At 46.0% G+C, this 138,092-nt stretch overlaps 17 protein-coding genes and 1 pseudogene across 28 annotated transcripts in view; 8 read left to right on the top strand and 10 right to left on the bottom strand.

Moving 5' to 3' along the window:
• Positions 1 to 7,465, top strand: part of trak2 (trafficking protein, kinesin binding 2) — a 14,214-nt gene extending 6,749 nt beyond the window's left edge. For all 3 annotated transcript variants that reach the window (XM_067260069.1, XM_067260068.1, XM_067260070.1), the window contains 13 exons: positions 27 to 103; positions 206 to 322; positions 455 to 664; positions 748 to 826; positions 971 to 1,101; positions 1,239 to 1,313; positions 2,409 to 2,546; positions 2,643 to 2,722; positions 2,820 to 2,978; positions 3,064 to 3,362; positions 3,563 to 4,066; positions 4,183 to 4,282; positions 4,398 to 7,465. In XM_067260069.1, the coding sequence (XP_067116170.1) occupies positions 27 to 103; positions 206 to 322; positions 455 to 664; positions 748 to 826; positions 971 to 1,101; positions 1,239 to 1,313; positions 2,409 to 2,546; positions 2,643 to 2,722; positions 2,820 to 2,978; positions 3,064 to 3,362; positions 3,563 to 4,066; positions 4,183 to 4,282; positions 4,398 to 5,211 (2,783 nt within the window). In that variant the 3' untranslated portion in view covers positions 5,212 to 7,465. The remainder of the gene's footprint in view (positions 1 to 26; positions 104 to 205; positions 323 to 454; positions 665 to 747; positions 827 to 970; positions 1,102 to 1,238; positions 1,314 to 2,408; positions 2,547 to 2,642; positions 2,723 to 2,819; positions 2,979 to 3,063; positions 3,363 to 3,562; positions 4,067 to 4,182; positions 4,283 to 4,397) is intronic.
• Positions 7,425 to 13,224, bottom strand: trim25l (tripartite motif containing 25, like). Its single transcript, XM_067260071.1, has 16 exons — positions 12,411 to 13,224; positions 11,572 to 11,667; positions 11,247 to 11,480; positions 10,662 to 10,821; positions 10,533 to 10,568; positions 10,371 to 10,409; positions 10,205 to 10,252; positions 10,051 to 10,104; positions 9,853 to 9,900; positions 9,610 to 9,675; positions 9,345 to 9,515; positions 9,100 to 9,198; positions 8,844 to 8,879; positions 8,632 to 8,703; positions 8,463 to 8,528; positions 7,425 to 8,337 (listed from the first exon to the last, which is right to left on the bottom strand). The coding sequence occupies exons 1-16, from the start codon at positions 13,056 to 13,058 to the stop codon at positions 7,763 to 7,765; spliced, it is 2,448 nt and encodes an 815-aa protein (XP_067116172.1). The 5' UTR covers positions 13,059 to 13,224; the 3' UTR covers positions 7,425 to 7,762.
• Positions 13,225 to 16,910: 3,686 nt separating this feature from the next.
• On the bottom strand, positions 16,911 to 37,449 carry sema5bb (sema domain, seven thrombospondin repeats (type 1 and type 1-like), transmembrane domain (TM) and short cytoplasmic domain, (semaphorin) 5Bb). The gene is made up of 21 exons (XM_067260995.1): positions 37,284 to 37,449; positions 35,016 to 35,115; positions 34,882 to 34,927; positions 32,357 to 32,419; positions 32,153 to 32,251; positions 31,401 to 31,614; positions 30,558 to 30,843; positions 29,513 to 29,648; positions 28,994 to 29,201; positions 28,670 to 28,877; positions 25,317 to 25,434; positions 25,028 to 25,209; positions 24,380 to 24,523; positions 24,127 to 24,274; positions 23,692 to 23,917; positions 22,599 to 22,817; positions 22,285 to 22,455; positions 21,403 to 21,549; positions 21,168 to 21,206; positions 20,534 to 20,739; positions 16,911 to 19,336 (listed from the first exon to the last, which is right to left on the bottom strand). Exons 1-21 carry the CDS (start codon positions 37,447 to 37,449, stop codon positions 19,178 to 19,180), a joined length of 3,285 nt encoding a protein of 1,094 aa, XP_067117096.1. The 3' UTR covers positions 16,911 to 19,177.
• A 23,422-nt stretch (positions 37,450 to 60,871) lies between these two features.
• Positions 60,872 to 70,900, top strand: LOC136965785 (voltage-dependent L-type calcium channel subunit beta-4-like). 7 transcript variants are annotated; one of them, XM_067260012.1, is made up of 15 exons: positions 60,872 to 60,934; positions 62,009 to 62,092; positions 65,847 to 65,912; positions 66,009 to 66,059; positions 66,213 to 66,335; positions 66,557 to 66,684; positions 67,132 to 67,208; positions 67,751 to 67,770; positions 68,113 to 68,193; positions 69,264 to 69,322; positions 69,524 to 69,633; positions 69,730 to 69,881; positions 70,039 to 70,134; positions 70,288 to 70,473; positions 70,643 to 70,900. In XM_067260012.1, the coding sequence occupies exons 1-15, from the start codon at positions 60,872 to 60,874 to the stop codon at positions 70,898 to 70,900; spliced, it is 1,554 nt and encodes a 517-aa protein (XP_067116113.1). The 7 variants fall into 7 exon arrangements, with proteins under 7 accessions (XP_067116113.1, XP_067116112.1, XP_067116110.1 ...); XM_067260011.1 differs by having other exon boundaries at positions 66,003 to 66,059; XM_067260009.1 differs by having other exon boundaries at positions 65,847 to 66,059.
• A 5,230-nt stretch (positions 70,901 to 76,130) lies between these two features.
• On the bottom strand, positions 76,131 to 82,086 carry LOC136965787 (ETS translocation variant 5-like). The gene is made up of 12 exons (XM_067260016.1): positions 81,955 to 82,086; positions 81,675 to 81,765; positions 81,471 to 81,518; positions 81,287 to 81,337; positions 79,689 to 79,809; positions 79,323 to 79,598; positions 78,931 to 79,211; positions 78,509 to 78,565; positions 78,333 to 78,401; positions 77,942 to 78,120; positions 77,686 to 77,787; positions 76,131 to 77,532 (listed from the first exon to the last, which is right to left on the bottom strand). The coding sequence occupies exons 1-12, from the start codon at positions 82,000 to 82,002 to the stop codon at positions 77,299 to 77,301; spliced, it is 1,557 nt and encodes a 518-aa protein (XP_067116117.1). The 5' UTR covers positions 82,003 to 82,086; the 3' UTR covers positions 76,131 to 77,298.
• Positions 82,087 to 91,656: 9,570 nt separating this feature from the next.
• LOC136966004 (gamma-crystallin S-1-like) lies at positions 91,657 to 92,574 on the bottom strand. Its single transcript, XM_067260340.1, has 3 exons — positions 92,566 to 92,574; positions 92,233 to 92,475; positions 91,657 to 91,929 (listed from the first exon to the last, which is right to left on the bottom strand). The coding sequence occupies exons 1-3, from the start codon at positions 92,572 to 92,574 to the stop codon at positions 91,657 to 91,659; spliced, it is 525 nt and encodes a 174-aa protein (XP_067116441.1).
• Positions 92,575 to 93,547: 973 nt separating this feature from the next.
• On the bottom strand, positions 93,548 to 94,453 carry LOC136966046 (gamma-crystallin M2-like). Of its 2 annotated transcripts, none has more exons than XM_067260402.1 (3): positions 94,445 to 94,453; positions 93,923 to 94,165; positions 93,548 to 93,823 (listed from the first exon to the last, which is right to left on the bottom strand). In XM_067260402.1, exons 1-3 carry the CDS (start codon positions 94,451 to 94,453, stop codon positions 93,548 to 93,550), a joined length of 528 nt encoding a protein of 175 aa, XP_067116503.1. The 2 variants fall into 2 exon arrangements, with proteins under 2 accessions (XP_067116503.1, XP_067116502.1); XM_067260401.1 differs by lacking the exon at positions 94,445 to 94,453 and adding an exon at positions 94,366 to 94,386.
• A 1,619-nt stretch (positions 94,454 to 96,072) lies between these two features.
• LOC136966487 (gamma-crystallin M3-like) lies at positions 96,073 to 97,088 on the top strand. The gene is made up of 3 exons (XM_067260994.1): positions 96,073 to 96,081; positions 96,372 to 96,611; positions 96,795 to 97,088. The coding sequence occupies exons 1-3, from the start codon at positions 96,073 to 96,075 to the stop codon at positions 97,086 to 97,088; spliced, it is 543 nt and encodes a 180-aa protein (XP_067117095.1).
• Positions 97,089 to 98,604: 1,516 nt separating this feature from the next.
• LOC136966043 (gamma-crystallin M3-like) lies at positions 98,605 to 99,426 on the bottom strand. The gene is made up of 3 exons (XM_067260398.1): positions 99,412 to 99,426; positions 99,004 to 99,252; positions 98,605 to 98,883 (listed from the first exon to the last, which is right to left on the bottom strand). The coding sequence occupies exons 1-3, from the start codon at positions 99,424 to 99,426 to the stop codon at positions 98,605 to 98,607; spliced, it is 543 nt and encodes a 180-aa protein (XP_067116499.1).
• A 701-nt stretch (positions 99,427 to 100,127) lies between these two features.
• LOC136966042 (gamma-crystallin M3-like) lies at positions 100,128 to 101,430 on the top strand. 2 transcript variants are annotated; one of them, XM_067260397.1, is made up of 3 exons: positions 100,128 to 100,154; positions 100,569 to 100,817; positions 101,152 to 101,430. In XM_067260397.1, exons 1-3 carry the CDS (start codon positions 100,146 to 100,148, stop codon positions 101,428 to 101,430), a joined length of 537 nt encoding a protein of 178 aa, XP_067116498.1. In that variant the 5' UTR covers positions 100,128 to 100,145. The 2 variants fall into 2 exon arrangements, with proteins under 2 accessions (XP_067116498.1, XP_067116497.1); XM_067260396.1 differs by lacking the exon at positions 100,128 to 100,154 and having other exon boundaries at positions 100,542 to 100,817.
• A 1,550-nt stretch (positions 101,431 to 102,980) lies between these two features.
• LOC136965835 (gamma-crystallin M3-like) lies at positions 102,981 to 104,026 on the top strand. The gene is made up of 3 exons (XM_067260104.1): positions 102,981 to 102,992; positions 103,321 to 103,563; positions 103,751 to 104,026. Exons 1-3 carry the CDS (start codon positions 102,981 to 102,983, stop codon positions 104,024 to 104,026), a joined length of 531 nt encoding a protein of 176 aa, XP_067116205.1.
• A 1,450-nt stretch (positions 104,027 to 105,476) lies between these two features.
• On the top strand, positions 105,477 to 106,557 carry LOC136965836 (gamma-crystallin M3-like; annotated as a pseudogene).
• Positions 106,558 to 109,163: 2,606 nt separating this feature from the next.
• On the top strand, positions 109,164 to 110,113 carry LOC136965971 (gamma-crystallin B-like). Its single transcript, XM_067260292.1, has 3 exons — positions 109,164 to 109,172; positions 109,401 to 109,643; positions 109,835 to 110,113. The coding sequence occupies exons 1-3, from the start codon at positions 109,164 to 109,166 to the stop codon at positions 110,111 to 110,113; spliced, it is 531 nt and encodes a 176-aa protein (XP_067116393.1).
• Positions 110,114 to 110,826: 713 nt separating this feature from the next.
• LOC136966044 (gamma-crystallin M2-like) lies at positions 110,827 to 111,786 on the bottom strand. 2 transcript variants are annotated; one of them, XM_067260400.1, is made up of 3 exons: positions 111,772 to 111,786; positions 111,387 to 111,629; positions 110,827 to 111,102 (listed from the first exon to the last, which is right to left on the bottom strand). In XM_067260400.1, exons 1-3 carry the CDS (start codon positions 111,784 to 111,786, stop codon positions 110,827 to 110,829), a joined length of 534 nt encoding a protein of 177 aa, XP_067116501.1. The 2 variants fall into 2 exon arrangements, with proteins under 2 accessions (XP_067116501.1, XP_067116500.1); XM_067260399.1 differs by having other exon boundaries at positions 111,387 to 111,631; positions 111,762 to 111,780.
• A 590-nt stretch (positions 111,787 to 112,376) lies between these two features.
• LOC136965847 (gamma-crystallin M2-like) lies at positions 112,377 to 113,236 on the bottom strand. Its single transcript, XM_067260120.1, has 3 exons — positions 113,228 to 113,236; positions 112,837 to 113,079; positions 112,377 to 112,649 (listed from the first exon to the last, which is right to left on the bottom strand). Exons 1-3 carry the CDS (start codon positions 113,234 to 113,236, stop codon positions 112,377 to 112,379), a joined length of 525 nt encoding a protein of 174 aa, XP_067116221.1.
• A 988-nt stretch (positions 113,237 to 114,224) lies between these two features.
• Positions 114,225 to 115,414, bottom strand: LOC136965846 (gamma-crystallin M2-like). Its single transcript, XM_067260119.1, has 3 exons — positions 115,406 to 115,414; positions 114,904 to 115,146; positions 114,225 to 114,500 (listed from the first exon to the last, which is right to left on the bottom strand). Exons 1-3 carry the CDS (start codon positions 115,412 to 115,414, stop codon positions 114,225 to 114,227), a joined length of 528 nt encoding a protein of 175 aa, XP_067116220.1.
• Positions 115,415 to 116,198: 784 nt separating this feature from the next.
• LOC136965996 (MOB-like protein phocein) lies at positions 116,199 to 118,621 on the top strand. Its single transcript, XM_067260330.1, has 8 exons — positions 116,199 to 116,268; positions 116,920 to 116,982; positions 117,193 to 117,293; positions 117,462 to 117,504; positions 117,670 to 117,756; positions 117,838 to 117,917; positions 118,135 to 118,246; positions 118,451 to 118,621. The coding sequence occupies exons 1-8, from the start codon at positions 116,209 to 116,211 to the stop codon at positions 118,580 to 118,582; spliced, it is 678 nt and encodes a 225-aa protein (XP_067116431.1). The 5' UTR covers positions 116,199 to 116,208; the 3' UTR covers positions 118,583 to 118,621.
• A 2,954-nt stretch (positions 118,622 to 121,575) lies between these two features.
• On the bottom strand, positions 121,576 to 123,823 carry LOC136966486 (protein boule-like). The gene is made up of 10 exons (XM_067260993.1): positions 123,677 to 123,823; positions 123,483 to 123,574; positions 123,159 to 123,213; positions 123,004 to 123,074; positions 122,654 to 122,786; positions 122,490 to 122,579; positions 122,281 to 122,331; positions 122,063 to 122,191; positions 121,851 to 121,949; positions 121,576 to 121,725 (listed from the first exon to the last, which is right to left on the bottom strand). The coding sequence occupies exons 1-10, from the start codon at positions 123,821 to 123,823 to the stop codon at positions 121,576 to 121,578; spliced, it is 1,017 nt and encodes a 338-aa protein (XP_067117094.1).
• Positions 123,824 to 138,092: the final 14,269 nt, after the last annotated feature.

Raw genomic sequence — 138,092 nt, 5'->3', positions numbered from 1 at the left:
GGACCCCCCCCCCCCCCGTCCTCCAGTCCTCAGCGGGGAGCGGGTGGAGCAGATGACCAGGACCTACAATGACATGGACGTGGTCACGCACCTGCTGGGCGAGGTGAGCAAGTCCGCACCGCCGCAGCCACTCACACGGCTACACTGGGATCGCCTCGTCGCGATGGGTGGGTTAACCGTGTTCCCGTTGTCTCTCATTGGACAGCGCGACCGGGACCTGGAGCTGGCGGCTCGGATTGGTCAGTCCCTGCTCCAGAGGAACCAGCTGCTCCAGGAACGCAACGATTCCCTGGAGGAGCAGCTAGCGCATGCTCTGGACCAGGTACGCACACGCACGCACGCACGCAAACACTATGAAGGTGCTAGACTCGAGCAACAAGGCAAACGCACACACATTGACCCACGTGAGAGCCCGAGAGTCACGTGTCCCACGGCGTGCCGTCCCCCGGCCCAGGCGCACCAGCTGCAGCACGAGCTGGGGCAGAAGGAGGAGCTGCTGCGCATGGTGGCCAGCGGGGAGGAGGAGAGCGAGACCGACTCCAGCTGCTCCACGCCGCTGCGCCGCCCCCAGCCACCGGGGGGCGCCCTGGCGCTCAGCCAGCTGGAGAGCCTGCAGGGGAAACTGTCCGAGCTGGAGGAGGAGAACATGACCCTGCGCTCCGAGGTACACGCACGCACACACACACACCAGGTTGTGTGGTCCCGTGCTTGTGAGTGACGCCCCCCTGGTTTTTCCCGGGTCCCCAGGCGTGTCACCTGAAGAACGAGACGGTCACCTACGAGGAGAAGGAGCAGCAGCTGGTCAGTGACTGTGTCAGGGAGCTCCGTGAGTCTCACACACACACACACACACACACACGCACAGCGCATAAATATGGACGGACATTATTGGACGGTATAGGGGATCTTGGGTTGATGGGAACAGGATGTGTTCCTGAAATCTGCCTGCCTGTGTGTGTGTGTGTTGTAGGCCAGTCCAACAGTCAGATGGTGGGCCTGTCGGACGAGCTGTCCAAGAAGAACGAGGAGGTGCTGAGGCACCAGGAGGAGATCTCGGGCCTGCTCTCCCAGATGGTGGACCTGCAGCACCGCGTCAAAGAGGTGAGCAGGAGGAGGAGGAGGAGGAGGAGGAGGGAGGGTTAGGGATGGAGAGGAAGGGACAGGGGGATGGGAGGAGATGGGAAAGGACCAGGGTTGTGATTAGTGATGTGTGTGTGTGTGTGTGTGTGTTTCCACAGTTGGCTCTGGAGAAAGAGGAGCTGAGGATTCACCTGCAGGCCTCCAAAGATGCCCAGAGACAGCTGACTGCTGAGGTGAGCCCCACTCACACCAGTACTGCACACTCACACCAGTACTGCACACTCACACCAGTACTGCACACTCACACCAGTACTGCACACTTACACCAGTACTGCACACTCACACCAGTACTGCACACTCACACCAGTACTGCACACTTACACCAGTACTGCACACTCACACCAGTACTGCACACTCACACCAGTACTGCACACTCACACCAGTACTGCACACACTCACACCAGTACTGCACACTCACACCAGTACTGCACACTCACACCAGTACTGCACACTCACACCAGTACTGCACACACTCACACCAGTACTGCACACTCACACCAGTACTGCACACACTCACACCAGTACTGCACACTCACACCAGTACTGCACACTCACACCAGTACTGCACACTCACACCAGTACTGCACACACTCACACCAGTACTGCACACTCACACCAGTACTGCACACACTCACACCAGTACTGCACACTCACACCAGTACTGCACACTCACACCAGTACTGCACACTCACACCAGTACTGCACACACTCACACCAGTACTGCACACTCACACCAGTACTGCACACACTCACACCAGTACTGCACACTCACACCAGTACTGCACACTCACACCAGTACTGCACACTCACACCAGTACTGCACACACTCACACCAGTACTGCACACTCACACCAGTACTGCACACTCACACCAGTACTGCACACACTCACACCAGTACTGCACACACTCACACCAGTACTGCACACACTCACACCAGTACTGCACACTCACACCAGTACTGCACACACTCACACCAGTACTGCGCATACTCACACCAGTACTGCACATTTATGCACTTGTTCTGCCCCAGCATGTGAAACCAATGTCCAAACCACAGAGTGGCATAGATTGATAACAAGGGAGCTTTTGAAACAGTGTCATAAACTCTGATTTGATTCCAGGGAGCTGTCATTTCCACCTCCCTTATCTGTTTACCAGGGAAACACAATCTCATACCTCAATTACCCTGCACACTGCTGAACAAAACAACGTTTGAATGGCCAGGACAGCAGTTTGACGCTTGTGTGTGTGTGTGTGTGTGTGCGCAGCTGAACGAGCTGGCTGACAGGAATGCAGAGTGTGTGGGCATGCTGCAGGAGTCCCAGGAGGAGATCAGGGAGCTGCGGAACAAGAACACCCCAGCTGCAGGCCTGCGCAGACACCTGCCCTACGGCCTCTACCCCATGGTGAGCCCACACACACACACACGCACTCCCGCTCCCGCCTGACATCGTTGGGATGGCTAGCTGAAGAGTGTGTGTGTGTGTGTGTGTGTGTTTCAGGACTCTCTGGCTGCGGAGATCGAGGGCACCATGAGGAGAGAGATGAGCGTGGAGGAAGACACTGCTTTTCAGGACCAGAAGTCAGTCCCCCCCTACACACACACCCCTCAGCTTTCACTACACCATATTTCACAGGATTCACCTCTCTCCCTCCTCGGTGACCCCCTCCTCCTCCAGGGTTTCCCAGAAGCGCGTGTTTAAGACCGTGCGCTCCGTCAACGAGTCTGTGGAGCGTCTGGCGGGGGTGGCCACGCCCCCCATCCCGGGCTCTGGACGCAGCTGCCTAGTGATGACCGCCCAGCCCTTCCAGTCCAGCCAATCGCAAGACGCCAACCGGTAAGCGAGCACCCGTACGATCGGGTCGGTTCAGTCGCCGCTGGTGAAAGTGCGACGGTCCTGAGTCTCGTCTCTGTGTGCCCAGAGAGGAGGTGAGGCTCGGCCAACCCGGCGCCCCGGGGGGGAACGACCTCGCGTCCGCCCTGCACCGCCTGTCCCTGCGCAGGCAGAACTTCCTGTGCGAGCGTCAGTTCTTCCAATCGGAGCGGGACAGGAAGCTGCAGGCCATGGGGGCGGCGGAGTCGGACGCGGAGGGCAGCGGCTGCAGCTCTCCGATGGGCAGCTTTGTGTCCTCCTTCACCAACCTGTCGGAGTTCTCCGTGTCCTCCAGCTGTTTCAAGACCTTCCTGCCGGAGAAGCTGCAGATTGTCAAACCTATGGAGGGTGAGGACCCAGCACAGGGGAGACCCACCGTTGAGTGGATGATTCCAATAGTATCTTGGGGCTGACTTGGGTTAATTAGATACAATTACACATGTCACATGTAAGCTGGTTAGATGGGGTTGGATGGTGTGGGTGGGGTTAGGTGCAGTTGGATGGGGTTGGATTGAGCAGTCTGACCTCTGACCCCCCCCCCCCCCCAGGCTCCCTGACTCTGCACCACTGGCAGCAGCTGGCCAAGCCCCACCTGGGCACCATCCTGGACCCCCACCCCGGCGTGGTCACCAAGGGCTTCCGCCCGTTGGCCCAGGACGCCGAGTACCGCCTGACCGACCTGGAGGAGGACGAGGAGGACGAGGAGAAGAAGAAGAAGGGGTCCTGGGAGAAGGAGGAGAGAGAGGAGGAGGAGGAGGAGGAGGAGGGAGGGATCACCTTCAGAGTGCAGAGTTCGTCCACGCCGGAGGAGAAGAGGGAGAGAAAGCGTTCTCTCTCCCCTGTCCCCGCCCCTGCCCCGACCCCGCCCCTGGCTCCTCCTCCCCCGCCGGCCTGCCTCAACCTCCCCACCTCTGACCTCATCGTGACCCCTGCCCCTGCCGACATCATCAGGACCTCCACCGCCCTGTCGCCTCAGTGCATGCCCGCAACAACCCTTGCCTGCGTCCAGTCACAGAGTCTGATGACCACATCGATGACGACCATGTACTCGGGTGAGCTTTGGTCACGGCACGTGCTCGTGTTGTAGGCTCGACCGTTCAACTGTGGTGAGCTTAAGTCCCATTCGTTTTGATGAGTGATTGTGTGTATGTGTGTGTGTCTGCTCCAGGTCAACACCCGGGGAAATGCCAGAGCTCCACATCCTCCACCTACACCTTCACCACCTGTCGCATCCTGCACCCCACTGACATCACCCAGGTCACCTCCAGGTACGGCCCTCTCCCTCAACTCTGATTGGCCGCTTGGTCATGGCCTCCTGCGCGTGTGTGTGTGTGTGTGTCTGAGCCGCAGCGTGTTCACGTGTCTCCTCCTCCCTCCCCCCAGCTCCCACTGTCAGCCCTCGTTGTTGGACCACACCCCCAGCTCCATGAGGACCGGCCCCAGCACCCCGGTGACCCCCTGCAGGCTGAGCCTGGGCGAGTCCTTCCCCCCTCGCCGCCCCGCCGCACCCCCCGGCGGCCTGGCCAAGCTCGTGCTGGAGAAGGGCATCTCCGCCCAGGTCTCCGCCGACAGCCCCCGAGCAACAGCAGGCTCCGCCCCCCCCAAACCCTCTCTCCCCCCCCTGTGCCCGCTCCCCGGCACCCCTCCCAACTCGCCCTCCCGCTCCCCCGTGCCCTTCCGGCCCCGCCCCGTCCCCGCCGACAACTTCCTGGCGTCGCGCCCGGCGGAGCTCTTCCTCCAGGACGTGTACGGGCTGCGGCTGGGGCGCGCCCCTCGCCCCGACCTGCCCAGCCCCTCCGCTGACCCGCCCGCCCTCGGCCACGCCCCCCACAAGCCCGGGGCCAAGCCCGACCCCATCAACCTGGTGGAGAGGCTGCGCAGGCTGGGATTGGTCAAGGTGCTCCGGGGGAGGGCGTCGGAGGGCCCGCCCCGCCAGGACTCGTCCACCTTCGTGGCGGCCGGCGGAGGCAGCCTGCTGGACGGCCTGAGGAGGAACCAGAGCCTCCCGGCCATGATCGGAGGGCGGGGGGGGGCGTCCGTCGGCAGCCCCACCCAATCGGGCCCGCCGCCGCCCCACCCCACCTCCCTCGACATCCCCCCGCCCCCCTGGGGCAACCTGAGGGAGCCTCGCGCGGTCCGCCGGCCCGCCTCCCTCTCCCACGTCCCTCCCACGTCGCCCGGCCCGCTCAAACGCTGACGTGGACGGGGGCAGCTACAGGGAGGCCAGCGCTGACTGAACAGGCATCACCATCCCCCCATCCTTCCCTCTTCTTTCAGACTGACGGGTGGAGGAGGTGAGGGCTGCCAAAGGAGGAGCTTTAAACCACCTTGTTTTTTTGGAAAGCACAACATTGGTGGACTTGAGGTTTGCATCAATGTCAGGGTGTGTGTAATGTACATGTGTGTGTGTGTGTGTGTGTTTGTGTGAAGACTTTTACGAAGCCTTAGCTTGCCTGTTAATGGGTAACTCTACTGTTCCTAGCGCCCCTGTCCCCTGGGAGGGTGGAGCCCTCTCCCGGTCGCTCTAGTCTTCTCTGAGGCTCTGGAAGCTCTGGACGGATTTGAGATGGAGGGAGGAGAAAGGATCAAAGCAAGTTGAAGAAGGTTTGAGAAAGGGAGAGAGGGATGAATTGGAGTGAGAGGAGGAGGAGGAGGGAGGAGGAGGAGGAGGAGGACAGCCACGGCAGGTGTGTTATTCCAGGAAGAGAGACGGAGGGAGAGAGAGAGGAGAGGGAGCATCCAGAGCCTCACTACTTAAAGGGCTTATCCTCTGTGCCGAACAGAAGCTAGTTTTGGAGCCGGTCTACCATCTAAGCCCCTACTCTCATCAGTCTGACCAGACCTGATCTGATTGGCGGATACACTGGCCCTAATTCACCCTCTGATTTGACTGACTTTTAAGGGCCATATTGTGCACACCCGTCCAATCCAATTAGATCTCCCAAAGTGCATTTTGAGGGAGGGGGTCTTAGATGGGGATCTTAGAGCGGCCTGTAGTTGTTAGCTAGCCTCAGTAGTTTGTTTGTTATCTCCAACCTACTGTAGGAACCAGGCTGTTACCCATGCACCTTATTGCCCGGACAGAGTAAGATTTGGTGAACCCTTTGCTTTGCTGTTGTCAAGTGACTTTGCAATACCCCCTTCCATTAGTGTCCCCCATGGCATTTTCGAAACTGCCTGCTTCTTGCCTACAGTTCCCAGCATGCACCTGCATCCTCTGCCAGGAAGTGGGGCCATGCTGAATGCGAAGCGGGGAATGAAACCAGTTGCGACTTAGTTGGGTGTTGTTGTCCTCGTCTGACTCTCCTTTCCTTCAGGTCTTTTTTTAAGGAAGTGGTGTGAGCCTTAAAGGGGAAGCCAGCACTGTTTAAACAGGATGTTTTTGTTAAGCCATGTTTGTATATGAAATTGCAGGCACTTAATAGGATTTGTAAGCTAGTTTGTTGTTTTGGAGGAAGTGCAAGTGGGGAATTCCCACTGACTTTGGACCTATCTGTTAAAGGGAAGTGCCACAGTTTTTTCCATTGCCAGTCACCTTATCTCAGGCCCATGGCATGTTCAGGTGCAGTCATATGCAGTCTCATCCAGGGAGAACGACCTCTGACAGCCTCAGTTCTGATCTTGGGCTCCATCGTTATGGGAGGGTCACTTCAAGGGCACGTGTGCTACTCACATTTACCACTAGAGGGAGGAGACGGGTTAGAGATTTGGCTGGAGCAGCAACAAGAAAGAGGAGGTTGGGTTCAGGCTATGCGAGCGACCTTGACCTTCAACCCCGGTTTGACCTCCCTCTCTGATGCTCTGTGCTGACTGGGCCTTTCCTGTCATCTACTGCACTTTTTATTAATTTACCTAGATATGATTTACTGCTTAAACATGGGTATGATATTACTGACAAATGTTAATATAAGGCTAATTTAGCATCACTTAATGTATCGTATAGTTTATAACCATGAATGCCATTTAGCATTTCATTTGGAGATTTTAATATATTATGCTTTTGTGTTTATTTGGAGACTTACCCCGTCAAAAAGGGATTCCATGACTACGTTTCTTAGCTCTCAGTTCAAACCGAAACTCTCCAGACAATTTTTAGGAAATGAAATGCTGTTTTGGTTTGTTTGTGTGTACAGTATATGTGTTGTAATAATGGCACTGACCTATTTCATGATTATAAGCTTCCTGTTTGATAATGAGTGATATTTTTGGAGATGCAGGGAGGGGATGGGATATGTGGCCACTGTTTATACCACTGAACAGCACGGCCCATTCATACAGTTGTTTGACACCCAGCCCTGGTTGATGACGCCACATGGTGGTGGATAATGGATGTTCTGTGACAGTGGAAAACGTTATGACTTCATGCCTCAGCCTCTTTTGCCTGCCCTTTGTAAAATACTCACATGACTGTCCTTTTGTTGCTTCTTTTTTATTAAAGTAAATAAAAACAATATGGTGGCGTTTGGTTTACATTTATTCTATCCTATAACCCAACGCAAAATCTGGATTTCCAAGAGTTGTTTAAAATGAGAAGTCGGCCTAACTTTTTAGACTCGCAGTGCCAATGTCCTACATACCAAACCTAAATATATGTGTAAAATAGAAGTGCAGTCCTTGGGATCTATCATTGAATGCCTGTAGTTAACACCACAGTTAAAGTCAATGGATGGACTAGCTGTGTGAACATGCCATGGAACCACAGGTTGCCTTCTCCAGTACAGTAGCCTCTAGTACACCTGGTCACATCCTCACATGGGGCAGATTTTGATGCTGTCCGCGTGGGAGCTGAACTGACCCAGAGCAAAGTCCAGGCCCACCCCCACCCCGCTGCCCACCCCAAAGGCCGCGTACAGGGGCTGGGTGAAGTTAGCGCGGAAAGTGTGCAGGTGCTCCATGCTCTCGGCCACGCCGTAGAAGGAGAGCGTTCCCGCCGCGGTGTCCAGGAACAGGCCCACGCGGGGCGAGTAGGCCACGGGGATGTCCTTCTTCTCGTTGTCGTGCATGGCCGAGCAGCAGGTGTCCGACAGCTCCAGGCTCCAAGACTGGGCGTTGTAACCCAGCCCCGCCTTCGAGTCGGACCCCTTCCTCCTCAGGGCCCCGTAGGCCACGCCTATGGAGGAGCCTCTCCCCCTCCACTCCACCTCCCAGTAGCAGCGCTGGGCGGAGAGGGGGTTGAGGCACAGCACTTGGGTCCAGCCGTCGAAGCGCTGGGGGATGTCGGGGTAGGGCTGCGTCGCCCCCTGGAGGGTGGCCTTGGTTTTGCCCTCCGACAGGCTGAGGCGCCGGTGGGCCGTGTTGGAGTCCAGGACCAGGTTACAGACGTCTGAGGGGGGAGCAGGGGGAGGCGGTCAGGTGGAGAGAACTGGGGGGGGGGGGGGGGGGGGGGGGGGATCTCCAGATTTATCGTGATAATTGTATGTGAGGTGCTCTGGTTTTTATTTGACTCACGTTGCAGGAACTCTTCTCTGGTCCTGGGTTCTGGGGCCTGGATACAGTCTAGGCTGATCTCCCTCACTGCACAAGAGGAATGATCACAAACCAGGTTAATGGATTCTAAATAGACACTCTCCTCAGGCAAAGACAGGACTAAGAGGATGTGGAGACCAGAATAACCTACATCCAGGGAAGGATGGGGTGTTGTCCAGGAAAGGGCTGTCGACTGGAGAATCCAAGAAAAGGCTGGGATTAACTGTTAATCAAAGGAACATTTTTAAGAGGCCGTTAACACACAAAATGCTAATGACACAGAGCACTTGATGAAGACATGCAGTATGTTTACAGTAATGAACTGAATAATCAGTTGACAAAATACTGCCTTGTATCACTCACCTTCGTTTGGTGTTTCAACCACAGTGCCCATTCCCCCTGTACAGAAGTCAGATAACTATCATCAAATAATGTTCCAAAATGATCCGCAATGTGCTTAAAAGGCAAGGTCAAGTTAGACTTTTGGACTCTAAAGTACTGTAATGAGTAAGTGTAAAAGGGAAATGTTACTTTGGATAAAAGCGTCTGCAAAATGAATGAGATGTAATGTAAAATGTAGCATTTAGACTTGAGGCACATTTCGAGGGTCAGGACTGACAGGAGTTGGCTGCAGGAGTTCTGGCTGCAGGCTGCGCTGGTGTGGCCGTGCGGCGATTGGAGCGGAACAGACTCGATATGGAGGCCATCCGACTGAAACCTGCGGAGATGTGACACCAACATGAGTGACTTGGAGAAATTAAAAGCGAGGTTGGTTGTCAAATTGTCATCTGAAATATGTCAAAAATTTTATGAATATCAATACAATTCAAGAAACAATTCCTGTGATTTTTTATCCATTCTTACCTGATGAGGCTTGAGGTGCTGGGGCTGGGGTCGGAGCTGGGGTCGGGGCTGGGGTCGGGGCTGGGGCAGGATCAGGTGTGTGGAAGACCTGGGTAGGCTCAGGTCGGTTCCACAGAGAATGTGACTCTCTGCGGCTGGGGATAGGGCTGGGGCTAGGCCTAGGGCTGGGGGCTGCCAGTAATGAGGAAACAGGAAAGAGAAAATGAGTTTGCTACACAGTATGATGAAGTAATAATAAATATGTTGTGTGTGTGTGTGTTGCTACCTGGCTCTTTCTCTTCTCTCCTCTGCTTGTCTCTGGTTCTTGGTGGACTTTTGTTTCCTCTGTCAACTTCAGAACAGGAGACAGAGAGTAGATACACATGAACAACAATGTACAATGCACAACAATTCACAGTAATCATTATCTATAATCATAGTCATTCTACAGACTACATATTTGGCAGCTTGTGGGTGTGCAATGTATTTGTACTATCATTTTGAAGTGGGCCCCAACATGGACTCTCACCTCTCGGCCCGTCACGGGATCGGACATCTTGGGCTCTCCGACCCACACCTGGAGCAGAAGAGAGCAGTCAGATGAGAAACACAGAACAGTCCGGAATGTGTCTCTTTCATAACACTGGAAATGTAAAAATTAGCTGCATAGTCCTATCTGGTCAGTGATGAAGATCATTCCTATATCCCGTGTCCGTGTGTATAGTACCTTGCCCCCGCTTCTCTGGCCCCCGAACCCCAACAGAAACACTTGGTGTCGGAGCTGCAACACACAATGATATGCTCATATAGTGTTTACAGTACATGACACGTGATTAAGAACAAAGGGAGGGACAGAAGAGGGGCTGACTGGCAGTACATACCTTGAGGACGGGTGTTGTTTGTGTTCCGGGTGCCCAGGCCAGACAGCACTGGGGGTAAACATCCATGTGAATATACATTGTACTGTTGTACTAACGAAGGTCAATTCCTATGGTTAACCGTCATGCTGTATTCATGTAGATGCGGTTGAGTGAGTGAGACACTTACATTTTAAGAAACCTCCCATTTTCTGGTCCCCATTCTTGGCTATGATGAAACCGATTGACAGTGAGTACAGGTTTGTCACGTTTACGTTAACAACCTTGTATTAGCTTTCATTGAGAAACCACAGATTGTGGATGTGAATCTGAATTGTGAATTTGTACTCACCACTGTCTCCCAAAGTGAACAGTGTTGTGTCATTCACTGTGGAAAGAAATTATATTAACACAATGGTATACATTCGGAAAACTATTGTCTGTGTGTGTGTGTTTGTGTGGGTGTGTTCTCCTGACAGACCTGTCTTGGTAATCTTGTCCAGCTCCTGGTTACACAAGTCTTCCACCTTTTCTCTCAGGTCCAGGATGAAGTCACGCACGGGCTCGTAGGAAGCCTCGGGATTGGCCAGCACACTAGGGAGGTGTCCCGCCTCCAACGGACTGCTGAGGGACTCAAACGTCTACAGAGAAGGATCAGCACACTGAACTCTTAATGACGTTCTTTTACATTTACATTACATTTAGTCATTTAGCAGACGCTCTCATCCAGAGCAACTTACAGTAAGTACAGGGACATTCCCCTGAAGCAAGTAGGGTGAAGTGCCTTGCCCAAGGACACAACGTCATTTGGCACGGCCGGGAATCGAACTGGCAACCTTCAGATCACTAGCCCGATTCCCTAACTGCTCAGCCACCTGACTCCCTGACACCTGACTTTTGTGACGTCTGGTTGAGTTTGAATACAGCAGAGTCTGAGTACAGTAGATTGACGTACAGGGAGTAAAAGATCATATATTTCCGAGTCTGTAACTGACAGTACTGGACATGAATACTTCAATTTCGGCAGCGTTCGACACGCAAAACCAACTCGGTGAAAGAAACCCACCTCCAGGAAGTAGATGTTGTCTTCGCACCTGACCAGGTCCTTCATCTCCACGTCCCTTCTCCTCCGCTCGGTGATCTCATCCTCCAGCTTGTCCACCACCTCCTGGGCCTCCACGACCTTCTCCCGCCCGGTGGAGTCCATCACCTCCTCCACCAGCTCCTGCAGCTTCTCCAGGGAGAGCTGGAGGTCCGACAGGGTGAGCTCCGCATCCTCGTGGACCCTCGCTGCCGAGCGCTGAACACACACACACACACAAGCTCATGGATGAAATGGACGATGGATCGACGTGACCGGTCTGGGGGAAGGGCTTGTTCTTTGGCCTGACCTTCATGGCCTCCACGGTCTTCTTCATCTCCTTCAGCTCCGCCTCTCTCTCCTTCAGCCTCTGGTGGTTCTCAGTCTGCACCCCCGACAGCTCTTTCTGAATAGGGGAAACCTCGGCCACGTTACACACCAGTGCTGACATTACAACACACACACACACACACACACACACACACACACACACACACGGCTGAACAACAAAAGAAGAAAAGGTATAAATAGAGCGGTTGCTAAAAGAGACGGCCAGAAAGGGTGGAGCTGTCAGGATGGACTGGAATGCTGCTTGGTTTGCTGTCATTGTGCATGCTTACATGATTTCCCACATGGGACACAACAGAAAATACTGCATTACCACCTCTGATAGGTCACCACCGCCAGCACACACACACACACACACACGCACACACACCCACACACAGGAACAAGAAGTTTCCTGGGAATAAGAAGTCGTCACAATAGGAAAACACTCCATTATCACCTCAGATGAGACACTGCCTCACACACACACACCCACGCACGCACGCACACACCCACGCACACACACACCCACCCACGCACACACACACCCGCTCACACACACACACTCATGCTGGAACACCTCAACGTGAACTATGAGTCGTCACATCAGCGACTGAAGGAATTGCAGTTTCTGGGTGTGAGTGGATCACCTGCATCAGGCCAGTTCAACTGGAAAACAGTTTGTGTCCACATCTAAACTTGTATCACCTGTATGCTGGCTGGATTCAGTGACGACCATGGGAGAGTTTGTTATGGCTCATGTGGGGTGCAGCAGGTGTGTCTGCCTGCGTCAGAGGTGGAGTCTAAGGCCCGGGGGCTCACCTGTCTCTCCATGCGCACGGCCTTGGTGGAGGCGCTGTCGTGCCCCTTGTGCTCGTTACTGGTGCACAGCCAGCACACGTACATCTGACACTGGCGGCAGTAGAACTCCTGGAGGTACTTGTGCTGGGTGCAGATCTTCTGGGCCAGCTGACCCATGGGAGGGATGAGCTCATGGTTCTTCAGCGCCTCCTTGGTCCGGTGCGGCTTCAGGTGGGCCTCGCAGTAAGAGCTCATGCACGCCAGGCAGCTCTTCACGGCGGCGCGCTGCTCGCCGGGGCACATGTCGCACGGCACCGCCGAGGGCGACAGCCTGGCGGAGCGGGCCCGCCCCGCGCGGGCGCCGGACGAGGCGGAGGACAAGGGGCGGAGGGTGCTCCTCACCGACTCCCGCAGGGCGGAGCTGAGGGAGCCCTTGCGGAGCTGCTCCACGGCCTCGGCCAGCATGGTGTTCCTGGAGAGCGAGGGCTTGGGGCTGAAGGACTGCCGGCACTGGGGGCAGCTGTACGCTCCCTTGGGGTCGTCCTTGCTCCAGTAGTCCTTGATGCAGGCCATGCAGTAGCTGTGGCCGCAGGGGATGGTGACGGGGTCCCTGGGCAGGTCCAGACACACGGGGCAGTTGAACTGCTCGTCTGTCCACAGCTTGCTCATCCTGACACGGCGGGGAGGAGGAGGAGAGGAAGAGAAATGTAGGTCGAGGAAGGATGAGAAATCTCCAAGGAGATTCTCACAGAGAAGTGAAAAGTTAGGGAGAAACCGAGAGAGACAGAGTAAGTCTAAGTTCTGCAGCTGTCCCGAAAGGTTCAGCGAGGTGTAGGCATCTCCAAAGACTGAGCCTAGCTCTCTTCGGTGAAGATCAAGACAGGTATTGGAGGGGCGGGGTCACAGCCCACAGAGCAGGTTTGGGGGGAAAAACAGGTGAGAATGAGAGTTTCCACCTGACTGTGACTTTGACTAGGAAGACACTACCGCATACCTGAGCTCTCTCTCACACACACACACACACACACACACATGCACAGGAGCCCAGAAGTGGCAACTCTAACAGTCACCTCAGACGGTTGGAGTCACGTGCCATGTGTGATGGCTGGTAACGTCGCGTCATTCTTTTGAGATTCACACCTGAGCTGTTGAACCATAGACCCGGTGTTCTCTCAGTCACAGACCACACACAGAACTTAGATAGAAAGTGAATCAACATGACGTCTAGATAGAATTTGGGGCTTGTTGTTTGCATTCTGAAAGCATGCCAAATACTTGACGAAACTAGGAAGCATGCGACAGGGAATATTCCAATGCAATTGTAAAAAGGGTCTATTATATTGTGTTAGTCCAGAGCTAGCGATGCTACTTAACTTCTGGGTGGCAAAGTGCTTTGTTATCATGATTAGCATAGAGCTGACGAGCCAGATGTGGTTTCTATGTCAGTTAGCCAAGATCTGATTACCTCATCACAGGATTGACCTTGAAGGGGCTGGCTAGCACTGGTGATTTAGAGGTTTAGATGCGATAAGGGATTCAGTATTTGGCGTAGGGAGATATGCTCACAAACACTCACAGACACACACACACACGATTTCAAAAATAAAACCATACATGTGCCAGCAGTGGGGTTGGTAGTTTCATGACTGACTGCATTATTTGATTTCCCCTGAAGAGGTCCCACTCCACCTCAGGAAACTGAACCTTCTCATGCAAGTCCAGTTTAGTTTGTGTCCAACTTTGATTAATCTCCTCGGCAACAAGATTATTCAGATCATGAAAGACTCATTTTGAATCCAATTAGACCATTCAGTCTCAATTCTCTGCTGGAGGGGTGAGCTTTTTCTCGATGAGATTCCAGTCAAAAGTCACAGAGAAATCGTATTTTGTTAAGATATTGACAAAAACAATATACACAAATGATGAAGTTATTTAACGAGAGAAAAACATCTGTATTTGAGCGTCTTCGAACCCTCCGCAGGTGCATTGCGTGTGTCATGTTCTGCGGTTCCCTCGCGAAGGAGAACAGGTGAGTGTTGTTCTCGGCCCTGGGTGGAGGGCGGCGGGCAGGACGGGGACAGACACGCGGTTTGGGTTCCATCTTGGGGGGGGGGGCCTTTGTCAGCTTCCCTGACTGTGTGTGTCACGGTGGCGATGGAGATGATGGCGCCCTCCCTGAGGGGCTAAGGGGGGCCCACAATGTCTGCTGTGTCTGGCCTCCTCACTGGGCTCTTTGTGAGGCCTGGGCTCCCTGTTGGCATGGCTTCAGACACCCCCACTGGAGGGACAGACAGACAGACAGAAAAAGTAATCCCTTGCTCTCCTCTTTCTGACAGAACACCGGTCTGTGTGTCTGTGTGTGTGTGAGAGACAGTTTCTGACAGACACAGTTGCATACGAGCTAGTCTAGGAGCTGAGGACATTTCAGCAAGTCTTATCTAGTGAACGGACCCTGCAGCACTTTGGCACTCTGCCCCCACTAGAGCAAAGCCAGTACCCCCACCTCCCTCCTCCATCCCTCCATCCCTCCATCCCTCTCCACCATTCGGCTGTTTCTTCTGCACCTGAATCTCATGAAACGATTCCTTGTCACTCTGGACTGAGTATCCAGAAAGCACACCTCACTGTGTGACCAATGGCTTGTGGTGCTCCGGGCAGAGCCCTACAACAAGCTTTGATAAAAATTTATCTACGTTTGGGAAATAAGAACAAAACGCTTCATTTAATTGAAGATTTATCTCAAATGTGTTCTCTGTGCGGCACCTGCCATGTGTTCACACCGTGATGTGGTTGGACCGGGTGCTATATCTGCATCTGACAGGGGAGCTGTCCATCTTCACGATCCACATCTGCGATGAACTCCTCCCGGATCGGTGTGGAAACACATGGGACAGTTGTACTGTGTAGTGTCACACATGTCAGCTAAGAGCTCCCCCCCACAGCCAGCCACTCAGGTGGCTTGCAGCTTCAAATGGCTGCCTCCAGTAATCACAGCCAAACTATTTTCATCCGGACAAATGGGCCTCGTTAGTTCCGTATATTTACTAGCCTCGTTTCTGCTGCTTATCCCTGGGTTTCTTTAAATAGAAGTTTGTGAAGGTCGGGGCTGAAATCGCCATGACCACTTTTCAGAGTTAAGGCTCCTTGAGGAACACTGACACAAGCGTAAAACACCAATCTACTTGCTGGAGATTAACGAGGTCGGTGAAACTCCCAGCCCTCCGCAGTGCTTCCTCCACAAAGCACAGGAATGACTATGAATCTCACTTCCCAGTCATTGGAGTCTAAACAAAGAGGTGCACACGTGACACGAGGTAACACACTCGCCTCTTACAGGGAGATACACAAACTTGACAGTTGTTGGCTGAGAGTAAAAGAAGCGGCCTTCTGGACCCCCCCCCCTCTCTCCACACACCCCTAATCCATAACAGCTGGTAGAAAATTGATGACTTCCGCCTGTTTAATGCGAAAATTTACAAACAGTAGAGCTCATTAAAACACAATCATAATTCATCCATTAATCTTTAACACAAACACCATCAATCATAACAGTTGTTCCCATGAGGAAAGGATTGTGTGACGAGGCTTCCAGGAAGCACATAGGGGTTTTTGTGGATGCGTGTGTATGTGTGTGTATGTGTGTGTGCCTGACCCACTGAACTTTTTGTCCTCTACATCGAAGGCCGGTTTCTATTTAGGAGATTCACTAAAAGCAGGAGACATTTATTATGAATGTTTGGCCCAAGGGTCTGAAAAGGTGATAAGAATGACAGACAGAAAAGGTTAAAAGCCTGTCTTAAAAGTTTAATGTTTTGGTCCCATCCATTTCAAATATTCACATGTCAGGTATCTGGGCACATCTTCACAGGAAACAGCGTGACCACAGTCTCCTTGAGGTTCCTGGAATTATAAACGTCTTATCTGAAAGTTAACTGCTTTAGTAATCATTCCTCTCTTTTTTTATTTCAAGATTACTTTACATCCAGTTCATATCGGAGCAATGTTACGTAACACGTTAAAATGTAGTGATGGGATTTGGTATTCCCATATAGATAAATGGAGATGAGCTCCCTCACGTGTTTCCTTATTCAAAACACACACACACGCACACACACACGCACACACACACGCTCTGGCTAGCTGATGGGATGCCTCACTTGCTAACAGTCTGTGGTGTGGCGTGAAGAGCACTTTACAGCCAAAAGACACAAATCAAGCATGAGCTCACGCAAGGCCGCCTGGGTAAAAAGCAGATCTGAGATCTCGCTGACAGGCCGGGGGATTGGAGGATCAATGGTGTGTGTCCCAGCAGTAATAACCAACCAACACCCATCGGGATGGCTGGACAAGACCAGGCAAGGAAGACAGGCTGGGGCTGACAAGGAGACAGAGAAGCCCACTGTTCTGCTGAAACAAGGTATGGCCATGGGCCTCCACTTCCCTCTGCACCTTCCTGTAAGAAAACAAGCCCGTTCACGGAGGCTTAGAGGAGCAGCAGTAACGTGTCAGTGCAACGAGTAGTGCATGTTTGGCACCAGTTCCTTTTTTATTTCTTTTGTTTCTTTGACAATGTACAAAAATAGAGCATACAAAAAATTCACAGTGTCTAAAAGGCAGTATTCAGTCAAAGTCATGGATTCGACGGCTGGGGGGGGGGGGGGGGGGGGGGGGGGAGTGGGGGGGGGCAGGGAGCCGGGTGGAGGAGTGGGGGAGGTTCTGATTTATATTTTTTTGTTCGCAGCTCTGTCAATCTTGGGATCTGGTCGCATGTTACTGTAGTCGGGCACCACTTGTATTGCATAGATAGGTGGTGAGCCCTCTGTCGGGTATGAAACATGGGCGTCCGAACACAACCATCCAGCACGGTGAGAGCGTTCAGTCTGTGTACACGACACCGAAGACCAAGATCTTCCATTTTCAATTCATCCGTCTTTTGCCCCCATCGATCAATACAGTTACACAGAAAAGGATGCATGTTTGATGTGATAGACGCACCCACACCATCAAACCCTCCGAGAGAAGAGCGGAACACAGACAGACACATCATAGCTTAGCGTGTTTGGCTACTTTGTATACTACATGACTGGGTTGTGCTACATCACAGGCCAGGAACACAGACCTCCACTGCACCAACACAACACACACGCGAGTACCAAACCTACCACGTCTCGGCCTCGGCCTCGGTCTGATATTTACAAAATGGATGCTTCTTTTTACAACTTTTAAGAAAGCTATACAATAATCACTTTACAGCATACAAACATGAGATTGGACACGTTCATAGAATAACACCTTTGAACAAATAAGTCTTGGTTTGAACAGTTCACGAACACGAAACACAACAATCAAAAATGAAGCTTGAAGATTTTGACAGCCTGCACATGTTAAGGTTCAGCATCAGTTAGTACAGTTTCATTGTACCATTTAGCTTGCATTTGGCTTGTAACCCAACAACAGTTGGAATACATCTGTAGGAGATAATCCTTACATTTAATTCTCTCTCTCCCCCCCCCCCCCCGCTTTCTCTTTCTCTCTATAGCTCTCTCTCTTCCACTCTCTCACACACACACCTACATTTGAATACCTCAAAACTGATTTAATCCTTTTTTTTCAACAGCTAAGTGTACTTCAACATTTTACAGACTGTGAAATATAATAAGGGGTCACAGGGGAGCAGAAAGTGAGAGGGAGGATTACCGTTAAGTACTGGTGACCTTATCTATCGAACTTCTTCCAGGCTTTGACAGGTACATGCACACAGTCCTGGATGAACGTATACATAACAAAACAACAACTACACTTCCCTTTGATTATAAAGAAGTGGCCTTTCACACTGACAGGGGTTGTCGGGCCTCCGTGAGGCGAATACAGAGATTGTGTCCGCCTATCAGGATGCATGCTAGACTGTAAGCATCCAATCACCTGCAGAGGGGTGATGTCACACTTCTCTTGGATGATGGAACACTTTTTTCCATGGTAAACCCCCATTCTCCTCTTCCATGGACTCTTAATTTGCATCCCCTGCTGCAGGTAGTTAAGGGATTCAAACCCATGTAGGGGCCAATGTGAGTTCTTGAGCAGGTCAACTGAAATCAATACCCAACCCATGTTATCAGGCAGAGGAATCCTATACGGAGGGCAAAACCCATGCAGCGTTTCAAAATAAAAGCAAGGGAAAACAGTGTTTGAACTTGACAAAACTGCTGGACATGGTGCTCTGAAATATGCTGACTGAGTTCTGACTGACTGTTCAAAAACAAAGTTTTCACGCCGAAACTTGACATCCAAAGTACGGATCAGCATGTAATGAAGCGTTTTTTTTATAAAGTTTAAATCTGTAATTCAAATGTATAAACTGGCCACAGCATGCTCCCATTCCTCCTGAATCATGGATGTAGCCTGTGGAACCTTGGATCACTGGGATGCTTTTAGCACCGCATGATTCTTGGACTGGCACTGTGATCGGACCAAGAACTGTACAGTTTGTTCTTGTGGAATAGAAAATCACAGTTATGAAATAGCACAGTCATTATAATAAAACTTAAACAATCAATAAAAGTCAGACTGGTGTTGAAAATGCCTCTCACAATGGTTGTGTGTGTGTGTGTATGTGTGTGTGTGTACAGAAGAAGAGGGTTGGTGTTGAAGGTTTCCCAGAGTCCTGGATCTCTGCTGGGCCAGCCCCTCCAAAACCGGCTCATACACCCCAGGGCCATCAGCTGGGTGTCCACAGGAGTGGCCAGAGAGGGGCTGGTGATGGTTGGGGCACCAGTCTGGGTGGAGGTGTCTCAGCTGTGCATGTAGTTCCTGCAGGGGGAGTCGGGGTGGAAGTCGTATTTGCCCAGGGGGGTGGGGTAGTAGGTAGTGGTGTAAACATTACTGGAGGGGAGTGGCGAGTTGAAGAAATGACAAGTCTCATCTGGGAGAAGGTTGTTCTTGTTCAGTGTCTGTGAGGAAAACATGGGAATAACACAATATATTTTACTGTTGATTGTTACAGGTACACTCTTGCACTCTTGTGGGGAGTTTCATGTTGTTCAATTGTAACTTGTTTAACTGCATGCTCTTATGGTTCTTCCCTTTGGCACTTATTTGGTTTTCCACAATGTATGCTTCATGTTTTTGGCTGCTCGCAATGTTTGGGGATATCTCGTTGTTATGATCAGTGACCTATGCTCTTTTGTAAAGCTCTCTCTTGGAAGTCGCTTTGGATAAAAGCGTCTGCTAAATGCATACATGTAATATATTTTAGAGAGTTTGTTAGCTGGTTCAGACAAATACACTTACACAACACCTACTGTATCATCTGAAGGGCTGTCTGGATTTAGTCATCCACTAATGGCCTCCTTCATGTATTATGTAATCTTGAAGCTGGTTTGCTTGACTGTGACAGAACAAATCACTGACTGTCGTCTTTAACAATCTCCCCTCCCCTCCCCTCCGCTCTCTCCTTTCCCTTCCCCAGCTTTACCCCCCTGTCCAGTGACCCCCATCCCTGTTTGCTCCATCTCCACACCTTCCCTGGCAGACAGCCGCGCCCTGCACGCACACAGTCTGATCAATCGCACCCAGACAAACCGATGAGCTCAGAGACAGGGTCGGACACCACGCGGGGGTGAGCGGTCGATGGTAACCATGGCGAGAGACTCCCCAGTAGGTGAGGCAGGAAGGACGTGAAGAAAACAAGGGGGGGGAGGGGGGAGGAGGGGATGGCAGTGGCGTGAGCTAATTGGCTCAGAGATACCATTAATAAGGAGCAGCTGTGTGAGTTGTGACCCATCTCCTGCAGGTTAAACAGGCTAATGGAGGACATTAATAAAAGCAGAGACAGGCAGAGACGCCCTCTTAAAAGATGTCAACTCACAGGAGGCGCTCATTCAATACATCATACTGATGATCTAGACCTGGGCTGCAAACTTGTCTTTGTCTTGGGTCTGCGTTGTGTGTCAGGTGGGTGGGGTTTTCTTATTTGGGAATAGCCAATTGGTTCCATTGTTCCTGGCAGGATTAATCGTGCGCGGAAAAATCGTGATTCCGTTTGTATTTTGACCCCAAGCCTGCATTAAACACAGTTTGGTACTGGAGAGGGGGGTGGGTAGAGGGACTGGGAGGGGGGAGGGGGGGGGGGGGCAGGGTTCACCCACCTTGAACTCCATGGGGGTGTACTTCTCGTTCTTTGGCGTGGTGTTGTCCTTGTAGCTGAGGTGGTTGGGCGTGCTGGGGTGGATGACAGCCGACTCCTGGGAGGGCTTGTGGAGCCTCTGGCAGTAGGCGTACACCATGGCTGACAACAGGACCGCCGTGAAGAAACTGGCCACACCCACACCCACCAGGTGGATGAGAGAGAAGGCTGGAGCACAGAGAGAGAGAGACACAGAGACAGAGAGAGAACAAAAGAGAGATACAGACAAACGGACAACAAAATTATCCTCTTCTAGTTACTGATGTGTACACGCTCTCCAACTTCTTTCAACCACCACGAATATAATGTCTTTGTCATGGGGTGCGAAGTCGAGAAGGCTGTGAACCATGATGGGGTAAGGAAATTATGAAGTGACAGCGCCCGCGTTTAATCGGACTGGCGTTGATTCAGCTGTGGTGCAGTGGGAGTGTCAGGTCGTGAAACCAAGGCGCCTTGAAAAGCAGATTCAATTTCGGAGTACGTGTGCGCGCGCATGCGTGAGTGCGAGGTTGGGGAGGAGGATTGGTGTCTATGTGGGGTGGTGTGTGTGTATGTGTGTGTATGCGGGAAGGAATAGGGGGTCTTTGTTTACTCACCTCCACATTGCTTGTCCTTATCCTGTCCAGGCAGAATGACTGGGGAGTGAATGAGCGAGAGAGAGAAAGCGAGAGAGAGATGAAGATAGCATTATCACCCGAAATCAAATCACGTCCAGCGACAACATCTCGACGGAATTCAAAGACACTGCGGAACACCGTCGACACTTCCACACAAGAGGGCGCACAGAGACGGGCGCGCTGGCGGCGTCTTGGCAGCGTGTCAGAGGCTGACCTGGAACTTCGCGAGGCTGGCACGGCCGCTGCTCGGTGGCGTTGCCCTGGCACAGCCTGGCATCGGCCTCCGCAGCGCCGCAGTCCTGGGTCCGATGCTGGAGCCCTTCCCCGTCACACTCCCCCCAGTCAGACCAACCAGCCCAGCCTGCCGGGAGAGAGGAGGAGGAGAGCGGAGGAGGAGAGAGGGAAAGAGGGGGGTTGGTAAGACAGAGAGAGGAAAGGCCAGTCGAGAAAGAGCGCAGAGGATGTCAAGTTATGGAACCGAAAATACAGTTATTTTTGCTCCCTGATGAGCAGAACATTCACATTAGTCTGTGTGTACCTTCACAGGTGTGTGTGTGTGTACCTTCACAGGTGTGTGTGTGTGTACCCTCACAGGTGTGTGTACCCTCACAGGTGTGTGTGTGTGTACCTTCACAGGTGTGTGTGTGTGTGTACCCTCACAGGTGTGTGTACCCTCACAGGTGTGTGTGTGTGTGTACCTTCACAGGTGTGTGTGTGTGTACCTTCACAGGTGTGTGTGTGTGTACCCTCACAGGTGTGTGTACCCTCACAGGTGTGTGTGTGTGTACCTTCACAGGTGTGTGTGTGTACCTTCACAGGTGAGTGTACCCTCACAGGTGTGTGTACCTTCACAGGTGTGTGTACCCTCACATGTGTGTGTGTGTACCCTCACAGGTGTGTGTACCTTCACAGGTGTGTGTGTGTGTGTGTACCCTCACAGGTGTGTGTGTGTGTGTACCTTCACAGGTGTGTGTACCTTCACAGGTGTGTGTATGTGTGTACCTTCACAGGTGTGTGTACCCTCACAGGTGTGTGTGTGTGTACCCTCACAGGTGTGTGTGTACCTTCACAGGTGTGTGTGTGTGTGTGTGTGTACCTTCACAGGTGTGTGTGTTGCACAAGGCCTCCTCAGTGTGCAGGCCGATGCAGATGTCTCCGTCGTTGGCGGGGGCGGGGTTACTGCAGGTACGCGTGCGCTGATAGTGCCCACCCCCACAGGTGGTGGAGCACTGAGACCAGGATGACCAGCACGACCACGATCCCCTCACTGAACCAACACACACACACACAATGTAGGCATAAGAAAATGACACATAGAGTCCCAGAGGATCAGATCTGGGGCTTATAGGGTGAAGTGCAAAGATTGGAAGAGGGTGCTTCTGGGACTTGTAGTGTCTGCAAGTGCAGTACCTGGGCAGGGCTGGACGTTGCAGTCCTGGTACTCCACAGGGGAGCCTGCGCAGGCACCAGGGGCGCTGCTGCCAGCCGGGGTGGCACAGGTGCGCTTGCGGGTGCGGAAGCCCTTGGCACACTCCTGGGAGCAGGTGGACCATGTCTCCCACGGCGACCACCTGATACCCTGAGGTAGGGTCAAAGGTCGGCCTGTCTTCACCAAGTCTTCAACCAGAGCTGTGGTGCGCACACATACACGTACTCAAACACACACACACACACACACACACACACACACACACACACACACACACACACACACACACACACACACACAGAGGTCACAGACCCACATCTCTTCATGAGCCACAGTCCTTTGTGGGGTACAGGTTGGCAAAGATGAAAAACAAGTTTCTCTTTGAAGGAAGAACAACACAGAAGTAAATAATTAATTGGAAAAGCCATGTCTGCATGTCTTCAAATCAGGGCAGCACAAATATTTCATCAGGGCCGCGTGGCGTAGCTGCTGCCAGGCCAGACAGGAAGACCTCGCCGAGGGGGACTGCTGCATGTGTGTAACATGGCGTGATGACAAGCAGCCAGACGGTTTATACTCTCATACCCTTACAATCCAACCAACCCCCCACCCAACCCCCACCCAACCCCCAACCAACCCCCAACCAACCCCCAACCCCCCACCCAACCCCCAACCAACCCCCACCCCAACCCCCCACCCAACCCCCACCCAACCCCCAACCCAACCCCCACCCCAACCCCCCACCCAACCCCCACCCAACCCCCACCCCAACCCCCCACCCAACCCCCACCCAACCCCCACCCCAACCCCCCACCCAACCCCCACCCAACCCCCACCCAACCCCCCACCCAACCCCCACCCCAACCCCAACCCCCACCCCAACCCCCACCCCCACCCGACTCGAGTAACCTCTGAACCCCCCCCTCCGCCCCACTCACATCTGACATCTGTATCAGATTCAGCCTGCACTTTGAATATCAATATACGCCTCTCTCTCTCTCTCTCTTTTTCATTCTCTCTGTATGTGCATGCCTGTAGCGTGTACGTGTGCGTGCGTGCCGGCGTGCGACTCACAGTCCGCCTCGCAACCGGCTGTGCCGTCGTTGGGGCACAGGCGGCTCTCCACCTTGCGCTTGCCCAGCTGCAGCTGGTGCGGGTCGGCCAGCAGGGCCCGGCAGCTGTAGCGGCTCCTCTGCTCCTGGCGGGCTCCCTCCTGGCTCACGTTCACCGGCATCCACGGTGTCCACGGCGTGTTCCTGCGCACCTCCGGGCATGCCTCCAGGTTACAGGTCTTGTATTCCTGGGGAGGTGTGGAGAGAGGCGAGAGGAGAGAGCCGGTGGAGGTTGAGCGGAGGAAAGGAGAGATGGGAGGAGGGATTTAGGGATGTAAGGGAGGCCATATCGAATATCATTGAGTGTCGGTCAAATAGTCCGTCTGTCAGCAGTGGTGGCAGTGGCTAGGGGTTGTGTGTGAAGGTGTGTGTGTGAAGGTGTGTGTGTGCGCTGTACCAGGGAGCAGCCAGGGCAGCTGGTCCCCTTCTCACAGGTGCGGACCCTGGAATGGACCCCCCCTCCACACTCAGCACTGCACTTGGTCCAGGACCCCCAAGTTGACCACATAACCAGCTGGGGGCACTGAATCTTCTCATTACACAACCTGGACACACACACACACACACATTTGTAGGTTTAAAGATTGTTTTTCAAACCGATAGAGAGCTTAGGTAAACAATGAGGGGTTGCGTTTCTCCCGAGGGCTCACCTCTCCTCTCGGCCCTGTCCCACACACACGCGGCCCCCGTGACGCGGAGAGGGGTTGTTGCAGGAGCGCTGCCGCACCTCAAACCCGATACCACAGCTGGTGCTGCACTGGCCCCAGGACGACCAGGGGGTCCAGCCACCGTTCCTGAGGGGGTAAATAAGACACGGAGGGAGGGAGAGAGAGAGAGCTTCAGAACCGCTGAAACGGTACTTCAGAAGTCGTACCAACACTGAACGTACACAGGCAAAGACAGACCCTGAACTCCGCCCCTTCTCCTCTGCGAACGGCAGCAGAAAACCTCACTCAATTATTCAAAGTGCTTTAATCAGGAGCTTCCCCTCTAATTCAATTTGGCGCATCCTGTGAGACAATTCAATCTGGGTGCTTGTTCCTGTCCTGAGAGCAGGGAGGTGAATAAGGATGCAGACAGTCATCAGCGAAGACCTCGGCAATCTCCATAATAGGCTGTGTAAACCAGGAAAGATGTTATGCCTAAAGTATCTCGGTGCTGTGGATAATTGTACTTTGGACTAATTAGAGAATACACTATGAAACCCTTTCAGGATGCGTCAGTGTCTAGAATAGTCTGGACCAATTGTACTGAAGGAGCTAGCTGGTTGAGGTGCTACCATGTTTGTTTTTGGTCACCTGGAGCAGTTGGCGACCTGCATGGTAGGGCCTTTACAGGCCACGCCCCCACACTGGGGCAGGGGGCTGTCACATGACCGAGAGCGACACACACATCTGCTGGTGCCCTCCCCGTCGTCGTGGTTACAGGGTTGCCATGGGGCCCAGGGACCAAAGGCACCGTCCTGGGTCAGATTTCGCACCTATGGGAAAGGTGAGTAATGAAATTGAGTGCAATTTCTTTGATCTTTAAATCTACAAACGTGGCCTAGCGTGTGCGTGTGCGTGTGCGTGTGTGAGCGTTACTCACTGGACACTCAGTGATGTTCTGGCTCCACTGGCTCATGTTTGAGCTGTCCTCGATGGTGGTGCAGCGCCTCTGTTTGCGGTCCCAGCCACAGTAGGGGTCTCGGGCGTCCAGGCAGAGCCTAAAGGCCCCCAGCACAGAGACAGCAGTCAGCTAGGGCCCCCATGGAAAAACCTTAGCTGTTGAACTACTTGTATCACAACATGTTCACGGGACTAATAGTACAACTGTATGTAGGCCTATTTGTATTTGGTTAAGAAGTGTCAACACTAAAAACAGTACGCACTCCTGTTAGCCTGGTGCTACGGTCCGTCAACAGCGAAATGTTTAGAAAGGTCTAGAAAACCGCCCCAGCTAATTGCAAAGTCATGAAACGCTGCCCTTCTGAATGAGAGGAAGCTGTCACAGGTGAGGGAACCCCCCCAGTGGTGAGGTTCCAGGAATGCTGGGTGAACGGAAACCAGGCCCAGGTCAGGGCAGCCCCACTCTCCCACAGCCAGTGAAAGGGGTCCTCTCTGCAGCTGAACTCTTGTTTGTTTATCGAAGGCCAGGGCCAAGAAAACAGGTTAGCCAGATGCAGGATGAGGGGCTCTGGAAGACTGGAGCACGGGGCATGAGTAGGAGGCTGGGGGGATGGGGGGGCTGAAAACACAAGCTGCTCCCTGTCAGATCCACGTGAGTCAAGGGTTTAAGGGCTTGGTGGGGGTCTTGGAGGGGGGGTGAAAGGATCTTTTCTGAGCGCTGTCTCCCAGCAGCACCATCCCACTGCAGGGCTGTGGGGAGAATATGACGCACGGGCTCCCGGCCTGTCAATCACACCACCCCCCCCCCGCTGAGCTACCCCACTGTGGAAACGGCCTATCACAGAGGAGCTGAAGTTGAAAACACTAAACTCTGAGTCAGGGGACACGCATCAGAGAGAATATAAGAGGGAAGGGAGGGAGAGAGAGAGAAGAGAGAGTTGAGGTGGGATTGGAAAATCTCAAAGCTGCACAATAGCAAGCAGACAATCAATATATCCATCTTGCTCAGGGTCTGGGAGAAGATGATAGCAAGCAGTACACAATGTAAAAAATAACTCCTCAACACACAACAGAGACAAACGCTCCATGGACACGTGCAGAATCTAAACAGCGCATCTTTGTAGTTTGCCAGGCAATTTCGGGAACGAAACTCCCCGACAGCTTGTTGGTGTGTGACCCAGAGGGAGTTGACCGAGCCTGGATTTTCAGGCTGAAAGTTGATAATGACATCTAGAGAGAATACAATACTGGGCCCTGCCAGTCATTCCCATTAACTCTTGTAGCACAGACTTGCAAATCTCTCACACTGGTCTGGGCACAGAGAGAGAGATAGATAGATACAGATAGAGAGAGAGCGAGGGGGGAGGGGAGAGAGAAACCAGAAGAGGAGCATATCTCTATAAAACACTCATCTGAGAACAGACACCTCTCTCCTTATAAAAAGACAGGACTTCCTACGAGAGTATTATTAAGTGTAATCTGTGTTTCCAGGCGGCACCTACTACAGAGCCTGTTCCAGTGCATCCTCGCCATGATAACTGGGAGATAGGTGGCTGGGCTGTTTCATTGTCTTTGTCTTCCACCCCAGTCCTCCCTCTATCTGTGTTCTTATCAGCAGTGTTTGCGATGGGAACACAGGAATACAAATGGACTGAGGACCAGGACGGGGCTGATTAGTATTCAGCGTAAGTAGGGAAGGCCAATGCACAGGCCAGCAATAAATACCCCCAGCGATCAGTTCCTGATAATCAGGGTTAATATCAGCTCAGGCAGCGGGGAAGGGGCCGCCTACCCACTGTGTTACACAGCACCACGCTGGCCGGCTGGAGACACACACCCATAAATACCAGGATAAGGGCCGGGGGGGGGGGGGGGAGGCTGGAGGCCACAAACACCCCAATAAAAGCCCCTTCCTTTTGGGGGATGGGGGAAATACTCCCCCCCACTCCCACCACTCCAACCCTGCCCGCCACCCTCCTACCTCCCCCCCCCATCCACTTCCTAATCCTACTCCGTAGTGAATTTAACTACAGAACGCAACAAAGCGCTCTTTGAGCCATTAGAGGGGTACAACAGTAGACAGACTTGGCTGGTAACTACCATGGATTATGGGATTATTCTGGATGGTTACCACACTGGGCTGGGCCTCGCTCCCTTGTTCATTTATTATGCCATGCGGTACAGGGTGAGACTCAGGCAACAGTAAACTGGTTCTGATAGATTCATTACTGGGATTATTAGTTCTGGAGGGGTGGGGGTGGGCTGTGTTTCTCTCTAAACCATTAGGCAAAAAACTGCAGTTCATAAATCTAAATTGGACTACGTCAGAGTCTGGCTGCGGAGGTACAAATGCCTCCAGACACACACACACACACACACACTATGAGCACAGCGTGTAATTACAGAGGACAAAAACCTAGAGGCACACTGGAGCCTTTTACAGGTTTGTGGGGGCCTCGCTACGTAGCTCTTGAGGGGGTGTTGAACTTCCTGTGTTGAAAGTTCCTGTCGGAGACCGCCAGAGGTGGAGTCCCGTGGACAACACATCCATCGACGTGAAACAAGCAGCCACAGAACCCGTCCTGTCGCGAGCAAAGACACATTTCGTCCCAGACAGCACTCCAACAGACCCTCCTCTCCTGCACTCTCCAAAACAACCCGGACACCCCCTTCACCTCCTCACCCCTCGGTCTACCTCCCTCCCTAGACTGCGTTTCCTTCCCTCTGTTCCGGGAGCCCGCCAGGTGGGTCTGACGGACGGCAGAACGACGAGGTGGACAGTGCTGCAATGCGCCAGCCGTCACAAATCCGCCAGTCATGAGAGAACGAGCGAGACGCGCTCCCCTCCTCCGGCTCTCGGGGAGAGGGAGCAGAAGAGAAGGGGCGAGCGGCGTTCCGACAGGAGCGAGCGGGAGTGCGCGCCATCCGGGAGGTCGAATGTAATTATGGTTTGGCTCCACGGGATTGGCTGCTCGCACGCTAGGGGGGAGGGCGTCCGGGAACACGACGCCTGGAATTCTGCATGAGGAGCGCGTAAGAAAGGATGCTCGCCTTCGACAGCGGGAGTGGTGGAGCTCTCTGCTCTGTTTGAAGTATTGTAGCAGCGTCTTATGTTTGACTGTAGGGACCTTGTAGGGCTACGATGTTTTACTGTTAGTTTGGTCCCTGCCAGGTACAAATACTCCAAGCTGGATTCAACCACCTAGCCCCAAAGGGAAGTAGCATATGTAGATGTAGGACTTGGGACAGGCGTAGGGTGAGCTTAAAGTATGTATTAATACAGGTGTAGGGAAATGTTTTAGAGAAACAATGTAGGAGTTGGTGAAGTCTTACCGTTCAGTCTTGTAACTGGAGCATCTCTCCAGCGGGATCTTCAACACCCTGTCATTCAGCCCCACGAATAAGGACCTATCGCTGTGCAGGATTTGCAGGCTCTTGATTGGCTCGCTCACACCCTCAGGCAGGAGCCTCATTTCCTCCAGGTAACACCCTCGCAGGCTCTTGTTGGATGTGGAGAGGGCCTTCAGGATCGTTCCGTATTCTAATTGAAAAGAGAAAAAATAAAGCGTCTTTGTACTTTGAAGTATATACATGTCCCTCCTTTTCTCCTCTGCTCAGTCATCCCCAACTCCCCCCCCCCACCCCCCGGTGACTGACCGGTGCCAATGTACATGACGTGGTACAGGGTGTCCTGGCCCTGGACAATGTCCACCACCAGCTTGGAGAAGCGGATGTTGTCTTGGGTGAGCAGAGGGTCCACGGACACAGGCTGGACCACATCGTTCATGAGGAAGAGGCGCTGGGCGTCCTGCAGGCTGCGCTCTGTCAGGTTCTCCCCTGGACCATGCTCCTCCAGGGTCCCACACTGAGGGAGAGAGGGGGGGAGAGAGGGGGATGAGACACAGAGACACACACACACACAGAGAGAGAGAGAGAGAGAGAGAGAGAGAGAGAGAGAGAGAGAGAGAGAGAGAGAGCGGGGGGGAAGAGAGAGAGAGAGAGAGAGAGAGAGAGAGAGAGAGAGAGAGAGAGAGAGAGAGAGAGAGAGGAGGAGAGGGTTTTTCTAACATGAGCAGTTTCCCTGTAAATGCTCTGCTTGCTTTACTGAGAAGGGTGGGAGGGAGGTAGGGGTGTGTGTGTGTGTGTGTGTGGGGGGGGGCTTGGATGAGGGCCTACCTGGAAGTTGGGGATGGGGTTGGGGGTGGACAGCCAGCTGGTGCGAGGGTTCTCCTGGTAGCGGAAGGGTCCGTTGAAGGCCTGGGTGATGGAGCTGAGGTTGTAGGCACACACAGCCGAGGCAGAGATACTGTTGCTGGGAGGACAGAGAAGAAGACTCATTCAAAAATAAACCGCATCTGGCACCTCTTTCATGTACTTCCGTGGAAACAAACCTCAAGTCATCAAGTCTGTTGTGACATCCCTATTTCTTTCTTTAACGGAGCCTCATGATAATGCTAAGAGCTGAGGCCTTTTAGCATTTCCCTGTGAGATTCCGGTTTCTTAGCCTTCTTATAAGCGTATAACCACTTACGTTACTTGACACGCACGCACGCAGACACACACGCACACAGACTGATTAGGGCTGGACAGGTTTTGCAATCACCCGTGTGCATCGGGCCGCTACACCTTAAGTGTTTCGCAGTCCCAGGGAAACATCCGGGCCGTCCTCCAAGCCCTCCCTGTCCCAGAGGACTGGCTCTTCTCTGAGGCACTGTTCTGCTCCATCGCTCCTCCAAGGGCACAGACACAGGGCCGGCAGACAGGCTGATTTTCACTCCCCCCCCCCCTCCCCCCCCCCCCCCCACCCCCACCCCCTCTCAACGTTTGGGCAGACAGCTTGAAATTACACGAGAGGATTGCTTCGCCAGCTTGTACTTCCTCCGTAATACGTTTCACGATATCAATGAAAGCGCCAAGCCCTGTGGGCTGTTGGTCAACCGGTGTGTAAACAAAGGGATGGAAGGTGAGGGTAGTGTAGGGACGAGAGTGGAAGGGCTGGTAGTGTAACTGTGGCTCTAGTGGATTGGATTGCTTATAGCTGGCTGTAAATATGATATATCGTAGCTGCTCTTGACAGTCACACATGGGCGCTGTGTGAAAACTGATGTTTTACAGCTGGGAGCTCACGTGTTTGCGTGAGAGATTGCGTGTTTGCGTGCGTTTGGGACTGTGAGCGAGCGCGTGAGCGAGCGCGTGCGTGCGTGCATGTGCCACAACTCACACGTTGGTGGTGAAGATGCCGTAGATGAGGTCCTGCTCGGGCAGGTAGAAGGTGCTCTGCAGCTCGTCGTAGTAGAAGGGGATCTCCCCGGAGCGCGAGCAGTTGAGCCGGGCCTTCATGAAGGTGGTCCAAGTGTCCTCCAGCAGGAAGCGGCCGCCCACGTCGTTCTTGCAGACGCGCGCCACCCGCGAGAACACCGTCCTGCCGCAGTCGTGCTCCACGGCGTTCTCCCTCAGGAAGAAGTAGGTGAACAGACCCACCTCGTAGACGGAGACAAAGTGAGGCTCTGGGCCCCGGGGCAGAGCAGGGGGAGGAACGGGAGGTGGTGGAGGAGGAGGCAGAGATGGAGGAAGGGGAGGTGGTGGAGGAGGAGGCAGAGATGGAGGAAGGGGAGGTGGTGGAGGAGGAGGCAGAGATGGAGGAAGGGGAGGTGGTGGAGGAGGAGGCAGAGATGGAGGAAGGAGAGGTGGTGGAGGAGGAGGCAGAGATGGAGGTAGGGGAGGTGGTGGAGGAGGAGGCAGAGATTGAGGAAGGGGTGGTGAGGAGAAAGAGGAGTTGGGAGGGGAGGAGGAGGTGGAGGTTGAAGATGAGGTGAGGAAAAAATAGTGTATGTTAGACATAAGGTATACCTAATAATGCTGATAATTAAAGAAAGAACATTGTCAAATGTATGTTTTTGTATGTTTTGTAAGTAGAGTCTGCACTCAAGAGTCCTGTAGACCATTAGCAATTACGTTAACGGGTTAAAAGTGTAACCCATTAGTACTACATCATGTTACATCCTGACCATAATCATCCGACCCGATAGTTGTTGCCTGTTGCCGGGGAGATTGGTTTATTTACCGTTCAGCCATTTAGAGTTGTACTGGGCGGTGCGCAGAGGAGGCATGTTGCCAAGGCTACGGTAGATGACAGGGTCTCGACCGGAGAAGTCGATGACGGTGGCAGCGTACAGCTCGCCCTTGTCTGTCACCATGGCTGTGGAGTTGTGGCGGGGGTCGTAGGGACACCGTGCCACCCCATTGACTGTGTCCAGCACCCTGCTGATGTTGCCGATCTGAGGGAGAGAGAGCAGGTAGATGGAGAGAGAAGGTTTCAGTAAAGAATGTAAATGGACTTTCTTGGGATGTTGTCTACCTTCCCCCTGCATCGAACCTCAACAGTGTCACCCCCCCCCCCCCCACCACCACCCCTACCCAACTCACACCCCAAACCACCCCAACACCCACCTAGCTCAAGCCTTACCTACCCCACACCCCCAACCAGCCCAATGCCCACAGGCCCCAACCCCATCCTCCACCCTCCCCATCCCCATCCTCCACCCTCCCCAACCCCATCCTCCACCCAGCCCAGCTCCATCCTCCACCCTCCCCATCCCCATCCTCCACCTTCCCCAACCCCACCCTCCCCAACCCCATCCTCCACCCTCCCCAACCCCATCCTCCACCCAGCCCAGCCCCATCCTCCACCCTCCCCATGCCCATCCTCCACCCTCCCCAACCCCATCCTCCACCCAGCCCAACCCCGTCCTCCACCCAGCCCAACCCCATCCTCCACCCAGCCCAACCCCATCCTCCACCCAGCCCAGACCCTACCTGTCGGGTGGTGCAGACGGGCGTGAAGGCGTTGGTTCCACAGGTGAACAGTCTCCTTCCACTGACGAGCAGCACCCGGATGTAGTTCTGACACTCATCCTGCGGACGGGATCCAGGAGGTCAACAACACGGGCGCTAGCAGCCACAGAGGGCTTCTCCGACACCGGGAGCGCACACAGGGGATAGCGCAGCCGTGGTCCTTACCTCAGCCTTCCCTTTACTCTGACACGACCGCCTGGTGTCTTCATCGGGACGCCATTCCGTCGCCTGTGACACAGAGATTAACGGAGACGTAAGGCAGCTGGGAGACGTAAAGCCGCTGTCGCCATGACGAAGTGGATCCAGCATCATCCGATGAGTGCGAATGAGACGCCCTCTAAAAAGGCTGCATCATCCTCGTCTTAGACACATGGTGTGAGTCTGCATTGACTTGTTTACTTCTACACAACAGAGGGACTGTAGCTCCGAGGGCCGGGCTTAAGGGTCAGAGAATTACCCTGTTCAAACAAAAACAGTTTACGCGGAACAACGTCATTTGCATATGAAAGTAATCACAGTTTCTTGTATTATTTGTCAGCAATGCTGCGACCTTCCCCTGGCCCCATTAACAAATGACAGCACGGCTGATCCTTTCAGCTCACTCACTTGGAACTAATGCCTATGGATACTGCAGTAGGGTCTGCACCAAAGAGGCAGACTCGGACGCCGTTTCTATGTACCTAGTGTTGTCCTGTCAGCAACCTCTGACGTTTACAGCCTTTCAGGGACTAAGTGATCCACCATTAAAATAAACGGTGAGTAACAAAGTTGGAGTTTCGGTTGACTGACATCATAACTGCCATTTTTTATGAAAGGGAAAAAAAACTGTCAGAATTTATGTTGTCGGCAGGACATCAAATCCTTTGAGGGATTTTATAACAACGGGACTATAAACTGAATAAATAGTCAGCATTTCTGAAAGTTCCACAATAAAGCAATATTATTTGACTAATTTCCCATGTAAAAAAAAATTGATACTCAACTTTGTAATGTATATCAATTTAATTGAAAAAAAGAAAGAAGAAATCTGACATGATTGTATGTACGTATATCAAGATGCTAAACTCTTCTCACAACCCTATTCTTTTGGTACCAAGTGCACCGTTTGTGCCTATGGTGTGGTGTTTTTCACTGTGCATTCTCCTTCTTATTCAAACTCCTCTGAGAGTCAGCGCCCACCCTCACTCCCACTCACGCCTTCCCTTGGTCCCCCTTGACAACGCAGATCCCTTTCAGACAAGGTCAGCACAAAGAGAGAATGAGTGAACAAACTGAAAACCTGGTTTGCATAATAGCATTGTGCCCTTTTTTGCCTTTTTTGTGTGATTACGGTGTCTTTTCTTCCATGATTTCTTGGCTCTGATAGGACCGCAAGTAACACCCACCAAAATGTGTTGCTAGTCACCAGAACAAAGCTGCAGATCACATTCCATGCCTGACCCCCCCCCCCCCCCCCCCCCCCATACCCCGATCAATGTTCTGAATCGGTCAGAGAGCCTTGAGTTGAAGAGAAACATGCTACTCCAAAATCCTGGTTGCACATCAAGAACCACACCTCCTCTTCCTGTCTCTAGTTCTCCCTCTCCTACCCCCCCCCCCTCTCTATCTCTCCTTGTCTTTATATTGGATGATGGACTGAGCAGTGTTCTATAGAACAGAGTCAATCTAGCATGGATGCAATGACCCCAGCTCAATGAGAGGCAAGGGGAGGGAGAGATTTAGAGATTTGGGGGGGGAAGTCTGCAGATTTTATTCTCCGATGTCAGAAATAAATAGTGATAAAGTGGAGCACAGGGAATTGATATTGCTGACATTTTGCTTTAAAATAACAGAAAATGTTTTTGACATGTTCTAGAGTAGAATGATCACATTAATTATAGATCTGTGAAAGTACATCATGTGGTGTGCTTAAATGATACGCTATAGACAGTGACATATACTGTAGTTGAAATTCGGTCAAAAAGTACAACATGAACTTTCATTTAAAAACATCATAAATGCTGCACTTTTTTAAAGACCCAGAAGGCCAATGAGAGTGCATTAAAAATCCATTACAGACATCAAACTGGTGAACATGTTTGAGGTCAGGGATTGAGTGTTGAGGGCTGATGTCAGAGGAAAGATAGAGAGAAGAGAGAAGAGGAGCAGAGTGCTGGGGGTTAGAGGGAGCACAGGAGAGCCAGGTTAAGTTGGCTAAATCCCGTCCATGTGTGATGTTTCTCCAGGCAAACACTAATCAGCTCTTGCAAACCCAAACCTTGTTTACATTCCAGCCTGCTGGCCTGGTGAGACCCCCTCTCCCCCTCCCTCCTCACCCTCACACTCCCTCCCTCCCTCTCTGACTGCCCTCTTGCTTCATTCCCACTCCCTCGGTCCTTTTCCCTCTGCGTCAAGCCCTGCCTCCCCCCTTCGCCCCCCCCAGCTCCCCTCTCTCTCCTCCCTCCCCCCCCCTTCCTGTGCCTTTCCTTCCCCCTTTCTCCCAGATGACCCCTGTAGTGACAGTAACCTTCACACGGTCCTGTCTGGTCATCCTCCCCTCCCCATGTAGACACAAGCCTCTCCACATTCACCATTTGCCAACAGGCAACAGCCACATGTGAGAATGAAAGCATGAGCATGTCCTCTTAGAATATGTGTGGCATTATGTCATCAGAATCTAAAGAGAGATTACTCGGTAAGGACGAGCTCACCTGTAGAAGAGAAGCGTTGCTCAGGCTCAGCCTGAAGAGATAGTTTCTATTTTGGGAGAGAAAGAAACAACAAGTATTACGTCAGTTGCTGTTCATTTCAAGTTTAAAGTAGAAGGAGGAAATAAGTCAGTTACCTGGCTCCCACGATGAGCTGGTTCCTGGTGAGGTCCAGGGCCAGCTGGGAGAAATCCTTCACACCAGGACGGGAGAACCCGTAGATCCAGGGACTCAACGCTGGAGGAGAGAAGGTGGTGAGAAGGAGGGTGAGCGGGTGGGGGAGGGGGGGGTTAGGCTAGAACAACAACACTTGGGATTAGGCAAGAACAACAACAACCGAGCAAACGGCCCCTGGCTCGGGCCCTCATCCCAGCTCTGCTCTCACTGTGTTTTCACAGATGTGTGAAATATCTCTCCCCTGATGTTCTACCTGGTCTGGGATGGCGGCCAACCCAACCCTGTGCACGGCGACGGTGATCCTCTGAGCCCGGCTAGGACTTGGCTGAGAGCAGCCTAGTTTAGTCAAGAGCTATCAGATGAGAGGCCCCCGAGGAGCCAATAATCTCCGGCTTCACCAGAGCTGCTGGACGCTTCGACCGATACCGATGCTGTTGACACATCTGCATCGTATTGACACATCTGTGTCATATCATTGAGATAAGTAGGTCTGTACTACTGCGCGGCGCGAGCGCTAACTCAAAGGCCGCCTCTGCCCCGCGCCCCGTGCTGAAACATGTGGCGGCCATGTTTTCAGAGGCTAATCTAGGCTAACGCTAGCCTGTTTCACAGAGAAGGGGAGTAGGGTCTGGGAGGGACGGATCTTGTAAAAAGAGGGGCCTCGCATACACGGGCTGAGCTTAATGTAACCCGACAGCCAGTCAAAATAAGCCGTCTCCCGGCCCTCATCCAATCAGGCCGTTTGACTGGCAAACCATAACAGTTTAGACTGGCACTGCCTTCACAGACGCTTACTGAGACGATGGCAGAGATGAGACGAATAGCGGGAAAACCTAACAATTCCAATCTCAAACTAAGCCGTAGGATCACTGTAACAGAGTTCTATTCCCACAATCCCATTCAGCACCTTGACACAAGCAAGAAAGTGATAGAGTATGACTCAAATCCAAAGTGGCATCTACACAGAGTGCTTTACCATCTAGTTACCATTTCATTTTTTTTTTTCATTCGTTGTTGCACAAACGCAACAGTCACAAAGGTTATCGTCGGGTAGGTGTGCCCACGGTATGACCTTTACAGAAGTGAAAAGCTATTAGTCAGCAGGACTATTATTGTAATTCTGACACATCTCAAAGAGAGCTTTGGCTCAGCGTCCATAAAATTGTCCCAACTGAGCCTTAGGTATGAACAGTTACACATCATCAATCTCCCCCAAAATGTGAAATTACAGCCTGCAAAAGGTCAGAGCCACTAAACGTTTTTGATAATGGCTATATAAAAAATGAAAAATGGAGTATAAATATCTTAGGAGAAGATTTATCTTACTTTATAGACACACCCACCATCAAGTCGGCTTTAACTTTTTCAGACTTTGTGCCGACGGACTGTTAATCACTTGTCTAGATTTATGAGCAGACAGGACGATAGGGTGTATTTCAGACTCACAAGCCTACTGGCCACTTTGGGATGACAGCTTTCAAGACCCGAACATTTGATTGGCAGTTTCCTGACAGGAAGTTTCAGCAAGCTGACAGTGGCAGTCATTTCCTTTCTCCTCACCCTTTGACCTTCTCAGAAAACTATGGGGAACAGAAGTCTGAAGTCCTCACTCTCACTTCGAGACATATCCAGATGGTCTCTGTTTCCTCGTCTTTCACTCTCCCTCTCTCTCTTTTCTTCCTCTCTTTCTCTGATAACAGTGAAGTCATTTTCCCCATCTAAAATGCTCTCCATTTCAGTCAAGCTCGTGCCCTGTAGTATATCTCTGGCCATTTTCTAGTAGAGTGCTTCATACCAGCCAATCTGTCCCGCAAGTGCCCTCTGACAATGGAGACAGGACAAAGGGATCCTGAAAGAGAAACGCCAACGCTGGGGAAAAAAGGAGGGATATCTGGGATGGATGAAGAAATTGCAGCGAACGAATGAAGGAGAACGAACAGCTCTCATGAAGAAGGGCACCTGATGTACAGTTATGGCTACAAAACAGTTCCTGCTACAGAACACTTCCTGCTACAGAACACTTCCTGCTACAGAACACTTCCTGCTACAGAACACTTCCTGCTACAGGACACTTCCTGCTACAGAACACTTCCTGCTACAGACCACAGAGACTCTGCTGAGAACCAGAAAACAGGAGTGTTTACCGATAGAACGGCACCAGACACGGCATGTTGAAACAGCAACCGTGCTTGTGTCTGGTGCCAGGCAGAGTACAGGCGTGGGCTTACCTTGGAAGGAGACGACGGGGTGCTCTTTCCTGGTACAGTGAGGCGGGGGTGGGGGGGGGGAGTCGGGGCCAGGCAGAGGCTGCTGGCACAGAAACAGGGGCAGGAAGATGAGGAGCAGGAGCCCAGAGGGGGGGAGAAACAGTGACTCCCACGGAGTTGTTGCCATGGTTGTGGGACAGACCACACTCACACCTCTAACTGCTCCTTGGGACAGACCTGTGTGGAGGAGGGACAACGTTTGAATTCAGAGAGCCAATGAAACACCATCAATACAGGCAACCAATCGTTTTTCGACAAGGAATACAGGACACTTGACGTAGCAGACGTCCATAAAATGGATTTAGGCTTAAGACACTTTTTACTCTGAGAATGCCAGATAAGGACATAAACAGGAGAAGAAGCCCTTTCAAATCACAACAAATCACAATTCTAGAAGATGACTATAAACCTTTTAGTGACATCAGGACTCTAACCTCTGGCCCAATGACCTTTGACTTCTGCCCTACTCTAAGTCCAGTGATGGCCGTTGGGGTGTGGCCTGGCTCGTGGGACTGACACAGAGCAGACTAGTAGTAAGTGATGACCAGAGCTACACCCATGGCGATGGGAGATGATCTAACAAAGGGTCAAAAGGTTACGACAATAATATGGTCAACCATAACCTCAAACCCAAACAACCAGTCAGCACCGATAAGCAACAAGGATTATTTAGATGTAGACGGACAGGGGTTAAGGGCACTGTGTGGTCAATAGTTAACGATTCCCCTAACTTCAAGACCACAGACTACCTGCAAAATAAAGCAATCTGTGGCTCCTCAACCATCTCCTTCTCTCTCTCCCTCATTCCCTCAGAGTAATCACAGATGTCAAACCGTTCCTCCCTTTTTCATGTGGAGAACACAATAAAGAAAGAGAAACAATGAAAAAGAGAGTGAGTGTGAAGAAGTCCTGAACAGCTGCCGTTGCCGTGGCAGCATCCCCTGAGCCAACCAGAGCTGGCACAGGCCCACTCTGCCAACAGCTGTGTGCCCAATGCACTGCGACCACCACGGGCATCAGCCCTGGCAGACACAGTCTGGCACAGGCGTTCTTCCACACACACACACTCTCTTTTTCTGCCTCTCTCTCTTTGAGACACCAACACACGCACTCTCTCCCTCTCTCACACACTTTTTTTGTCTTTGTGTCTCTGTCTCTCTCACAAACACACACACACATGGTGTTCCCTCTGCAATGCGTCCTTGTTACAAAGGCCTGACAACTTTTTACCAAAGTAAAGTTGATCACTGATGTTGGCAGTGAACCACAGAAGGTGCCCCAGCCCTGGCTGAGATTAGCTAGTGTTCAGGGGCTGAGCCGACTACCTGCTGGTTGGTAGGTGTGCGTGTGTTGCAGTGTGACAGAAAGTGTGTAAGTGTGTATGGAAGAGGGTGTGTGTGCGACAGGGAGATTGTGTGTATGTGACAGAAAGTGTGTGTGTGTAGGTGGAGGGTTGATGCTTGATTGAGAGAGATTAAGTCAGACAATCACACACAAAAGATTTCGGGGAGCAGACGGATCGTCATGGAAGCGACAACTGTCACTGACGAAGTCAGTGTCAGGCAGAGCAGAGAATAACACAGGTTTGTGTTCCATGTTTTCTACACACACATACACACACACACCAAGCTGCTTATTTGTCTGTCTGTGAATGAGACTCTTTAAAGTGAATGTACGATAATGAAGCAGAGGCCTAAATCACTTGCATAAGCAGTCCTGTAACATGTACTGGACATGAAAGGGATTGGCTAAAGGTTGTGGTGACTAGAACACTCCTGGCCTCTTTCAGTCCATGTTGTTCCGTGGCCGTGTAGGCCAACCATGAACAAAGCTGTCTTTAATTGAGCGGCTAGCCTGGTCAGGATTTAGAAAGCCGAAGCCAATTAGGCCCAACCGTGGTGTTTTGGAGTAAAGCCTGTAAGCGGTGTTGTGTGCATGATTGATTTGTTATTGCTGGGTGGTGGATGTGGTGGACGGGGTGGGGGAGGGGTGGTCTGGAGAGTGTCTGCTGCCTGCCTCTACCCCTTCTGGGGGGGGGAAGTTAGGGAAGGGGGATGAGGTTCCTAAGTGGGGTCTGCCTGTCAATCTCTGCACAGTCAACGATCCGATTGTTGATATCGGAAGGTTCGGGTTAGTGTTCGTGTGCGTTTGTGAGGGAGAGGGGAAGAAGGTGTCCCCCTCCACACACACACACACACACACACACACACACACACACACACACACACACACACACACACACACACACACACACAATGATTGACTGCAGACAGGGAGAGTTAAGGGCAGGGTTGATGGCCTGAGGGGTTCTGAGACAGACGTGGGCCTCAAAAGAGAGGGGGGGGGGGTGTCTGGAGCTCTCTCTCAAACACACACACACACACACACACACACACAGCATAGGGCTTTCTAATTAACGGTGCCATTCTCCTCTGGCCTGGCCCAGTTCCCCCACTGCTGCCTCATTCTGTTTGCTCTCAGCCTAGACCCCCTAAAGTCAGGCCTGTATTGACCATGGCTAATCACACTCAATGGCCCTGACCCACCAAATCTCTCTAATGCCTACTTCCAGACCAGGGGTGGCGTTAGAGTTGGCCCTTTATGACCAACACCCCATACAGCTAGGAGCCACAGCCAGAGACGGGGTATGAGAGGGCCTCAAGAAAAGACCAGAACAAAGTGCCGAATGCGGAACTATAGAGCACAGAAAGGGCCTTTTCTATTGGTGCCAAATCCTTTTATGCGAGTATCAAATCTGATCATCTGTGAAAAATGAAGTGGGGAGTGGAGGGGATGATGCAAAGGGCCCGATCCCTGATGAAAAGCCCCTTGGGAGGGAGAGAGGAGAGGAGGAAAGGAGGACACCCAGCAGAGGTGGCCTGAGTCTGGCAGGACTATGGGAACAAGAAGGGATATGAAGGAAGAGAAGAGATGACAGGTTTTCTAGAGAAACTCCCATTACTCGAGGGAAGAACAAACAAAGCCTTCCATGGCAGTGTGCTTCACCATCATTTTGTACTTTGCTCTATTTTTGTCATTGATTTGGCAGGAAGACAGTTTAAATGCAGTGTCAGGAGATGCCTCTGGTTGAACAGTAAAAAGCAGGACACAATGACCACCAGTCATATGTTTCTGTGTGAAAGTGGAAGGTCCTGAAAAGAACAGAATAACACTGACCAACATCGTATCGTGGTAATTCCAGGAAATGGACCTCGTAGAATAGTTCAATCACTATCTCAACAATTTCAGTCAAGACCGATTCTTGTGGAAGTGTGGTATTTTTCAGTACAATTTGAACAATGGCGGTCCAATGTTTACAGTAGACTTTCAGTACAGAAAAACACCCCTTTGAGAGATCAAATGAGTGTGTAATGGACTTTACTCAATGCAATTTAATCTAAAAGAAAAAGGAATGTACCTGAGGTGACCTTAAATGAAAAGAAACATGTTTTTGCTCCTTCTGGCAGTGCACCAGTTCTGATCAGCCAGACAAAATATCCAGGAGAAATGTAAACACTAAACCCAGCTCAGTTTCTTTATCTTATTTGGGTGGGACCTGTTCTCACTTGACTAGACTTGTCATAGTCAAAGTTCTCTTAAGGTGATGAAATCCTATTTCTTATTTTTTCATACAGTACTGTAACTCAAATATATATTCAGTAAGTGATGGGGAAATCTTTAGATTTTTTGTTTTGCTCTGTCAAAATCATACAGATAACCCTGGCCCAAAGGGCTTTCAAACAAACCTTTTTTTATTTCATCAGGCCTCTGTTCACTCAGAGAGAAGTGTGTTCTTGGGGTTTGCTTTCCTATCCAATATATGGATAGTCCCTGTGTCCCTGTGCATGGGCTTAGGTCAGTTTCTTTGGTTAAAAGAACATTTTTCACCGAAGAAAATGTGTTTTGTTTTGAAAGCTTGTTAATATCTGTTTTCTATCCAGTAGCAGACTGGCAGGAGGCTACATAAGGGCAGAAGGGTGGAGATAATGGGTCAATAGTGACTAATGGCTGCAACTGTGCAGAATGGACTTGCGTTTGGCCCGACTCAGGCCATTTCCCCCTTGTACCAACCCATGGGGGGCTATGTTCTAACTGAACCATCGTCAGTCAGCACAGCCATGGCACCAAGCCCTCTCCCTGTGGAACCAACCTCTCAGATGTGCTGCAACTCATCAGCAGGGGAACGGGCATACATTAAGCCCTTTTTTATTGTGCTGTATTATTTCCGTATTCACCTTGACCTCAAACACAAAAAAACGATTTTCTTGATTGAGGCTAACCCTTGCTTTGGTAAGGTACACATATGATGGCACCCTCGGTGAACACGATCAGATGTTTACCATCCTATCAGGAGGACAATTCGTTTCGATTAGCCCAGAGAAGGAACTGTACAGTCAAGTGATGATGGACGTACATTATGCGTAGGGTAGCCTGCGTGTGCATGTATCCAGTGTGTGTGTGTGTGTGTGTGTGTGTGTGTGTGTAAGTGCTACTATGTCATGGTCTAATCTATTGTTGGAGCCCCCCTCCGAATCCCTCCCACTTGGCCCGACGTCGCGGGTTAATGAAGCAGCAGCACAGCCTCCACTGCTGCCCTGCCTTTGTGCCCGAGCAGCTCTGGCTGTGAGAGGGCAGGCAGGGCTGCTCTATAGAAAAAGGGAACAGGTGTCAGGCTCCCTCTCACTTTCTGAAGCGGCGGTTGGTGTTGACGTCCGCGCTCTCCTAACGCGCACTGACGCGCTACGGGGAGACTCCTGCTCTGCAATTGGACAGGAGATTGACAGCCCGGGTCCAATCCGGGTGGAATGATTAAGAGAGCCCTGCATGGGATTGTGGGAGCTGCTTACAGAGCGGTGGGGTCGCCCTCTGTTTTTCCCACACTTCCTAGAGAGGCGGCCCTTACATGATATACACATGAACTGTCCTGAACTTGTTTTCAATTGACCGTGGAACTCCAACCTGACCCCCCCCCCCCCCCCCTTCAACACGTCTGCAGCGTGTGTGTGTGTGCGCGCGCGCGCGTGTGCGTATGAGTGTGTGTACGCTCGGGTGGGCACGTGTAAGCGTGCATATTAGTGTGTGAGTCTGTGTACACTTCAGTGTTCACCCTAACGTGTAATGGCTTCACTGAGCCAATAAACATAAGACAATACTTGAAGTTAATCATGTGTGTGTCACAGAGCGATTTAAGGTCCTCATCCTGTCCAATCGCCGACGTTCCCAACTCGCACCGTCCGATAAGCACTTCATTTGAATACAACTAATCTATTGTTGAAAGGAATAAACAGTTAGATTTACTAAATGTTAATCCCTGAATAGAAGATTAGACGTTGCTTTAGCTTAAATGTCAATGGATTCTGTTTTGTGCGGGTAGACATTTTAAAGACTGGCCTGGGCTTTACCCTAAAAAACAGTGCCACAGTGAGAGGCACCACATAGCCTCCTAAAACAAAGCTGTATTATTTGAGTTTGTTGAGAAAGTGGTCGGTTTGGTTTTCTCACCCATGCACCCAGTTAGCCTGAGCCTGTTAACCATCACATCCATGTGATGCATACACATGCCTGGGAGTCCAGTTTTGACCTGCCCCCAAACGTCCAAATGTTTTCTTCCATTTATCTCCATTAACGCAGTCCAGCATAAAGCTTCCCAAATAGGCTTCAGTAGAACACATACATTTCTTAAGCCATTATTACACACACCATTATCCTTCACATAATATATATCTTGTATCCTTTATTACCATAATGCAAGTGTTCTCTGGAAGTTTCCCTGGGGCACGTTGTGTGGACGTCGGGTCATGTGTGAAAGCGGAAGTAGGTGGGAAGCACCATTCGGTCATGGCTCCCCCTCTTTGTGACCATGGCACAACCATTGTGGCTGAACTTGAATACACTGAAAAAGGCCTGCCTGAGATGATCGATCTGGGGTTAACTGAACTTCCCCGAAATTCTGACAACCCAACCACTGCTAATGTGATCCACAGAAGTCCAACCAAGTGTAATAAGTCTCTATTGTGAAAAGGAGAGACCCATTGGGGGTTGAAGCTTTCCCTTGTTGTGAAGTACTGCCTTAAAATATCTGACATCACAAACAGCAAGAAAGGAAAGCACACTGTCCATCCAGCAGATCTGGACTCAATCCAAACATCATTAAAAGAAACAGGGTAGGACCCCTTTGCTCCCTAACCCCCAAATTCCTCCCATAACAAAGTGGGTTGCAAAACAACAGCCTTCCTTCTCAATGCAACAGCCAAGCTAACAGTCCAGCAGGTCTACACTGTATTCTGTACCGGCTGCAATTATAACAGAAGACCCATTAAGATACAAAAGTTTGAAACCCAACCAGTTAGTTTAGCTAAATTGTTTCACACAAATGTGTCAGGTCAGGCAAAAGGGACACTTGTTGAAAGGGGGACACAGAATGTCTCCCATTAAAATATTCAGAGAGAATGTTCCACCATTTCCTACGCTGTGTTTCCAGCTCCCTCCTATGGTGTGAATAGCTTCTCTGTTTGACCTGCCAACTATCTGCCAATGGTTCCTCTCTTTTACAAGTGAATAGACTGAGTTTAGCCACAGTTAAAAGACACACTAACGTGCCATGGCTGGACCACAATAGAGGTGTGGGTAATTTGCCAAAGCTAATGATGCTACTTTGGCCTGGCTAGAGGAGGAAGATAGCAGAATCTTAACCAGGCACACAGCTGCGCACAGTGCCTATCTGGGAGACTGTCCACATTAAACTCTTCCACATCCCTTCATTAGTAAGAGCAAGCAAGACAGAAGAGAAGAGATATTCTTCTCAAAAAGAAGAATGTTAAATGACAGTAGAGAATAGTATGTTGTCATTAGTTTGTAGATACTTTAGAATCTAAGACAAAACATACTAGTGTTACTGTACTTATAGCTTTTCATGAAGAAAGAACTGGTGATGAATTAACAGGTTATTAGTATAATTACTTGTATTCCAATTATTTGCATATTGGTAAGGGGTTTAAATCGGTGATTGTCGTAAGACACATTAGAAACGATTTCTGGTTATTACTGTTGCCTGTAAAAAGGTGTATTAAATGTTATTTAAAAATATATAAGTTACCCCCAAAAATTGAAAGAACATTTTATGTGTGTTTTAACATTTTAAAACACACTGCTTTTTGCACTGCATTACAATAATGGTATCTTGTACATTTGTATTTTTTGTAATATTTGTATTTTTGTATTTTTATATTGTAATTTACGGCAACTTATATTTTATTTTATTGTATATTTAATTCTATTCTAATCCCACTTAGTACTGCTAGTTTATGTACCCTTAGTATAGATAGTCCACATATTTCAATTTTAGGTATATGTTTATTGTATGCACCTTCCTGCCAAAGCAAATTCCTTGTCTGTGCAAACTTTCATGGCGAATAAATCCCATTCTGATTCTGATTCTGATGAAAAGCACATAGATCACTTCTATCAACAGACTCTCCACATCAGAGCCACAAGTTCAACATGTGGCTCCCCCTTTGGCAAAATACAGATTTATCGGAAATGAAAGAAAGAAACTGATGCCCGTCTTTTCAGACTACAGACAAGAGCCATCGATCTGATGCTGGTTGTCCCCCCCTTCTCTCCCAATTCCAGCACACATGCCCCAGACAGACACACAGGGAGAACAAAGAGGGCATCCTCCACACAATAGATCCCCCCCTGGGGGGGCCCCACAAGGGCTCAATCAAAACGGTTACTGTGGAACACGCGTGTGTCCATTCCGTCCGCCCCGACAACACGGGTGGGGGGTGGGGAGGGGGGAGGGTGCCACCATGTCCATTAGAAGGAGAGATGGCCAAAGTGCTGTCTAACCCTGCAACAACGCTGACAGCGAGAGAGAGGGAGAGAGACAGCGGCAGAGAGACAGATGATGTGACAGTGGGAAAGAAGTGAGAGAAAAAAAATCCAGAACGGACAAAAGAATACACACAGACCAGCACATGAGATGGAAGAGATGGATCCACTGCCCATTGGAAGAAGACAGAAAGGGGGGAATGAGAAATCAAAAGAACTCACCAGCAGAGCTTCACCCAACGGTCATTCTGAAAGCAACAGGGTGGCACCAGTCCTCCAGAATCCTTGAATTAGTGAGAGAGTGAGAGAGAGAGGGACACAAACAGAGGGAGAGACCTTGTTACCCATCAGCAAACACATTGGCTAGCCGCTCCCAGTGTGTGAAGGGGGTGGAGTAGTGTGTGGGGGCAGCAGAGAGGTGGTTTTGCAAGCTGCAAAGCATTCCTTTTGGTGAAAAACAAACCGTTAACTTCCTCAATAGAGATCGGGTGTGAGTTGGCGGATATATGTGTGTGTGTGTGTGTGTGTGTGCGTAGGACAGTCGGTAGGGGGGCACTGGGCAGTCAGATCGTGCCCATTCCAGGCCAGACAGGAGGGATTGGAGAAAGGAGGGTGGGGGGGAATGGGGGAGATGAGGGGGAGTGTTCATTCAGAGAACTACGTCCCCCCCCCTGCTCCGTCCTCCTCCCTCCTCTCCTTCTCACACTCTGAAGAACTACACTACCCAGTGTATGAGGGTCGTTATCGTGGGTGAATATACACAGTGGTACAGGAGCCAATGAAGAGGAAAAGAAAAAAACACTGAAGGAGAATGAGTGATGAAGGAGAAAAAAAACCCACACTTTGTCATTTCCAAGAACGCAGCTTGAGAGACAAATGGAGTGCAGTGGAGAGCTCGAGGCGGCGGCGTAATCTTAATTAGTCTCATTTGCGGGCGTGGCAGGGGCGGAGGTGGGTGGAGGTGTAATTGGAAAATCGCAAGAGTGTGTTCACATGACAGGGCCACTCATCACCACCAACACCGTCACAGGAGATGGAGCCTCCACTGACCCTCTGCTGTACAGCTGCCCTCGGAGTATTCACTCTTCTCAAAGGGCCAAACCAAAGATTCATCATAAACACTCAACAGACACAGCCACATTGAGCTAAAAGCTAGAACGACCGACAGATAATGAGACTAAATTGAGAAACGTGTGTCCGGAGCGTCCCTGAAAGTTGACCCCCCCCCCCCCCCCCCCCCCTCGCCCATGTCTCTCACCCATGTCTGAGCTGAGGGGACATATGTTTGACCAGTGTTGTTTTGGTCAAGAGGACCCCCCAAGCCTGACTACCACCTAGCCAGAGGCACCCCACCCCCCTTCCTCCTCCCCCGTTGAGACCCACACATTAGCATCAACAATATGGGTGGAGATTAACCAGGAGAGGTGGAGTGGGGGGGATTTAGATCAACATAACCACTGTGTCCCCCCTAAAGCCCAGAAGAAGGTCAGTTAACTTGCCCCCAGGCATGCCAACAAACAATGGGGTTCATACACGTGTGTGTGTGTGTGTGTGTGCACGTGTGTGTGCGCGTGTGTGTGTGTGGAGGGGGAGGTTACATCACGGGCCTAGAATAAATAGGTGTACACTGAAACTCTTGAGGGATCACAAGCTAATATTGACACTACTAATTTTGGATGGCTCATCACGTTGAATTCAGCATGCCGAATGTAGGCCAACACCAATGTTATATTATTCAAAGATAAACACATGCATTACTAGTTATCTCAGGGAGCAAGAGTCAACCACTACTGCCATAAAAACAAGAATTTCAGTCGGAGATAGCAGGCCAGGAATGCAGCTGCACCTGTCATTCAGCTGAGTGCTATCTCTAAAAGATGTGAGGAGGATCTCTGGGGTTTAAAATAGACAGAGATGGTACCATCCATCTGATGTACCTGCCATCTGTGTCCATCTTAGATATGTACTGATCTCTAAGTGGAACACCTTGTTTTAGTCAAACAGTGGAGAGGTTCAGGGTCAGAGGTTAGCCAAGTCTGGGGAGAGGGAAAAGAAAACAGAACAAGCAAGAGAAACTAACTGCAACTGTAATGCTCAGGTGGTTTGAAAGACTGAGTGTTTGGTGTGTGTGTGTGTGTATTGTGTGATAAAGTCTTCAGAAAGACCGCTGGATGGAGGGAGCAACCTGTTAATGTAACACAAATACAGCATAAACCTGAAGATAGAGAGAGAGAAAGAGAGCGAAAGAGTGAGAGACAGCGAAACTTTCGGTCATATTTAATCACAGGAGAGAATGGTGAAAAGGTTGATCTGTTTACGAGCTGGGTTCCACAGTCATCCATCAGCCAATTTCAGCACACAGAGATGTGTGACTTGCCCCCCGCATCAGAGCCCAGACTACATAAACAAGGGCAACACTAAGCCTAAAAACCAGCACACTTGGAATTAAACACATTATAAATTGAGTGGGAGTTTTTGTTGTTTATTATTAAAACGTCATCGTAAACTTTTACAAAGCATTAGGATGCAGTAATGAAGATTGCCATAGAGGCGAACGGCTAGGGTTAATTTCTGACCATAATATGCTACCAATCTAACTGCATAACATCATCTGAATCGGGCCATGTCTATTCTGTTAAATTACCAGTATTAATTATAGCCATTTCCAAAGGTAGACATTTAATTTAAGAATGGAAATGAGTCTTGGTTCCCAGAGGAGGTAAAAATAAGCCTCATTAAAGTGTAAATGAAGGTGTGCGAGAGAAAGTAAACACTCGGTCTGATTAAGCCGGACAAATATTATTAGCTTACTTTCCTCATCAACAAATCAGTACTCAGACAGCTTGGGCCCCAGAGAAGGTCAAGTTTTCCATCTGACTCTGCATGTACAGACCACACTCAGAGGTGAGGAACCAGGAGTGTGACAGGGCAGTGACAGTAAGCCCAGAGAGAGAGAGAGGCAACACTGGCGGTTGGCTGGCACGCCAGGAGACAGGCACGCGTCGAGCTAGCTAGTTTACAGCCGGGGGAATTAAAACGCCAATCCCAGCGGAGGCTGTCGAAGGTGGAGAAAGCAGCAAGGACATCGAGGATGACCTTCCACTCAAACACACATAACAGCAATTAATTGTGACCATAAATCATGTGCACAGAGGTAAAAAAAAAAAGAAAAGATGAAAAAATGACTTGTGATCTGAGTGACCAATGAAGCCTAGGAGACAAATAGGGCGTCCCCTGCGACTCGCCACTAACCTTTACACACCTAGGGAGGCAGGCCATTCATCTCTCTTAGTATCATTGTGCTGCAAACTCCCAAAGCTCTGGAGACTAAGGGGCTCCAAACTTGTGCAAACTTTCAGCTGGTATCAGAGGAGCCTCTCCTAACTGACAGAAGTAAGCTCTGAGTTCTGCTCCCACTGAGAGACATAGCAGATATAAACAACCATAAGTGGACTCAAGGAATAGGGATTATGGTTAATATGATTTGTTTATAGGACAAATGATCATTTGTGCCACCAATACGAATTATATGGATACTTCCCTTGAGATTGAAACTTTTAAAAGGTTTTCTTCTGTAGCTATTTACTAGCCAGTCGAAATGTTATCATACTAGATAAGCCACAAGATCTGCTTATCTGAGGTGGATCAAAGAACATATGATTAGTGTGAGATATACTACTTCAAAAGAAATATTTCCTCAAAACACATTTTCAGTCATCGGTACCTGGCTCCTAACATGAAAGCCCATTTTTCCGAGCACATTCCTAACCCATACCTTAATACTTGGAACTGCCAAGTTCTCGTCCTCGTCAGAATGGGGTCTGCGGTCTGTGATCCCTCAGATGTACTGGTAAAGTAGAACTGAGATACACATATGACACATGTGATTTTTTAGCCCATAAATGAACAAGCTGTAGAGCCGGAACATGAACACTTGATAACATGTTATGGCTTGAGCGTGTTTTTGTCAACAAGCACACATGTAAGGTTCTCCTGTAGGGCACACGTCTGTCTGAATTTCTAGACCTCATCGATCAAACATGTCCACGTTTGGTCCCTCGAGCGTGATCTTATCATCTATTCAATCTGATGGGCCTGCTAAACAAACATGACACGCAGGGAGCTCACTCCAAATTCTGCTTTTGTAAAGTAAAACCAAAGTATTTTAGCAACCATGACCATGGCTACAATATACTGTCATAAAAGAAAGTAGGTAGCCAGGAGCCTGCCATGATGATAGAATGCTGATCCTTCCATCCATAATAATACTAGCACTCCATCTCCCGCTCTCCCTCTCTCACTCTCTCCCTCTCTCTCTCCCTCTCTCTCTCTCTTTCTCTCTCTCTCTCTCTCTCTCTCTCTCTCTCTCTTGTGTATGTGCGTCATCATGGAGAGAGAGACAGAGACAGAGAGAGAGGAGAGAGGAGAGAGAGACCAAGAAAGAGAGAGAAAAAGACAAAGCGATGAAGAGAAAAAGGAAAAGAAAGTCAGTGAAAGAAAGAGAGAGCGAGAGAGAGCGAGAGAGAAAGGGTACCTGCCAGGATTCTTGCCAGGCTGCTGCATAACATAACACAAGGAGTCAGGGCCAGGTCAGAGAGGAGAGGTGAACAGAGCTGGCATCCCAGGGTATTGACACAGTGTTGACCCCTAGCCCCAGAGTCTTAACTGCATCAGCTGGGAGCCCAGCAGTTTTCAACCATTTATAAAAAGGTACACGAGGAGCATGGAGAGATGGGACAGTGAACAAAGCCACACATCCTAGAAGACGGTGAGACCAACCCCACCCATGTGATGAACTCCAGAGGGCAATGGCATATCTCATTTCTGACGTAATCTGTAATATATAACAAGGTATTGACATATGGACATCCGAGCCACGGAATAAGACAATCAACGCTGCCAAAGAGCTATATTAGTGTAACACTAGCTAGCATGAGAGTTAGCTCGCGAGGGTGGGTCTCCATAGAGTCCAATGCTAGCCAGACGACTCTGGGGAGCATCCATGGTGAACCTCCCCTGACTTTCCTCTCCACAGGCATCAATGGGGTCCTTGTCCACCACATAGCACTCCACTGTGAGCCAGGGAGGGGGGCCTTGCACACAGAAATATTAACTCAGAAACATCAAACATTTGGCTGACCCGTTTTCAACAAGCGTGGTTGTGTTGCTGTTTGCCTCTCCTGTGGGTGCTTTGGGGTTTACCTGCTTACTCTGGCTATAAAAAAACTGTACTTTTGAATGATTCCAAACATACTTGCACAAGCGCACGCATACACACACACGGTCACCTATTGAATGACAGGGTTTGTGAAAAGTGACCACGTAATCCCCCCCCGCCTCCGGACCCTGACCAAAGATGAACCATCCACCATTGCCTCCCCCCACTCTATCTCAGTCTGACCTCAGCCAGTGAGACAGACAGCAGCAGAAAGTGGTAGGATGTGGTCTCCAGGTTTGTACCTGTCTACCAGGTACTAAAATGATTTAATGCTGCTCCATTTTTAGCCCCACATTAGATGCTGGTGCCTGTACTGTGCCACTCCAGTGCCACAGGAGTGGCAGCATGCGTCAACCTCCAAGTGTATGCAGTGAACCCCTGATGGTAGGTGTTGTTAGGCTGAGAGCATGCAATTTACATAATGCTGCAAACAAGAAGATGAGGAACGAACAGAGGTAGTAGTGGTGGTGGTGGTGGTGGTGGAGGGAGGGGTGGGGGGGGGGGGGGGTGGGGGGGGTCGGTGGGGAGGGGGTGGAGCATGGCATCAAGCCATTAAACATCTAAAGGGTACTTTATGAAAGCCCCGGAGGAACATTTGAGTTGTTGGGACAGGAGCTGAAGCACTTGAGCTGGAGAGGAGGGGACCAGAGAACCCGGGGAGAACAGACAGATCTCTGGACAACCCAGACCCCCTCAGGTCCCGAGCGCTAAATCAATGCTCTTACTCTCCGATAGCTTTAACATGCACAAACATGCATCCTTTCCAACTACCTCCCTCTCTTCCTCCATCAATCAGTCCTGCTCTAGTTGACAGCACGCGAGAACTTGTCACCTGGTCTGTTTTGATGTTTCAACTGACCCTGTGTTAATTCATTTTATAGAATATAACGAGGGTTGAGATAATAACACGATACGATTTTTTGTATAAACGGTTGGAATTAATTAATTACTCAACTCTGCACTCTATCGATCTTTAAAAAAATAGTACATTTCAGGAAATGCAAAGTTGAAGATGCGTCTGGGACGGACAAATTAGAATGACTTATTTTTACACAGAAACAAATATTAAATAGTCAATAGCTGACCCAAATCTTCACAATCGGTGCATACTACATAATAATGCAATAGGCTATTTGAAGAGCCACTGATCTTTTGTGATTTTTTTCTCTATCTAAATCGGAGCTGGTGACATAAATCCGCGATCACTATAGTGATGCGTATCAATAGAAACTTGAACAAGTATCCATTGCACAAGTCAAAGTTTTTTTTATCATACCAAGAAAACAACCAACAGGATTTGTTGCTCAGTGTGTAAACCAATTACAGCCAAACCATTAATCTTACCTTAGAATATTCGTGCATGCGTATTTGTTGAGAAAAGTTGTTCGTCCTACGGTTGTTGCGGACTTTGCACTACAATAATGCGATAGTGAATGAATGCCAGTGACGTTCCCCACCCTCTCTCATTAAACTCATTCTGCCTGCCTGCTCCGCCAGTCCACCGGTAGGCTCTGTGAAGTTGCGGGCTCATCACAATTCGTGATGACGAAAGGGATGTTGATCCGCGAGGAATTGGTCGTTGTATTTTTTTAAGAAACGATATTGTACTCAAAACGATACATTTTGTGGCATAAGTTCCCACACAACTCAAATTTTATATGTCTTATATATTTTCGCGTAAAACTTGTATTTGACTGTCCTATACTCATGATTGTTAATTCACACACCCCTGCCACAAGTTAGATAGGATGGTCGGTATCTGAAGATAAAACTAACTGGACTCTCATTCATAGGGTGCAATAACAATTCACCCAAGGCAATACAGAAAGTAACGTTTATAAACATTTAAACTTTCTTTATAATTATTAAGATTCCTACAAGTGTGTTTGTTAGTATTCTTTTTCTAGTAACCTATTATGCTCAATAACTCAAGATCTCTTTGGTAAAAAGTTTTTAAATTTGGCACTCTGCTTTGTGGACCTTCAAATACAAAAGAGCTGAATCCTCAAGCAGCAGCCAGTACATAGCTCTCCCAGGTTGGGGATGAATTCTTCTCTCAAGCATCAGAGAAGTCTCAGAGCAATAAAACTGCAATGCCCCTCAATGTCCTCTATTAGGTGCATGGACAGTATTTGATGACCTATACTCATGATTGGTAATGCACACACCCCTGTCACAAGTTAGATAGGATGGTCGGTATCTGAAGATAAAACTAACTGGTCTCTCATAAACAGGGTGCAATAGGCAAAGGGTGCAAGGCAACCTTTGATTGGACAACAAACAAGCAAACTCAAAAGTGGACATCCCACTCTCATCTCCATTTCCCACTCATGTATGACTCATTCCCAGTCCTGGCTGCCCATAAATATGCAGCGAGTGGCAGTTTATAATCCCTGTCTGCTGACTCAACACACAGCAGTTGTGAGTGTGTATTATGCCAGACCCAAAGGAATACTGTTAGAACAGTTATATCAAAAACTGTGACAGTTGTAGCTCTGGATACTTGGCTCTTCTGTCATCCTGAAAAAGAAGAACGTTGCCAGGGTCTGGAGCCATTTGGGGAAATACACCTTTTATTCATCTCCTCTAATACAGGTTCTTCTTGCATTAGCTAATTGCATCTGTATCACGTCTTTTCAAATGTACTTTCTGAACATATCTTTTAAATTATCTTTTTTATTGATATCTACAGGTAGCGTATCACTGGTTAGCCGTTCTACGAAACATAATTCGGTTATCATTTGTGGCACAACAACAGCAAACAAGTGAAATCAATGTAGACATTTGATGTCTTGTACCACTCATGTAGCTTGCTCATTGGAACACAAGCCTACAGGACACCTTTGAGCTTTTGTCCACGAGGTCTCTGTCTCACTGCAGTAGGACCCACGGCCCAACCGTGCAGGAAACCCTTCGGGATGTTAAGATATGCTCATAGCCTTTGAAGAAGGAAAGCATATTTGGGCTGGTTTCATCCCTGTCTTTATTGCTCAGTTCTAGGTGTGCAAGCATCCCTTCTCATCGCATTCCATTTAGCTCTAATCGTAGCTCAGTTACTGCCTATTGCATCACCTTGCTGTGGTTCATCTGTCTATCTGTCCGTCAATCTGTCTACCCTATTCCGCTACACCTACATCAGAGGATATGAAGTCGACCTGACAGAGCAGGTGTACTCCCGTTATGCTCAACTTATTGAACGCTCTTTCTGATCTGGTTCAAATGGAAGATAAACTCCACATCACTCTCACCGAACTGTTGCCGGGCCGATTAAATCGCACGTTAAAGTGACACTTTAACGTATTCTTAAGTAAAGACTTCAGAGAACATCGATTGATTGGGCTGATGGATTCTAAAAACACACCAAACCCCAAGTCCCAATGCCCACTCTCTTTAAGTGCACTGTAAACAGAATTTTGTGTAGTTGTTTCCAAACTGATGAGTGTTGAGAATCTGACATTGGAGGCTTTGGCATTGATTTTGTCTCCACAGTAGACGGTAAAACAGGCACAGTCGGATTCTGCCAAGTGGAAACTGACTGGCCCCTCACATGTGACCATCACTTAATGTTGTATCATGGTCATTGACCAACATCCAACATTATAGTCAGTCTTTTATGAATAATCCTAATTGTTTATTCATCAGGGTTTGCATTCAGGCGAGAAACGAGACATTTAGTCATTAATTTAGCTAATGACTGATATGGATGACACTTTGTAGAACCAGAAACTGCCAGACTGAAACTGCACAAAGTGTACCAAGAGTGTCTGTGTCCGCGAGTCTGCAGGTCCTCATACTGTTATCTACTCCATCTGTGTGTGGGGTTATGTGCACTTCATGAGCATGCACAAGCCTGAGTGTATTCTTCCTTATTTTCATTCACTCCTTGTGTTTAAAAATAAATCTGCCCTGGATAGTTACTATTTGGATGGTTACTGTTCACTCACCTGAATTAGATTGACTGAGAGAGTGTGAGGACAGAGGTTGCTCCATTTTAAGTGTCTCCCTTCCCCCCATCCCTCTGCCCTTTAATAATTTACACATCTGAAGAAGGGGTCTTAGGTCCAAGTGAGCCATCCGATGGCTTTGCATTCAACATTTTGTTTAAGAATGTTTGTATTTATTATTCATAAGGAAGTGACAGGGATGTTTATTCTTAAATTATTGACCGGTTCACTCAACCTCAACAATCAACCCTACAAAGTTTCAGAAGGTGATGCAAATACAGTGTGTCATGCAAGATAATAGTTCTATTTTTCTCAGAATGCATGTTGTACTCTAAACTAATCAATTTAACAATACAGAAAGCCGGGATATCTGGATACTTGATGTTTTGTTAATTGAGAAAGTAGAAATGGATAGTACGTTAAACATGGACATAACTGCCCTGGAAATCTTTTTTTTCTCCTGTTCAAAGATCTGTTATTTCACAGAATTACAGTGAACAAGTCCTTGATAAAGTTCATCACACTGGCATAAAGTTATCGAAGCCTGACGCTGCCGATGGAATTAGCACTCCCGTGGGATAAAAGAGAATGTCAGGCCTGATTCTTGGAAATTCAGCTTTCAGTGGACAAGGCCCTAATCCACTGTTTGTGTTTCCCATAGACACATGGGCAGGTGGCTTAGAGGTTCCAGCCGGACATGCTCAAACGAACTGCCTCCCACTGTAGCTCTGGCCTGCATTACTGACTCACATAACCCTGCTCTGCTATCAGTGATACACAAAGGCAGGGGTCCAGCTTTCAAGCCCAGCTTTCAACTACAGTAAACTGACAGTGCAGTACTTTCCTGTTTGGGAAATGAGAAATAATTGATATAAAACTAACAAGGTAATCTGGATGTAACTGTTGGTCCCCGGCCATAATTGACATTTTTGGAAAACTTACTGCTGTTTTTGTTTGGCAGTGTTTAGTCATGGTCGTGTCCCTCAGCATTGGAGCATTCCATGGGGCTAGCATGGGACTACATTATTTTCCAGAGGAAGTTTTGAGTGATCACATGTTGTTATAGCATTCTCATCTTTCCCTCTAAAACACATGGACACACACAAATAAACAGACACACATTTATCTACCGGCATATCACTTTTTAAAATATACGTTTTGGGCTTTTGTCTGCTTTATTTATAGATGAAGTTGGATAGAGAGACAGGAAACAGGGAGAGAGAGGGGAAGACATGCAGGAAAGGGTCCTGGACGAAATAGAACCTGAAGCCCTGCGGTAAGAATTTAAGATTTTATTGGGATCCAGAACATTTGCACTTCCTGGGTTCCACACAAAACATAAAAACATGACCAAACATGACATGAGCAGATAAGTCACAGACAAAATAACCACAGGAAATAAAAATCGGACTATATTCTACATAACATATTACCTAACATATTCTCATTCATAAATATTTATATACATTCATATACACTGAATTCATAAGCACTGAAGATACATACAAAGTGAAATCTTACAACAAATTCATAGATACATTCCCATCCATGCAACCACGACTCGATGCAAAACTGTTCAGGCCTCAGCGCTCTAACACGGCAAGCCATCTGGGAATCCAAAGTCTGATATCAGAAGATCAAAATCAACAAAAACCTTAGTGTGCACTATCCTTCCTCCTGTGCATCTGAGATCCCTTCTTAATAAACTCTAGATCGCTCTGTGCCAGAAAAACACTGGGAGCTCAGAACTTTCTAGAAGGCACCGGTGGAAGGTCAGAGAGTTCGACCAAGTTCCATTTGATCGTTCTCAATATCCATTAAGTAAACAATGGGACCAGACCACGTTCTGATCACTTGGCAGTGAGTATTAGACGCTTAATGGGTTTTCTATTTACAGCGCTCAAGCAATTAGCCCCTCTAATTACCTGGTAAATGAAACGGGAGGGTGTCTGAATGGGCTTGGCAAAGGGAGCCCAGAACCTCAGGGTACTGCGCCAATTACATCAGTTGGACAACAAGGCTGTCCAAGATACTGGTGATCCAACTCTCCCAGGCCAACACCCCTTGTTTACAATGGATCATTGCATTTAAAGCTGTCTGGTCCTGGTGTCGTAAATAGAATGCTCCGGCTCTTGTAAGCGTGGGAGCTCCTTTGTGCGGTGGCATATCGGTTTCTGTGAACATGCATGTGTGTGTGTGTTTGCATATCTGTTCCCGTGAACATGCATGTGTGTGTGTTTGCGACTCACCGTACTTGTGCATGTCAGAAGTCAGAACTACAGTGGGTAGACGTGTCACTACAGTTCAAAGCTGGATTGCGCAGGTCTCATTTACAGGTACACATCCAACCCTCTTCTTCATCTTCCGGCTTTCGTCACTCAAGTTCAAACTGGAGCACAAGGCCATAAATATTCAACTGGGGTTGAAGGATGCACTCACGTTCACTTACAGTAAAGGGTTGTTCATTCAGGTTTTTGCCCATACATTCAAAAACACTGTTGTCTACCCAGACAGAATGCTTCACAAAGCTTCTGAATGGACCGTCGCTCCATGGCCATGGCAAAAAGAAATCTTAAGGTTTTTTTCCTCTTCTATATTTCTACATTTAGCATTTAGCATCACGTTAAGGACAAACATTAAAAGCTACTGATGAATGTTCAGGTCTGATGTTAAAATCATCAGAACCTAGTTGAAAACTTTTTAGTGAGGGTGAATCACGTACTGTCCACTGACACAATCCCTTATTGTACCCTGTATGCTGACCCTGGCACGGCTACATCAACACCATGCTCACAGCACGGCAATGTGTTGAGGCGACAGGCTCACCCAGTCGCCTGTGGGTGAAACATTATGAGTGATTACCAGCATGTTATGGTGCCAATGTTAAGGCTAAGTGCACAGGATGAGCCAGCAGTGTCCTTTTTTTTAATCACTTTTTTTTCTTTTCATGAGGTCATAGTGGACAGTGGGCAAGGAAACAGGTTGGGTTGCAGTCTGACTGGTTTAAGCTTTGCTACTGGTTAGACTCAATTCTCAGGTGTGGCTCTTTGTACAACACTGAACATAGAGCAGACATTCTGGTTGGTTGATAAAACATGGTGACACGATGACTTGAGTAACCCCACTGAAATAAAATAGAGCAAAAACAGCTTAATCCTCCCTTTTAAACTCTGCTAATCCGCTCCTCAGCATCCGCTTGTTAACGGATTTGGGTGATCAAACTTTCTCTTAACTTGTGAAGACATAATTCCTCAAGACAATATGTGAATTGTAGTAAGGAGTCAATAATTACAGAATAATTACAACCATATTCCTGAAAAAATATCACTTACAGGCAGATCGGTCTGGAGGATTTCTCCCCTAACCACATATTCCATGACATCTCATTAGGTGCTAACTTGGGATTTGAGATCAAATTCTGTTAATTAGACGAAAAAGCTTAATAAATTGTGTTTCTGTGATGTTTGGCTCTAATGTGAATGTATTTCCTGTGGATTATCTATTCAATGATCTCCCATGGTGTGCTCTGACAGAGCATTTGGCTCTATTTTCCCTTTGCAGATAGGGTCACGTGGAGAGAGAGACAGTGAGAGGTAGAGTGAGAGAGAAAATGAGCAAGAGAGAAAGACAGAGAGAGAAAGTGTGTGTGTGTGTGTGTGAGAGAGAGAGAGAGAGAGAGAGAGAGAGAGAGAGAGAGAGAGAGAGAGAGAGAGAGAGAGAGAGATTCAGAAAGTATCAGGACACAGCTCTTCCAGCCTTAGTTCCAGAGCAAGAGTGAGGATGTGGGACGGAACACAAAGACAGCTGCTTTGTTCCCCTTCATCAGGACCTGGAAGTGACGGTCACGGTCACACTCTGCAACCCGTCTGGAGGGCTGTAATGACAGCAGTGAGATGCCTGTCGATTTTATGGTGTGATTTTCATTTCCTGCAAAAGGTCATCAACATGAATCAGAGTGCAATAAAATAATAGGACTAAAGAAGAGGCAGGAGGGAAAAAGAGTGAGTGAAGGAGATAGAGTGAGAGAGAAAGAGAGGGACAAGATAGAGCAGTGGAGAGGGAGAGTGAGAGCGAGAGAGTGAGAGCGAGAGAGAGCAAGAGAGAGAGAGAGAGAGAGAGAGACAGTTAGATACAAGGTAAATTAGTTCAGTGTGTTATGTCTCAATGCTGCCAAAGTCCTTGCTCTCATAGATGCTGTCTGAGATTCAGCTCAGGGCTCTGTGGTATAGTCTTTTGTTGGGGACAGATTCCTTTGTATGGCAGCAAAATTGTAGTAACCAGTTCTCTTTTCGTCTCAATGTCTGTGGAGAAGGTGTCAATACCTTTCAATGCGCTTTTCAGCAGTTTAGAAATTACGTCAGAAGAACCATAGAATTCATCAACTAAAACCAGTCGGTGACCCCATGATATTTGTCACAATGACACTTATTGAGGGACTTGTTGGTTAGTTGTAACTGATTTAACTACTTACATTTACATTTAGTCTTTTTTTTTTTTTTTTTACTTGCACTCGCTGTGAATTATATTATTGTTGCTTGCTTTCCTCCAGGTACACTCTAGCACTTTCGAGGATCATGTTGTTTAATTGTAATTTGTTTAACTGCATGCTTTCCTGGTACCCATTGGCACTTATTTGCTTTTCACAATGTATGTTTCATGTTTTGGCTACCCGCAATGTTTTTTGGGCTATCTAGTTGTTTATGATCATTGACCTATGCACTTTTTGTAAAGCTCTTTCTTTTAAGTCCTTTGGATAAAAGCGTCCGCTAAATGAATACATGTAAAATGTAAATGTTATTCACCACTATGACATTTTCAACTCATCCTCTACCTCATTACAGGTCACTCTTCGGCAAACGTTTGAGTTCAACAAGTTACTCATGCTTCTTGCGCCATAAATACACCATTTCATTCACAGAGAAAGGAGGGAGAGAGAGAGAGAGAGAGAGAGAGAGAGAGAGAGAGAGAGAGAGAGAGAGAGAGAGAGAGAGAGAGAGAGAGAGAGAGAGAGGGAGAGCAGCTTGGCAAGTGTTTGAGGACTGGTAATGGAGGAAGAAATGGAAGGAGAGTGGAAGATTCTTCTTATAAATAAGATACACTCAACACCTGTTCACCACTCAGGTAAGCTCAGATTTTCAGTGAAATTGTGTGCGTGTGTGTGTGACAGAGAGAGACAGAGAGAGAGAGACAGAGAGAGAGAGAGAGAGAGAGAGAGAGAGAGAGAGAGAGAGAGAGAGAGAGAGAGAGAGAGAGAGAGAGAGAGAGAGAGAGAGAGAGAGAGAGAGAGAGAGAGAGAGAGAGAGAGAGAGAGAGAGAGAGAGAGAGAGAGAGAGAGAGAGAGAACTGGTTCAGTAAAGGGGTGCAATCAACAGCACAAAGTGCTTTTTGTCCAACATTAAAGTTGCAGAAGAAAAGGTTCTGCTATGAATAGTTCACTTTAAGTCCACCGTCTTTCCAGGTAGTCCTCCCATGTGAACACTGAGTTGAGGAGAAGCTGTGTATTTGTAGTGAACCTCTCCAAGTTCTCCACAACAGTATATTGGTTTCAAAATAAACTAAGGTATCCTAAATGCAGAGCAGAACCATTGCTGGAAAAACATTGCCTTATTTTGGGATAAAAGTCTTTACTCTAATATTGTGCAGGTGCAGCTCTCTAGGCTACAAGACAAGCCCTATCACATTTTCTCTCCTTGCAATATCTCTGTTTTTCAGTAGTCAAATTGTTGTCCCAAACTGAGATGGACGAAAGAATCACTGTCAGAGTGACAGAGTCACTGTGGTATTTTGAAAAGGTGGAGGAGGATAGGTGAAATCCTAAGGAGGTTAGGTGACTGAAGTTGACAGACCACATGCTGGATGCCAAAGAGTAATTTTCATACTCTGACGCCATCTGCCGATGTAAATGTTGATTACACTTTAACTTTCAAAATAAAAACTTCTACACCATGTAGACGTACTGTAGGCTACGTAGCAAGAGAGCGACCTCCTCTGGTGACTTGAGACAGGCAGTCCTTCTTTAAAGTGCAATAGAGGAGTTATTTTTTACATTAAAATGTATTTTTATTCAAATAAATGATAAAGTAATCTCAACTATTGTTATTAAATGTCTTTGAATAACAGGTTTTTCTTTGAATTGTCAACGTTGCGTAAAATGTGTATTTTCTCACTGTAGACAGATTAACTTCTTAAACACTCAATGCCCTCAATATTCACGATTTTTGTGTCATTATATTGTTGCCCTACATCTGAAAATGCCCCACAGGGTACATAGGGATTTAATCTCAAGCGACTGCAGAACAGTCGGCGCAGCTCCTTTCACATGTTTCTGAGTGGAACGAGCAGTACGCACAACGGACCGCCGTGCGCGCTGTGAACACCTGTCACAAAGTAATGAGCAAGGGAACGGTACTATTCGCGGAGTAGTGCAGAAGCACTCTTGTTCAGAGGCTATATCCAGGTGATTGAAGCTGGAGCAAGCAGTTCGTAACCCGCCGCACTTCCATTGGGCTGGTCCAGAGAGGCAACCACCCCTTTGGACCGATGTCCTGGCCGAAATGTCTCGACACATCTACATTCGGAACAAGATCGGCGAAGGCATCCAAGCGCCCATCTTTCAGGTAGGTCAAATCTGAGGGTAATAGATGCGCATATGATTTGGTTTGTTTTAGTTTGTCTGTCTGAAAGCCAGTCAACATATTGACACTTAACGGATAGTTAATGCAAGTTTCTCAATTCAAAGTTTATCTGTAAGCTGCTTTCTAAACTACATTGCATGCTCTCAGAAACCACGCTTTTCGATGTAGGAAAGTCAACATGTGTAATGCTTATTATATAATTTATATTTCAGTTAATCATAATTTGTTTTATTGATGATAGCATTTTCAGAAGTAGTCCTGTGGCAGTTTTGTGATATCTTAATTCCCAGAAGAGAATCCTCATATACATAGCCTATAGGGTTTCGTTTTTGGCGAGGTGCTCACACGTATCGGATAATAACTGATGCCACAACCAGATGTTGAGAAGAAAAGGGGCCCCTAGTGAGAAGGGTGACCTAGTTAATGTGGCCCTGTTTAATAGATTCAGAGAAGTAGGTTCTGACATTAAAACAGTGACATTGTCACTAACTCAGGAGACCTGGTCATAAATGGAATCCATCACTGTTAGATAATTAACCCAACTCTCAAAGGATTGGTTATGCTATATTTGGCTATTTTGCATGTCTTGATATCATTAAAACAGAAAAAGACCCGTAGGCCAATCCTATATTTGCCACAGCTACAGAATCTGAAAACTTCCACATGAAATCTGACAATTTCACAAACTGCTAAATGAACCCAGTCTTACATTTATGATGGGAGTTGTCATTGTCCAGTTGGCCATGGGGGAGGGGATACACTGAGCCAGCCCAGCCCCTCTGCAGGCAACAACCACAGCTAACCAGCACCACAGGTTCCTAGTCTGCACAGCATCCCAACCTACTGGGCTGTACAGCCATCTGCACATAAAGGGTGTTAGGGTGGATCTGAACTTCATGGTTCTCTTGCCTACTGCTCTTAAAAATGCCAGAGTCTATACGGGGGACATTTGAATGAGAAGTGGGCATGTTTCGTTGATGTTTTCTGGGAGGGTTTTCCTCCTGGGTAGGGAGAGTGATGGATGTCCCTCCCAAGGCTGCTTGTTGTGCCCCACAGGTGAACAGAGGGACTTACTCCAGGAGGAGCCGACTGAAGAGATCTGACGGCAGCACCACCTCCACCAGCTTCATCCTCAGACAGGTGCAGCCATGCTACTTCCATCCACCCATCCGTGGGGAAACACTTCACATTACTGTAAAACATGTCAACTACCATTCACTTCCATATCGAAAGCCGTGCTAGCAGCAGTTGCAGTGACGCAGGAACGGCTTTGTGTTTACACTTCATTACGGTTAAGCGGTACAGATTTCACAGGTGCAATTTGATATCTGGGCGGTTGGGATTTTCAGAGGTAAGTGGATGTTACAGTAACATCATACTTGTTTTTGTAACGCGACCTTCAACTGTCCCTTTACAACATCCCCTAACAACCATTAAACCCCTCCCCCACGCTCTGCCTTATTACATATTTGTAGTAAACTAAACAGTCAACACTTAATTACATAGCAATTCCTATGTACCTACGATGTTTTTACTACATCGTTACATGGTAGTTCATGTAACCTTAATCTAAAGGGGTGACTCGGTTGGAAAAGGCCCTCTTTCATAAAATACTTGGCTGATGAACATTGGTGCTGTAACCCACTGCCACAACCCAAGAGGCCTGTCACTCTAAGTAACATTCATCCACCTATGTCTCTAGGTCTTCAAAATTGCTTCCACTGTCTTTTGCCTGTTCCCATTCGTTATACCTTCTGCATTCAACCTGCTGCCTTACGCAGGAACACTCGCACCCAGATGAAGCCATTCTGTGATGCGGGTAATATTACCAAGGGAGCTGGTTCACTGTCTTTTTTGTACTTTATTGACCCAAGATGTCCGTGCAAGTCAGTAAATGACAGAGTATGTTTATTGTATTTTAGCTCAGAATTCTTCCACTGTTTTGCAAATACATGTTTTTTCTTCCTCCTTGAAGTAGGTACCTAAGCTGTAGTTGAGTGCTCTCCAACATTGTCCTTGGCAGGCCACCATCCTGGTTTGCTTCAACCATAATCTAGCACATCTGATTCTAATAACGAGTTGATTACAGTCAGAGTGTTAGGGTCAGGGCTGGGGTAAACTGAATCAGGCATCTCCTAGAACTGTGTTGAAAAGCCGTGGTTTATGTTAGATTACATATCACATACTATATCGCAGTATTATATGTGCCTACACTTTAAACAGTGTTGATGATATCATTACAAAAGGGTAGGGATGTAAAGACACATTCCAAATTATTATATGGTATGCATTCTGTATATTTGCATACATCATCCTCCTGTCTAGCATTACAGTAATATATATTAAGCATATACTATACTTGAGTATCAATCTTTGTATATATATATATATAGACAGATAGATGGATAGATAGATAGATAAGTAATCGTTGACATGATCATCATGACAGATCTAACATTAGTATTGTATGAACCTCGTTTGAAAAAAGGATATTCGTGTCCTTTCGCATTAAGGGGAAGAAGCAGATGGCTAGAGAGAAAAAGAGAGGCACACAGAGACAGAGAGAGCTAGAAAGAGGGGGAGAGTGATGCTGTTCCCAGCACAGTCATCCCCCTCTTCCTTTACCCCCAGTCAAGGAGAGGAGAGTGTGCATCCATGCTGAGTGGAGGGCTGGCTAGCCAATCAGCAGACGGCACATTGGCTTTGTCATCAGGCTGATATTGAGGAAGGATTCTCTGTGCTGCTTTGCTCTGCTCTGCTCGGTGTATTTGGAAGGCTGATGAAATGTCAGGATTGGGCTGCCTTAAGGGAGAGCTGCACTGCCCTATAATGTGAGCCAGCAGCATATAGGCTTGGGGCAAACACACATCCATCGAACATCAGGCCTTTGGACCACCAGCGAGGGCCTGCTCTCTTTCTCTATCGGAAGGGATTTTTATTTCTTTATTTATTTTTGAGCTGTGGAGAGAGGGGATCGTCATCCCCATCCATCCCTTTTTCTGTGGTGGCTCCCTCCTCCTCCTCCCTCTCCTCCCGCACTCTTGTTTTTTTTTTTTCTTCCACTCTATATTCTTCTAGAGGCGCTTTTGGAATAGCAAACCTCCATGTATGACAATTTGTACCTGCATGGATTTGAAGACTCGGAGGCGGTGAGTGGGGGGGGAGGGGGGGCAGGTGAGGGGGGAGGGGGGGGTGGGGGTGGCAGCAGCCTCAGATATATGGCATGTGTGTGTGTGCGTACGTGCGTGCGTGTGTACAAGCGTATGTTTGTCGATGGAGGTGGCTCGGATGCATACACTTCCACGGGGCCTCGGAGCGCTAGCTGGCGGCTCGTTATGGAGCGATCGTGGGGGGGTCAGCTCCACGGTTGGGGGTGGGGTGGTGGGGGGGGGGGGGGGGGGGTTGCACTGGAGGGAGATGGCGACTGACGTGTGTGGGCACATTCGTGAGCGTGTGATCCACAGCTACGTGTGTGTCAGTGTCCGCTAAATATCCTGAATTTAGGTGCATTCTCGCACAAGCCAATATGAACAGCCTGGACCATGTTATAGACAGGAGGAGCCATGTAACACATCACACCGTGAAAATGGACCCTTGGTTTATTTTGTGAGAGAATGAGAGAACGGTGTGTATATGTACATTTCTATAGCCCCCCCCCCTCCCAGGCCCATTGTTCTGTCCGCGTATAAGGTTGTGACTGCATAATGAATTCTCGCACATCATATTTGACAGAAAAAAGGTGCACTTATTGCCTTAAATTCAAGGGGACAATGTCTTTTTTTCTCACAATCATCAGTATGTTATATATCACTGGCCGAGACAGAGAGAAACGTGCATCGTGATGTCATACACTGGAGTCTGATGTAGATGAGTCACATGTCGAAGGTGCTCTGGTGGATGCCTGTTCTAAAACATGGCGCTGACTACTCAAAAGGAACCGTCAAACTACCTATTCATCGTCACATTTAAACACATTTGGTTTGGTTATTCCCTAAGGATTAATCAGACACAGTGTACTCATTAGGACCGACAGAATTGTTTTGTGAGAGATTTGGGGGGCGTGAAAATAAAAATGCTTACTGAAACACTGAACCAGGATAACTGGATGAAGAACAGTTTTTCTTTGTGTGTGTGTGCTAAAAGAGTTCTAATCCTGGGAGACTTCAGATCAGTATGGTGTGAAATTCCATGATAAAATGCTTGTGTTCAAAATAATGCAGTGTTGAGCTAGCACATACCCAGGGTGACCTCATACCTATTCCCAAACCCATGAGTTGCCTTATTCCATTCTCTAAATGTATATTGTATTAAGAAACTCAATTTAATCTTCAAATTAAGCAAACCTCTACAGTTTTGTTTCCCAAACCCTGCACTTTTTGATTAAATACACACAATCCAATAGAGCCTCTTGAAAGCCTGAGAGATAGCTGTGGTTAAAAAAAAAAGTGCTTAGCTTTGACTAGCGTGTTCGTTTTTTAGCCGACTGTGAGACTTCCTCTTCTTCAGTATTGACTACAAACCACTTCCCTGACTTGGGTTCATGTTGTTCCCCCATTGGATTATCATTAGGAGGCATCCCCCACAGACCAAACGTTAGCACAGTGCAACTGTAGCATGTATGACCAAGCTAAGTTTCAGCAAACAGTTCTGCTGACACTACCCTTAACACATGATGGTCTGTAGTAAGACACAAACTTCCATGAAGGCTTAAGGTGTCACATCGTGTTACATTATGTGAGCTGTTCATGTCCCCTCAGGCATTGTAAACGTCAGGTGTATTCAATTTGGGGGTTTTCATCTCTAGTGTTTTCTTGGCTGCGTTCTGGGGTACAGAAGTTCCAGCTGCGCAGGTTTGTGGATGCTGACGGTTGACCTGTCCTGTTCCCATTTCCAGGGCTCAGCTGATTCCTACACAAGCAGACCATCGGACTCAGATGTCTCCCTGGAGGAGGACCGGGAGGTGCAGGGCCAGGTCCAAGGCCCGGGCCAGGGTCAGGGACAAAGTCTGGGACAGGGCCCTGGCCAAAGCCAGGGACAGGGCCAGGGCCAGGGCCAGAGCAGGCAGGAGAGAGAGCAGCAGGCCACCTTACAGCTGGAGAGAGCTAAGGTGAGCTAGCACCAGTCATCATTCTTTTAATGCCCTCAAAGCTATTCAGTACTTATAGCCATATAGCTTCTGTGTACAGTATGCTAATGTAGGTAGTAAGCGCAGAACACCATGATGGTGTAATAATACCTGGATCATTGTACAATTCCACAGGCAAAAGCTGTTGCCTTTGCTGTGAAGACCAACGTCAGCTACTGTGGAGCTTTGGATGAGGATGTGCCTGTACCTGCCACTGCCATCTCCTTTGACGCTAGGGACTTCCTTCACATAAAGGAGGTATACCTCTTCGGGTTAGGTGATGCGTGGGACATTTATGGCCTAGCAGCGTAAACATTTAGATATGAGAATGACAGAGTATTGTGAAATGGCTTGTGAGTACAACTCTCACTGCTTGAGTTAGCTTAAAACATGTAGCTAAAAGGAGTCCTGGTCTGGTCTTTTCATAAAAGCGTGTGTGTCTCCGGGCCCCTTGGTCACCCTCTCTCTAAAACGTGCAGAAGTTCAACAACGACTGGTGGATCGGTCGTCTGGTGAAGGAGGGCTGTGAGATCGGCTTCATCCCCAGCCCCCTGAAGCTGGAGAACATCCGCATCCAGCAGGAGCAGAAGAGAGGCAGAGTCCAAGGGTAAGAGAGCCCAGCCTAGGACCTCCGGCAGGGGACGCTTTCCCAGCACCACCCCCTTCTCCCTCCCGTATCTGCTCTTACCTGATTCCCCTTCTCTTCATCCAGAATAGACATACTCAAATGATTCCAGGCCTTATTGGTTTAATGAGTAGATCTTTCAGCCCCAGCTTTGCAGCCTCGGCTGTCTAATCACTTTTGAAGCCGCTGTCACCCACAGTTTGTGTAACTTGTAGCAGTTAAAGCTTATACCATACATTACGCCGGGCTGTTCACTTTTAAAGCTAATGCATATAATTAGATGTAGAATCTTGGGTTGGTTGACGTGTCATCACGTTAAACCTTGACCCTCAGAAAACCGGTGGTAGGGTTGAGTGTGTCGTGTCATTTTCCATATTAATGCTGTGGTCTGTTCTGTTTTTTCTTGTGATCCCCTCTTGTCTTTTCCAGTAAGTCTGGCGGGAACTCGTCTTCAAGTGTAGAGGATGAGGTGTCGGCTTCTATCAGACCCCTCATCTCCTCGGCAGGTGAGGGCCTGTTCACGGGGAGGGGACGTCCACTAACTGGGCCCTCCGCTAGTTTAGAGACAAGCTAGAATGTCTGCAACCAAGGCTATGTAGAGAGACAGAAAGAGAGAGAGAGAGAGATAACAAGCTGTTTTAAGCCTTCCCATGTCTCCACTAAGGGCTAAGGGTGTTGATGCGTAGAGCACAGAATGATTGTGGATCCATAGTGTCCATTCTCCCATCCTCCTCTTCCTCCAGTTGAGGACTGCAGGCGTTCTGAGACTGGGCTTACCACAGGGTGAAACCAACGACAAGACGTTGAGCCCCCTGAACTTCCCTCATGTGACTTTGTGAATATGCCATAGGACAGCACTGTTTCCATTGTGTTCCATCATGATAACAGCTGATGCAGTATATATTGATTGTACGTGTCGAAGCAAGTTCATGTTTTTAATTGTCTGTCGTCGATGAATAACAACATGACGTTTCTGACCTTAAATATCGTTGGCGACGGCTAACAAGAGTCCAGATATTGACGACTCTGTTCTCTTTCGTCTTCACAGGAAAGCAGAAACAGAAAGTGGTAAGTTGGTGATGGTAATACTTAATCATCTTCATCACTGAGACCTGTGACCGTTAACATGACTTGGACGCTCCACATAGCTAATAGATAACAAGCAGTTTCAACTCCATACCGGTCTGTTGCCATATGTTTCTTTCGATATCAGACATCCTTCATCCCCATCTAGCATTTCAAATGACTGCTGTTTCAATGTTTTCAATGATCAAACCGGACTCTCAACCCATTTTAATCATCCTATCTTGACCTACCTCTTACGTGCAGTTCTAAACACATCCTGAATGTTACTGTCCATGCGTGGGGTTTTGTGATTGCTCTACTGCTGACCACTGATTTTCCACACAGACCGAACACATCCCTCCGTACGACGTGGTCCCCTCCATGAGGCCTGTGGTGCTGGTCGGTCCTTCCCTCAAGGGTTACGAGGTAGGAAACAGCAGAAACGTCTGAGACACGTGACCCATCCCTTGGGGCTGACCCCAGATCACATGACTTCTTCTCTCTCTCTGATTGGTGCGCCAATTGAACTATAGTTAAATGATTGCTGGCTGAGGAGGATTGGGTCTCCTCGAGGGGAAGCTCCTCTCACGGCTGGATGGCGTTTCAGTGTGAATCTACCATCTTTGTTTCCTTCTTCAGCATGGCGGTGTTACGGAAAAGGCTCTGTGTTTTGGTAGTGACGATTCCCCTATGTTTTTCAAGGCATTCTAAGCCTGGCAGAATGATCATAGGGAGACTACTATTTCTAGCCATAAAATGCCCTTTTTATTTTAAAGTATACCATACCATTCAACCAGATCCTCTCCTCCTTCCCATTCTCCCTCCTTCTCTCCCATCCCCTCTTCTCGCCCCCTCCTTCTCTCTCTTCCTCCTCCCCTTTCTCTCCTCTCCTCGCACGGAGGGAACGCAATCACTCGCCTCATCCCCCAGTGTGCTCTGTTGCCGCGGTAACAACCTTCTGGGTGCAAACGCGTCAGCATCAGAAGTAGAGCAAGGTTTGAAATTAGAAAGAGAAAAAAGGAGAGGAGAGCCCCTGGAAGCGTTGCTTTGTGTGTCTAGACTGTTCTCCAATCAGCCCCGATGCAGGACTTTTGGACACACCATATCACAAAACCCTTCTGAATTGAATTCTATTCATTTGAAATATTTGATGGTGTGATTGGGCTTAGACTGCAGAATCACCTATTGCCTTCCTGTGTTTCTCATGTCATTTTAGAAAATGCCCGTAGTGTGTTTAGTTTTGCCCTGAGGCCGAATGTGGAAATACCAAAAGCATTGTTTATGAACAAGCAATGTTTAAGTTACCATCGGAAATGAACCCCGTGCCACAGCAGGTGTCTCACTGAACCTTCAGGGGATCTTTCCATGACCCACTTAATACATCTCAAGTATATAGTTGCAAGTTAAGACGCCCTCATTCTGTCATTCTCTTCCCATAATGCTCTCTTTCTCTGTCCCCCTGTTTGTCTCCTCTGGTTCCCCGGTGTCTCGTTCAGGTGACAGACATGATGCAGAAAGCACTCTTCGACTTCCTCAAGCATCGATTCGACGGAAGGTAAGATGAAAGCCTCCCCCTATCCTTCCTGCCGCTGTGACGGTTAGATTTTTATCTTGGTTATGCTCAGATGTCAATGCTTATTAAAACCTTTCGAGGTATGCCTGGAGAGCGCCCAGAGAAACACTACATTCGTTTATTTCCTTAAAACTCTGTTGACAATGAATGGCTAAACATATCATAATCTTTTAATCGTTTCAGGATATCGATCACACGAGTTACAGCAGACATATCCTTGGCCAAGAGGTCTGTCCTGAACAATCCTAGCAAGAGGGCCATCATTGAGAGATCCAACACCAGATCCAGCTTGGGTATATGATTATTCCCGAGACATCCAGAATTCGGGCAGTACTTTGTGATTATGGCTTGTCCTGTAACCAGCATCCTGTCTGCCTCTCACCCTCCAGCTGAGGTACAGAGTGAGATAGAGAGGATATTCGAGCTGGCCAGGTCTCTCCAGTTGGTCATCCTGGATGCAGACACCATCAACCACCCAGCCCAGCTGCTGAAGACTTCACTGGCACCCATCATTGTCCATGTCAAGGTCTCATCGCCAAAGGTGAGGGGGCTAGACACACACTCAGGCCTGTGACAAGGCTTCGCAGTTCTTGTGAATATGTATGGCAGCATTAGATGGCCTGTTAGCTGACCTGTGTCTCTATACAGCCCTGGTTGGTATGCTATAGCAGTGGATGGTATCGGATGTTTCCAAACAGGTGCTGCAGAGGCTGGTCAAATCCAGAGGGAAGTCTCAGAGCAAGCACCTGAACGTGCAGCTAGTAGCTGCTGACAAACTGGCTCAGTGTCCGCCGGTGAGTTCACAAACCTTCCAATAGAATTGTGTATGTTTAAAAGGCTGGCACACACCATTTTTTTGAACGCAAACCTTGACATAGTCTCTTACTTTACCTGCCTCGGTCCCGCCTCCCTCCCTTTCCGCTTTTCTTTGATTTCTCACCCAACAGGAGATGTTTGACATCATCCTGGATGAGAACCAGCTGGAGGATGCGTGTGAACACCTGGCTGAGTACCTGGAGGCCTACTGGAAGGCCACACACACATCCCTGGCCACGCCCCTCAACCCCCTGCTGGGGCGCAACCTGGGCCCCACTGCCCTCTCTCCGTACCCCACCACCATCTCTGGACTGCAGGTCAGTCAGGTAAAACTGCGTTCATTTGAGCATGAGAACGATATCTGCCTCGTGGAGCAAAGGCCTGACCTACATGTTGTCGTGGAGAGTTGGCCATGGAAGAAAAGACTGGTATGCAGTTCAACAGTTTAAGAGTGTAAAAGCTGTGTTGTGTGCTTTTTATCAGCAGACCCAAAGAATTAAACAGAGCAACCACACTGGAGATCACTCCACCCCCAACGAGCGCCGCAACCTGATGACCTCAGACGAGAACTACCACAACGAGCGCGCGCACAAGGGACGTAACCGCATGTCGTCAGGCTCCCAGCAAAGTCGGGAGCAAGACCCATACCAGGATTACCAGGACCCCTACCAGGACGCCTACAAGCCCCACCGCAACCGTAGCTCTCCAGGCAGCTACAGTCATGACACCAGGCACCGGCTCTGAGCTCCCCTCCCCCCTGACCTATGCCTAACCCCCCCCACCGTTCCGGTGCAGCATAGCCGCAAGATGGCTGTCTCTTGAGAAATTGTGCCAATTTTTTCTCTTTTTTATTTTTCTTCTTAAATATGTTTTACTCAGGCATTGGCTTTTTTCTTTTCAGGAATTCTGAATCCAACATATTGGCCTCTCACCATTTCATCTTTGGCCTCTCAAATTTCTTGGGTGCCCCTATCAATAAACACTTGATCAGTCCGCATGACCAAAAGGTTAACAATGCTAAGTACGCTAATGCTACAACAACCGAGTCTTTGTTTCGGGACATTTGCCATTTGTGTGCCCAAACAACACATCATTCAGTGGTTGTATAGTATCTGGTAGTTTTTTTCTTCATCAACATACTTATTAGCTTAAATTGTTACAGATGGATGATATTTTATGGTACATGTGTAGAGGGCTCTAAATGATGGGGAGGTCCCTGTATTGGATAGAGACCATAGAACACGAAGCCACTGCTGAAATATGCCTCGCGGGTTCCTCAGAGCTGTTTAAAAACATCAACAAACATTTCACTTGGTTGCATGCTGACAGGACACTAATGACATCATCAGATAACATCTCTAAATGATCTAAATCTGTAATAGACGTTTCTGCACCTTTCACAAAAATATTGCAGATTTGGAGGATCCATTTGAGTTCATATCAAATGATTTTTGGGGGGGAGGGGATTAGAGGACATTGTTGGTTTGGTGGCCAGTGCTTCCCGCTGGTTCATATATTCTAAGTGACAAGACAGCCAGTCTTCCCTTAGTGTAGCCTTTTTGGTTGTTTTTTGGTTATTTGTTATTTTCCTTTGGAGTTGACGCTCTTAGCATGAGCTTAGATTAGATCTCAGTGGACAAGGAGATGTCCCAGCCCGCTGCTAGTTGTACCTCTAGGACCTCCTTTTCCCGAGGAAAAGTAGCATATCAGAACAGATAGTGAGTGGCGGCAGTAGCATGGCTGGGGCGAGCAGACCCGGTAGGGACAGTGGTCCAGAGGAGGAACACTGCAGAGCTGCATCTTGAGGTTCCCGGCCCAGCCATGAAATGTTTTATCTACAGAGAAACCGACGGCATCCCCTCACCTTATTACTCGCTCAGGTCACACGAGCAGTTTGGAACCAGCCTTAGAACAGTATTGGGTTTATTTGACATTGATAAGAATAGAGGCAAAGCCTTGTGGAGGCGCTACTATGACAACGCCCGGACAGCAGGCGTGTTACCTTTTCTCGGGTCAGGCTTCTAGGACCCTTTTCTGCTGCTTCCTGTGTTCCAGTTTAAAGCACTTGACTGATGTGGGATTGTTTCCTGCCAGGGTCCTTTGCATCATGTTCATTTTCTGATGGCATGTTTCCTACTGCAAAGCATGCTCCCTTCAGTAGTGATATCCCAGTGTTTAATGTAAAGGAGATGACCTTTTATGATGGACAGTCGGACATACATTGGTCCCAACAGTGACTTGAGACTGCCCTGAAGTATGTGATGGAAAATAGTATTGAAGCAGCAATCAAGACTGGTTTATGAAAGAATCCCAAGTGTTGGTTGGATGCATGATTAAACAGATGAAAGCAGGTTTTCTGTTTTAGGCATCATTGTTTTCTCCCCTTAGATGTTTGGCTCCTGAGTTCAGATGTACCAGATGGTGTCTCTCCATCGCTATTCCCAGGACTCTGACATCGTCACACCCCTCGCCGTTTTGAACGCACCACTTTATGTCCTGCGGTGTGTCTCAAACATATGGTTTGTTCTGGATGAGCAGGTTTACAGTCAAACTGGAACCTGGTTCCTAGGTGGCAAAAAGTCAGGCCAGTGATCCAGGGGATAGCCAGTCCCTTACACCTTCAGATAGAGGGCGCCACTGAGTTAAAATTCCCTCTGGACAGCTAGAGCTAGAAGAGAGAAATGCAAACAACTCCAGGACCACTGTCTTCTCTGCTACAGGCTGCATGGGTGTTTGGTCAAGGAAATGGGGTCCCCTCTGCTAATGCTTACTGTATGCAGAACAATGCATACTGGGAGAATGAGTTCCTGAGCAGAGTATTCTTAGGCATGGTTAGAGATGTGCAGTTACCTTGTTAGCTGTCTTGTATTTAATTCCTTCAAATAGAGTTGATGTACTGTAGTGACTTTTGTAGCACCAGAGGAAGGTGGTGCCTTAAAAACAAGAATGAACCTCGAAACGATAGGGTTTGTGATATAGCTCCAAATATATAAGTCTGGTCAGGGCACTGATTTTTCCAGAACCAGTTGATTTCCTTGCCCATGTCAATGTCTCTTTCTAGTTTGTTCACTGACTGAAAACAAAAGATTGCAGAAAAAAATAATACAATTACATATGCTGTTGTTTATGAGCATGCTTCTCTGTAATATTGTGACTCATGCCAAAATAGCATTGGTTGACTGATTGAATGGGGAGCCACCGTTCATTAAAAAAAAAACTAAAAAACAAATGAACCAAGATTCCGCTCGGCTGCTTGAGACAATCAGAGGGATTTTTCTAGACCGACTTTCACCTCTTCCAGACCAGGTGATGAGAGTGGGCTGGACAGAGAGGTGAACACAGTGTCGCCCAGTGCAACCTTTAGGTCAGCTCCCTCTCTTTATTCCAATAAAAGGGAATATTGTCCACCATTTTCTATTAGGGAACTATTCTACTGAATTCATGAATTCAATTTTCACTTCATCTTGAGCTTGAATTGAAACAAAATTGACCCCAATCCTTTCCCTGAAAATGTCCTGAATATGGAACATTTCAAAAGGTAAAAGACATTGTTTTTTGAATGGTGTAGATATCATTTTCCATCGCTAAAATGGTTCTAAATAAGTGTCTGTTCCTGTATTTTTATTTAGACTTATTATAGAAAGTAAGAGGCCAAAGTTTTGTCTCTCAATTATGTTTCATGATAAATAGATTTTTTTCAGAAACATGGGTTCCTTCCTGACCAGAGTCCAGAAAACATTTTAAAAGATTTTTGTTTGGAGAAAGAAATGTACAAAAAAGACAAAACATTTATCCCAATATAGAAAAAGTAATAGACAAATCTTTGCTGGTGATTATTTTTATAATAAATACATAAATGTAAATAATGTCTTTGAGAGATGCTATTTGCTGTATACTTGTGCTCGCATTGAAATGACGATGACCCTTGTGGGACACTTGAAACAACACAAAGTTTCAGTATACAAAGTTTCAGTAATGTGCAATACAAAAGGCATGCTGTTTTAAATGAGGAAATCCATGTACTATGCAACCGCAACCGTGTACATCGCTTCATGCTGTGGCTTCTCCCACCGTCCAACCTTTTCCAAGCAGCTTCATCAGAACTCTAAGGGAATTTGTGTTCTTTTTCTTTTTTTGTGGAAGATGAAAACTAAACGGCTAATGCGGTATTGCATGCATAATGTTCCATTTTAATTTATAAAACGAATTAAAGAAAAAAAATTGAAATGGGAGATGATTGTGTCAAAGGCAAAACTAGAAGTGACTTAAAGTTTTCTTTTACAAAATAAAAAGAGTCGTTCTACAAAGGAGGCTCTCAGCCTGTTCCATTTGTTTGCTTTGTGTTCATTCTAGAGCATTCTCTGCCTTGTCTCATCAAACTTTGGCAGGACCACAGACATGACACAATGACAGTAACTCATAGTAGGCCTGATTAAACACCAAAACCTCTTTTTAGAGTTACTATGGTTAATGCTCACACACAGTTTAACTAATACCCTGGTCTAGTCTTCATTCCCAAATCTTTACAAAAGGGTATTTTTTGTCAATTGGTGGTAAATCCTGGTTCCTTTTGCCGCTAGTGATTGAAACACTTGTGCCTATACTCAGGATGAAGTGTTTTTTGTTTGGTTTGCGGTTCCTCGCACAGGCAGAGACCACCCACACGATGGCGCTGTTTATCGGTAAAGAAACCTTCACATTAACCATTTGAAATAAATCAGCTTGTTTCTTTAGAGATTGGAGGGTAAAAGATAAGAAGAATTTGTGAATACATTTTTTACAGATTAGGGTAGGTATAGCTCCATGTTAGAGCATTTGACAGCAGATGCAGATTTTGTAGGTTCAAATATCGCATTTCATGGATAAAAGCAATAATTGTGCATATGTTTATGATACTTAGACTCAGTTTCCCAGAAATGAACTAAGCCTAGTTCTAGACCAAAATATTTTTCATTGGGGATCTTCATTGAATTGTTCTCTAACTTTAGGACTAGGCTTAATCCATGGTCTGGGAAACTTGACCATATTGTCTTCAGTAGAAAATCCTTTCAGTATTGAACCATGTTTCATAGTGCAGGATCGTCTTTTGTGTGTGTTGAAAATTGAGGACAGTGAGATAGAAAAATTCGGTTCACGACCTTTGTATGTGGTGTGAACCCTATATTCTTCCATCACCTTTCATCCCCTGATCCAAAGGTGTTTGTCGTCAGACAAATGTGTATCATACCTGTCCAGATGACCTAATCCAGCCAGTGAGTACACTATTCCAAGTGAGTCACCTGAATCGGTAACCAGATCAGTATATTTGTGTGCGTGTGTATGTCTTGGGGAGGGGATTGTCCGTTTCCATGATGACGTTTCCATGATGACGTCCGGCCAAGCGCTCAGTCTAAAGTGTGTTCTGGCTAAGTAGATCAGGGTCATCAGCAGGGTTTTACAGTTAATACCCCACTGACAGTGACCAGGCAGAGAAGGAAAGGAACAGCTCTCTCTCTGTCCCGTGGAGGAATTAGGTTAGTTCTTGGCCACGCAGGGAACGTATGACCCACTTACAGAGAAGAACCTTGTGCTCTGTCACTCCAGTAACATTGCTTCACTTATCAAGATGAAGTGCAAGGTGAAACATTTTTATTTCTGTTGTCCATTTCGAATTATGAAAATGGGACTCGACAAGGAAGAAATTAAAGTAGTAATAATACTTTATTGTATCCAGTAAAGATCAAAAGCAGTGGAAGGCACACATTAGAGTTTGGGGCAGATGTCACAAAAAGTGCCGGTAAGCCTCAACATGGGGAACACATCCGTAAGACAGACAATAATATCAAAATGTAGCCGTACATGTAAGCACCTCTCCATCCAACACAAAATGAACGACACGCAAGTTCTCAGCTTATTACATGTTGAACAAATGCATACTCTGCAAAAATATATTCATATACTGATTTTTTTTAATTTATATATATATATATATATATATATATATAGATTCACTTCAATAACAAACTATACAAAAAGCAGAAATGTTGTCTGATTTAGCAATAGATTGGTACAGCCATTTGTAGGAAAAAACATGCAAGGAGGAGAAGTATCTCCCTGTCAGCTTAATATTGGCAGTATTACAGTTGGGGGGGGGAGGAGGAGTTACAGCTGTACAATAGCAGTAACGTTTGTTATAGGACACAGTAAAAAAATACACAGGACAATAGTGCCAAAAAATCCAAGCTTAGCTAACACACAAGAAACATTTAACAGAAGTTACAGTAATATACACTTTGTATAGAAAGTCAAAGCTTTAGGACAAAAATACTGTTTTGTATCCCTTTAACATGTTACATGAAATGTACAAAAAAAGGAAAGCAGATAATTTTATATAATTTGAGGCCATATACAAGAGCATCTTGAAAGGTGTTTTTGGTGAGAAACAGTTCCCAGAGTTAGAATTGAACAAAAGAGGGAGGGTGATACTGATTGTGTGGGTTAAGTCCTTAAGAGTGGTCGCTGGACTCACCACACAGGGAAATAATGCTCAATGAACCTCCTACAAACCTGAGCCTCTAAAGGATCTAGACATTTACGAGGACTAAACCCCTTTAACAGTCAGTTTCCCTGCCTTTGTATTCCAATGAATGGGCAAAGAACATTACGTAACAATCATCTGTTGTTAAGTTGTGGATATCACGTTTGTGTGCATGTGTGTGTGTGTGTGTCGGTATTTGGGATGCAGCCGTTTAACAGATCTAAAAGGGCAACTAGTGCCTTAAGATCCTTATCCAACTAATTAGAAGTTAGAGGAAACTGCACTGCTACCAGTTCTTGCGCACTCTGGACTTGCTCAACTCCATGACACCCACGGCTTACCAAGAGTTCACTCAGTCCACCTGGACAACCTCATTAACCCAGTCCCAGTTCAAAGGTCAGTGACGGCCTGGTGACAGAGACAAGACGGCGCTTGAGTGTTTCACCTTCTTCCTGGTGGCTGGGTAGGATCTCTAGACTTGCTAGAAAATCCAAGGAGCAGGTGGCGATGGGGGAGGTGTTAAGAGTTGAGAGGGGATGAAGACATCCAAATCCGCGCAGCAGTTTGGGCTCCCTGGGGGGTGGGGGGCGGTTGGGAGGTTGTGGTTACGTTTACACCTGCAGGGTCAATAAGAGTAGCTGTCTGGGAACGCCAGTCCGGAGACACACTGCTCCCCCCCGTCAGCCAGATAGGGCCGGCCCCCCTCCTCGTAGTGAGCCAAGGGGACGGTATCGTCTTCCGTCAAGGGGAGGCCGTCCGGCTCCGACTTCAGGCTGGGCCGCTGGTTGTCAGGGAACGCCATGGAGAACAGCGCCTCGGGATCGCACACAAACTTGTAGACGTACCTCTCTCCGGCCACCTGGACAGAGACATGCCAGGGTTACATATGGTCCGTGGCTGGTCAAGCTTAGTTTGGAAACAGACCAAGGATCTAGTTAACCCTTTCAATTGGGTTTTATGGTTTTATATATGTAGATTAGAGGAAGGGAATTGGAACGTAACCTGCCTTTACCTTCTGCATGATCCCCTTCTCGTAGTAGTAGCGCAGGGAGCGGCTCAGCTTGTCGTAGTTCATGGCCGGACGGTTCTTCTGGATGCCCCAGCGCCGAGCCACCTGACACAGGAACACAGACACGTAAACAGAAAGGACGGTACACGTGACGCCCTTTGTGAGTTTGCAAACACCGAAATGCCTGTGTGTATAGGTCAAGTCGCACGAGTCGAAGAACTCGTTTTGTACCCGCCCTGTATCAGTAGCCGGTACTGACCTCTTCGGGTTCTATGAGTTTGAACTCCATGCCGCGGCCGGTCCAGGCGATGAAGTGACCGTTGGCCGGGTCGTCCAGCAGGGTGACCAGGAACTGCCACAGCTGCAGGGAGCCGCGGCGCTGGTAGGGTGGCCCGTCACGGAACACCAGCCCCGAACCCGGCTCCTGCTTTACCTTCCCTGGGAACACACAACAGGAAGCGAGGGGGTCAGTTATGCTGATGCTTATGCAAAATTAACGTTTTGCATTAAAACAATTTGTCTATAACCGAGCTGAGGTTAGAGGGGGGCAGATTCACATCCGACTTGACTGCAACTTGTGATTATCACACGTGCAGGTCCGACGGAGGGTTGACCGGTGAGACAGACGAGGGAGTGCGGGGGACTCTTACCCTCTAGTCTGTCTGGAACCACGCACGTGTCGTCATAGTACAGGTGGGGCTCGCCGTCGTACACAAATCCTGTTGACCAAGGAGTACACATACTCGGCTTAGTAAGAAGCACAGCTTGACAATGTAGAAGAAAAACTTTTCAAATGACCAAAATGGACCCAGTCAAAAGCACTCACCTTCATTGTTTTGGTAGAAGTTCGACTTCCTGAAAGAAGACTGGCAATTCTGGACTTCTGGAAGATATGAAAATAAGCATTACAGATTTATGCTAATATTCTTATACTTTGTAGAGGCCATGCAACTCCAGGTTGATTATTCTCCTATCTCAAGCTTTGGGATTTTAAGGCAATCTATATAGTCCTTTATCGTACACTCACATGCACTTAGCTGAGAGGCGATAAGAGGATTGGATTACATCACTGACCTCACTACCAGAAAGTGGGCCAGAAAAAGAAAGTAGTACGACTTCCTACGAGGCTCATTTATCCTACACCTATCCTACACCCATCCACCTGGCTTTGTGATGATCCAATTTGCCTGACAACAGTACCAAAGTATCCCTTCGTTAAAGCATATCGATTCGAGCATCGCCGTTTACCTGAGTCATAGCAGAAATCCCTGGGCTCCTGTTTGATGCTGAGGGGGGCGAAGGGCGTACGTGGCGGACCCATGTGAGGGACCCCCTTCTCCGGGTAGCGGGGGTCCACCAGCTCCTGCTTGTAGCCCTGGGGGGGCAGGGGGGAGAGTGGCTCAGACATGTGGCGTTGGTAGAGAGGGCGTCCGTCGCGGGGCAGCGTGTGGTGGGGCGGGAAGGGTGTGCGGGCGGGACTGTCAGGTGGAGGGAACGGCAGACAGGGCTCAGACAGCTGTCTATGGAACCTGGGGACAGAGGAATGGAGGACATAAGTTTGGCCCCATTAGAAACAAATGCATTCTCACCCTGTCAAACGAATCACGAGGGTTAGCAACCCAAATGTCCCGCGAGCCCACCTGTGTTCCGTGCTGTAGGAACCCTCTGGATGACTGACAGGGAGGCGAGGCATTGCGAACGGCTGGCTCTGGCTGGCGTGAGGCAGCGTCCGAGGGTGCGAAGGGCTCAGGGAAGGGGTGTGGCCGTGAGCGGGCCGACTGCGGTGACCCTGCAGGTGGAAGGGCGGAGCGATCTGTAAGGAGTGCGTCCCCAGGGTGGCGGAGGGGCTACACGGGGAGGCAGGTGTGGAGGGAGGAGTCAGTGGTTTGATCCCGTGGGGTTTCCTTTCATAGGCACTGTTAAGGGGAGGGGACGGTTAGCACAATCAAAATCACTTCCTCAAAATAATTGCGTGTGTGTGTATGTGTGTGTGCGCACGTGTGTACCTGTAGCTGTAGAGGCACTTGTCTGAGTAGGGAGTGAGTCTGTGCTCCTGGCTACAGGGGGACAGGTCTTTGGGAGTGGGTTCTCTCTTTACTTTACCGGCCGGCGGGCCGTGGAACATCACTGCAACACAAAAAGCAAGCAAACATGAAGACCTGAAAACCCCTGTGAGCTTTGATAAGACACCATTTTGCCTGGCTGCCAAATGTTTGGTCACAGGAAACGAGATGCAAAGCAGTCCACCAGCTCGATTTTTCCTTTCACATCAGTACAACTGTATGCCTTCCGGTTTGAAATCAAAGACACTCAGGGGTGCTATTGCAGGGACTTCATTTAAGAAAGGGGCAGGCCATAGCTTTCCCTTCCTCCCATCTTCTGATAATAAGCCATCTTCTGAGCCATGAAAAATGTAAACAGTGTTCCCCTTCCCTGAGCCATCACCATTGTTCTGCTGGCAACCAGGAGGAACACAGAGGCGTCTTTGTTTGCAGTCAGAGTCAGTGGAGAACAGAACAAGCCAATATTTTCCTAAGTCCTTCTCTCGTCTGTAAAGGCTGCCATTGTGAGTATATAGATGGACTTTAATTCTGGGCTTTGTTGGCACTGGTAGTTCCCACCATTTCCTGTGCCACATAACTGCCACCGTGCAGATGGCAATGCGCCACTGCAGCGTCGTAAATCACAGCGCAACAGGATCCCAGCCACACACAACCTTTGGTTTGTTGGAAATCCTACATTGTCACGACACTGCGTACTACTACAGAGAAATTATTATATATATATATATATTTCTTTTAAGGGCTTGGGGAGGGGGAGGGATATGCGATTCCCACGGTAACTGCTCCTTTACCCAGCTGCACAATCCACACAAGACTGCTGAATGAAGAGTCTGTGTGAGACGGGTTGGCACCGTGCCAAACCACGGTGGCCAACCACCCCCCTCTGCACGCAGGTTAACACGCACGGCGCTCCAGCAAACCTAGCAGCGCCACGAGCCGTGCGCTAGCAACAATCCAGTCAGTGTGCGCTGCAGATACACTCCCAGACCAAGCTGAAATGTCACTGCACCAGCCGAGGGTGGCGATAAATTACAACACTGCAGCGCAGCCTGCCAGATCAGCTTTCTTCCTCCTCCAACTCACAGCGGTTTGAGGGTTGACTCTTCCACACTGGGTAAAAGGCCTGTGCTGCCCCAGAACTCCTGGAGCTAAACACACTTCCGTTGAGCCTAATTATATAGATAGCATCATATGAAGAGAAAATAGAGATGGAAACAGCATAAGTAGCACCGTGCAGAGTAGGTAAATCATCCCAGTAGTCACGTTTGACGACTGCTTGCACAACATGCTAGCCTGCCAACCCTACAAAAAAGCATAGGTTGGATGGGTGCTAGCATAGTACTTTGACTAACAGAATGAGGAATCCTGCTACCAAGAAACCTTTCAGCAGAAAGGTTTCTCTGTTCTGACGCTTGTAGGTTATTACAACACATAGGCTCTGGGAGTTTTGGAGTAAATAAAAGGTCTGTGTGACTGCGTAGGCATCAACACGGTTGAATCCCCCCCGCATCAATATTAAAAAGACAAATGTGGCTACTTACAGTTATCCGACTGGAAATCTGGAACAAACTGTTCATCATCAGGCACCTGGGCTGCAGGAGGGGAACAAGAATGAAAGCAATCACATCACAACGAATAAATCCTGATATACATCTTGGCCTTGAGACAGGTAAATACAGCAGTTGGAAAACAGAACTGCTCAGTGATATATATACCAAAACTCACCTTCTGCAATCCAAATCTCCTGAAGTTGACTAAGGTCTTGAAAGAGTTCTGGAAAAGAAGGACAGGGGATAAGTTAGTGAGGGGGAAAAAAAAATCTTCCTTTCCAAGAAAGCACGCCACTCTGTACACAGTTCATATCACATAAACACATTCAAAGCATTTAAAAGTGCCATTTCCTAATGTACCAGTATTCAATTGCATTACCTTCAGTGTCCTGGGCAAGCTCTGTCTCAACAAACTTCCTTTTCCTCTCGTTGAACAGTCGGTTCACTGGTTCTTCTACGTGAGATTTCTGCTGTAAAATAAAGTCACATTACTGAGTGTACAATGCTTTTGGCAAGTGATCACATGACATATAATTTTTTTTCCATTAACAATCTAGCTGATCTTTAATACCTATAAGCCCATTTAGATACATGAATTTGAAGTTGCTTCAGAAGCTGCTTAAAGTGGATCAGAGAAGACCCTTGGGTTAACAACTCACGCTGGGTGGGATCATGAAGGGGACTTGCTGGTCATAAAAGCCGTCCATGTTGCCTGAGTCTTCTCTCCCTCTCTCCACTGGAGGACAGGGGAAGCAGGGGGCTGGAGGGCTTAGGAGTCAGCCTGGGAGATCCTCGCCTCTCTGGACTTCCTAAGAGGAGAGAAAAGTGGCACGCAAGGCAGCACCCCCTTAGTTAGAAAAGTCACCTGTCACTCGATGTCAACACAGCCTGCTTGTCTTGCTCACAGAGCAGCTTCTTTCATCTCTTACGAGTGTTTGTTTGTGCAACCTCCTTGTGTTCTGTGTGAGTTTTCCCAAGGCAGTAAGAGCGTTCTCACTGTGCAGGGAGTGAGAGCCTTATGTAAGATAGTGGTGTCAGCAAACTGGGGCTGAGCCTAAACATGGACTTAGTCAAGCTAAGAGGGTGCCACTTATTTAAATAAAAAGCACTACACAGTTCAAGTGGTGACGTATGCTCCACAGCCCAGTGGTGGAGTTCATGTAATCTAGTGTAAATGTACACTGTGCAGACTGTACGAGTTTGAGTCTTTGAAAAAAAGTACAAGGTTTTTAACCCTCTCAGAATTCAATCGTGGCTGTCTTCACGACAACAACGCAGAGAGTTAACTTCTGTAAAGAAATATTGTCCAAAATCTAAATCCCTGCCCAGTTCCCCTCCTCGTCCCCCCGCCCTTTCCTTCCCTACTGTGGCCCCTTGTTTTTCTCAATGAAGTGAAATTTGATCCCTTGCCCATAGAGCTCAGAAGGGGGGAGGGGAGAGCGACAGGAGGGGGGCACGACCGAACCATTCATAAATTCTCAAGCGCTGATAAAGAATCCACATGCACACAAACAACTAATCTAATGCACATCTCCATGCAAAAGTCACACGACTAGCCGACAAATTATAAAATGGTGGCCATAATAAAAGGTTCATCCTCATGAAATGGCGTTCACATCCCTCCTCCCTCACTAGAAAAAAATCCGAACGGGAATGCAAGTCGGTCAAAGTAGATGCTACAGCAAAAACGCAAATAATAGGTGTCCGTATACATGCATGAGCTTTAGATGCCGTTAATAATTGTAATAAAATTATGCTACTCGCCTTTAGTTCTTTAATTCCGAAGCAGTGGTGAAAATAAATGCAGTTTAGTTCCACGCTGTGAGTAACCTTGCTTCACGCTCAAGATTGTCTGCTGCGTCCCTCACACAAAACTTGACTGTGGTTTTCTCAATGGAATCGTCTGGTTTTCCCTGAAGCCAAAATAGGTCTCCGTGATGTACGTCCATTGGTTGTTCTGTTTTGTCATTCAAATCGACTTTCCATTTCGACTGGCCAATAGACGTTCACATAGCTCTTTATTCCTCACTAGCCAATTGCAGACGAGCTCGACTTGTTTTTATGAATGGCTGCGTTTCATTCATGTCTCTGTCCTAATGGTATGTAGTTTTAAAGGGACAGTTGCAAGATAAAATACAGAGGCAAAATAATTAATATTTTCGGATTGTGAGTTATGATAACCCCTCTAAATGTATCTGTATTGCTATATTAACTCAGTTGCCCGTAGTTTTTTCTGCAGGAAACAGTTGAGACATGCAAAGTGAATCACAATCTTGCCATCATTAATTTGTGATATAAGCACATACAAAATAAGAATTTGCTGAGGGCAGCAAATATTATTACATCAACTAAAAGCTAGGGTGAAGAGTTATACCTTGTACCTAGGATGCCCACCTTGCCCAGCCTGACTGTAGCAAACTATGATTAAGTGATTGCGCAAACAGCAAGCAAAGTCTTGCAGCCCAATGAATTGAAGCAATCTTGAATCTTGGACAGGGCTGTTAAACATTATCTGACTTGACCTAAGAGGCTAATAATATCTAACATGAATATCTCACAATTTACTATTACTTGTCTTACACTAAAGGGTAACATTGTGTGAAAAGGCCTTGGTGTCTGAGTAGGATATAACATCAGTCCCAAAAGCTTAAATATAACACATTTAATGCATTTATTGAACTTCATCATAGTTTAATCACTTAATTGTTTCAATTGTACATTGTTGTCATTCTGATAATGCATAAAATCTTGCATTTAACGCTACTAACAATGGTGGTGGTGATGATGGCCATATACAGTTTGTGGATCTTTCTCACTACTCACAACCTAATTAGGAAAATCCTGAAGAACCTCCCATCACTCTCCACCAAAGAGAGGATGAGAGAGTGAGACGTCCCTTCATGTGGTCTCTGCCCGTGTGCGAGCGGGGCCCCTTGCATAATGGATGACTCTGCCTGTGTTTTATCTCTGTTTGGGGCCGCGGAGTCTGGAGGGAACTGAACCTGGCGGAGAGATGCTGCTCGGCCATAGAGCCATTATTCATGCCTGGTCTTCAAAGGGGCCAGGACATTGCGGACTCCCGTCCTGGACAGAGCTGAGAACACTGGCCCGGAGTGCTGTGGCTCAATCTCCCTGCTCTCCAATCACACATGGGTCAGACATGTCAGACATGTCTCAGACATCATCTGAAATATATAAGAAGTATTTGCAAGAGTCCGCCTGCCAGCAATTGTTGTTGAGGGTGCCATACTCTGGTTCTAATACATTGGTTCCAGTGCATCAGACAAAGCTCAACGAAGCCAAGCTAATCAGTTACTTTGTGACTCAGTTCAATTAAGCACTGTGTCAGTCTGGAACGTTCCGTTCAGACAAGGGGGATACACCACCTGGAGATGCCCAAGCCCAAAGCTCTAACCGTCCGCTGATGGAATACTGCTCTCTTTGTCCACCTTGGCTCCTGTCCCGGTGCCCCCTCCTTCCTCCTAGCCAGCAGACATCTTTTACAGTTTCATAACTTCTCCTGGCTCTTTGATAGTATTTACCATAGAGTGTCACACATGACTGCTTCAAAGACCATTCATCTGCATCACTGCCGTACAGGCTGCCAGTAGCAGCCTATTACTCTCTAATTCCCCCTTTCATCTTATTCTGCTTCGATACCACTCCCATTGTTTCAGAGAAAGCACGAGTTTAGCCCACCATAATGATTCTCAACTTAATGGAGTTCCAGTCTGTGAACCCCGGATTGACTATTCCCATTGTAACGTATTGCCGAGAGTGATTAGTAAGAGCTTGCTTGTTCATTTTGTGACTCTGTGACTGGAATGGTTTTCAGCACATTTAGTTTTTCATTCACTATTTTTGGAATGATTGATAAATTACCTTTACCTTTACTGACTGTACTCAACAGACGCACATTACAATACATACTCACTTCATCAGTTTTCTCCCTCCCCCCACTTTGTCTCATTCCGCTAATGAGCAAATTTCCCGCTGTGAGTCGATCCATCCAACATAACCTTACACCCAAACTAATCATAGTCACCCAGTGAGCCTGTAAATTGCTTGGAGAATTTCATTTGCTTTCATTGCATCTCTCTCTGCTTCGCACAGTCTTTCTCTGCGGCCACACTAAAAATAGACCCAAAATGGCCTCTTACATAATTCTGCCAGGATGCTCAGTGTTGAACTCTTCAGCAGCACACTTCATTGCATTGCTCTATTCTCTCTCTCTCTCTTTCTCTCCCTCTCTCCCTCTCTCTCTCCATCTCACTCTCCCCCTCTGTCTCTCTCTCCCTCTATGTCTCCCCCAACCCCTCTCTCTCTTTTTTTCTCTCTTTAGCCCTCTCAATCTCCCTCTTTCTCCTGCTGACTCTGTTCTACTATGAGAATGGCGACACAACACAGACCATGTCCAGACTTGTCCTTACAGCTCTGAATTAGGTCAAACAAAAAGAATGAGGGAGAGAAACAGCGGAGACAGACAGGTTCTGAGTTTTTGATTAGGTTTGCAGCGTCAAATATCTGGTAACCAGCAGGTGCATTGAGTAGTGCTGCTCTGAAAGTATATAATTCAATTATTGTTCTTCAGCGCAAGTCTCTTTTTCATGTCACTGAACACCTTTTTTTGAATTATTTCATGTGCTTTGTAGTTCGACCTACGTCACCACCACCGATGCGTCACCCAGTCTTTGGAAAACCCCCCTGAGGGCACTTATTGTAGTCTGTATTTAAGATTGAGTGCCATTTAAAAAACAAATGCATTCTCTCTCTCTTATTCTAAAATTCAAGTGCATTGCCTATATCTATTCTCACCAGTTTTAGTACTAGACTGTGTGTTTGTGAGTGTGAGAGAGATAGTTGCATGATTTATATTCACAATGACTCATATGACTCGCCTCCTTAGCACATTGCTCTAGTATAGACTGATAAAGAGCGAGACAGGCAGTCATTATAAACGATGTCAATCAAAATAACAAGCCAGGGAGAGCAGTGCAGAAATACTGGATGGGGAATTCATCAGTGTCCTGAGAGAGCTCACACCTTCAGTACACTGCTTTATTATGTTATGAGAGTTATGTTTCTCTGCTTGGCAGTGACCTCAATACACTTCCACGATGAGCCTTATACTACACAGAGGAAACCTGTCAAGGGTATTCAAGCAGGCTTTGATGTCTGTTTGCTGACTAGACTCTTCCACTCCCAACACAAATCAAGTATCACAACAGCATTGCTGAGCGATTTGGACATTGAAACAGAAGTGAATATTAATATGGCATGATAAGGGAGTAGGTTCTCAAGAAGGTCATCTGATATGCTCATTTGAGGAGTGAGACCAAATGGATCCATGAAGGCTGCACCTTTCCCTGTAGGCAAATCAGAGGGTTCTAGATCAGCTTCACTTGATTCCCAGGTTGAGTTTTGGAGTTGAAAGTCTTACACAACAAAAACCTGCAGGCATTGAGCTAAAGGAAGAATCTCTTTCACGCCAATCTATGGCAAACGCTTCTCATCGGGTGTCTTTGTGTTGTTTTTCTGTGTGTCTTCAATTTCACTCGGCTCCCAACGAACGGTTTTGCAATGCTTTCTTATGTAACGGTCTCATGCATTATGGTGTTATTTTGCCGTCACTTGTTGTAGACCTAGGGGCTAAAAGCACAAGGCCGTGGAGAGAAAAACAAGTTGTTGGAGAGCCATGGAACAGACAGATCCAGACACATTCAGTCAAGCCAAGGTTTCTTTGAAATCCACCATGCTATTGTTGCATTGCACGACCATGTACAACTGAATGTAAACTGCATCTGACTGATAGGTGTGCGTGGGAGCTCAGATTGAATCGGACATTCACACTGTGACACTGATGTGTCCAGTGCAGACACCCACTCTCTCACCTTCCACGTGATGACCTCTTCACTGGCTGAATGTTCACTCCTGAATCAGGCCAGCTGCCAGGGTGTCCAAACGGCCTTCCCACATGGCTGCAGAGTGGCACTAACTGGAACATGATGGTGCTTAGAGCTCCACACATCAGCCACCTCTCGCGGCCTCCAGTACAACCTCCTCCAGTCCACCCCCTATGAAAGCAAGAGACAGGGTGGTTTAGTTCGTATACAACCTGGAGAGCAGTAACACCAAGGGGTCAATATGAAAATGATAGACCACTGGAGTTGAGAAAAAGAAATTGGCACGGTAATAAGTGGTGACCGAGCGCAGAATTGAAATGTAGGGCTGAGCTGTGAGTCATTACACACACTCTTTCCCTCTTTTCTCCCTCTCTCCCCCTCCCCCCTCTCTCTCTCTCTCTGAATAAGGAGTGATTCATCCAGTGGCCTAGAGGTAATGAAATTATTCGCAATCAACTGTCATTTACAGAGGGGCTCTAATGCTTTGCCGGTTTCACTCGTGATGTCCAGCTTTTGTCCACATGCTTTCTAAGTGCTGAAATCTGACTGCTGAGTATGAGGACAACTTTTGACACACTACGGAGCACTTTCCTGCTCAACAAATTCGAACATGAATTATCGACAACGTGCTTATTGATTTGGCACCTCTGCCAAGAATCCGTTTTCTTGTTTGTAGAGATACACACATTTACCCTCGAATCGTTTTCAGGTGAACAGCTGTGTCAAAGTTGAGAAAGGGACAGCGGAACTGAAGTGGTGATAATAAAGTCCCAATGATGTGAAATGCAGTATCAAACTACTATGTGCAAAGAGGAGAGGAAATAAGGGATGAGAGTTCAGTGGGTTCATGCTAAATAAGTAAAAGTGATAGGCTGTGCAAACAAAGTTTGGAGGAGGCTCCACCTCCTTGTGCTTGCTTAATGATTTCTATGCTTCAGGAAATATGGAACCAGATTCAGCCTGATAGCCAGGTGAAATTGATTAAATGATCATCTGGTCATAATGTCTAGTTTGTGCCTTAGAATCGGTTCCAAACAACATGGGCCTTGGTGACATCTTTGTCAAGGCCTTGAACTTGCCGTTTCTATACAAGGCCGGAATAATGCTTGTTTGTGTGCTCACTAGTGTCTGGTTGTTTTTTACAGTACACCCGTCCACGCCAATAAGATAAGAGGAGTCCTGTCTGCTTGATGGCTTTACTTGAGAGTTCCGTTCTATCAGCTGATGTAAGCAAATGTATCCGACTTGGCTGTCATTGATTAGCCAACACTCTAGTTTACCCTCTAGTGTTCTCTCCACCTGGCTGTCATGCACGTATAACAGCTCTATAAAACCATCTGTCATCCTGTTTAGGATACATTATCGCAGAATATATCAGGTGGACGTTTTATATCAGACCATAATGGGATTGCTGTACACGGGCACAGAGTGTGCCATGGTCACGTAGTCTGTCACTTCCCAGAAATAATCTGTGAGCTGGCACCCCAACCAAAACAATTAACCCGTGAATTTATGAATATATCTGTCAGAGACTATGGCGCTGAAACATAAAAGACTGTAGAACAATGGACAGAGCGTATAAAATGTAATTTAAGAAGCACACCTGGAGTCCGAGAGCTGTTTTTTGAAGTAGCTTCTGAGGTTTTAAGAGCTGATTCCAGTGGGTCTGATGAGGTGTCGTCAAAGGAATGAGTCAGGCTACTTCTTAGTGAGCACCGTGGCAACCGACATCTATGACCATCTGTCACCTCATCCGGAGTGAACTCAGCTGCCATCAGAATAGACCAAAATATCACACTCTAAATAATAGTGTTCTTTTCAACCAGGGAGGGAAGAGCGATGGGAGAAGGGAATTGTCCGGGTACATGAAATAGAGGAAACGTTCTACTGTGTACGTTGTACAGTGCTGAGGGGACGGAGGGTTGCAGCGGACTGTAACAGACAGTAGACCAGGACGACAGAGAGTGGTCTCATGGTGCTGACTCCCTTTGTGACCTGGCTACGTCGTGTACTGGTCACAGAGAGGCCATTGTTCTCCCATTTCCTCCCTGTGACCCTCAACACCTTCCCTCCCTCCCTCCACTCTCCTCGAACACAACGACAACAAACCAGACCACGCCAAGAGCAGCAGTATACTGTATATTATGCAGCCAAGGTGTCGTTTATATAAAAAAACGACCCCTGTCTTATTCATAATTCATAATCTCCCTACCATTTAAACCTATTAAGGGAGCATAGCGTGCGTGGGTGGATGTGTGGGGGCCCTTTGGGTGACATACTGTTACCTTACATAACCTGATGCAAGACCCTGGCCCCAATTTGAAACAACATGCAATACTGTAGCACCATTTGCACAGTGTAGATCGCACTGTTATATAAAACTGATGAGAGTATTTGAGTGGCCCAGATCTATCTGCCTTCGAGTTAGGATGACAAAAGGAATATGGCAGCCCCGTCTCAGATTCGGTGGGAGGATGTTTTTACATAATAGTAATAATGTACTTCCTCCATCCAAAAAGTAGAAGGCACCATGCCGGTAATCCTCCATGCTTCTCTCTCCCTTAGGGTAGGCGTCTCTTATGATGGCCTACTTATAGAAGACGTTGGATGTATTTCCAGTGTTCTCAGAATGTCGCCTGTGGATCGTAACAAAAGATATAAATAACAGCAAATCTCTATTTACCAATAGGGAGACTTTTCTATAGCCTCCTACATGTGGATTGGAAAACCGTATTAATTCCATAGCATGTCTCATTTCCTCATATCTATATCAAAAGGCCACATGGAGCTTAAGAATGTGAGGCGCAGCAATTTCTTACCAGACAAGTTAATGAAATAATCTCATGACCGGATGTGTGGTGAGAAATCGTGCGAGGCTTTTCATGGTAAAAGCTTGCTGTAGACAACAGAGAGCATGGAGAGATGAATACTGGGCGTCTGAAGCCTCTCTGGAGTAGGTGCTTTAATCTAGTGTGTGTGTGTTTGTGTGTGTGTGTGTGTGTGTGTGTGTAGGTCTACAACCTTTCCTTATCTTCACACTTACCGCCACACAGCCTCTTACCTTTGACTATACCCTGTTGAATACTGCCCTCTGCTGATTACTGTTTACAAGTGCAGCACTGTCTATGGGAATAATGACTTGTCAAGTAATCAAATGTGCCCTCTGTTGAATGGTACTGGTATTGAGGTGAGGGAAATGCTGGCAAACGCAGCAGGATATTAGAATGAGAATGAGATCAAACCAAGCGTAACATTTTGTAAACCAGTTCTCCTCAAGAGGTTTCTTTATACAGTTCCTGGCAATGTGCAAAGGTGTGCTCAAATATGCACCATCGGCACTGCATTGATCTTCTACATTTTGACAGTGTCATGTGTCAGTGTCATGGTGTCATGTTGTGATCTGCATCTGCATCTGCTAAGCCACTGCCCTGGTGCAGGCCGGGTAATGTCAGGGCATGTCAGGTCATGGCATGCTAGATTTGGCTATGTCGTCCAGCTGCTCCTCTTTGATAAAGCACCATGTTATTCCAGCCTTCCCTGGCACAGGCTGCCACCTCAGCACAATACCCACTGGCATACTGTGGATCCTTATTGGCAAATTCCCCCTGAATCATCACTGGGGTTTACATCGCTATTGTTCAGGGGCTTGGGGCTGGTGGTCAATGGACTGTGCCCATTGACCACCAGCTGCATGTTGCCCATCCCTCACCCACCCCCCACTTCTATCAAACATCCCCCCCTCCACCTCCCCCATCCATCCCCCTCTGCATTGATGTTTGGAATCATCGGGTAGCTTTATAACAAAAGACAGACAGTGATACTGTATATTGTGTCGACCATGAAGCCATTTCACAACGCCTTTGTGAAATGGCACAGTTGCTTTCACAATCACAAACTCAGTTTCATTCCTTGAATTATAGATATGGCGAGCTATGGGTGAGTTTGAATGGTCTCATCTGATATCTAATTTCCCACAGTTGCTAATGTCCAGCAGGGGTTTCTCACAGAGATGTACCTTTCACCTGAGTGTGCCGTACTGACATGTCTGATTAGCCGGCAGGACCTGATGGTGTTGCTCATCCAGCACTGGTACTCTGGGTACTCCCCCCTGGTCAGGACGTACTGGTAGCCAGTGTAGTTGGGCTTCTCGTACAGCACCAAGGCCCCACTCTCCAACCGGATGGAGTTTCAGCGGTTAAATAAACAGATGATCCCTATCTTCACACTTTGCACAGTCATCCTTCACCTCGCAATAGCATCGTTACACTACAAGTTCTACCGCTTCAGTTTATTTTGACTATAACTATAAATATTTGTCACATATTCATTAGATATTCCACATTTGAAAGAAGCTTTAAAGAACAATGATAAAAAAACAAGAAAGTAGGATATCTTTTGAAGGCATCTTTATTTTCCTTTCCCAGACAAGGCAGCGGACAGCAGCCTGAGGTGACGTGTCTAAAAGTCCTTCACACGGCGAACGGAGCCCACGTTGCCCTGCATGCCTCCCCACTCAGTGTAGCGCCTGTACTCTCCCCTTTCCAGCAGCCACTGGCGCCCCCTGTAGTTGGGGTGCTCGTAGAAGACCCAGGCTCCCTCCAACACCTTGCAGGAGTTGACTTCCCGATTGTGCCAGCGCTCATGGAACAACGGTATGTTGTCTGCCAGTTCAATGTTCTGGCCCTCAAAGTTAGGCCTCTCCCACACTTTCATTCTCCAGGCGTTTCCCACCTGAAGTAACACAGACATAATCAAACAAACAATGAATTACATTTCATGCAATGGAGCATTAAAGGCATAACTAAACATGTCTACGTCTCATTTATGGGAACCAACATTCCTGGGTGGGACCCCGGCCCCTAACAGACAACCTCATGGTTTTGACAGGGCAACACCATGGTGCAAAGCCATTTGTGTGTATATAAAAACACAGAGTTAGCTAAAGAAATTTACTGAATGGTCACGTATGATATATTTTGGATGTCCTTGCGTGCAAACTCTGTATTTCTCATGCGCTGTGTCCTCTATACTCACATTTCTGATCACACGGCAGGACCTGACGGTGTCGTTGAAGGCCATCCAGTGTTGGTAGTCAGGGTACTCCCCTGGGGTAAGGACATACTGGTAGCCTATGTAGTTAGGTCTTTCATAGATCACCCAGAATCCACCCTCCACCCTGATGGAGTTGCAGCGGCTGAAGTAAGTGTGCAGGTCGCTGGAGTCGCTGTTGCACTCATGGAAGCGTCCCTGGAAGTTCCTGTCCTCATAGAAGATGAGCTGGAACACCAAACATATCACTTAGTGTCTTCATGGAATCTATTCAAGTTTCACATGATGAATCTTGTCATTCATTTTTCCAGAGCTTACCTTCTCCATGGTCACTGTCAGTAGTGGTCAGAAAATATACATACAACATTAAACTATACTGCACCAATATTCTATTTATACAGACCAAGAACAATAAAAGCAAGCACATGGTTCACACTGTTTGAATTAGATAATTCAATCAGCAATTCAAATATTTATCCAGGCTCATCACATTGTTTTATTACACTGAATCCCTCATCCCCAAACAACGGCTTATGAAAGGTTCAAAGCATCGCTACTCACTGGTTGCAGTACAGCTTGCTGACCAATACAAGGGCACTAGAGGACATTCATTTGATTTGAAATATTTTGGGTCTGAGTCCACTTTCCTTTTTTGTGTTGTAAAGTCCTAAAGATATATATCAACAGTGATCATGTATAGCACTATGCATTGAAGTAAAACTTTTTTAGATGTTATCTTGTTTTGGGGCATATTAGGACAGTCACATAAGGAGGCTGATCTTATGAACAGTTTAGCACTAGCCATCTTACTAATGAAAAGATTGGATGGTATACTCTAAAGCACAACTCTTCAATGATACATTAGAATAGTTTGGTCTGACAGTCTAAGAAGAATGGCAATATCAGCAATTTTAGTGATTGTTTATTTTATTGTATCGCCAAGCAATTATAAGATGCTGCATGAACCAGGAAACATTCAAGCCATTTTCAAAATGTACATGTTGCAAAAAAAATATTGAAATGTTTGCATGCTAAACATTTTAGCATGCAAGTGACTCACTGTATAGTTAAGATCTGTCTTAAGAATTCACTGCAGTAGAAATTGGCTCTTGACAAACACACTCCCTAGATATAATACAGATTGCTCTGGATTAAATTGTACGTGTTAGAAACCATCATAAACATTTGTTTTCGTTAATGATTTATTGATTCAGACATGGGGAGTCTTGGAAAACAGTGAGCTGACTTTACAACCTTTATTGATGCTTCCATTCTAATCTGATTTTCAGTTGACATGACTCTAGAACTCAGTGATCTTGCGGAAGGAGCCCACCCCAGGCGAGGCTGCTCCCCAGTCGGTGTGCTTGCGGAATTCCCCCCGTTCCAGGAAGTACTGGCGCCCCCTGTAATTGGGAAGCTCGTAGAAGCCCCAGGCGCCATGAGTCACAACGCAGGAGTAGACCTCCTGGAACTTGAAGGCCTTGTAGACCAATGGACAGTCCTCCACCCACTCCACCATCTGCCCACCATAGTCAGGTCTTTCATACAGCCTCAGCTTCCACACATTACCATGGACCTAAAGGGTTAGGCACAAGAAGACATGTCAATGTAGATGCATCGCCCCAAATATTTGATCCTGATTGTAGTAACATACAGACATGCTTGAGTTTCTCACATTTTTCACCCAGCGGCAAGACTTAATGCTTTCATTGAAGCCCATCCAGTGCTGGTAGTCAGGATACTCCCCAGGGCTCATGATATACTGGTATCCCTTGTAGTTGGGTTTCTCATACAGCACCCAGCAGCCACTCTCCACCTTGATGGAGTTGCAGCTTGTGAAGTAGGAGTGCAGGTCCACACAATCACTGCTGCAGTCATAACAGCGACCCTGGAAATTCTTTTCCTCAAAAAATGTGAGCTGAGGTTATGGGGGAGAAGAGAAATAAGGTGAGCTGTAGAAAACCACTTGAATAAAATGAATTGAGTACATAAAGTACAGTATTTATAGTTATTTATGTTAATATAAATACTTGTTTAGTTAATTGAACAACTAAATATCTCTGAAAGATTCAAATGGCCGAGGTTCAAATGTGATTATTTTGCAACCATCAGCTACACACTAATTTCACGCCTTTTCATTTGTATTCTACTTTACAACTTCCCAAAGTTGACTACCTACAGCATACCCTTCCCTTACCTTTCCCATTTTGATGCAGATAGCTTCTTTCCTTCACTGAAGCACCATCAAAGTATTTATCCATAAACCAAATGTGCAGAGTGTGGAAGGCCTTTGATAACTAAATGAGTGTGGTTTGCATATCAGCAAAATGTTTTTGTCTTGTTTGATTTCTCTTTGTTCCTAATGACTCTGAATCAAAGAATTGCTGGAACAGTGAAGAGAATGTTATAAACGCCTACAGACAGCAATCGAGCAATGCATTTGTTACTTTCAATGACATATCATGACATGTGGAATAAGTACATAACCTCTCACTCACATTTTTCATTTTTTCATTTGTATGAATTGTTTCCAGTTTAAGATAACGATTTTTAAATTCTGACGCTGAAATCCTGCAGCAGGAAAGTTCGTAAGTTCATGTTTTATGTTGACGTTTTGTCTCGTTTGCAATATACTGTAAACTACATGTATTATTAATAATAATTTACTTTGTATGTTGGAATCATGATAAGCACATGTTGTTGAACATTTTACATCCAATTTTATTTCCAGTTAGTTTTATTTGCCAATATGGATTTGACAGTGTCACTGAAACCTATGCTTATATTAACAGTTGCATTCAGTGCGGAAATGCACCTAGATGCATTTCCCAAAACGCAAGAATGCTTTGCAATGTTTTTTATCTGACAATAGGAAGTGTGGCAGAGGACATGTGATCATTTGGAGCACAAACTTCAGTGAGCTTGACTCTTCAACATCCAAATGTGTATTTTCACAGTACAGACTTAACTTGCATCATAAATTATGTCTAAAGCAATCAGTCAACATTTATAATTTCATGATTAGTTACGAATTAACCATTGATGTGTTTGTTTTGTTCAGTTGCTGACATATTGGCTGTCCTTATTGTGTGGAATACTCCCCTATTGTCTCTCAGTCCTAGTAGCTGAGTCACTGTAAGCTTAACCATGACCTCATGACCCTGTCTGTTCCCAGGACTGTTAACATCCACCTCTCATAAACAGTTGCTATGGTGACAAACATCTTATTCAAACGCAAATTCTCTTACAGAGAAATACACTCACTTCTTTCTTTTGAATGTACAAAGGTTACCACATTTGATAATAACATATAACCCATTAAAACACATTGAGAATTTCTTTTTTATGATGAAATATATTGGATCAAAACTGCTGAGTCATGATTTAGTAGAAGGGACATTTCTCAAATACAATTGTGTCTCAAAACATTATTTCCAATGACATTTGTCATGACAAATGAAAAGCACTTTATTCATCAATTCATCTTTTTGATCAAATTGATTATTGGTCGCTGACAATCACTGTGGCTTTCTTGGGTGAAGGGATTTTACAGTATAAAAAGTCAAGTTGGTCTTGCAGTTAAAATGTGATTCACATTTTAATCAAGAAGATACAAATGTATATGAGGACAGTCTTGTGGGTGAACTGACTGGCTGTTTGTGACAGCCGAGGGCACACTGCTGCAAAAGATTGACAGCAAGAAGCATCCTGCTTATTCATCAGGTTCAGAAATTTAAATAACAAAAAGACATTTCAAAGCGTATAAAGTATAAAAGCTAGAGTGAACCATGACCTATTGGACACAATCCCAGAGCTACATCAAACATGGGCAAGGTACTGTATATCCTTTTTATACAGTAATCTAGAGTTTGTGAATGACTATTTGACAAAGCCTCATATTAAGTTGAGAGCTTAGATTGTAAAAGTATGTGAACAACTAATGTCAAATTTATAGTTAAGTTTGATTTGTCTGTTTAAGTCTAAATAGTGTTCTGATTGGTCTGGTTCTGATCTCAGTAGGAAAGTTGAGATAATACAATTTTTTATTTTCTGTAACTTTTTTGTTGCTTTGAGATTTCCAAATCTGCCTTGGTGTGCATTCTGTTTTAATTTGTTTCTTTCAGATCATCTTCTTCGAGGACAGGAACTTCCAGGGTCGGTCCTATGAGACCAGCAGCGACTGCCCTGAGCTCACCCCTTTTTTGAGCCGCTGCAACTCCTGCAGGGTGGAGAGTGGCTGCTTCATGGTCTATGACCGCTCTAACTTCATGGGAAACCAGTACTTTGTGAGGAGAGGGGAGTACTCTGACTGCCAGCGTATGGGCCTGACTGAATCCATCCGTTCCAGTCGCATGATCCCCCAAGTAAGCTGTATTTCTATGATGTTGTGGTCCATTCTGGAAAACAATAGAGAACAAACAAGACAATGAAACCGTAACTTTACATATGATATGTAAGCATCAGATGGTCAAACAGGTGATTTAATGTTGTACTACACATTATAACGTTGGAACTTTACATAATGGGAAATGTGTTGAACCCAACAGCACAGAGGATCTTACAGGATGCAACTCTTTGAGAGGGAGAACTTCGGAGGTCAGATGCACGAGCTGATGGATGATTGTGATTCCATCCAAGAGCGTTACCGCATGTCCGACTGCCACTCCTGCAACGTGATGGACGGCCACTGGCTGATGTACGAGCAGCCCCACTACAGAGGCAGGATGATGTACCTGAGGCCTGGAGAGTACAGGAACCTCAGGGAGATGGGACTGGGCAACACAATGAGGTTCAGCTCTATGAGGCGTATCGTGGATTCCTGTGAGGGTCAACGCCATTGATTTCCCTGACACTATTTGTCAGGCATCAAGAATTTGGCTGCATTTGAAATTATCTTTACACAATAAAAATAATTGATGCTTATGAATGTGTTCTGTCATGCCTTATATTAATATTTGTGTCTAATGAAATTGAATGCAATCTAACTCAATCGATTAACTCCATACTGCATTCCACAGTGGTCACTTGGAATAATTGTAAATGCCACAAATAAACTGTAAATACAACAAGTCAAATATTTTTACCTTGTTAAAAATAACAAAGGCGAACTAAAAGCCTTTCAAACTTATGCAACTTCAACTCTAAGCAAACTCGGATTTAACTTGAGAGCCAAATTCAACTCAACCGTTACGGTTACGGTACAGCAATGTTCATCCCTTAAAACTGACTTGTGAGGCAAAGGTTTCCAAAGGTAAGTGTTTAATGTCGTAGCGGAGTTAACAATCTGGCAGAGTTTGGATGGTGAGCAGGGTTTACATAGATCGGTGATTGCTGATCTGCCACAGGTGAGGATGGTTGTCTGTCCCGGGAGACTCCGCCCATGCACACACACACACACACACGCACACACACACACACACACACACACACACACACACGCACACACAGGGAAAGGGAGGGAGGAGAACACAAAGGAAAAGAGAAACAGAAACAGTGTCACAGCCAGGGGTGTGACACTGTGTATATTAAGACTATTTTGCCTTTTGCTCTATCACCATCTCAGTTCAGTTTTCTTGGGTTGAGCCTCTGTGCTCCACTTTTTTTGTAGAACTTACTTGACTTTCAATTCTCCACAAAGCAATTGTTTTGTATACACGTTTTATGCGTTCTCACATTTTTCACCCAGCGGCAAGACTTAATGCTTTCATTGAAGCCCATCCAGTGCTGGTAGTCAGGATACTCCCCAGGGCTCATGATATACTGGTAACCCTTGTAGTTGGGTTTCTCATACAGCACCCAGCAGCCACTCTCCACCTTGATGGAGTTGCAACGTGTTAAGTAGGAGTGCAGGTCCACACAGTCACTGCTGCAGTCATAACAGCGACCCTGGAAATTCTTATCCTCAAAAAATGTGAGCTGAGGTTGTCACAGTCAACATGAAAAAAAGTTTACACCATTGATATAACTTATGGAAAAGACTGGAGACGAACATTCAGTGAAATGTATTGTAAATTAAACTATTAAACCTTCAGCCTTTGTAAATATATAGCAGATGCTTCTATTTCAACAAGCAACTTCAATTCTATTGAATTTCAACATGCAACCTTTTAATTTGCAGTCAAATCATTTTTCAATCAATTTTTTCAATTAAATCAATTAGAAAAAGCCACCTTAAGGTCAAGTGTTATGTTTGCATAAATCAGTCAGTTACCTAATTATTTAAAATGCTCAGTAACTGTTCTCATCATGTTACCTCATGCTATCGTGAAAATTATAGAAGCAATGTTGTTGTGTAAAGAGATGAGAGAAATCAACATTTCTCAATTGTATAACTTTATTGACTTTAAACATTGGCGACTAACAGGAATCCACGATACGCCTCATAGAGCTGAACCTCATCACGTTGCCCATTCCCATCTCCCTGAGGTTCCTGTACTCTCCAGGCCTCAGGTACATCATCCTGCCTCTGTAGTTGGGCTGCTCGTACATCATCCAGTGGCCGTCCATCACGTTGCAGGACTGGCAGTCGGACATGCGGTAACGATCCATCATGTTGTCACAGTCGTCCATCAGCTCGTGCATCTGGCCTCCAAAGTCAGGCCTCTCGTAGATCCTCATCCTGAAGGAGCCTCTGTGCTGTTGGTGGAAAATAAACAAAATGGACTCGACTCATTCTCAGCTGCACGTGGCTCCATAACAATTTGAATGCTGCTGATATCAAGCTATCTAAATTTGCTTGGTCACTCTGTCACTTACCATGGGAATCATGCGGCAGGATTTGATGCAGTCACCCATGCTCATGCCCATCAGGCGCTGGTTGTCAGGGTATTCTCCCCTTCTCACCAGCATCTGGTGGCCCATGAAGTTGGGCCTCTCGTAGACCATGAAGCAGCCACTCTCCACCCTGCAGGAGTTGCAGCGGCTGAGGAAGGAGGTGAGCTCAGGGCAGTCGCTGCTGGTCTCATAGGACCGACCCTGGAAGTTCTTGTCCTCGTAGAAGATGATCTGCAGGCAAGCATGTCATTCGTACTTAACCATTATACTGTCTGACTTTGCATTGCATGTTATTTTCTATAGCCATGCCTGTGTTGCTGTGTGTTATTGTGACTGCAGACTGAAGTGAGTATTTCCTACATAGAGATGTAGATCAAATGTTGCACTTACTTTGCCCATGGTCATGTTGATGGTGAGTGATTTCCAGATGCAATGTTTCAACATCGTACCCTGTCCCTTTTATATAGCATCTCAGTATGCATTGTGCAGGAACCTGAGTCATCATTCTAGATTGTGATACAGGGCAGCTCTGTAGGGTGGCATACTGTATGCCACATTTTGCACTGCACATAATATGTTATTTGTGTATCCAGCATGCCCAATCTACATTTTTCCTATTTGAATTACCATTATGTTTCTTTGAAACATTATGCAGTTCAAAAACTGTACCCAGTGATATTTAACTATAACCGAATCATTCCTTCAAAAATGCAATGAGCAAAACTTTGACAATGAGCAATTATTTAATTTAACACACAAGTTATAACGTTTTCACAGATTAAAAATGACAACACATTGTTTCCATCAAGGTGATACTTAATTGCAGAATTAACTTTTTTTTCCTTTCATTCAGCTTGGATCACATGTATGACCTAACATGAGCATAGCAATTTGTAAAAACATGCAATTGCATTCTGATTTTCTTCTAAACGATAGCAACTCCATAAAAGCAATGGAAGTGTGCTGTGGGAAAATGAATACAGGCTCACGTGGGCCTTGTGATGACTCAGGAGGATTGAAACAAAGGGGTACAAGGTGCTCCGGGGGTGAAGGTCAATATAAAAGTGGCACTGGATGGCGTAACAAACTGTGTCACTTGGTTATCAACAAGCTATACCATCAACATGGGCAGGGTAATGGTTTATATGCACAGAGTATTATAACATTATCATATAGTCTAATTTGATTAGATAGTATCATAACTGAGGGAGCATTTAAGCACAGCTCGAACCTCTTGATAGAGTACGCCTTAACAATGTAAAGTAAAATATCTCCTCAGTAAAAATGAAAGACATTTTCAAGGAACAGTTTCACTTGAGGCAGATAGCGATTAATTGCAGCAATAGTAAAAAAAACTACACATACTACGTGAAGATAGATTTGTTTTTTAACAATCTCAATAATAATCTCAATGGACACCTGTCAGTTCAGTTCAAGTTTAAATCAAAGTTTTCCTGAAGTGATTCCTGCTCAGAGCAGCAGCACTAGTTGCTTGCCAGAAAACCCAAAACACTGTAATGATGCTTGTGGTTTCTTTGTGCCTGCAGATCATCTTCTACGAGGATAAAAACTTCCAGGGTCGTTCCTACGACACTAGCAGCGACTGCAATGACCTGAACATGCACCTGAGTCGCTGCAACTCCTGCAGGGTGGACAGTGGCTGCTGCATTGTCTATGATCGCGCCAACTTCATGGGGAACCAGATGTTCCTCAAGAGGGGCGAGCACTCGGACTTCCAGCGTCTGGGCAGCATGGGCTTGTTTGATGGCGTCCACTCCTGTCGCATGATCCCCATGGTAAGACAGGGACCATGTTTAACCCTATAGAAGCTTTGAACATATTTCCGTTTCAATGCATGCTAATCTTTACACTAAACATCATTGGGTAAAAACACAGAAAATTCAAGTTGAGCACAAAGTCAAACTGATGTATTTTGAAAGCATATAGATGTTATACCTAGTCATACCAGACCTGGCCATGCAGTAAATCAATGTGTTGAATACACCGGTGAGAACACATAATTTACAAGCAATTATTAAGGCATTTATTTATTTGAATGAATCAAAATATTTTATCGATTTGTGTATATACGGAAACATGAAAGTGACTTCACCTGTTCTTCCCCAACAGCACAGAGGATCTTACAGGATGCAACTATTTGAGAGGGAGAACTTCAGAGGTCAGATGCACGAGCTGATGGATGATTGTGATTCTATCCAAGAGCGTTACCGCATGTCCGACTTCCAGTCCTGCAACGTGATGGACGGCCACTGGCTGATGTACGAGCAGCCCAACTACAGAGGCAGGATGATGTACCTGAGGCCCGGAGAGTACAGGAACTTCAAGGAGATGGGAATGGGCAACATGATGAGATTCAGCTCTATGAGGCGTATCGTGGACATGTGTTAAAGTTACTAACATCAGAAGAATGTAAAATGTGCCAATAAAACTTATTTTGACAAAATTATTGTACTTAGTATACGTTTCTTAAAACCTGACAACTTGACATGTTCAGCAAAGGTCCCTTGTCTTAATCCCAACATTTCATTAAAAAAACATTCAATAGACAGCCATAACAAACAAAAACAGACATTCATTCACCTTTGAATCACCTCCAAAAAAGAGAGATGTATCAATTGAGCTGTAATTCAGTTTGAACGAGGATTTTGCTGATAGTTCTGTCAAACATTCAACCGTAGACATTTGCTTATGTGGGAGCGACTTCATCAGATTGCATTTAAGTAAGTGGGTCTCCAACCTTAAAAAGGTTAAGTCAACTTCGGGGGCTGAGGGTTTTTGTGCCAGGAAGACATAACTCTTCTTAATAGAGTTAGCTTTAACACTTAAAGTAATGTTGATAGTCAACTGTGAGCAACATGCGGTATGATTTTGAAATAGTCAAAGCACATACTATCATCAGTTTACTTTTGATTTCCTTCAAAGCATTGTGTTAACTCCAATAATCTTTGCAAGTTTACAGTATGCTCGAGAGGTTTCTGCTCTGGCTTAATGTTCAACTGTGTTTTCATTCTGCCTTACTGTATATCGAGAATATTCTCTTTTCAAAGTAGACAATGAGAGCTCATCAAAACAATACACAACATGATAACTCTGCACACCAGATGATAGTGTACTGTACTGTACAGCATGGTGCTAAGTCAGGGGTTTTCACAATAGCAGGGCCCACTTCACTGGATTTAATATAAAAAAAAGTAGGCTGAATGTAAATTTTATATTTTGTCTATTTAGGTGCACTACTGAATAAACAAAGGCAAACATACATAAACAAAACATAAACATGATCAATTTGCAATTACTCCGTGTGAGTTATCAATTAATTTAAACGGTTGTCATACAATATATAACTCAAGTATAAAAAAATATATTGAGCACTCTATTAATGAACTAAATCCTCAAGGTACATTGATTATGTTGCCAGTTGTCCAGTCTCTACATTGCTTGGAGTTGGGTATGAGTTACTGCACCAGGTTTTGTCATGCATCGAGCATGGATCAGGCTGAATGTGAGAACCTTGCAAGATCCACATTTCCACTTTGCAGTTTCATAGATTTTTTGAAAGAAATAAAATAAAATATTGTCTTACAAAATGTTCTGTGCCTTGTGCATCTTTGCAAAAATGTCAATGCACATACACGTGCATTTTACATCAACTTGAAAGATAATAATAATTTTTATCTTGAGTAAATACTTATCAAAAGTATGCCATGAAAGTAGTCTGCAGTTTGCATTTGATTTGACGATGAACACCCCCATTTAACCTTACAGAGCACTAAATGATAGGTTGCAATCTGCACAGCTTTGATGTATAATACAGTACTGACCGAACTCTGCTGACACAGAGATTTATACAATTGAGCAGCAAATTCTTTTGGAGCCACATCAAGCATAAAAGGCAGCGCTCCAGTGAGGAGTACAACAGAAATCAAAAAACAGTGACCATGAACGGGAAGGTAAATGAGGGATGGGGATCACCATGGGCACTCTTTATTACCAATTCTTCTGAGAAGGAAAATGACTATATTTGACAAATGAGTCCGATTGTCTCTGTAAAATATCAACTATCTATGTAGAAAAATAGTTTTATTACCTGATTGAGTAGTGACATTAGCCTTCAGTACATAGCTCATCATCACTGCATTGCAATCTCTTGCAAGGTGCATTTGAACAGTTTAAAGTTATTGCTACAAAGGAATAAGTTTAGCCTTGCCTGGTTTTTCCTGCAACTCAAATATCCGAATCCCAACACTGTCTGTGCATGGTCTCTTCTTCCCCCACCAGATCATCTTCTACGAGGACAGGAACTTCCAGGGGCGCTCCTATGAGTGCAGCAGCGACTGCTCCGACATGTCCTCCCACCTGAGCCGCTGCAACTCCTGCAGGGTGGAGAGCGGCTGCTTCATGGTCTACGATCGCCCCAACTACATGGGCCAGCAGTACCTGCTGCGGAGAGGGGAGTACCCTGAACACCAGCGCATGATGGGCTTCAGCGACTGCATCAGGTCCTGCCGCATGATCCCCACAGTAAGCCATGGCATGGTCCGGATTTGTGTGCACTGAATAGCAATTTCTCAAAGAGTCTGCCATAGGATACTTTTAGGCTGTGTTAGTGAAAATGTGATGAGATTGAGATTAATCAGTATACTAGTAGACTGCCTTGTTGACAGAAAATCAGATGAAAACTATGATTTTTTTGTTATGTTCCATACAGCCCAGAGGCCCCTTCAGGATGAGGATCTATGAGAGGGAGAACTTCGGAGGTCAGATGCACGAGCTGATGGATGATTGTGATTCCATCCAGGATCGTTACCGCATGTCCGACATGCAGTCCTGCAACGTGATGGAAGGCCACTGGGTCATGTACGAGCAGCCCCACTACAAGGGCAGGATGACGTACCTGAGGCCTGGAGAGTACAGGAACCTCAGGGAGATGGGAAATGATGACATGGGATTCAGTTCCATTAGACGCATCACAGATTCGTATTAAATGTATTGCCTCGAAGTGCAGGCGTTTTTAATATAGGCTACACTTAAAACACTTAAAAAATTATGTCTTATTCTTCCTTAACAAAGTATTATAAAAGGAATTGCAACTGCATTAAACTGTTACAAAATCAGACCTGTTGTAGAAATTTACTTACTAGCTAATTTATGTTCATGTACATGCTGCCAAGAAATATGGTGTGGTGTAAGCTGTTAACAATACCATAGTACTCCAGTGCAAACTTTCTGCATAAACTATATAATAAAAATACATTCAATTTAAATTATCCTCAGCAGAGAGACCTAGTGGTCACAACCAGTAAGCCAATTACACTAACTTGACATTCATCATTCAAATCTGCCATTTATTGTGCAACATCTTGAATAAATGTAAAAGAATACACGCAATGATGGCACTCAGCTGTATCCTTTCTATTGTTAAATCATACCATCGTCTTTGTGACAGTCAATATCATAACATAAATGCACCTTTTAATAAAACTACAAGAATTCCTTGTTCCTTTTAACAGGTCGGTACTGGTTTTTCTTTGAGGACCTGACTGCTGGCATGGGCAGACTATGTGGGCTCTTTTTCTTCAAAAAGGGTAAAAAAGGAATAATGGATGGAAAGAAAATAAGCAAGAACCGACATTGTCCACTGAACAGAGTATCTGGTTTCTTGTTTAGCTCAACCTCATATTGTTCAGTTATTGAGTGCAAAAACAAATAAAAACATCTGCATAACCACATTGAATTTTGGTTTGTCGCTTACTGCACTGTATGTTCCATACGTCTAGAAGCTGCAGTGCTTTTTCGAATTGTAAACAAATACAAAAATAATAGATACGTTACCATATTCAGCTTCTTTAGTTAATGACCGTGTCAGCTGGACAACAATATGTAGGAAACAAGTGTTTATAGTGTAAATGTTATTAGTTTTAAACATGGACACTTTTACAATGCTCCTCCCCCTACAAAGTATGATTAATGGAAATGATCCACTGTTAAGAGTAGGCTTCATATTTATGAGTGGACCCACACAAAAGAGTGATGTGATAATATCTTATTTTGACTTTATATTGTTACAGTATTTTATTGATTTATAACCACATGTGAAAAAATAACTTGCTTTCATTTAGGTCAAAAATAGAGTGTGGCCTGTGGTATTTGAAAATGTGTTATTGATTCTAGGGAAATTTCTTTTTTTTATCCATTCACAAAGTACAATACATAGTACTGACCTCTAGTCAAGTATGGACACAATGATAAATGACAATTCTTTGACTGTAAATACAGTTCAAAGAGGCCCCCTTTAATAATACTGCTCACTCAGTGCTTTAAACAATATATATATGTAGATTATCTGCTTGTTAAGCAAAGTGTGAAAGGTCAGTGCATCACATATACAGATTTATCATTTTCATAAACTGTCAGAAACCCTCTACAGATTCACCATGACCATGGGCAAGGTAAGTAAACTTCTGAAGTGCAACATTGAAAAGTAGAATGAACAACATTGAAAAGTAGAATGAAAGATTGAATCGTCAAGAAACTGTACGATAACAATTATTTGTATTGTTCCACCAGATAATTTTCTTAGAGGACAGGAACTTCCAGGGTCGGTCCTATGAGACCAGCAGCGACTTCCCTGAGCTCACTCCTTCCTCAGCTGCTGCAAGTCCTGCAAGGTGGAGAGTGGCTGCTTCATGGTCTATGACCGCTCTAAATTCATGGGAAACCAGTACTTTGTGAGGAGAGGGGAGTACTCTGACTACCAGTGTATGTGCATGAGTGACTGCACAGATCCTGCCGTATGATTCTTATGGTAAACCCAGATTACGATAACTATCTCTGCTAGTTGGACTGAGTTGCAATGTGACCAGATGTGTTTGCAATGGGCCCTAATTATCTTGCTTCTCTCTCCCATTACAGCACAGGATGAAAATCTATGAGAGGGACAACTTCGGAGGCCAGATGCTCGAGCTGATGGATGAATATAGCCATGGAACGCACTCGGCCAGACTCTTAGGAGACAGTAAGGAGCAAACATGCACAAATAGGGCTTATGTGAGTTACGACCTTTTCACCTGTTTTGTCTGTTCCACTGTATCACTGTACTGATCGTTGAAACCCTTTAGGGAAGCGATTCTGTGCATTCTATGTTTGAACACGTCCAGCTAATGTATATTAGCACGCCTTGAGAGACAGAGTCCTCACTCATGCTATTCACTCTGTCATGGACTGATGGTGTGATCCGAGCTCGTCTAATAAACCAAGTGAACCCTTTTCCAATTGTGGTGCATTCCTTGGCCCTACCTTCTGACAGAAAATCATCTAACAATGATGGATCGTTACCGCATGTCCGACTGCCACTCCTGCAACGTGATGGACGGCCACTGGCTGATGTACGAGCAGCCCCACTACAGAGGCAGGATGATGTACCTGAGGCCTGGAGAGTACAGGAACCTCAGGGAGATGGGAATGAGCAACATGATGAGAATCAACTCTATGAAGCGTAATATGGATTCCTGTTAATTCATTGTTTTTTAACAGTATATTTTTTAATAAAGGCTTGTACATAAAAGCACATCTATACACACATCTATACGTGATATTTACGGGACAAAACAAAAGAATCAACAACATTCGATACCATCAAAAGGTCGACTTGCAGGAGTTAGTTTTATGGAAAATTCAAATTAAATCAAATTATCGTAAAACTATTAAAAAATATATGAATGAAAGCAATTATACCACCATGCAAATCAAGGCTTCTGATCTGATAAAGGTTCAAAGCAAGAGGTGTGAGCAAATTATGTCCTGTAGATAATTCATAAACAAATACTGTTTTTCAGTTAGCTTGGCTTGAACAACTACTTTATCATCCAGTAACCTAATCACACCAGTAAGCAAGAAACACACCAGGGTTTTTTATTATATACGATTTATGCTGCTGATGAGTCACACATTGTACATGCATTGCTTGGAAAAGATCAGCGGTCAAGACATGGTGGCAAGAAAAAAAGGAAACACTCTCAGTGTTTCCCTATGCAGACAAGACAAGTACCAGTACCAGTGACCTCGAGTCACCACTGATCGAGTTAATGTCTTGCACTGCCCCCTTACAGCAAGAAAACAGATCACTCTGTTTTACACGGAGGAGCACTTGGACTTGGCCCCCGGACGCCACTGATGAGGCTCACCACTGCCCTGGGAGGAGGGACAGGAGGATGGGAATTCAGAGAATTTCTCTGATAGACGACCTGCATGCATGTGTGTGTATGTTCCATGATTGTGAGATCAGAAAAAGGTTTATTCTCAAATAATGACAATGGAGTCATTTCAAAACTCAACTTATTATGTACTATTTACATTACATTTACATTTAGTCATTTAGCAGACGCTCTTATCCAGAGCGACTTACAGTAAGTACAGGGACATTCCCCCGAGGCAAGTAGGGTGAAGTGCCTTGCCCAAGGACACAACTTCAGTTGGCATGACCAGGAATCGAACTGGCAACCTTCGGATTACTAGCCCGACTCCCTCACCGCTCAGCCAACTGACTCCCCAGTTAGGTTACTATAGTTAGGTTACTGTTGATACAAGGTTTATAAAGTCGTAAGTCAAAAAATATTACATAGTTACATTTACATTTAAGTCGTTAAGCAGATTTTTTTTATCCAAAGCAACTGTCACAGAGTACATTTGTCAAGAATATATATTATTATTTTTGAATAGTACAGCCCTCAAAGAAACTTAACATAATTTCATTGTTTAATGACTAAGCTTTGTTTTTACCTCAAATTTGTATGAGTTTAAATGTAATTGACAAACAATTATATTTTATTTCAATGCAGCATGACTTAAAAGCAAATATTACATATGTTTAGAGTTCAGCTAAATTGCTACCAGAATTACATCTCAAACACTTTGCATTTAGAATTACAGATAAAAGTTGACTCTTTGTAGGGTTTTAGTTTAGTTTATGGTAAACTACAACCTTCTTTTGTTTGGCAGCCCGCTAAGTTCCTTTGTTATACCAACGAGAGACACATGACAGTGTCCAAACATCCGAGAAATGTTATCTATAGAAAGTGCCACAATGGGAGGGTTTGGCTTCAAACAAAAGCATAAACAGAAAGAACTAGCAATGCTGACAATTTTGAAATGAATAGAGGCTGAACTGTAAATATGCGCCGTATAAAAGCTGTACAGCGACACTAAATGTCTTCTATTTTGTCATGAGAGTAGACTGGGTATGGGAGGTCTCTGTCCTGTAACTCTTTACTGTAAGCAGATAGACGTTTGGTAGAATGCATACCTTCTTGTCTGATACCTTAGATAACAATGTTTAGCATCACTAAAGGACAGTTAACATCTCAGTAGGGCTGAGCCCTGCAAACAACAGATTATGCTTGCCATTTTCTGTTGGAAAAGTTGATCCTGCAGTGTAATACCTCACGTATGTATAAATGTGTTCAAATATTCAACTTAGACTATACTGTTTGTCTAGATGTTGAAAAGCAAGGAATGCTAATTAATTTGTATGGATTTTTGTGTATTGTTTTTTGTTGTAGCTTTTTTACTTTACTCCTTTTAATTGGTTTATTTTTACTGCAGAATCATGTATTATGTGTTAAAGTAGTTCACAATGTTAAGAATAGTTTTCTTAGATGGATCCTGAAAGTTCACAAGCATACATTGTTCTCTGTTTCTCTGTATGTGTACAATGAGACATACACCGTACTGTGGACCTTCACTTATTTCAGTGCATTGATTGATTATGTATTTTCCAAATAATATAAATAAAGAAATAACCTACAGGTGTACTCTGTGCTTGACAAAGACAAATGATACCATTATTGTATTGTAGATCAATGTTATTGCATGTATCAACCTCACACTAAGTGTACAGAAATAATGTGATCAGTGTATATTTAATTAGAATGTATGAGCTATTAATATGACATTCAACCATTATACAAAAATCCAGACCAAGTGGTTGTGAGCTCACAGCATCAACTGAAAATACATTGTTTTTCAACAAAGTGACCAGCTAGGTCATCAGTTTCCATGACAATACCGCAGGTATATAAAGAGCATGCATCCTACCACAGGTGCGGTAGTGTAACTCCAACACAATGGGAAAGGTAAGACTGCTTGTTTTGCTCTGCATCATTTGTGCTTCAACATACAGTCTCCGTAGATTTTTCAACCGAAATCAATAAACGATGATGATTTGAGCCTTGGGTCTCACGTTGCAGTCTCTACAGTTTATCCTCTCTCTCTCTCAGTTGGGCTCACAGCTGGGGAAAGAGGAGCTCCTGGATCTACAACCCTATAACACAATCCCGAAACCTTGATTGGTCTGTCTTTAGATCATCTTCTATGAAGAGAGGAACTTCCATGGTCATTTTTATGAGTGCAATGGAGGCTGTCCAAACCTGCACTCCTTCCTCATGCACTGTAACTCCTGTAAGGTAGAGAGCGGACTCTGGATGCTCTACGAACGCCCCAACTACACTGGGTACCAGTACTTCCTGAGGAGTGGAGAATACTCTGACTACCAGCTCTGGATGGGTTTCAATGACTGTGTCAGATCCTGCTGCAACATCCCCATGGTAAGGGACAGGTCAAGGGTCTAACCAAGGCCAGATATGTTGGGTTAGTCATATCTATCAAACAATCAGGCATAGGATCACAACACTTAATGCAGCTTGCCTCTACCTATATCTAATGATACAAATTTGTCCAGATTTTACTGGACAATCCACTCTCTGAGGTATAAAAACATGCGCTTTTATCTCCACAGCACCCAGGGCCGCACAGAATGAAGGTGTTTGAGCATGCTGAGTTTGAAGGTCAGATGATGGAGCTGACCGATGACTGCCCCTACCTCTCAGAACGTTTCCACTATAATGACGTTTACTCCTGCAACGTCTTGGATGGCCACTGGATCTTCTACGAGCACCCCTACTACAGGGGGTGCCAGTACCTGATCAGCCCCGGAGACTACAGAAGGTTCCACGAGTGGGGTAGCATGACTGCCAGGGTGGGCTCCATCAGGCGTATAACTACGGAATTAACTTAAATGTGTTAATTGCTAAATCATTAGGGAATAAAGTCATGAACATTCCATTGTATGTACAGCATTGTTTTTATTCACAACTCACAAAGTCGTCATACCTGAGGGAAACGTAACAATCACAAAATGTGTGTACATTGTTGAATTTTGTATATATTTTTGTGTTTCTGGAATAACCATGCATTCGGATGGACCGAGAGTTTTTATTGTCATTATCATTCAGTTCAATAATAATTATAATAATAGTGCTTTGGACACAATAGGTTTTTTGGGATCAGCAGTCTCCTTACTCAGCAGAGTTTCATTGAAAATTATAATGTTACACCAGACTGAGTGGCTTGGAACAGTTCTATACTATGGAAAGTTTGAGGCAATTCTATAGTAGCTTGGTGCAACCTTTTATCTTGGAACAGTGATAAAGAAACAGACCAGAGGTCACATTTTACAATTCTACTAATAGTTATCAGTTTATTTAGCTGATAATAAATCACCAGATTATAGGTTTTTTCACCGTCTAGTACTGCATATCAGTTCAGGTCTGCACAAGATAAAGATAATAATGATGAGCATTCAATCATTCCACTGTCTTTTTGGTTTGGATGTATCAACCAACCTCACAGTACTTCACACTGATACACCTTGGAAACAGCAAAAACAGTACAAGCTATTTCAAAAATGCAGGTTTATTGAGAACTGACAAAGGAAAATAATGAGCACTTCTAGTTGAAGTCGGTGATTCGTCGGATGGAGCCGATCCTGGGGCTCATGCCTCCCCAGTCGTTGTACCTCCTGTACTCTCCAGGCCTCAGGTAGTACTGCCTGCCCCTGTAGTTGGGCTGCTCGTACATCAGCCAGTGGCCGTCCATCACGTTGCAGGAGTTGACATCCGACATGCGGAAGCGATCCTGGACGTTGGGGCAGTCGTCATTCAGCTCCATCATCTGGCCAGCCATGTCTGGCCGATCGAACAGCTTCATCTTATAACTGCCTCGGTACTAAAACAGAGAATATCACATTTGAGAAATCCATGACAATAGAGCTGTAACTGGTCAACAAAAATTAAACAATATGACTATGAACCAATTAGCAGATTTGAGCAAATATTTTGTCAGCACAGATGTTTTTTTTGTGGTCTTTTTACATGTGTTTCTGGTGGACACAGCCTTGTGCCAACATTGAAAAGGGCACAAACAGAAGATAAGCCCTTGAACAAGGATTTGGTCTGACTGTCCCTCGTCTGGTGTAGTGTTTGGGTACTGGGGACCCTAACTGATCTCACCATTGGGATCATACGGCAGGACCTGATGCAGTCGTTGATGCCAATCATCCGCTGGTTGTCAGAATACTCCCCTCTCCTTAGGAAGAACTGGTGACCTGTGTAGTTGGGCCTCTCGTAGACCATGAAGCAGCCACTCTCCACCCTGATGGAGTTGCAGCGGTTGAAGTAAGAGTGCAGGTCGGCAGAGTCACTCATGCACTCATGGTGATGGCCACCAAAGTTCCTGTCCTCATAGAAGATGATCTGTAGACAAGAGTTTCGACATTTTGAAAGTAACTTTCATTTTGTAATTTTCACCTACAGCTTTACGCCAATCGTTAGCATTTGATCAAATGCAATTCGATTTCACTGGTGATTAAAAAAGACAAGCGGGATGTCGGCTTACCTTTCCCATTGTCATGATTGGTGGTGGCAGATAGACACTCAATAGTGACTCGCCCTGTGCCCTTTTATAAAAAGCCGCTGTGTGATTGCGCAGCATAAAGTATTGTCATTCAAATAAGTACCATCTAGAGTAAGGGAAACCAATCTGGTTATGTATAGCAGTGCTTCACAATGTGAGGAGTTATTGTTCATTGCCCATCACAGTTGATCAAAATGCTACCGTACAGTGGCCGTTTAGGCAGGGCTGTCATTAATAAAAGCTGTCATTTTCAATATCCATCACATTTTTTATTCTCCTTTTTCAGCGCCGGTACGCAGAGGCACTTGGATTTCATCTGCCAATCTGTATTTTGGTTAATTGCCAACTAAGCCAACTCATTTATGACAGATTCTGTAAACAAATCCACGTTCATTCTCGATTTTCAAAATACACTATGGATTGGTATAATGAGAGCAACAAGGTTTTGACGTTCTGTAACAGAGTGATAGACTATGGTACATGCAGGAATGAAATAAATAGACTTGAGACTCAGAGACGCTGCAACCATTTTATTCAACGTGTGAAAAAAGGTATACAGTAGAATCTTGAAGAGGATTCTGTTGTCATTAGAGGTCCATGAGGCGTCGGATGGAGCCGACCCTGGGGCTCATGCCTCCCCAGTCGTTGTACCTCCTGTACTCTCCAGGCCTCAGGTAGTACTGCCTGCCCCTGTAGTTGGGCTGGTCGTACATCAGCCAGTGGCCGTCCATCACGTTGCAGGACTGGCAGTCGGACATCTGGAAACGATCCATGACGTTGGGGCAGTCGTCATTCAGCTCCATCATCTGGCCAGCCATATCAGAACGATCGTACATCCTCATTCTGTAGGAGCCGCGATGCTGTGGAGACGGCAGAGACACCGCCGTAACTTTAGATAACCGGGTGTCCAAAAACATTTCCCTGACCAGTATCTCAATAGCAGATTCACATTGAAACCCTGCCCTTTGCTCATATGAAATGACGATCTCTATTCACACTGATTATGCTGACTTGAGCCCACATTGTGCTATCATATCAGGCGCTTACCATGGGGATCATTCGGCAAGACCTGATGCAGTCAGTCATGCCCATCATGCGCTGGTAGTCAGAGTACTCTCCCCTCTTCAGGAAGTGCTGGTGTCCCATATAGTTAGCACGATCATAGACCATGAACATGCCGCTGTCTACCCTGATGGAGTGACAGCGGTTGAAGTAAGAGTGCAGGTCGGCACAGTCACTCATGCACTCATGGTGACGGCCACCAAAGTTCCTGTCCTCATAGAAGATAATCTAAAGAGAGAAAAGCAGATGCTATGGTTCACATGATTCCCAGAAGTTCAGGTGGAATTCCTTTTTGGTCCCTCAGGAAAAGATTCAACCCTAATAAAAGTGTTTCCATGCTAGGAAGTGTATGGGAATGCACATCAAACACGTATACCTTGCCCATTTTAGCTGACGGTTGAGTCACTTGCTGTGGTTTAACCCCATGCTCAGTGACATTCCTTATATGTGTTTGAGTTGTGGAAAGGTGTGATGGATGCCTTTGTCATTCAAATTAGCAGATGTTTTGAGTCAGCAGAAAGGTCACAAGTTCCATGTTCTTTGCAGTCCTTGCTGTGACATTGTAAATAGTGTGACAGAACCTTCAAGTGAAGCACAATGCAACCTAATTACATGAACACAACTATATTTCCGTTTTACTGGTTTAATCTTTGTAATCATTTTGTTTAATGTTTGTTCTAATGTTCTAATATTCACTTTATTGTTATTGGTTTATTTGAGTATGCAGATATTGCATAGTGTGCCTAATTATTAATAATTATTTTAACTTCTTTCTGTTTTGAGATTAGCTTTCACATTGCAATATTGTAAAACCTCTCCTTAAATCTCTTTAAACAAGATGATTATTGTTACTAGAATTGGTCTTGCCACTATACTCAACTTCCTTTCCTTTGACTGACAGTGACAGGAACCAACACAATTTGTGTTTACATGGAACGGGAACTTCTAGTCATGACATGGGATCTGTTTTCATTCTCACAGGTTTCCTCCCTGGACAATAAGCCTTTTCTTCTCCAATGATGCATTGTTTGTCAAATCTTTCTGGTTGGGATCTCTGCCAACGAGGCATGTTTCCACTGCGTGACCCTGATCGACCCAAAGGTTTGACAACATGTACGTGTCAAGGGAACCTGGTGCAATAGAACTAGACTAGAATGATCCCTAGATAAACTTAGCCTGGCTATCTGAGAACCTAGAAAAGTTTCGTTTTGTAAAAAAAAAAGAAAATAAATAAATATCACTTTCTGCTAAATGTTTACACTGATATCTTTTTACATTCCAAATGCTAACCCAGAGGCAAGAAATTAAGTACCAACAGCAGGAACCATTTGGGGTGTGAATTTATTGACTAAACAGTCGAGAGAATTTGGTTCCTAAAAGTCAGTGATCCTGCGGAAAGAGCCGGTGGTGGAGCAGGTGGCTCCCCAGTCGCTGAACTTCCTGTACTCCCCAGGCCTCATGAAGTACTGGCGCCCTCTGTAGCTGGGGTGCTCATACATGGTCCAGTAGCCCTCCATCACGTTGCAGGAGTAGATGTCACGGCTGCGGAAACGATCTTGGACAGAGTCGCAGTCCTCGTTAAACTCCATCATTTGGCCCTGGAAGTCGGGGCGCTCGTAGATTTTCATGCGGTAAGGTCCTCCACTCGTCTGTTGGGACAGTGGTGCAGATAACAGATAAACTGAGGCCATATGCACACCGACAATGCATAGGAATCAGAGGAGTCTACAGTTCACAAATACAGTAGAGACCATATGACAACAGATGGGATGATATTTGAGAAGTATGTGGCTTTGCTTTACGTTTTTCCAACTGATGCAGTCCTTGAACTTTGGTCTAATAACTGTGTCTGTTGTTTGACCCTAAAACTCATAAACTGTTCTTTCCACTGAATCCACCAGCTCAGTGGACAGCGATAGATCAATATGATGCACACTGTTGGACTAACAAAGGCCTTCAGAGACAAAAGACAGAATCAACGGGTCCACAAATCCACAAAGTACCCGAACAAAAATTCAACATACAAGTCTCTTTGCTCTCTTTGCTACTCACATAAGAGAAATTACGACAGGAGCGAATGTTGTCATTGTAGCCCATCCAGCGCTGGTACTCTGGGTACTCCCCCCTGGTCAGGACGTACTGGTAGCCAGTGTAGTTGGACCTCTCATACAGCACCCAGCAGCCTCCATCCACCCTGATGGAGTTACAGCGGCTGAAGTGGGGGTGCATGTCGGGGCAGTCCGTGTCGCACTCATAGGAGCGCCCCTGGAAGTTTTTATCCTCATAGAAAGTGATCTGAAATCAGGGTCGAAGCGAGAAGGGGGGTCAATGTCATGCCATCTTGTCTTTCCTTGTAAGGAGTTTGAATAGGTTAGGTCAAATCAAGCTATCCAATTTTCAACTCCAATTTAGTATTGCATATTTCCGTTTCTGCAAACTATGACTGTTTCAAATCAGTTTAAACAAATGTACAGCTTTCAAAAAAAAGATTTAGTCATTCATTCATTATTAACTAAGGCATATTTACAAGTACTCCAGAATTGCTCAGCCTTACCTTACTCATTTTGTGCTGAGAGTTGGGGCAGTTTTCCTCAATGTAATATCCGTGACAGAGAGAACCGTGCCTGTTTTATAAACCTCAGTAAAAGGTTGATGGATCAGACGTTTTGTTATTTTAATGAGGAGGGATTTGGTGCTTTTGCGATGCTGCCAAGGTCTTGATCCCGTCCATACAGATAAAACCCCTGATTCATCAAAGCAAACATCCAAGCCCCGCACTTTATTCACTCACGTGTCTTCATATTGTACGTTGTCTACAAAAAACGTTTATCCAGTAATCCACAATTACTGGATAATACATGAACACATGTTTACTCTTTGGAATGCTTTAGGTCATCACAATGTCAATCATTCCGGGAAAAACACTACTGCATATTATAATTTGATACCCTGATCAAATTATGGGGCGACAAGGGAGGGGGGTAGCACAGTCCTTTAATTAATGGTGTTTCTCAACAATATCTGCTATCAGTTGCAGTAGACTGGCTATTGAATGTGAGTAAGATAAACATATGCAGAAATATATCCTGTGGTCCCAATCAGCACATGATGGAGATAACTCTAACTAGACCGATGAGCTTGATTTGATCAATTTATTTGTCAATAAAAGCTGTTACTGACACAGCCAGGTTAAAACTTTGAGTGAAAAGAACACATTTCTAAGCAAAAGCCTCTACTGTGTAACTGGTTGCTAGTCAGTTCGTGGTTAAAACTGTTGCCTTCTGTTTGTGGGCCCGTCTCCTATCCCACATGACATCAGGAAGCGCTGTGCGTAGTGACATCCGGATTCCTGGCGAGATGGTCATGGCGGAGGGTACAGCTGTTCTGAGGAGGAACCGACCAGGGACTAAGACAAAAGTATTGTATTTCTTAACATTCTAGCGTGAAATAAGATGTTGGTACATGTTTTAAAGGTGTAGTATAATTCGGTATGCTAAAGTTACATTATTGTGGCTAACTAACAATCTGGCTAGCTAGCTATTACGCTTGTTGTCTCGCAAGCATCCAGTACTGTGACTGCTCTTGGCTACAACTAGAACTAGCTAGCGTTAGTTGTTTTAAACTAGCTACCAGCTAGTTAGCGACATAGCTAACATTGTCCAGCTAACTCGTTGACTGGCTCATTTGTAGGTAGCCTATTTCTATTCTGATGGTTTTGGTATGCATTTAAACTAGTCTACATAATTTGGTTAATTTGGTGGCTAATATCGACTACGTACAGTACTTTGCTATGTATGTTATTGTAGTTAGCTTTAGCTAAATTATGTTAGCAAAGTAGCTAGCTAGGGTGAAATTGTCACTGACATTGACAGCTGATCCGTCAGTTACTAACAATGTCAGCGAGCTAACTCGGATTTAACAGCAACCGTTCAGGCAAACTGAATTGATGGCTAGTTTTCTAACTTATCATGCAGGATTTAGTGAAAGTTTAAGAAGTAGGCTACATATACAACGGGCTAATAAATGAAGGCTAACAGAATAGCCTCTCTGGTTTTGTAACGTCTACAGGATTTCTACAATTGGCCAGATGAGTCATTCGAGGAGATGGACAGCACTCTGGCTGTGCAGCAGGTGAGATTTTAATCAAATAGCCAGCTAATAAAGTTAGAAGTGACTGTATTCCTAAGTCAGTTGTTGGAGGGGTCAATTATAGAAGACAAAGTCAGCATTGTGTAGTGGTTGGGCCTTCAGATTGTGGGTCCCTATCATTCAAGCTGCAATTGCATTGCTAGCGATTCTCGTCTTTTCTGTCTACAAAGGCTATTTCTTGTTTCTCCTCAGTACATTCAACAAAACATCAGGACAGACTGCTCCAACATTGAGAAGATTCTGGACCCCCCCGAGGGTCAGGATGAGGGCGTCTGGAAGTATGAACATCTCAGGTGACTGGTTAACTGACATATTCTACTCTGGAACAGACACTGGACAGGGGTGCTAGGATGAATTTGAACTTGATTATCAATTGGTAAATTGGTGTCAATACACCAGCTTTTACAGCATTGAACAATTTGTAACCACCCTAATTTGTTGTCAAATCTTCTGTGTTTCAGGCAGTTTTGTCTTGAACTGAATGGACTTGCTGTAAAGTTGCAGGTATACTTTGACATCAGGCTATATGATTATCTTAATCTTCTTCGTTTTTTCTACGTCCTAGAAGCTCAAACTTGCTTTTGTCAAACGCACACCTATATCTCAAACGGGAGCTCATTGGGGATATGCTGAACATCATTTGCAACTAGTTCTCTTGCTGTTCCAAAGGGAGAGTGCCACCCAGATACCTGCACCCAGATGACCGCCACAGAGCAGTGGATCTTTCTCTGTGCTGCCCACAAGACTCCCAAAGAGGTGGGTACCCCTCCCTCTGATCACAGGCTGGACCTTCTGGGAGCACGTTTGAACCCCTGCAATGTTTTCTTGGCATTTCAGTGTCCTGCCATCGACTACACCCGACACACACTAGATGGAGCAGCCTGCCTCCTGAACAGCAACAAGTACTTCCCCAGCAGGTAAAGATGGCGCCTGCTCCCTGAGACATTCCCATAGGGCCCCACACTGTACACACAGCTCACTTATTTGAGTAGTCATTACGTCCTAATATGCCTCTTGATAGCAATGACTATAATTGTCTTATCTTATCGTAGAGCACTTAGTCAGCCTTGATTGTTAATAATTGTGCTATAGAAATCCATGTTACTTGACTAACTGTATTTTGGCTTGGTGCAGGGTGAGTATCAAAGAATCTTCTGTTGCTAAGCTGGGCTCAGTTTGCAGACGGATTTACAGGATATTCTCCCATGCCTACTTTCACCATCGCCAAATCTTTGACAAGTATGAGGTGAATAGCCGGATCATTTTCTGTTGCATTTCATACTTATCTTGTTTATGCTAACAACCCATATGATGTAAACCTTGCTACTTTCACTATCTTGGGACTACATTTATCTCAACTAGTATATGCATCAATTCAAATCATCTATTGGAAGCAATCCATGAAGTATTGAGTGCCTATGACATTCGAAGGTGTTTTTCCCCTGTGCAGAACGAGACGTTTCTGTGCCATCGCTTCACACGGTTTGTGATGAAGTACAACCTGATGTCTAAGGACAACCTCATAGTGCCCATCATGGAAGAGGAGGTCCAGAACGAGGCGGAGGGAGAGAGCGAAGCCTGAACACCAGCTTCTTCATGCCAAACCTACACACACACACACACACACACACACACACACACACACACACACACACACACACACACACACACACACACACACACACACACACACACACACACACACACACACACACACACACACACAGACCCTGTCCATACAAAATTGTACATTATCACAGACCCAAGAGAAAACAAGCACACTAAAATCACATGCTAGTGTTAGTAAAAAAACTGTCATTGCTGTAATAACTGAGACATAACATCTCAATCTAACCTGAATGTTTCAGATATAGCAGTGTTGTGGTGAAACGTTACATTCATTGTATTCCCTTGGTTGACTGTGGGATTGTGTCTTTAACTAACAACAGACTAACCTTGCCTTTCTGCTTGTTTCTTTCCTCTTAACTTCTTAAATATTAATTGTATTCTAGAATCTTTGTCGAAATCTCGGGTCGTGTGTAGTCACAGCCAAGGCAGATGTATGCCATAACCAAATGTTACAGATGGTGAAATCATGAGCTTATCCAGGCCAAGATGACAACTACACATTGTATCTGTTTGAATGATGGGTCACATTACAGCTACGGTCCCACTTTCTCATGAAATCATTTAGGAGATACTAAAGAGTGGAGGTGTTGAAGCTCCGTGTTTCTCACCTGGCTAAAGGCTTGTTTGCTCACTGGACAAAAGATTCTGCACCTATTCTTTAGAAAAGCCTTTTTCCAGGTTATTGGTCATATGGGGGGACGACTATTTTCATACGTCATTCAGAAAATCTGTTGATTCTATTCCTTTTGTTTTAAGAGTAATTTATTGTTTGAATTATGTGAGTAAATAATGATTGACAACTACGTGGTGCTGTCTTTAGATTTTAAAAGCAATAGTTGGTCTTGTTCAATTTCTTCATCCCATGTTGAATTATGAACTATTGTTACTCAAACAACAAAGGCAATGTAACTCCTGTTTTGTCATTTTGTCCCTGGTGGATATCTATTCACATTTTATAAATTAAAATGTCAGATATATTTACAATCATGCATTTTTGGTATGTTAAGATTTACACTCGTCAAATAATTTTGAGTGTATGCTACTGTACAGATGCTGATTCCAAATCAAACTTTATTTTTTCTGAACAAATTACCCCTTCCCTTTAGAAACACAAAGATATACTCTCACATTGAGTAAGCAAGTAAATAATTAGCAGAGGATACATGTAATGGGACATTGTGCTGGTGAGAACTATGTACCAAACATGACATGAAGCATTCTTTAAAGATGCTAATTTGACCCTGAGTTTTGTTCATAACACTGCTTGTGGTCTCAGTGCTTTTAAATGTAAGTGGCATTACAATAAATGTGAACATAACGCAACATACATATTCCTAGAACAAAATCAGTATTTTTATACTGTTAAAGAATCCTGAGCAGACAGAACAGTTGCACAGTAAAACATCTCAAACACAAACTATTAGACAATAAAATCTTCATATTTGCTAACAAATATTCTATTCCTGTTATATGACACATGCTAAACAGTTTCACACAAAGTTCCATGGTAGCTGTCATTGGCAATCTTCAGTATAAAAATGACTTGTTAAAACAATTAGTGTTTTAGCAACATACACTACCATCATCATTTACTGCAACTGCAAAATAGCATTGTGTTTCTGAAAATGAATGGCTATGTTCTAGTTGTACCGATTGCAATTTAAAAGCTTTTATTATAAAGGGGAAAACATGAATTAAGTGAGGCATGGTAGACACATAATATGAAACCTAAAACCTCATTGTGGGGAGCAACCTCATTGAATAGATGACCAGGAGCACCAAAAAATACTTTTGACATTTCTAAAGAAATTATAACAATGGGTATAACGTTCACTTTTTTTTCCTCGTCATTGACTTAAAGTAATACATTAATTATTAATAGCTAATTAAGGGTAAAACCTGTAAAATATGAAGAAAATAAATTCCCAGAAAAGCTGTATATATATATTCACATGTCTAAAGTATGTTAGGTCATTGAGAATTTTAAGATAACTGGAATATAAATACCCAATAATACCTTACGCATTCATTCTTTCTGCTTTTCAAGAAAGATGGCAACCCCAAAAAAGGAAAAGGCTGTGGCCATCTATCCTAATAATTAAAACAAAAGTTAAAGATGCACATTTCACATGAGTTCAATTCTGAGCTTTTTGATGACCAAATACCATTAATATAACTCTAATTCAGAAGACAGAGCACTCTATTCTCTTGTCTTTAATTAGGGGGCAATGCAGACTTTTATGCACTCAAAAAGATAATAGTATGTCATCACTGCTGAAGGCACAATGACAACTGCCAATATTAAGTCATGTTAATTTGAAAAAACTGGAATTTCTAGTCAGGAAGTGTTTTTCAGTGTTCTACCAACTGTAAACCAGTTACTGACTGAGGTTTATTAAGGTGCTCAGTATATACTCAGATTGCCATTAGTTCCGAGAGAAATCAATGTAGTACTGTATTGATGTTTATACTGGTGTGGGAAGAGAGACCAGACACTAATGCTAATGTCTTCAGAACTTAACATTACAAAGAGAGCAGAGACAACAAAAAACCATAGCCCCACTAGGAACACTTGACCTGAGATCAAAGTTGATGACTTCACACCCCGTCAGTTTCAGTTTGGCCACAGAACAGTCCAAGGCTGTGTGCTCCTGTAGTGTTTTGCAGGTGGAAAGACTATGTTCAGTCATCTGACTCAAAGGTCCATAACATTTTTGCTTCATTGATGGTCAGCGTAATTGTAAGCGTAGAGTACTGCTAGATAAGTATTAAATTAACGTCTTCAGAGCATTTAGTTGTTTTGAGAATAACAGTAAGATCATGTGGATGTTAGTGGCAGGATTGGGATCGCTGGAGGCTGGATGGATGGAGAAGGCTGGTGAGTGGAGAGAGAAGCGGGCTGTCGTTCCCCCCCTGAGGAGGCGCTATCAGAGGTGTGGGCGGAGTCTACTTGAGAGGCTCAGAGATGGGCGGGGGGGCGTGGTCTGCAATGTCTGGGCGGTAGTCCTTGTGCAGGTAGGCGTAGTGCGGGCTGCGGCCATACCTCGGCTTCAGGCTGACCGTGGGCCCCCCCCGCAAGGCGTGGAACTTCTGCTCCTGGCGGAGGAACGGCTCAGTTAGTCATCTGAAACTGTTCGCAAAACTCTCTGTGATTAAGTTAAATTACCGTCCAAAAGACGGCGATTTTCTTTTCCCATACATGAGACGATCCTCGGCCGTACCTTTCCAGGGTCTTGCTGCATGATGATCGGGGCCAGTCCCCCAGGGCTCTGGGCATACATCTGATGGTAGGGAGACTGAACCATGGGATCCATGAACTGCTGCAAACATAAGTAAGTAGGCCACATATGACATTGTGCTAACACATCTTTTTTCACGGAGCTTTGCCACTGTGTTTTCAGCAGATTGACGAGGAGCAGATGTGTGTCTGTACCTCTGGGATGGAGGCCTCCAGGAGAGGCAAGGCAGCCTGGACACAGCCCCCATCTGCAGAGGGCTCTATGGGCTGATAGAGGAGCTCGGAGGGCTGCATATACATCACCGGGCTGGAAGGGACCGGAGACTGAAACACACACACACACACTTTTACAGAACGCACCCTGAACTCCCGTCTACCTCCAATGTCCGTGCTGCTGTCCATCCGTGGTTTACCTGAGGGACATTCCACTGCAGGTGGCCGGGGGGGACACACTGGGTGGGGGCCTGATGCACAACACAGACATGGACAAGCGGTTCAGTGCCAAGCAGTAGGCTGTGCGTGAGGCTTCACCACAATGTCCATTCGATTCGTATTATGGGAATTATAACATATAAGGAGGCCCTGATGCGTGGCCTGAGTCCTCATGGAGTTAGATTCAGACCTGGTAATGGTGGTAGGCTGCTTGTTGGTAGACTGGTTGAGGCGGGTGAGTCAGCATCACAGGAGAGCCCGACACTGACCGAGAGTGAGACTAAAGAGATCGTAGAAATGAATGATGAAGACCCACACCCACATACACGCACCCACCCTCAGATTAGGACTTACAGGCCAGTGTGAAGCCAGGGGCTTGATATCTGGGCTGTGGAAGTAAGCCACTCCGTTGTGGTAGGTGTAGGGGTAGCCTGTGGGGGTGGTGAGGTACATGGTGCCACACTGAGCAGGCACGGCCATGGCAGGGTTGGGGCCGGACACAGAGAAACTGTTGGCTGGGCAAAGGAAACCATCATCCGTTATTCTCCCCTCCATCCTATACCAGTCAGTTTAACACATGGAAATATTCTGCAATATTTTTGAATGAAATAATTACAACAACAGCAAAAACACGACATGATTCTACTCATATAGTGAGTAAAACAAGTCACGTAAAACAAATGTATTCATCTCACGTACAGTGCACCACCACTTGCTGCTTTCGGATGGCCTGGCCAATGTTGAGCCTCTTGTCCCTGAAGCTGAACCGATCTGCCTGAGGAACAGCAGTGTCAGACTTAGACACAACTGGACAGCTGACTCCTCAAGATAAAAGTTTTTTCTGGCACTCTATACTTACTTCATGAAGGACTTTCTGTGCATCATCCTGCGTCTCAAAGGTAACAAATCCGTATCTATAGGATGGGAATTTAGCTGACGTTTAGCCAACACAACGTAGGGTGGGAGATTTGAACCAACAACGTCTTGAATTTCAGTTCTATACTCTTCAATGAGTTATACCTCTCCTCAAATAGATGGAAATAACCCTCCTCGGGCCTACTTTACTGTAAAACCTTTTAGACCAGTTAAATACAAATCGAAATGACAAATTAACCTTATCATCCAGCCGTTTGAACTTGACAACAGCAGTTCAATTAACCTATTTATCATTATTGAAACTCACCCTTTTGATACCCCAGCACGGTCAGTCACAATCTTCACTTCTTTAACGGCTCCATGCTGGGAGAAGAACCGCCTCAGGTCATTCTCATTTGTCTACACACACACACATGCACACACACACATTAGTCATTTTGTAGCAATGGAAAAAAGTGGATCAATAGATAAAAAAGGACACCAAACAAGATGAGAACTCACCTTGAAGTCAATGCCTCCTACAAAAATTCGATTAGGGATAATGGTTCCAAAGCGCGGGGCGTGGTGAGACTTGGTAGTGTTGCTGGGTTCAGCAGACTCAGGATCAGGGGAGGGAGACGGAGTGCTGGTCTGTGTCTGAGTGCACATCACATTTAAACAGAGATGGTGGTCATAGGGAAAAATGGCCAACATCTAATCTCTATCTCGACAAGCAGTCAAATGTATTACAAAAACATTTTTTACTTACTATATTATAATATATACACATATTACATACTTGTTTAAAAAGAACAACATTTATATTTATAAACAGCACTTAATTTTTTTTATTTCACTTGAAAGGTGTCATTCAAAGGAAAACATCTATCTTTGTATGCTTTATTTTCAAATGATTTATTAGTCCAGTTGATGACCTCTGGGACATGCAAACTCTAGGAAACGAAAATTAGCTAGCTAACTACATAATAACTAGCTAGCCACTCATCACTAGTTAACTTTAACCCTAGTTGGGTTAACTTTAACCCTAGTTGGTTTAATCACGAATGGCCAACATCTTTTTTTTTTTTACTTAGCCGACTGTTGAAAAATAACTTATTTTTTCTTTCAGATCAGGACGATTTCTTGGGAACCAGACAAAACAGCAAGCTCATGTTTTGGTCTTGCAATGTCAGTCAACAGTACTTCAAAGGCACACCTGCTATTTAAAAAAAGACCTCTCTGTACTAGCTAGTAGGTAGGAGAACATTGTGTCACAGGATTTAATAGTGAGAACACTTAATGAACTTTTTGCCAAGGCAAACTCTAGGAAACTAAAATTAGCTATCTAACTAGTTACAGATACTTAGTTACCGTTGATTATAGTTAGGAAACTGGTTAACATCGTGATCTTGTACATCAAAAATCGCCAGCAAGTTAACAGCTAGCTTAGCTATCACTAAGTAGCTTGTCAGTTAGCTAGCTAACCTGTTATTTATGCTTTAGCTAGCCTAGCTACTTTACTATGAATCAATATGTTAACAACCAGCATGAGTATTTACAAAGACAAAGTCGGCAGCTTACTTTAATTTGCTAAAGCCAAATTGGGTACTAAGCCAGGAAAAGTAAATAGCTTGCACTAGCTATCTAGTTAGCGTCAAAGATTGATCAGAATCATTGAAATGGAAGATCACTTACGGCTACTTCGCTCTCCATCGCTGAAGCCAAGGTTTGATCAGTCTTTATAAATGCGGTTAATTAAGTAATTAAGTTTTATCTACGTAGGTATAGGCTAACGATATAAAACAAAACATACAATTTTAATGGTGTGCTAATTTGCTCATCCCCTGTCTCCTGTATCTCACCACTCCACCGCCGTTGTAGGTTTTATGAAGTTGAACTAAACTCGCTCACTCGTCTCCTGTGGCTAATAAGACAGCACCCCCCTAAAATATCACAGGTGTAAACGCTCAAAATATAATTTTACAAATAGCATCATGTTCAGTGTGTCTTTTTTGTAAACTGTTATTTTATATTACCTTAATATTAACAGTCGCTGTAAAAATAAAAATAAACATTATTATTCATATTTAAACGCGGTAGAGTATGCCGTATCTTCAAAAAACTGAAAATGGCACCTTCCAATTCTGACTGAAGGCGGGAGAAAAAAGCAGAGGCCTTTCCATTAGCCATTACTACAATTTGTTCTTTCATTTTTTTCTTTTTAAATGTGTCTCAGTGGAAGCAGCATTAAAATGATTAAATCTAAATGGCGTCAGAAACAGAAGACCGCTTATGCGTTTGTGTATTACTTCCTATGACAATATTGTTAGGTTTTCCGTGATATGTTGAACGAGGGTGATATGAATTAAGTCTCTTTGACAAAATGATGGAGGCTGGTAGGTCTCATTAATGACAACTTCCGGAGGACGTCTTCATCAAAACGGGTTTAATTCCGAATTAAAACTACGCCTAGACATTACAAGAGAAAAGTCAAAATAACTCTTCGACAATAAAAGCGGAATAAAGAGGTCGCTGGTGCCCTTTCTTATGCAATGCTCAATAATACCCACACGGTGGCGATATTTCTTCATTCGCTCGTGGTTGTCGCTGTTTAGCAACGTTGCAACAGAAGCATCCAATAATCATTGTGTCACACACGTCAGGCTTCCTAATATTAAATCTAACTTCCACTGTTTAAAGGGACAACACATAATATCTGCACGGATCACAATAATTAATCATACGCCTTCTTAATTTAGATCAAACTATTTAGAGTTTCAGACCATTTATGGATGGGACCATCCAAACACAAAACAGCTCTAAAATAGAATGTCTGTTTAGCAAGGGTATCTGTGTACATTACTTTGGCTACATATAGCCTAAAGCAGAGACAAATCTGGTGATTTCTACTGTAGCTTAGTAAAGTCTAAACTAATACCCTCTTCAGCCTGACTAAAGTTTGACCACTGATCACAGGGTAAAGAGGTGTGACTGGTCATCTTGTCTATGCCTGCAGAGCAATGGGTTCTATGAGCAGGACATAATGTATGTAAAAATGCATAATCCTTTGGCCTTGTTATTGTGGTGAGGGACAGGGTTGCTCATTCACTTCCTACTTGTTAAAAAGAGGGAGTGTTTTGCCAGTGTAAATATAGGCAGACAGTGCTCATGTAGGCAAGATCCTGGAAAAGACATTATGAAACGCAAGTGACTTGAGCCCACCTGATGTTAAACACAATTATTACCCCTGGTCACAGTTGGGTTTGTTCTTTTGTCTGAGGAAAAGGTTCTAGTTCTTAGTGTTCTTCGTCTCCCTGCCCGTTATTATAAGATATTAACCACTGTGAAAATGGCAGAACAGGGCCCTCTTAAACTTTAACAGCAAGCTACACTGACTTGTATATATGGCCTCCCCTGTTGCACTGTCCATTTAGGGCCAGTCAGTAGATCTGGTGTGAGGTCTTTCAGAAGGGAATTGGGTGGGTGGATGTTTAGCTGCACAGGTGGCAGCTGACTCAGTAGCAACGGGGTACAATCAGGTGTTGCAGTCAGAGCACTTTGTTAATAAAGCCCCAGATATGCCCCAGAGATGTCTCCTCTGCCTGACATAAGTCATCACTGCAAAATCAGGATCTTTAAAAAGTCACTTTGATTATAGGCCTCTTGGAGCTATAATTTCTCTCTGATTGAAGACAGATCACTCTTGAAATGATTTCAATTGCATCTTATTATTCCCTCTCTTAACCACAACAAAGAGATGGCATGCAAGTGTTTCCAACAGTGACCAAAGCTGCACATTCACCACTACTATTACCTGTACTGTATTAACACCTCAGAAGGGGGGCTTACTGATGGAAAAGTTTCAGTTCCAAACTCTAACCTCAATATACATTTAGACTGGCTCAGACAGTTATGCACATGATGGCTAATGTTTTAGGTATCCAGTAGTATTTGCATAATGCTATGGATCAGATTTGTAATGAGCAGCATTTGGGTTTTCACCCAAGTGAGTCAAAGAACAGCCTTTTTCTCTTTCTTTTTTTATTACATTTGCTCACTTATGCTCTTATCATTATCATAATTTTCACAATCTTCCATCTTCAACCCTAACCGATAGTCTACCCCTTCCTCACATTACACACACATAAACACACATACACACACTTGTTCGTGTAGCACTTAAAGTACTGTTCCTCCTCCCTACTGTTAACTGCTGAAAGGCTCATGAAATGAGGCCTATAATGACTCCTCCTCTCTGGTTCAGTCTTCATTATTTTAACCCCTCATTTCCCTATTGTCTGTCTAGTTGAGGGTTCACCACTGGAGGTACCATTACTTGTTCATTGCCACGCATAGTAAATTGGTTTCTGAATTTGCCGACGAACTCCGGCTGTGCTAAATGAGCTGAGTGGGTTTGATAATTACAGCAATCTACCAGCCCTCCCATTTATTTCACACTAAGACAGTTTTAAATAAAACTGTGATCTACTTTACTTAGTCAGAAAAATCACGTCTGGAAACAAAAGAAAAGAAAGTCAATCAAAAGTACTGGATGAAACCTGTCCTGTATCTGTACTTTAATGCACAAGTCTGTAAAAGTCTTTTAGTGTGTACAGGACTAAAACCTGACCTATTTTCTTTTGTTTAGAATTTGCATCACAACACACTCACTCCCGCCTGACAAACTGTATCTATCTCATGTAAAGGTGTTCAACACACTTTCAGATATTTGTCTTTCTCACGGCTGTCACTCGACCATTTCCATGGCGAGTCGTTTCCCTACAACTAAAGAAAAAGTATGTTTTCAATTGCACTTTCACTACAGTGTACTCTACACTAATTGGACTTATTGTTTATCTTAAATGACAGATTTTTCCATAATGGTAATTTGAGGAGGTCTGTGTGTGTGTTTGCGTGCGAAGGGGTGGAAGGGGTGACCAGATGCCCTTACCCAGATGATCTATGGCACTCTGCAGTCTGTGAGGGTGTATGTCAGACCCACTTCTTCCAGGCTGTCTCCAGTGGCTGGCAATGCATGTCTGGCTTGTGTGCACCAGGCCACCCGGCCGATCAATTAAACCAAGACACATACACAAACAGTAATTAATTACTGTCACTGTCACCTAGGTGTCTGGCTTATGTGAAACCACTGGTTGGTGTTATGTAGATACTGAACAATAACACTTATTATTGGCGAAAGTGGCACGTTGTGTTTTTATATTGCTTATATGTTGTATTTTGCTTGTATTTTAAAGGCTTTTACATTAATAGTTGCTTGTACCCTGGAGTGTTTGGTTTTGTTGTCATGTGCAGGAGTCATACATGAACTCAACACACGCAACCACCCTCTTGTCTACTTTGCTGGATTGCACAGACACACTTTCTTCCTGAGAGGTTTTGGATCCTTCTCCCCTGATGGAACCTTGTGCCACAAAGCCTCCTACACAGCCCAGACAAAAGAGGAGCAAAGGCACGTTCCTAAAATACAGGGATTCACTGGAGGATAATTGACATGTAGAGAGACAGAGAGTGATTGGGAGGGCCAGGAGACAAGCTGATGTGTAATTGCACAACTGTCTAACGCTAAGATCCCAGCTTAACGAGACTCCTGGTGTTATTTTGTGATTGGCCATTCAAGATTCTCGTTTGTCAAAATGGTAGCATCTGATGACAGCAAAATTGCGAAGATTGAGCAAAAGAGAATGACTCTTGATACAATGAAGCCTTTAGCATACCGGGGGGTTGTCCTTGAATTGGTCAGATATTTGTTTTTCAGTCCTTGGTTATGTCGGGAGATTCACAAACTTTTCCTTTTCAAATGTGAAGCCACCACCTCTCTCTACATAGCAGTACGGCGAGTAGCCATCAACAATGTCTCACGGCAAACTGTGATCTTGTCAGACGCTAAGCAGGCACATTCATGAGATAGAAAACGCAGTTGAAAAGAAAGAAAAACTTTCACATGAAAGTATCTCCTTAAATGCTTATGTTATATTCTACTCATCTGGAATATTGAAAAAGATCACTTTTGGGTCAAAAGTGTGTGTCCAGTTCTAGGGGGGAATACCAACGTTCCTCTCCAGTCAGACAGTTGGGAGAGACAGAGATTGCTGGGAAATAAACCATAAGAGAGTGGTTCATCTCCAACTATGTAATTACTTTACAAATCTCTGATTTCCCTCCTTCATCTGCAGTCTGTTTTTAGACGGGACATTCCTTTGGAAAATAAAATAAGCTCCTTCAGAAAGTACAATACCAGAAATGAGGGGTTTGGATAAAAATGTGCAGAGGCGTGGTTGGGTCGACCAGCCGCTACTGTGTTACCGTGTGGTTGAGTTCCTCTTGTTTTCCCTCTTCATCTGGATGTAAGGACTATGAAAAGGTGCCAGTTCAACAATGCCAAAAAAGTCATGATATGTAGAATCATTAAACAGTCTATTAAACTCTATGTTCTTGACAAGATACTTTATTACCATGTTCACAATGTTCAGAAGAAGAAGAAGAAACCTTTACCGATCATGTGATCAACATGTGCTGGGAGTGGCCAAACCCACACACACTAACATACACACACACACTAACACACATACAGACACACATGCTTGAGTGTCTCCTGATGAACTTTCCCTCTCTGCCCTTCTCCCATCCTGTTGTCCTTCATCCGAGGGCAGCCAGGAGCAGCGATCAGTCACATCAAGGCGACCGGGAGCCAAGTCCAAGTGCTCACCCGTTCGAAAATGGGGTTTTTCACATGGGAACCCATGTGAGTACGGGGAGAACATGCAAACTCTTCACAGAAAGTTCCAGGTGATAGCCCACCTTTGCACCGAATAGTGCCCCAAGCAGATATCAAACCTAGGTCCTTCTTGCTCCAAGGCATTGTGCCATCGTACCACTACAGGTTTACCACCCTCCCTAAATGTCTAATCTCTCTCCTTGAAATACACACACACACACACACACACACAAATAAGTGCATCTAGATAAAGAGATCTTGTTTAACCCCTACTGACAGAATGTCTGTGAGAGCTCAGGTGACCATGACTCTAGACCACCCTCCTTACGCTACACAATGTTTACATTACTCTGACATATTTTTATTGGTTAATACGATCAGACCAGCCCAATGAAGGCCAGTGAAGACTAACCATTCCTGATACGTGCTTGTGAGTGTGTGTGTGTGTGTGAGTGTGTGAGTGTGCATACATACAAGGACACGTGTGAGTGTGTGTGCATGCAGTGTTTAGGCTATCGGAGAACCATATTTACAATGAGGAGTTTCCTATTGATAGTGCCTCAGTCAGCTCTGTATACTAAGGAAATAAAGAACACATGTCATTCTGTCTTCTCTTCCCTGTCCACCTTCCCATGATTACACCCTAGCCTTGAGGACCTTCTGTCAGATGATCGTGCATAGCTTATTAGTGTGTGACTTCATGCTTTCCTGTGTGTGTGTAGTCAGTCTGTCCAACACGGAACCAAACAGAGCAAATGCTCCAACCTCAAGATACAATTCTCTCATCAGCCAATAGAGGGCAGTGGAGTCTGAGTGAAACGATGGCCCCCTGCGGGCACTATGAGTTTAAACATTGTTTGACCGCCTGAAATCAAAACGCATGGGTGCTCTTTACCAGAGTCACAAGGAGATAGCTGAAGACTTTTGCACATCCCTTTGTACACAGCCTAAGTGGGAGCGTCGATATATGTTGGTGTCAGAGCTCAGTCGAAGCGGGGGAATGTGAGGACGGAGGAGAAGTGCTGAGCTCACAGAGCTTGTCCTCAGGACACAGGCCAGAGGAGGGCTGTGAGGGCTCTGTCAACACCCCTGCCTACTGCCCCCGAGCTCTCTGCCAGGGCCAGCCCGAGTGCTTATACTGGGGGTAGTGTGTGTGAAGAACAGGGCTGGCACCAAGGGACTGGTGCTGGAAGAGGGAGATGAAGGACTGGGGCTAGGGTACATACTCTGGGATAGGTCGGAGGTGTGTAGAGTATGTGAGTATGCGTGTGTTTGTTTGTGTGTCTGTGTGCGCGCGTGTGTGTGTGTGCGCGTGTGTGTGTGTGCGCGTGTGTGTACTGGTGGGCAGTTCTGGCGTAAGCTGCTGCCTCAGTGATACAGAATGCCTGCCCTCTCGGCCCTGCTCACCACAGCTCTCGCTGCATTAAAGCTAAATGACCTCACTAAACATGCAGCAAGACGGCAAACAAGAGCCGGGCATGTCGAGAATGGCACTTTATACTGCGGCGAAAGCCACACACAGCATTACTGCTTGGTTAGGCTGTTACATGGGTGATAGTCTTTGTACTTTAGATCACATAAAAAGAAAACTGCCATCCCTCTGATCCAAGGACGAGGAGGCTGAAAGTGTTGTCTGAGGTCAATTCAGTGGTTGGTTTCATTTGATCACTTATAAATGACAGGGAGGGTTAAGATTTGTCTCGCATGACTGGGCTGTAGCACGGAATATGAAATATGGCCGGAAAGCTGAGAGTGATTACCCTGAAGGACGAGCTCATTAGGATGAACATACTTCGAGAGGTCAGCAGGGTTCTTCCCCCCCAACCACATAGTGTGTTAGCTTGAATGCCCTGACCCTGACTGAGAAGTGATCCCCAGCCACTGCAGATGACCACACCCACACGATGGATCTCGACCCAAAAATCCCTCCTCTGATCCAGATAAGCTGGGGCACTCAGGGTCACTGTCACCTGGAAATATTTATCTAAAGGCTTTACAGAGAGCTGAGTTTGTTTATTTATACATGTTTACTGTATATATCTGTCCATGTGGTCAAGTGTTCTTTCTGTGTGTAGTTTATGGCATACATACACGTTTTGTTGTAAAAAGAAATATAGTACCGGCCTTGACATGAAAAGAGCCTGTCGTAAAACCATAAACTGTATTATTGAAGAATTAGTTCCCATAAACGTTTTATTCTCTTCTGGATTTCCCTCCCTCTGCTAGAAGCTTTTCCTCGGATTGTCATTTTCCCATCTAAAGGGTGACAGCTCAGTTAGCGCTCGCCCCTGGACAGAAAAAGAGAGGAAAAGAGAGTGTAAAGGCCGTTTTTTTATGGACATACCCTTGTGTGCGTGGTGTGGCTGAGGTCCTGGTCGCTGTGAACATGCCAACATTCCCTCTGCGGGCCCAAGGCCACAGACGCCTGCGTGGGCCCGCCTCCTTTGTCTCCCACCCTGTTTGTTTGCTCTTTTGTGAAAATATTTAGCCAGAATGATGTTTGATTGCACCATGCAGCAGCAACACCCATTTATTTCTCTAAAAGTAGACATATATTTAGGGTTTATGCTACGGCGGCTATATTTATGGGGCGCTCAGAGCCACCGTCAGAGTCAGAAAAGTGAAGTTTAACAGCCTTGATCATGGGCTAGGGAGAGACATTCCTGATCACCCATAATTCCCTGTTCCATCCAGAGAGAGAAAGGGATGGAGAGAGAGGAGGAGAGAGAGAAAAAGAGAGTGAGAGAGAGAGAGAGAGAGAGAGAGAGAGAGAGAGAGAGAGAGAGAAAGAAAGAAAGAAAGAGAGAGAGAGAAAGAGAGAAGAAACAAGGGATTTTGTACATTGGGCTTGTGAATAATGCATGTTCTTCATTGTAAGGGGGAATGCAATAAACAGGCAGACTGAGAGAATGAGGTAAAAATCTAGTGATTTGTTATAAATTGGCTCTTAGTCGCGCTCGATCCAGGATCATGAATTATTTGGTATCATAACACTAATGTTGCATTAGCTGCACGCCTGGATGCACCTGCACATTCATACTCGGCTGTTTACTCCCCCATCGCCTGTTGTTCTCTCCTCTCCTGGTGATCTCTGCTGACAATGTGCGGTGAATATAGGTCATTTAATAGTGTGTGCGTTTGTTTGTTTGTGAGTGTGTGTGTTTTTGTGTGCGTGCGTGGGTGGGGGGGAGGGGGCCAGTGTGTGTGTGTGTGTGTGTGGGTCACTAGATGCAGCTATAGGTGTCCCAGCAGCATTGACACACACACATACACAGCAGGGGCTGTGCAACGTACTGCTATTAATACAGCCTGGGCCACTTTAATATTTCATTTAGCTGATGGACTGCATCTGGGCTGCTCTGCGAGGCAAACATCATCGTAAATACAAGGGACTAAGTGACTTAATTGGAATTAGAGCTGAAAATTGTATTAAGCCCGACATTATAGCGAACCCGTTAGCTTTTTAAAGTGCTCTGTTTTGTTGTCTATCTGGGTTGCTTTCAAAATCTTTGAGAAGTTCTGTATTTTCATTTTGGATTAGACAACCATCATCTCAAACAAGCCCCCACTTTAAAAGAGAGCTCCAAGAAACAACCAATTCCACACTTCGCCTTGCTTCAGACAGATTTTTGTTGAGTGCACTGTCGACCTGTAGGCCTCCCTTCTCTGACAGTGACAAGACAACAGACATAAACAAAGAAACACTTGAAGTAGCGTTTGACGGGCAGGCACGCAAACAAGCTTCCCTGGAGCATGACCCCCCCCACACACACACACACACACACACGCACACACAAAAACACACACACACACACAGCTGTCTGCCACGGTGAGGTCTTTGTTTTATTAATCACTGATGAGGCTTGTGCACCTCACTGTCTATGAGGTAAACAATCTCCAGTTAGGTGACATGCTTTTGCACTTTGAGTGTTGTTTCCTTCCCTCTTGCATCCGCATGTGTATCTCTGTGTGTACGTGCGTGTGTTGGTATCCGTGTGTACACGAGCGTGTACGTGCGTGATTGAGCTGTCGCAGAGTTCAGTCGACGGGCCGCCGAACAGCGTTGTGTTAGAGATCGTGTGTGATTGTTCGAGATGAACTTCCCAATCCTGGTGTCGATTTACAAATCGACTGTAACCTCAGAAATGAATTCATGACGTCCCTCTTCCTTTTCTTCTTTCCATATTCAAGTTGTTTCTTCCTTCCTTCCCTTTCCCTCTCTCTGGCCGTCGGTGGTGAGTGGCGTGGCAGCCTCGGCTGTGCTGACAGGCAGGGGAACAGGCTCTCGGTGTGGAAGCGCTGGCTCGACGCATCTGTAACGGCGAGGTTGCATCATTAGGCAGTTCTGAGCTCTTCTGCATGACTGGGCCACACAAGGCAAGTAGTCCGCCGGGAGACGACCCCAGAGGAGAGACAAAGAGTTGCCAGTCAGTCGTGTTGGTGTGTTTCATTATTTATTCATGTGCTGTGTATCTTTGAGTCGCAGACATACCTGTACTCTTCTCCAGTCATATCCTTCTGTGCACAGTGGTAAGTGGTTGAATCGTACAGTACAGTTGCATGTAGGCATGTGTGTGTGCGCGGGTGTGTGTCTTCGTGCTTGTGTAAATGTGTGTGTGTGTGGAGCTTGGCAGTGTGAGGAGGGGTTAATGATGCGGTTGAGTGCTACCAGGTTGTGATTAGCCCAGCATCTGCTCTCATCACACTCCATTATGTGTCTGCCTGAGGTGGCCACAGACACGCGCATCTCAAGGAATCCACAGGCCTCATCATGAAAGCACACCTCTGAACCTCAGCAAGGACCTCGTGTGGCTCTCAGAGAGGTTACCATGAATCACGAACTAACCAGTATTGGTCGCCTCACCCCTGAGGCCAAAGACGATTGATCATCGTCTCACCAGTGAAAAACCAAACTGGTTAAAATGAGTTTAATAGTCTACTTTTATCTTGTGTCACTGTAAAATATCTGATGATGGGAATGTCGATCCACATTTATTGCAGGTTCAACGTTTAACCAGCAGTCAATTGACTCTGTCAATATGTATCAATATTTTATTGTGGCAGACTGATGTCTTATTTTATTGCTAGTTGTTACTCATTCTGGTGTATCATCCTTGTCACCTGTTTCACCTCATAGGACCCACAATCTTGACATCGGTCACTCTCTAAGGATTGAAACTGGATGGAGTTGCATGGAAAAGGGATTATGCCTTTGTACACATTTTTATTTGATGGAACATACTGTATGACATTCTGAAAGTATCATCAGCCTCAACAGTGTGTGTGTGTGTGTGTTTGTGTCTCTGTGGTGAGTGTGTTTAAAGAGGCATTTATGGCATAGGATTAACCTGACAGGACATTGAGGTCCAAAGTGCGTCTTTATTTGTCCGGCCCATATGTATGTACTGATCCAACCCCTGCTTTAGCCTAATTACAGCACATAGCGCACAACTAAACTGTATGTGACATCGTTTTCAGCAAGCCCCCTCCCTTCCAAAATACAAACACACAGAACTCACCCCTACTACCTACGTATTACACCCGGTTAAGTTGTAGTTGTCCTTGCTATCTCCTCCCTCTTCCTTTTCTTTCCTCTTTCCTCCCTCGCTCCCTCGCTCCCTCTCTCCCTAGCTGTGTTTGTGCAGACCAGATGCCAGTGTTGGGTAAGTTGCCTCTGGAGGCTCCCAGAAGCATATTGGTGTATAATTAATGAAATTACTGGCGTTATCTGTTGTGAAGATTCAAGCTCTGATGCAAGGCAACCCGGGAAGATAGACGAGGCCAACTCCGAAGAAAGATGCACTGAGAAAATAGAAAGAAAGAAGAAAAGAAAGAGACAGAATGTCCGTTGTAATGAATCACGGAAAATGCCAAACCAGAAGGTGTTTGTCGAAATGTGACTGGGAATGCAAGGGTCCCTCCACAGTGCTCAGTCTCCCATGGCAATACTGCAACATTTTTATTCGTTTGGTGGAAATAATGCCGAAATAAATTAATAAATAGGAATCGCGAAGCGGGGTTGGCACGGGGCCAAATTCAGCTCCCTGGACGGTGGGCTCATTACGCCGGCCTGCCCTGCCCATGTGCACTAACCTCATTTCACACACTACCTAGCCCCCCCCCTTAACTAATCCAGTTAGAGCTCATCTCCAACAGCAGGACTAATAGAATAATGCCCTCCATACCCTGGCCTCCACCTGGGCTGCCTCCCAGCCTCAGTGTTTGTCTGTGGGTATATGGGTTTACATACATACATAGTCTGTACTCGTACACTCTCATGCCAATCTCAGAGGATGTGGCCTGTGTGTGTGTAAAGTAGTAAAGCCGGATGTGTTCTTGTGTGTGGTGAATGCGTGTCCGATACATGAGTTGTAGTTTTGGTGCCCCTGTTAGTGTGGTTCAGGAGGGTTGAACGTTGTAATGATTATGTAAATAAATATGGCCTCTGTAATCACATTTTGTCATTGCTGATGAGATTAGCTGACAGATAGCGTTTGGAGCCCCACTGATAAAGGCTGCAGCACCAAGGGAGGCCAGGGTAGACCCCCACCCTGGTCTTTGAGGTCAGAGAATCTGAAAAGAAGAACAAGTAGAAGCGTCCCGCCCCCGTCCGTGCAGTGTTGAACCAAGCCCCGCCCCCCGTACTCAAGTTACAGAATACTACTACACATACCTCCTGCCCGAGAGCTTGAGAAACGGAGACAGGAGAGGGGGTTGAACCGCGTAAATATCTGGCGGACACAGAATATCTATAAACACACAAAAAAAAGAACATCCCTCCATTCCCTCTAGCAGCCCCTCCCTCGTCTACCTCGGTCCCGTCTCCCATCGCACGCGCTCTGCGACTCACCTCAGCCCAACTTTCTCTAATACTCTGAGGCAGGAGGCTGGCAGTTAGAATTTCATCTCACCAATGCATCTTGTTTCTCTCAAGGCTCCACTGTTTTGACGTTTTGTTCGATTAAATTATAAACAAGCAGCGGCCCTGGCTGGTGACTTGGAGCCACTAATTGCCCTAATTGTTAGCAGTTGTCTGGGTCTGGAAAGGACTGCAGTAGGCCAGCCCAACGCAAAGCTGCTCTGTGATTACAGGTCCTAAAGACTTCCTTTGTGTGTTTATGCCCCAGCCAGGCTTCAAAGAGCCTGATTAGATAGTTGTCAGATTGAGGAGAGGGTTGGCATCCCAGAGAGAGCCTTAAGGAGATGGGACAGGACAGAGGAGTGGTAGGGAGAGCTGGGGAGAGGGATCGAGGGCAAGAACGTTTGGGAGAGGGAAGGAGAGACAGAGGGGACGAGTTAGCGAGAGAGAGAGACAGACAGGGAGGGATGGCTAGAGAAAGAGATGCAGGATAAAAGAAGTGGTCGTCCGTGAAGGACATCAATGAAGATGAAAGGTTTGTCTTTAAATTGATCCGACACAGACAGTAAACCGTAACCTGATCAAATCAACCTGCCGGCGGTATGCACAAACAGTTGTGTGTACCTGTACTCATCAAAACCAAGGTAGTCATCAAAGGCTTTCTTCAGTCAGAGAGGGAGAGAGACCCTCTGCTGCCGCTGTGGTCTGAGGATGGTTTGGCGAGTTCCAGCTTCTCCCAGCAGGTTGGCTTGGGCTCCAATCCCAGCGGGCGTGGCGCAGGAGTGGCGGAGGAACAGCCGGTGTTAACACGCTGCAGTAACGGTTCAACACGCGGCGGAGCCAGCCCACTGGAGGAGGGAAGGAGCATGAAATCCTGGGCACCTGGTGGCGGTTTCTACACAAGTGTCTGCAGCTGGTGCCCTGAGTCTGCAGTGTGGCTCAGCCAGCTGTGCTTTCCCTGTCTGTCTCTGTCTCTCTTTCTTTCTTTCTTTCTTTCTTTCTTTCTCTCTCTCTCTATCTCTCTCTCTCTCTCTCTCTCTCTGTCATCACTCTCTCTTTCTGTTTTTCCACTTCTCTCCTTTTTAATTCTCGGACTCTCTCTCTCTCTCTCTCTCTCTCTGTGTCCTTCCCCCTTTTTCTCGCCTCACAAAGATTTTTTCGGAATCTCATTACTATTCTTTCAATGGTGATAAAGAGATCAAATGAGCATTAGCCAACTGGACATCTGTGCTTTCCATCTTTCTGCTTTCTTTTGCTTCAACATTTCTAGAAAGATCCATCCATAAAACAACACCACTTTTCAATGAGCGTGGTTAGACTTTCTTCTCCTCCTCTTCTCGTCT

The sequence above is a fragment of the Osmerus mordax genome, chromosome 22, assembly GCF_038355195.1.
Source record: "Osmerus mordax isolate fOsmMor3 chromosome 22, fOsmMor3.pri, whole genome shotgun sequence".
NCBI lineage: Eukaryota > Metazoa > Chordata > Actinopteri > Osmeriformes > Osmeridae > Osmerus > Osmerus mordax.
Note: the sequence above shows the minus strand (reverse complement) of the source record. Positions and strands in the feature narration are given on the sequence as shown.

Coding starts and splice junctions, on each gene's coding strand:
- trim25l (XM_067260071.1), bottom strand. CDS start 13,058: ATGAGCAAGCTGTGGACAGACGAGCAGTTCAACTGCCCCGTGTGTCTG. Junction 11,668..12,410: donor CCGTGCGCATGGAGAGACAG/GTGAGCCCCCGG, acceptor TCCCCTATTCAG/AAAGAGCTGTCGGGGGTGCA. Junction 10,105..10,204: donor AAACAACACCCGTCCTCAAG/GTATGTACTGCC, acceptor TGTGTGTTGCAG/CTCCGACACCAAGTGTTTCT.
- sema5bb (XM_067260995.1), bottom strand. CDS start 37,449: ATGGCAACAACTCCGTGGGAGTCACTGTTTCTCCCCCCCTCTGGGCTC. Junction 28,878..28,993: donor CGTCATGTACATTGGCACCG/GTCAGTCACCGG, acceptor CTTTTCAATTAG/AATACGGAACGATCCTGAAG. Junction 25,210..25,316: donor AGAACATCACTGAGTGTCCA/GTGAGTAACGCT, acceptor CCTTTCCCATAG/GTGCGAAATCTGACCCAGGA.
- LOC136965785 (XM_067260009.1), top strand. CDS start 60,872: ATGTCTCGACACATCTACATTCGGAACAAGATCGGCGAAGGCATCCAA. Junction 62,093..65,846: donor CCAGCTTCATCCTCAGACAG/GTGCAGCCATGC, acceptor TCCCATTTCCAG/GGCTCAGCTGATTCCTACAC. Junction 66,060..66,212: donor TACAGCTGGAGAGAGCTAAG/GTGAGCTAGCAC, acceptor ACAATTCCACAG/GCAAAAGCTGTTGCCTTTGC.
- LOC136965787 (XM_067260016.1), bottom strand. CDS start 82,002: ATGGACGGCTTTTATGACCAGCAAGTCCCCTTCATGATCCCACCCAGC. Junction 79,212..79,322: donor TCCTACAGCACGGAACACAG/GTGGGCTCGCGG, acceptor CTCTGTCCCCAG/GTTCCATAGACAGCTGTCTG. Junction 78,402..78,508: donor CTTCTACCAAAACAATGAAG/GTGAGTGCTTTT, acceptor CTTGGTCAACAG/GATTTGTGTACGACGGCGAG.
- LOC136966004 (XM_067260340.1), bottom strand. Junction 91,930..92,232: donor CCTGCCGTGTGATCAGAAAT/GTGAGTATAGAG, acceptor GTGTTACTTCAG/GTGGGAAACGCCTGGAGAAT.
- LOC136966046 (XM_067260401.1), bottom strand. CDS start 94,386: ATGAAAAGGCGTGAAATTAGT. Junction 94,166..94,365: donor TGAAAAGGCGTGAAATTAGT/GTGTAGCTGATG, acceptor CCATAACCTCAG/CTCACATTTTTTGAGGAAAA. Junction 93,824..93,922: donor CTTGCCGCTGGGTGAAAAAT/GTGAGAAACTCA, acceptor CTAACCCTTTAG/GTCCATGGTAATGTGTGGAA.
- LOC136966487 (XM_067260994.1), top strand. Junction 96,612..96,794: donor CCAGTCGCATGATCCCCCAA/GTAAGCTGTATT, acceptor TGAACCCAACAG/CACAGAGGATCTTACAGGAT.
- LOC136966043 (XM_067260398.1), bottom strand. Junction 98,884..99,003: donor CCTGCCGCATGATTCCCATG/GTAAGTGACAGA, acceptor TTCCACCAACAG/CACAGAGGCTCCTTCAGGAT.
- LOC136966042 (XM_067260396.1), top strand. CDS start 100,542: ATGCTTGTGGTTTCTTTGTGCCTGCAGATCATCTTCTACGAGGATAAA. Junction 100,818..101,151: donor CCTGTCGCATGATCCCCATG/GTAAGACAGGGA, acceptor CTTCCCCAACAG/CACAGAGGATCTTACAGGAT.
- LOC136965835 (XM_067260104.1), top strand. Junction 103,564..103,750: donor CCTGCCGCATGATCCCCACA/GTAAGCCATGGC, acceptor TGTTCCATACAG/CCCAGAGGCCCCTTCAGGAT.
- LOC136965971 (XM_067260292.1), top strand. Junction 109,644..109,834: donor CCTGCTGCAACATCCCCATG/GTAAGGGACAGG, acceptor TTATCTCCACAG/CACCCAGGGCCGCACAGAAT.
- LOC136966044 (XM_067260399.1), bottom strand. Junction 111,103..111,386: donor CCTGCCGTATGATCCCAATG/GTGAGATCAGTT, acceptor TCTCTGTTTTAG/TACCGAGGCAGTTATAAGAT.
- LOC136965847 (XM_067260120.1), bottom strand. Junction 112,650..112,836: donor CTTGCCGAATGATCCCCATG/GTAAGCGCCTGA, acceptor CCGTCTCCACAG/CATCGCGGCTCCTACAGAAT.
- LOC136965846 (XM_067260119.1), bottom strand. Junction 114,501..114,903: donor CCTGTCGTAATTTCTCTTAT/GTGAGTAGCAAA, acceptor CTGTCCCAACAG/ACGAGTGGAGGACCTTACCG.
- LOC136965996 (XM_067260330.1), top strand. CDS start 116,209: ATGGTCATGGCGGAGGGTACAGCTGTTCTGAGGAGGAACCGACCAGGG. Junction 116,983..117,192: donor GCACTCTGGCTGTGCAGCAG/GTGAGATTTTAA, acceptor GTTTCTCCTCAG/TACATTCAACAAAACATCAG. Junction 117,294..117,461: donor TGGAAGTATGAACATCTCAG/GTGACTGGTTAA, acceptor TCTGTGTTTCAG/GCAGTTTTGTCTTGAACTGA.
- LOC136966486 (XM_067260993.1), bottom strand. CDS start 123,823: ATGTGCACTCAGACACAGACCAGCACTCCGTCTCCCTCCCCTGATCCT. Junction 122,580..122,653: donor CCCTGGCTTCACACTGGCCT/GTAAGTCCTAAT, acceptor CGATCTCTTTAG/TCTCACTCTCGGTCAGTGTC. Junction 122,332..122,489: donor CAGCCTACCACCATTACCAG/GTCTGAATCTAA, acceptor GTTGTGCATCAG/GCCCCCACCCAGTGTGTCCC.